Below are 139,846 nucleotides of genomic sequence, written 5' to 3' on the forward strand. Positions count from 1 at the left end.
CAGTGTGGCCTGACCGTGCCCGAGGGCGAAATGAGCGCGATCCCACTGACCCGGTCTGAGGGAATAAACCAGTTGGGCCTGAGCCGAGCCAGCGTGTGGAGTGTGAGCGGGAGCGAAGCGGAACATCACATCCATCCAATCATATTCTCCGAAAGCACGTTACTGACGTTAATACGTTTCTGCTTACCTAAATAATAGAGTAGTACCGCCGAAACTGGAATATTAAATGCATTATCTACACAAACGGAACTCATAGGGGAAAGTGAGTGTATTGCGCCCTCCTAACCAATTGCGCCCACCTACATTCCCACGGATTCAATGGCATGTTTAGAATTTTGTGTTCGAAAACATTATTTTTACCACTGGATTGTTCATTTTATGGCCCAAACACTCCGATGAAGCCAATCAGCAAGGCTCATTACGCCATCAAAGATGGTATGGCGTTTTCTTAACTTTTTTGCAGTATTTTGAACCGTTGGCTATAAAAATTTACGATATTTGTGTGATTTTCAGAGTGATATTTAGAAAGAAAAACCCATTTTTCATTGTATATCACTGAAACCGTAAACTTCCTGCAACATCTTTATGATAACTTCTATGCTTTTATTAAAAAGTACCTCAATTTTAATTGCGCCCATGGCAATTGCGCCAGGGGGGCGCAAATAGAATAATGGTGTAGCCATTGTATCACGACAGTATGAATACATCATTAACTGATTGCAATAAAGAAGGAGTTTAATGTCAGGCAAGGGAGCAGCCCGCTGTCGTCAGTCCGCAAATTATCTCTATCGTCAAACTTATAATGCAGCTGCCATTTAGGCCACGACTTTTGGTGTAATTGACAAAATACGACATTTTCAACATGGACTCAGGCGTGAGAAGTGACAGCTATGATAAAAAAGTAAAAACTGATGTCATTAAGTTGTCAAAACGATAAAAATTATTAATTTTGAGAGAACCGATTGAAAATTTAACTGTATAGGCGCATACGTTCACATATATCTAGTCGGTTACAGTAAACGTTTTCGTTGCACTTTTACAAGCGTACGGACACATGTAAAGTTATCTACCTGGGCAAAAAACATCGCAATTTATATCTACATTTATTATTCATCCAGCCTGAATAACATTATAAATGTTTAAGCAAGCCGCACAGACATTAGATTGCCCGGGTGTATGCATTCCGTCTCATTCACTTAGCCATGTTAAAGTATAGGGCGCAATTGGGTTCTAATTGCGCCATCCCCCTGGCGCAATTTACAGCAGTTGTTGGCAAATGCGCCCTTTTGCATGTTTCTGAAAAAGCAGCTGTCAGAAGCAAACGAAACATTCTTAATTGATCGGGAGGCTCTTAAATCGTAGCCAATGAGCTCCTATTTGCAATGGTTACCAGTGCATGCTTATATCTCCAGCGGTTTTCTTGCAATTAGCGTTTTTCCTTAAGGTGGCGCAATTCACCCTCCTTCCCCTACTCATAACCAGGTGACAACCAAAGTTGGGGCGTTTTACCATATCCGTAATGTAAAACGCCCCGTTTTCAAAGGTCTTGCAAAAGCCCATTCATGCTGGAATGTAGCATTCCAGTGCTTTACATATGATGTGTTCAATAGTCTAAAGATGACGCCTATAAGCATATGGTCCAATAACTAGCCTAGCCGTGACACACTTTCTTAAGGGGGCGTTTTGCACGGTTCACCTCTTCCTAAGAAATTGCTAAGATCCGCAATCATAAAACATGGCTCACAGCAGGGCTGAAGTATGAAATACGCAAGCATGACCGGTTATTCAGGCTTGCTCAGCGCCACGACTCAGAAAGCCATGCAGTTCAGTTTGCCGCCGATGATGACAGCATGGTCGGGTGGTTCGTTCCGCGACAGGGTCCGGCTGTTTTGTGCGGCTCGGCGGGGCGGGAGGGGGGAGGAAGGCGACGCGTCTGACAGGCGACACTTGAGCGTCCCGGGAATCAGCTGTCACCGTGCGGCGCGGCGGGCCGTCCCTCCGACCCTTCCCATTGTTACCTGACTGGGCGCCGGCCGCCGGTTCTCCGGAAGGGTCACTTTGGTATGCGAAATCTTCACCGCACTTGCCCTCTGTCAGAGAGTGTACTGAGGTACAGTAGTTTCTAACAGCTCGTTCGATTGGTCTGCCTGCTCAGCCAATCATATTCTGGCAACCTTGAGCCTTGGGACCCAACGTCGCTATGGTACTTCCGTATAGCCTGAGGTACCTGGGTACTTATGAATCTTGGGTCCCGTTGGATCTTGGGTCCGACTGTACTTGGGTACATTTGATACACACCCGTCGTAACACTATAATGACCTTTGCTTATTGTCACAAGTGCGCCGCATTCGCGATTGTTGCCCGACGCCTGTTTGCAGCTGAGCCCACTACAGTTGTTATACATATCTAAAAACCGAAAAACTTTTAGGCGAAAAAGGCACTATTCCAGGCCCATTTTTGATTTTTTTTTTTGCGATATTAGGTAAAAACAGAAGCTTCTTATCCTAGGAAAAATAAAATGGGAAATCTTTCAAAGGTGGCACACTACCTTTAAACAAAATTCTCCTGTCACCCGGAATTACGCGATCGGACGGTAGGGGTCGGGCTCTACGCAACAAGCTCTGCTTAGCGTAGGGACAGCTCCCGTCAATCCGCCCTTTCAAACATTCGTGCTAAATTTATAAGAAACGTCACTCTTAACAATACCGAGTTACAACCTAAACAGCACACAATGAACCGGAAAATAGCACCCGTTACCCCTCCTTATGTCCCTGAGATCATCTCAGGTCACGAAAGATATGCAATAGTTTGCAGCAATTCGCTAATAACTTCTACTGGAGGCATTCTAGAGCAATAGAAACACCTTAGATGTATTCAGCTTTACGATACGGATCGACTGATATGCAACACGACCTTTTCCGGTCAGCTCATGACTTGACCAAATGTCAAAGTTGTAAGTTCACTTTTTAAGATCAAATTATAACTCATTCGACGCGTCTTCGCGAGAGGAACACGATGCCGGTAAAAGTAAGATCGCACAAGGTTTGATTCAAAAGTTATCGCAGAAAATCCGTTCCCGTAAAAGTAGTATATATTATGGCAGTTTCTCCTGGAGGCTAAACCGTTGATCTTAGGTCCAATCTGAGCAAATTACCGAGAAAGAGCAGTTACAGTGCTATCAAATTAGCTTTTCTGGGGCGCTCTAGCTCTATTCGTTTCCGAGTTATGCGCCAGTTCTTCAAAAATTGTCGAAACTGGACCTAAATATTATCGGGATTTGGCCTTTGATGGGCTATGGTAATCTGACATCTGACCTGACCTTAAAAGTGACTGGGGTAATTTGGTCATTATGTTTGACACTCTTTCAAACGCCGCCTACCGCGTGTTGCTACGTGGCCCAGGAGCCGAGTTAGAATGGATATGGGCGTTCAAACATTCCCCAGGGGCGTGAAAATCCAGGAGCCCCAGCGCGGCTCGGCACGGGTTAACATAAGACATTTTACACCATCTTACGGTAATATGGTGTAACTGGCGTTGTGAAGTAACTTGGTCACTGGCGCGGTGGTGGGTCGGGGTCGCCGATGGTCGGCTAAACTTTTGCCCTCCCCAAACGGATCGGCTGGATCCGCCCCTGTTTGCTCAATATGCAACCAGCCGCAACAAGCTGCAAGATGTAGGGGAAAGTGGGGTAAGACGGGCACCTTAACTTTGGAGCCATTTTTCGGCCGGTTAGAAACATCCTAGAAACGGGAAACTGAGTGAAAACCGTTTTTAGACATTTTACTTCCATTTCCCAGAAGATAAACTACACCTCATACATCATTTCCACACATGTTGTGAAAATTTCAAGGTCAGGTCACCAGGTCACGTCAAGTGACCTTACCTCTGAAAAAGTTCAAAGGCGCGCTATAGCCACAACGACGGAACGATCACTTTGAAACTGTCAGCGATTGATTGAGTAACAGTACTCGTAATGTATGTATAAAATATATACCTACCTCGGATTTTTTATACCTACCTATAAGTGACCTTAAGTGAGATCAATTTTGCGACCTCTCCATTAGGTATAAGTTAATGGGAGAACATTAACTCGGCAGTTGCTGGGGTATTTCGCCACCCACCGTTTGCTGGGGGGGGGGGGCGTTAAACGCCCCCAGCCGATAACTCGAGAACCAATAGGCGCAGCGAAACGCACGAGGCGGCAAAAGAAAGAACGTGACGAGATGCTTCAGATGAGGACTTTAAAGTTGAATTTTGAGGTCACAGGTCGGGTCAAGGTCAGGTCAAACACCTGAAATCGGGCTTTCAGTAGCATGGACTTCAGGACTTCGCAATGGGCGCCTCTCGCCATAAACTCTGTCAAAACGGTGCACAATCCATCATATAAGGCCTACAAGAGTGTCAGCTCCATGTAGGGGTCATTCAAGCATAGGTCAGGGTCAAGGTCAGCCGTCAGGTCAACCGGGTAGGCACATATCCCCGAAAATCAAAACTGATATTCGCAGCCTGTGACACATGTTTTATGGGTAATTTGGGGCGTAGAACACAATAGTGACATTCATTTTACCATATGTGTACGTGTTTGGCTCAAAAAGTTCAATTTGAAATGCATGTATCATGGTCGTGAAGTAGTCACGAGAAATTGCCAAGATTCAGCTCAAGATTTTGGAAAATGTGGAACGATAATCAATAATCGAAGATATCCATTTGATTGTTCATGGTATTGGCAGTCTAATGGCGTTTACGGCATGTCTGTATGTCTATTCTGTGATGTTATATGATTTTTTGAACATAAGCCGTTTTTGGTCGAAAACTCAGAAATCTCGACGTCACTAAAACCTCGATATCTCAAAACTTTTCTGACCGATTTTTTTAAAAACTTTGTCACAATAAACTTCAATCAATTCCCTACAGGTACCCAAAATTTGGCGCGCCTGCAGCGCGCCGTTTTTATGCTATGGCCCGGCGAAAAAAGTGGGGGCGTTTAACGCCCCCCCCCCCAGCAGCTCGCGGGTTAAAATGCATATCTTTTGGACGAATGACGTTCAAAACGCTCTCAAACAACATCGGTTCACATGGTCACACGTAAACATGACACACTGAATCGGAAAAATGCACCTGTGGGCTGTGACCTCTCTGTATGCCCCTGAGGTCATCTCAGGTCATAAACGGTCAACATGAGTTTTTTGCTACTAGCAAGTTATGATAACTTTTGATAGAGACGTGCTTGAGTGAAGAAAACACGTCAGATGTGTTCAGATTGACGATACGGATCGACTGATATGTAACATGACCTTTTCCGGTCAGATCATGACCTTGACCTGGGGTCAAATCTTCAAAATGACCTTTCAAGGACAGCAAATAGTTCATTCGACGCGTCTCGACGAGAGGAACACGATGCTGCCAAAGTAATGTCGTGGCTCTCTTGAGTCAAAAGTTATTGCCGAAAAACATTTTTCTTGAAAACGGCTATTTTTACAGTTTTTGCTCTCTGGAGGCTAAACCGTTCACCTGAGGTCAACTCTGAGAACATATTCAGTAAGCTCTGTAAAGGGCTATCCAATGCCCTGTTCCGCGGCGCTGTAGCTCTATCGGTTCCCGAGATAGCCGTCGGCAGTTTCCAAAATGTTGAAATAGTCAACATTTTACTTTTGGTGACCTCTGGTGACCTGACCTCTGACCTGACCCAAAAAATGACTGAAGTGTTTTCGTCCTTATTTTGGACGTTCTTTCGATTGCCGGCTGCCGCTTACCGCGTATCACTACGTGGCCCAGGAGCCGAGTTAGAAGGGGGGTGTTCAGATATCCCCCTCCCCCCGGCCCGGCGCGGAATCTTGGAGCCGCGCGGGTTAATAGTTAAAAGCTTGTCTCTACTGCCGTGTCGAAATAAACCTTATCGCCAGCAAAGTTACGTCGCGATCGGCGAAAGTTATTTGTGAAAAACCGAGGGGCTCCGTTTGACCCGGCCTCCGCTTATAGGTGCACGAGCAAAGTGCGAGGGCTAATCCTGCAATTTTAATACCTTTTCTAAAAGCAATTAGTTTGATGTTTTATAATATATACCTACACTCTGATTTGTTGAGCTGACGGTGAAATGTGAGTCAAATTTTAAGTTTTTTAGTGAAGATTGCACAAATTGGGTGATAACCTATGTATTCTTCTACAGAAATAATAAATTTGTCAAAACCTTTTATTCAAAAGCAAGAGCGCGAATAGAAGATAATTGCTTGAGATGTAAAGAAACTATTTTTGTTTTTATGATATCTTATTAAATTTAATATTTAAAACAGGATCGCAAAAATTGAATCAATAACCAGGTTAAATTGATATCTATAGCTCCTGGATTTCAACATGTCCGCGTCCTTGTTGTGTTGACATTTCTTGCGCGTCAGAGTTTTTCCGTGCTTGGATATTTTAGTCATTTTAGATGAAATATAACTAACTCAACTAACTGCTTATGCTACGAAATAAGTGTGTATGATGCTGGGTGATAAATTATGTGTTTTTGTCATTACAAATGGATAATTTCATTGATTTTCTAAAATAATTATGACATCCCTCTGCGCTGCAAATGTCACATTTGCGAAATGTTTGGCATGTTAGTTTTTTATAATTTTTACTGATTTTTATCACAACTGCATCTTGTGCATATAGTGCAGATTTCCAGGGTGGTTCAGTAGCGGCAAAACACCTTCAATTAACCCTCGCCCGGCGAGGGGGGGTTGATGCAACCCACCCTAAGGTTTTTCGCAAATAACGTTAAAATGGCGGCACATTGACTTAGAGTCACCGAACTTTCACAGGGACGAGATCTCCTATGGACCCACCTACCCTGTAAATTTGGCATTTCTAAGTGCCATAGGAGCCAATTGCGAGGGGGGTCGTACCAACTCCCCTCGCCGTCCGTGTTATGGAAAAGGCCCTCGGCTGGCGAGGGTTAAGGGGGGGCGGGGGCACTGCCAACTTTTGGTCCCATTCTTTCCATGCAACGCCCATAGGGCTAATGTTAAAATTCCAAAATCAAAAGGGGGCATGCCTGGTGCCCCGGTGCCCTTCCTGTTCCGCCGCCTATGGGCTGGTTGGTGCAAGATACCTATAAGAAACAGGTAGATCCGATGTTTGAAAGTAAAGCCCCAGTCACAAATTTGACGCACCTGTGACATTTCCTGACACCCACGTGACTATTGTATTAACTTTTGTGTTTTGCGATGTTTTGACCTTATTTAATGTACTGAAAGCTCAAAATGTATGATTAATGTTGTTTAAAGCAGTATATTAATAATTATGTTTGTAAATTATCGATAAGCTGCTTATAGCAGGTCACGTGATAGCTACCAGATTATGTGCTCAGAAAGCATCTTTTCAACTTCGATTTTGAACAATTTTTACCTCCTTTGAGGCCAAATGATGGACGATTTGAGGCACACGATGAAATGCTGAATCTATTGATGCCAAAATTTGTTCGTTTTTTGCATTTTTAGACTAGTATATCCTGGCTCAAACTTTGACCAGTTTGTGTGTAAACCCTATGGTGAAGGGAAAACTTCACGCCCAGCAGACATCATTACAGTGCTGCCAAATCGTGTTTGGTGGGGGGTCGGGTTGGTGTGGGCTGGTGACTGATTCAGATTGGATTTGTTACCGATCCAACATGGTGCGGCTTGTTGACTCAGTAGTCAGTTGCCACACTTTGCTTTCTGGATCAGCTTGATTGTGCATTAGTTTCCCACAGTTTGCATCAGTTGTTTATTTTTCTTTTATTGCTATTTTACAAACACACTATTGAAAGAGAATTCTGCAGTGTAGCATTATTAATGTCAGATGTCCTCTGTCAGGCTTTTATCACCATGCTGATTGCTGCAAGTTCTGTTGTGTATGAAATATGCTTTTTTTAGCATTTCTTTATCTGTCATTCATTTGCTGATTGGTATGAATTTTGCCTATGAGAATTATAGAAAGTCCACTATAGCCTGGCTGGCAATGTGTTTGTGAAAACTAGCAAATTGAACAGTATTCTGGACTAGTGGAGCAGGATAACGGCTAAACAGGCCAGAACAAGACATCATTTTAGGTGCTAGCTAGGCTAGTAGTTGATTTTAATTGTTTGTGCTTTTTATCCCCCAGGGTGAACACTGGGTAAGGCGGCTGTAAAGTCATGTCCTGGCCACAGTGGAAGCAGAAGCCTAAAACTATAGCAGGCACACCATTGGCAAGGCTATCTACTCAAGTAGCGTTTGGACTAGTGGGATCCTCACTACTGGTTGGTGCAGCTCTGTAAGAACACATTCCATTTAATATTTATTGTTTTGTCCCTGTTTGTGCATATACTTGACATACCTATAACCTACTTCATGTGAACAATACTTTTTCAAAGGTACTCAATAAACATTTGTCATGATTCTTTTAGATACAATATGAAAATATGATGGGTCAATGCCAAGAGCCAAAAAAGTTTATGAGGAATACTGCATTTCCATTTCACATGTATGTTTTTATTTTAAACCTCTTTCAGCACCTGGTTTGCACTATAACACCTAGGCTCTGGCTTAGAGCTAAAGTTTCTCACATTTCTGTTTCAGTATCACTGTTTGTTTGTTTGTTTGTTTGTTTGTTTGTTTGTTTGTTTGTTTGTTTGTTTGTTTGTTACTTCAAAATGGAATGTCAAGAATTTCTGTCTGTTGCATAATATTACATATGTGTTTATTGTCCAATCATACAACACATTTTGATGTAGTATAACTTACCAATGATATTTTTCAGATACATATCACTTTCTGATGATAGGAAAGAAAAAATTCAGAATACTGCTAGCAACTTTACTGAGGAAGAACATAAGGTAATTTTACCTCCATACTGTTTATTTTGCTGGTCAGGGAATCATTGGAGCAGTTGGGATGTTTGTTTCGTGTTCAGATCTGTATTGTGGCTATTGATTTGTGTCAATTCATTTGACATTTACACATCAAGTGGACACTGCTTATGACAGAGTGGTTTTCACATATTTGTTCTGTGCTGGCCATGATTTTTTTTTTTTTTTTTTTGCTGGAATCATGATGCACCAATGTAGACAGCTGCTTGGGGCAGTGGTCACAACCTTGATAATCCACCCATTTGTTGCATATTTTGACTTGATCTAGAAAAAAAATGAGACAGTCATCAATCTTGTGTACATTTTTTTTCAGATATTGAATGAGATGAAGATGCGAAAACTGTTGCCGGTACGGCCGAGTCAAAAGGTCAAAACCGATGAAGACTACGACAAGGAGCACCACCGGTTTGCGTAGTTGCTTTACTGCAGTGTAAAGGGACAGCATCCAGCTCCAGAGGAGTGCAGTGGTAGTGTGAACGGATTGTGTGTGACAGCGTCCGTGTCACACTGTGATAAAGACAGAACAGTGAACTGAAGGACCGCAGTGCCCGTGTGTGAGTGTTTCTGGAAGCACCCTCCACTGAGTATCTGTATCCACCGGACGCCAGGACGGTCTAACTGCCGTGACACTGGGTGTATTACGGGCCGGCCATGTCTCAGGCCAGTCAGCGGGTCAGCAAACTGAGTCGGCGGGGCGGCAGGAGCGGCCGCCAGCCGCCCACCTCGGCCCCGGAGCCGCCCGACCTGGACACGAGCGACGACTTCACGCCCAGTCTCTCCTTCGCTCGGTAATTGAACTGTGGGGGATTTTGTATGGCTGAGTAGAGTAGATTTGTGAGCATTGCTGTTGATGAAGCTGTCTAGTTCAGCATTCAGCATTATTAAGAAAGAGGCGCTTTTGAGTGAATAGATACTTTGTCGCAGCTGTGCTAGGAACATTTTTACTGGTTCCTTGCGATGAAGTTCGGTTCGCCATGCAGGCATAGAAACTATTGAATATCAATGTGCAATTGAGTAACTAGTATGCAGTGTTATTGTTTGTGAAACTGAGCTCTGTTGTGCTAATACATTGTGACCGACACGCTGTCTTTTGTCCAGGTCTCGGACCCGGTCCACGCTGTCCCAGTCGTCGTGCGCGGCCGAGCCATCCAGCACTCAGTCCCAGCGGCTGTCAGGGGAGATAACGGTGTCGGCCGTCTCCTTCTGCGGCGTGCTCGACACCGTGGCACAGAGGGCGGCCGGCGACCTCTTCCCGCGGGCCAGTGACGTCAGAGGGACGGATAGTGACGTCAGAGAGACGTATAGTGACGTCAAACCGCCGCCCAGTGACGTTAAACCGCCCGGTGGACAGAAGCCTGGAGGCAGTGGCCGTGGGTCGTCCGCCGCGGCCGGACGGGGTGGGAGGACCCGCCGGACAACCAGAGCCTCCACTAGAAGCTCCCGTTCGACCCGTTCCTCACGGCAGTCGGCAGTCTCGGCTTCGGAAGGGTCTCCGCCTCCGGACGGTCAAGAACCGGCCCGACCACCGACCATCGACCTCTCGCGGTTTGCCAGGGGTGCTCCAGACCCTTCGCCCGTGCCACCGCCAGTCTCTGATCCGGGAGGCTCAAACACTCCAGCATCTGCGGCGGCAGGTTCGTCTGACGCCTCGTCTCCCGCTCCTCCGCCGTCTGTCACCGATATTCCGTCGGCATCCACTGCCCAAGTGTCTGCTGTGGGTGTCTCCACGATTTCGTCAGCGACTGTGGCCGACTGCCCTGTGTGTCTGCAGCCGCAGCCCTCGGCGGCAGCTCGCACAGCGCACATTAAACTATGCGGAGAGCGGCGCGGCCTCAGTCCCGCTCAGCTGTTGGCCGCTGTTCGGCTCCAACAGAGACAGGCCGGGGAGAGGGCGGCGGCCGGTCTGCCGGCCACGCGCTCCGCGGCGCCGCCGGCCGCACGTCGCACCCGTACCGGACAACAGGTGGGTGTGGGTGGGGACTGATTAGTTCTGTCGGGGGACTGGCTCAGTCTGACGCGTTGCTGTAAATGATGGCTTATTTTGTTCAGTTAGGTCTTCGGCCTAGTGAGACCTTTTCAGAGCCGGGAGATGTTGCTAGGAAATATGGATATACATTGGTCTGGACAGCCACCCTGGTGCGCTGCCGGAAGCTGAGACAGTTTTGATGGACAGACTATCCAGTCTCGATAACGGTCAACCCGCCGCACGCGAACATAGCGCTGAGGTGACGTCGGTCCGGTGGCCGTCCAGTCCGTCCAGTCCGGAACAGAGTTCGAACCGTAAAGAAGTATATATGCGTCCTGATAATTAATAATCATAGCGATCGGAGGACTGTAACTGAGATGGAAAGATGATGTTTTAGGTGGGATTTTTAGCCGGTGCAGTCGATTCGGGGCAGGCTGTTGCCAGTCGTTGGTCTTTTCTTACGGAACATTTTATGCATTTATGTATTGAGCCCGATATATGGTGTGATTGCTTGTTGTGGTAAACTCTAGTCTCTGCTTCCGACCTTTCATCCGTTTTCTAGACTGTACCGCACTGCGGCTGCACCGTGTAACCGTCCTCGTCTCTCAGGGCCGGCGTCGCGGAGCGGTGGCGTCCTCTGCTGACGGTGACGCCGAACTACAGATGGCGCTGGCCGTGTCCGCCTCTCTCCGGGACGAACAGGAGCGCTCCCGGCGACTGGCCGAGGCTCAGCTGCTCGAACTTGGGCTGGAGGGAGAGCTGGAGGCGGTCCGGGACAGCGGCGGCGCCGTGCCGCCCGAGCCGACCGCCCCCGCCCCCGCCAACGGTTAGTAGGGGTCAGGGGTGGCGGCCGGTGGGAAATGAGCGCTGTTGCCGAATGCCACTTCCACCGAGCGGTTAATCGTCATAGTTTTCGTTTTTGTTGATTTCCAGAAGATGCATCATTTGTTAAATGCTCCTTAGCTGCTCGTATGTTGATACATTTTGTAGTACTTGCCAAGCTTTATACCGATAACGATATTTGCCAGCTCTCTTTAGTTCTGCAGCTTACTCATTTGTCCTTCCAGTAGCAGCTCATTGATCTTTTTTCGGTCTGCTATTCGGTGCTGGCCACTGAAAGTTGCTCTCGTGTTCCTCAGACGATCCTCCAGCCGGTCGTAGCCGACGAGGCGGGAGGAAGAAGGGCCCCGCCGCCGCCTCTGTCCTCGTCACCCAGACCAAGGAGGAGCGGGACCGGCGGCTGTGCGAGAAGGTAGCCGAACTACTGGCATGGGTTAGTAAGGTCGGGGGTCTCCGAAAGCATAATATAGTTATAGAAAATTGCCGTTACATTCGTAAGATAGAGGCCAGAGGGTTCACGGAACCGGGAGCATTTATAGAATTACCAACTTGATCTTGATCTTGATCTTGGAATGCACGTGCACCAACAAAGCATTTGTCTGAAGCTTCTGGTTGGACAAAAATCGTGCAGTTTAGTATATTCTGCTCGCATTGCAAATGCAGACCTACCTTTTCAGTCAAAATATTTGTGCATGCAATATGCATGTCTCATTAGGCGAGTATTATGTATAACGTACATGCTCTGTCACTTTATCCCTGTCTGACATCTGACTGAGCTTCTGTATGGCTCTGTTCAGGAGGAGGTGATTCCTGTTGAGCCCCGTCGTCTCCGCGCGCGGAAAGGGTCGCCGCAGCCGGCGGTCGCCTGGCAGAAGGCGGCACAGCTGCACAGCAGCGAGGTAGGCCAGGGTATCGTGGGAAAAGCAGCAGACGGAGGTCAGATCAGGTCACGTTTGGGAGGCCATTGGCCATTTTCTGTCGTTCGTGCCATGTATTCCGAGCTGCAGGATAGTCATTCCTATTTTTCAGATAATGGTTTTCTTAGCCCTACCGATTGTAACCGCGCGATTACGTCTTACCGAAGCTGGCGTGGCCAGTAGAGCATGATACACCATGTGTTTTCCTGATGGCTGACCCTATCTCCCATCATAGGGTGACTTTACCGTGATGAAACTGCTGGGTTTTGTGAAGCCCTGTACCGCCCCCGTCACTGCCTGTTCCTTTAGTATAGTCTGACCTTGTCTAATTCACAGGGCGACTACTATGTTCCGGAGCTGGCGGGGCTGGTGGAGACCTGTACTCTGTAGTTACCGCCCCCATCACATATATTGAAATATGTCCTTACCATGTCTAATTCACAGGGGGACTACTACGTTCCGGAGCTTGTGGGGCTGGTGGAGCCCTGTACCGCCCCGGTCACAAGTCTACTCAGGGATGTGGCAGACATACCGGGACGGGAAAGCCTCACACAAAAGGTGAGTTACCATGGAAAGAGTACTCGTGGCTCGTTTGTTGATCCTATGTTGCATCGTGTCATATTGAGTTTTCCGATTTCACTTGGAATGGAAGTGCGATTTCCATCACAACACGGCTGGACTTGCTGTCCCTGATCTAAAGTATCCAAGATGACCTTTATTGACGTTTCCTTTGTGCGGTCCTCCGACAGCCGCCTGCAGAGGAACCAGACGATGACGGCGGCGCGGAGGACATGGACACAACAGCAGCGGAGGACCCCGCGGGGGCCACGCAGGCGGCGCTGCTGCTGCTGGCTGGCGACGCTGAGGACTCAGAGTCATCCCAGCCGCCGGCTGATTCAGCCGAACCACCGCACAGCCCTGGTGACTCTGGTGACCTCGGAGTCACGGCCGAATCATCGGAAGTGACCCCAAAGGGGGAGACGGTACCTAAGGATGAAGAAGGTAGTGGGGTGGATAAGGATGCGGATAGTAATACTGTGGCTAAGATGGACGTTGTGATTGAGGACTCAGCGGAGACTGGAGAGGAGAAAGGCAAGGAGCAAGGTCAGGAAAGGAATGGAGTGACAGTGGAGGTAACTGAAACAACCGAACAGTCACAGGACGAGAAAACGGCTCTACTCATAAGCAGGGAAATCGAGACTGTGCGGGATGATGTCACCGACGTGTCGCTGAAGCCAGAGGAGCCATCGCTAGTCCCTCCACATGTTTCAGTTGGAGTTGGATGCGAACGAAAGACCGATCCCATGACTGATGGAGATGGTCACCAGAAATCACCAGCCCCGACTGCCACCTCAGTTGGTGTCGATAACACGCACCATCCCTCGCCAGTTATTAGACGAAGGGCTCGTCTCAGCGGTCAGGCTGATGTCAGGTCGAGAGGATCTGGTAGTACTAGTCTCACGACAGAGCGGACCGGCAAGCAGTCTGGCTCCGGCACTAACACTAATGAAACATCCGCAGCCGCGGCCACCTCCTCGACTGCTGACACCATCACATCTTCTGAATCTGTCACAACCTTCGCCTCCACTGGTACCACTACTACTCCACGCTGTGGCGGTACTGCGAAGAAAGCTGCCCTCTCACCATGCTCCTCCCCGCGGCCGATTCCGTCCACCCCCGACTCCGGCTCGCCCGCCCCCTCATCAGACGGTGGGTGTTTCCTGGCGCCTGCCGGTGACCTGGGTGCCGCGCTGCTGGAGCTCCTACTGACAGGTCGAGGCCCCCCGGCGGAGACGCTCCTCTGTAATGACGGCTCGGTACCGGTTCACGCGGCAGTGATGGCCGTCCGCTGCCCGCCCCTGTACCGGGAGCTGAGTGAAGCCGGTGGACGGCTGTCGCTGCCGGAGGTCAGCCACCGCGCCGCCGCGGCTCTGGTCCGGCTGCTGTACCTAGGAGAGATTGTGTTCACCAGTGGTAGCACGCCGCTGCCGCAGCTGCTCCTCCTGGCTGAGAGATTTGAGCTGCTGGAGCTGGCGTATTATCTCAGACGGGAGCACGGAGTGACGATGCCGGAGCCTGTGAAGGAGGCGGAGCTGGTGAAGGTGACTGAGAGCCCATTTGGGCCGTCGTCTCCCGCGCCGGCCGAGACTTCCATCGACAGGCCCCCGCTCAGCCCCGAGCTGTTTGACCTGACCGCGTCGGACGGTGGAGAGGACATGGAGGAAGGTTCACCGGTCCATGCCACCGCCTCAGAGTCAGACAGAGAACAGTCACCTCACCGGGACTCAGACAGTGACGTGGTGTGCTCACCAAACCAGTCTCCCCGCCGGGTCGGGGCTAACACAGGACTCCAGTCCCCCTACAAACGCACACCTGGTACTGCAAGGTCAGGAGGAACTCCGAGGAGACGAGAGAGAACGCTATCGGATAGAGACAAGACTCCAGTGCGTGATTTGGGCACTCCATCGTCTGCCCGCAGGCTGTCTAGTAGAGACTCAAATCCCGCTACCCCCAGCACTCCCCGACGAGGACAGAAGCGTCTCGGCAGTCCCTCTCGCCGACCCGTCTCTCCGGATGACATCTGTGAAGTGTTCTCGTCTCTGTCCAAACGGCGGAGGACCTCATCACCAGCTACACCGTCACCAGTGAAGGCCCGGCTCGCCTCTCCGAGCACCAGGCGACACCAGGGCGAATCTCGGTTCTCCCGCATCCCAGTAGGGCGTCTTTCGTCGTCCAACACCCTACAGAAGGTGGGTTCAGGGTCTCAGGAGCCACCACCGCGCCCCGTGTCAGCCGATTCGGATATAGAGATCTTAGACGAGGCACCGATGGTGTTCACGCAGAAAGTGAAGTCACCTCGTCGCTCCAGCGGACTGGAAGGAGACGGCTCACCAGTGAAAGAGGCAGCATTGGAAAGCGGCGATCAGAGTGATCAGGGCGGAGATTCTCCATCCAAGGCGCAAACAGAAGCTAGTCAGGCACAGTCCCCCGTCGGTGGCGTCTCTCCCCTATCCTCGCCGTCTCGTTCCCAGCCGCGGAGACAAACCGAGTTGAGAGACGACTCGTTCGGTTCCTCACCGCTCATCTCCAGACGTCAGGAACCCGCTGCCGACTCGCAGAGTCCACCCTCACCGCCGCCGACCGTTGAGCGACGCGAATCGGGAGTGAGCGGAGCTGGCTCGCCCGTCACTCCCCGGCGTCTGCCGACGGAGTCTGACCGTCCTGATACTGGTGGCGCTGCGTCATCGGTGGCCATGCCTCCCTGCTCACCGGAGATACCCGTTCCGTCCTCCGGACTCTCCCCTGACCGGACCTCAATCGGCCCTCCATCGCCTGAGGTCCGTCAGAAGTCAGAAGTCTCCCCTCCTCGACCACCTAGTCACCGAGAGGGTAGTCCCGGACCCGCCCCATCTCCCCCGTCCGACCCACCGCCTGCGGACGTCTGGGATGGTTTCGAAGACTGCGGCTACATAGAACTCATCGAACCGCCGCCGCCACCTCTGGGTACTCCTCTCCGTCCTACCGCTACCGCTACAGCTCCAGCCACCGATACGGAGCCGCCGGCAGGACCTCGCTCCTCCCTGGACAACTCTGAGCTCTGGGGAGACTCCAGCCTCCTGGCCGGTTACGTCACCCCGACTGAGGCAGAGACCACGACTACCTCGCGACGGGCGGACTCAGGGATTCATCCGTTTCACCAGGAGAACGCTGGTGATTCCAGGGTGCAATCGACGGGATCGGACACCCCAGTGAGCAGACTTGGAGGAGCCGAGGTTCCGGTAGGGAGGCCAGGGGACTCTGAGACATCAGAACGGAGGTCGGGCCAGGCAGGAGCTCGGTCTGGCGGGACGGATGATGCTGGGACTCCTGAGACAACCATGGCGCCGCCGCGGCCACCGCAGCGGACTCCGGTCAACCCGTACCGGGTGGTGCTGCGGGACTCGAACACGCCGCGGCCCAACTACGTGCTCATGCTGACTCCGGAGCTGAAGGTGGGTGCAGTGGACTGGTGGGTGTGGACAGGCTGGACTGCTGGGTGGTGGGGAGGATTGTGATGACGTAGATTTGTCATGTTGACGGGATGAGGAGAGTAACACTAGCAAGGAAGTTCGAATAATGGTTGAGCTAGATTATTTGTTGTCTTCAGAACGATGCATGTTTAATACGTGAGTTGCTTTACATGAATTATGAATTATATTCCAGTTCTGACTTTGCATATCTAAAACGCGTTTATTAAATAACGAATAGCGTGCCTTGCATTGCGTTACCCTATCAATGAGCAGCTGAATTCATCGTGGACCTACAAGTGCTTCTATCTGACGGCATCTTTTGTCTGTTCAACAGCGCGAGCTGGCTCGAATCGGCGTCAAGCCCATCTCCCGTCGTAAGGCGGTGGCCCTGCTCTCCCACATATACGAGGAGACCCACCCTCCGGCGACTGGCGCCAGTGGTGGGGGTCAGGCAGCCGCCTCACAGCCTGTAACCTCTACCGCTGGCTCCAGAGGAACTTCTGCTGCTGCCAGCTCCAGCGCTGCCTCCACCAGCTCCAAAACCGCTAGAGTCAAGGCCGCCGCCGCCCCCAGCGTTAGCTTTACCTCCCGACCCCGCGCGGCCTCGCCCAGCGATGGTCCAGAGTCGGGCGGTGACGGGGAGTTCGCCCGTCCCCGGGAGCCGTCTCCGACTCGGGACGGGGGTCGCTCCGACTCTGACTCTGACTGCGAGTCGTCCGGCTCAGAGGGCGCCGCCGCTCGCCTGGAGGAGACTCTGAGTCGCCTAGGAGAACGGCTGGAGCGGGAGGATGAGGAGGAGGAGATCACGCCGTCACAGGCAGGTGAGTTCCTCAGGCGGTCATTGTTATCTCCGCCATTTCGGGAATTAGAGAGACGTCAACGGGAGGGAGGGACGTTGTGATATAACATGTGTATTGGGAACGAGCTCAGCTCAGCTGTATTGAAGAGTATGTGGTCTGTGTTCAGTATCCATCCGTCCGTTCGTTCTTTGGAGCTCACGTCCGTGCATCCTCCAATCCTCCATTCTGTCCGCTCGGGTGGTCACTGGCCGAATCGCCGGAGAGCAATCTGATGAATGGCGCACCAACCTCGCGCCGGTACTGATTACCAACATGATTTTCCCACCCACCGAGCCGTTTGAGGCTCGGTATCGTTCACACGCTAATGCTGGAGATACGGAGTTTGGGCATGGTTCGTTGGATGGCCGCTGAAGCTCGAATGTGTGATTCCAAGTCATTGTGATGGTCGGCTATATGCGGATTGCTGCCAACGTGCTGTTCTTTTGCTTACGAAGCTCTGTCAACTCAATTGCAAAGGCTAGCTCAGTTTTATTGTACCTAATGCTACATTTTGAGATTATCTAATACGTTAAAATGGAAGCATGTTTCGATAAAATAATTAACATTTTATTGCAAGCTGAATGTTGCCAATTCTGCTGCCAATTCAGGACCATGCGGTGTCGGTGGCTGCTATGCACAAATTCCGTTACTTTTGTAAACTTTTATCACCCGGTAGCTGAGTTTTCCTCTCACAACTGGTAGACCCGCGGCGAAAGCGGTGCCATGTCTGCCTCTTTAATGGTGTAATTGTTTATACGGGTCCCAGTTTCACAGCTTCTATGCCATTCGGCTGAATGAAAGGATGCCATGTCGAAACGAGCCAGTGTGGTGTATGCATAATAAGGCAGGGTTTCGCCAGCGCCGGACACTGGGTCGTCGGCAGTCGGTCATCCGAATGTTGGTCATGTAGATGTTGGGGGACCTCGATACGAGCACTGACGTCCTCCTATCCTAAAAGAAATGTCTGGTTCACTGCAGGGCCCAATCTCACCAAGTGCGGTAAACTCAATTTGGGGTAAAATACCAAACTACCCCACTCCGTAACTACAAAAATACTGTCCCAAAATTAAGTTTACATAACTTGGTGAGATTGGGCCAAGTGCCCAACCTCACCAAGCTAGTTTAACTAATTTTGGGGTAGTATTTTTGTAGTTATGGAGTGGGGTAGTTTGGTATTTTACCCCAAATTCAGTTTACCGCACTTGGTGAGATTGGGCCCTGGACTGTGCATAGGAGCAGCAGGTTCTTTTTACAAATTGAAGTAAGAAAAGGTTATCATGCGATACGTGTCCTAGATCAGGTAGCGTAACTGTGTGTTTGGTACAATACTACTGTGTGTTTTGTAGTATTCGTTTTCGTAGCGGCCCGCCGCTCGGCTGGTATGTGCAATATGCATACCTGTTTGACTTGTTCGATAAGATCTCCGCGGCCTGTGCCTGCTCGCCAGAGATGCAGTGACCCGTGTCCAGTGACCGATGGACGGTGGCCGGTGGGTGGGAATGGGATAGACTTAAAGTCAGGCTGTTACCCTGTAGGCTGGTATTATGGTTGCTGGCTGTTGAACTGTTAGTCCCTGGTTTGATAGACGTTGACTGGTGAATGGCTGACCTGACGGTTCTGTGGAGACATGTGGCGGGGACGATGGGCGGTGCACCGGCGCTCGCTGGGCGGTGGGCAGTGGGCGGCGGTGACCAACTCGAGGTCAACTCATGTCACGACTCACGAGCTGGTGACTCACCGTTCGTCACTCGCTCAGCTCGTGACTCGTCCCGTGCAGAGTCAGATTACGGCATTGTCGACCCGCGCTTTGCTCATATAACGCTATCGGCATGCCGGGCCATGCGGAGTTAGACTGCCTTTCAGTGAAAAGTCCAGTCACTGTATGGGGTGGAATTCAAGCTCCAACAAAGTCGCTAAGTTTGCATAGACTTGTTGCGACCATTTTCCTTTCCCTCTTGCCGCCCACTAAGCAAATAAAAAAAGCTTCGGACTTGAGACTGAAAGGGCATTGAATAGTTTCTCTGGTTTGAGACCAAAGTCGAAAGTTCTTGGTCGAGAGTTCTATAGCATTTTCACTTTGTAGTACGTTGCTGCAGCTACGCTGTATGCAACTCTCGTCAACCCGCAGTGAGTCACCGTTTCGAAACTGAGTGACAGCTATTGCATAATTCACAACAGCGCCGGAAACTGCAATCAGCGCAGAGCTACACAAGACTGAACGCTGAAAACGTGTACCGCGGTGTTGCCGTTTTCCTTCATCTGCCTTATCGATGCCTCTTTTGCGATTCATCATTGCAAATCAGTCTTGGGGTCGGTCATAGCTGGTTTGGTATGAAGCACGCAGTCTATATCGCGGAGGCATGCTTGGCTTCGTATGACATATTGACAGGGGACAGCATGCCTACATACCTACATCGTCCTTGATACTCAGGCGCAGTGTTGTTTTGTGTCACGCTCTATAGTGTGATAAAAGCCGTCTAATTTCGCACTAGCCCGCCCCCAACCACATCGAGTGTATGCGAGTTCTCGACATGAGTGGCTTACGCCGCTGAGTCAACACGCGTGTTTGGTTGTCGACTGTTTCCCAGTCACACTTGACGTACTCTGAGTGATGTGGTCCCTGTTTGATCTGAAGGCGGCCGAAGCTCCGGAAGCGGTCGTGTTGTTTGAGTCATCGCCTTGTGACGGGTCGGTCGGACGCGCTCGCCGTCAAAACAGACAGCTGGTCGCTGGCTCAGTCTGTTCTGATACCGCCTCCCTGCTCCACTAGCTGACCTGACCGGCACGGCGGCTCGGACGGACCGGACGGGGCAGGGGGCAGGGGGGCGGAAGCCAGCTGCGTCCGCGAGGTCCGCCGCGGACCGCCGCGGGGTTCTGACGGAATGCACGAACGACAGGTGGACACCGACCCCCCGCCGGTCAGTGTGGGCAGGTGGTCAGGGTGCTGACGTGGTGTGTAATGACCGGTCATGGGCCGGCTGGTCGGCGGCCGGTCAGGAGCTCACTGGCATGCATTTGTCTGCTCGGAGAGACCGCTCTGCACACCCCGCGGTCCTTGCACGCACGCTATGTCCGCTGTCAGTGTGAGGGGTGGCGGCAGTTCCCACAGCCAAGTCGTGGAACCCGCTGTATCGACTGAAGCATAGCGGGCTCAATATGCTATCCAGTTATTGATGTTTGCCTCCAGTCATCACGACCATAATGTATTCACCATATCCCTCTCAGGCCGTCAAGTCCCTCCGTCGTTTCTCTCGCCCCCATTGACTCTTGCTTTCCCTTGCCTCACTTAACCCATCATCTATCTCCCCGCCTGACCCATCCCGTTTTTCATTCTCTCTCCGGTGTCTCCTACTCACCGATGTCTCCCAGCCCCGTTCAATTCCACTCCCGACCCCAATCCCGACCCTGACCGCGACCTCCACAATACACGACAGAGCCCACCGCTGCCCGCCGTGGCTATATACGGTTATACGGGGCCCGTCCGGTCGGCCGGTCGTGCACGGCCTTTGCACTGTGCGGCGCTGTGCAGCCCGGCTCGACACGGCGAGCTGCCGCACGCGGTGGACGCACGCGGCGTGGTCACTCTGTGCTGACCAAGGACAGGCTGTGGCGCACACCGCCGTGGAGTGGGCGACTCACAGCGCGACCAGGGAAGGCAGTGACTGATGGATTGTGGACGGGCAGCTACTGACAGATTGGGGAAAATGGACTGCTCTTTCCTGAATGAAGACTGTTGTGATATTGATCAAGCGTTTGCATGTCCTTGTGGTCCAGAGGCGTAGCAGTATTAGCCACCTAAAAAGATAATTGATGGCTAGGCTGATAAGCTACCGATTGAAGTGTGGCGTGGACTACTAGCTGTTATCGAGTGATATGAGGCATCCAGTGTTATCTTATTCAAATCGTCCGCTGTAAGCAGACGGCTCTCGACCTCTAGTCTCGGTGCACAAGCACCCGGTGTAAAATCGCCAGCGGACTAAGAAGTTCCGACATACAATCGCCACCGATTCCGGAAATGGCTGGTGCACTTCCCGTCTCCCGTTGTTCGTACCCACGGGTGACAGACGGACTCTTAGTTCGATGCGACTTGTCACGTCGAGCATTGCAAGGTTCCGTCGCATCGTAGCACAGTACCTATCCTTTATAGCATGGCAAGGTATCGGTAGTCGGTACCACTCGTCACGGATCGCCCCCACTCTGTTGCGCTCAATGTCTGCGCCATGTCTGCACCCAATCTGACTCTCCGGGTGTGTTTGTCTGACTGCCTGTCTGTCTGACTGCCTGTCTGTCTGTGTCTGTCTGTCTGTCTGTCTGTCTGTCTTTTTGTCAGTCCGTCCGTCCGTCTGTCGGTCTGTCTGACTCTCCTCTGTCTGTCTGTCTGTCTGTCTGTCTAGTGTCTGCCTGTATGCATGTATGTCGGACTCTCCCGTGTCTGTGTACATGTCTGTATATACTCTATATACCCTGTATATGTCTGTCTGTCCGATTCGCCATGTCTGTCTCTGTCTGCAGCGTCCGCGGCGGCGCTGCCGGAGCGGCTGCGCTCCTACATCCTGTCTCGACCGGAGCTGTACCACCAGGTCCTCACCTACGAACCCGTCTGGCTAGAGAGTCTGCACAGAGACCTGCGACAGAACGGCATCAAACTCAGCATGGCGCAGCTCATGGATTTCCTCGACGAACAGGTGACCGATGACCGTCACTTCTGGAGACCTTTGTAGTGTTTTGTGCTTCGTAGACAGGGGATGTTCCCTCAAAAGAGCAAGTTTATGGTAGCCCTTCTAAGGAAAGATCTCGAAAACACATATTGAAAGTATTTTCTTCTCGTAGTAGTTACCATTGTAATGCTCTGTTTCCTTCCATATCTCTCCTTTTTTTACGTCACGAACGTTCGATACGCATTCCGGTTTTAGCACAGCTTTTATTAGCGTTGCCGTGGCGGTGCTTCGTTTATACTGTCATCGATTATCTTATCGGAGATTTGCACAGGTGCTAGATTAGCGTCGTTTCAAACAATTTAGGCCGATGTTTGCCGGATTTTACGTTTGTCCACTTTTAAATTTGATTTGTTTTGCGTCGGCATCATCCTCAGGCATTTTCGACATTTTTGGCGATGGTTTCGCATAGTTTATACTCGTATATGTCAGTTTCCTTAAACATGCGGTAGTTATAATGTACGTATTCGTCCACTAATTATCTGACAAGTTGGGTGGTCCATGCCCGGCATACCTTTGTCCAGTGGCGGTGACCCTGCAATCGGTATCGGCCTTTACTTACCACCGCGCTGACGGCATCTGTCTGTTTCAGTGCATCACCTTCCGAACGGAGAATAGCGGACGACGGCGGAAATCGCCCAAAAAGAAAAAATCCCCAAAGAAAGGATCGCCGAAAAAGCGAGGACCGTCGCAAAAGAAGAGGTCGCCCAAGAAGAAGGCGAGCTGACAGCAGCCATCATAGACTCGCTTAATTGAATAGTCAATGGATATTTATTGTTGCTAGGGAATGTTAACTTGTGGTTGTGACATTACTCATCAGTCATCGGATCTTCATTTAATGATTTCAACGTCTGTGATGCTTCCCCATACCTTCGAAAGGGACTACGTCTCACTTCGTTGTGCCTGCCTGCTTGTAGTCACCATGTGATGTTGAATGGACCCTGTTACCTGCCATGTGACTGTAGACGTAGTGCTTTTATTGGGTCGTGTATGCGTCCAGCAGTGATGTGATGGTTAATACAGTTGTGCGTCAGTGTCCGCACTTTGACCTGACGGGCTGAGTCAGGATGGTGGGAGTCCGCTCCGATACGGCGCTCGTCCGTCGGCGCCGGGGTCGGGCTGACTCCGCGGGCCAGTCGGCGTGTTGGTGGGTCGGGTGTCGGCTTTAAACGCCAGGCTAGAGCGTGCTGGTTAGATTTCAGGAGTTACAGCCAGAGGTAGACGGTGAGTCTGAAGCTACGTGAAGAGTACCGAGCACATCAAAGAGAGAACCTGAACTTGCCGGTCAAGGAAGTGAGTGGCCCATGGTGGAGAAGCTGTATTTTTGCTCAGGGAATTCTGCTCATAATGCATGGTGCCCTGAATGGTTTCGTGTGCTCTTTCTGATTGGAATACAAGCGTTTCTGTCATCCGAAATGATGAAACTAATTGTAAAATGAAACGAATGCCTATTTTCGCCAGTGCTTGCCATGTGGACGGGTATTTTATCGCCCTGGACAGTGGTATCTGGCGCGCTATTTCAATTTGGTGGTCTCGTGCTTTTTACACTTGTTGCTCCGCCCCCGAATCACAACAAACCGCTCTCAGTCTATTTGCAGGGTTGCCAGACTTGGCGATATGTCGCCAATTTGGCGAATTTTGGAAGTCATTGGCGATAGAAGCACGGCGTTTGGCGATAGGCGATAAAACGTCAAATATTGGCGAATTTCCAGAGTTCGCCTCCAAATCGCCGAATATTATTTTAAAAAATAAACAAAACAAAGCAAAAAACATCGTTACGAAATGTTTCGTAATCTGATTAAAGGGACCCTCCCACCTTCAAAAAAGTTAATGAATTGGCATGAAAGTGATGTCGCTCGGTTCAGAAAGAGCAAAAATGAATATCTACCAAATTTCATCGAAAAATATTCACCGGTTTTCAAGATATTAGACTTTTACTTTTGTTTACTTTTTGGGATCTCCGCTGTTCCTAGCGACTTTATTTGAAAGTGCGGCATTTGTTGCGCGCAAAGCAGCATATACCACCGCGTGCTGCCAAACGTTTTAGTAAAAGATTTAAAAATCGTTAGATCTCCGCTGACGTCACAAATTCTAAGGGGGCATACCAATGCATTAGCCCCTTAGAATCCGAAAACTGCAAGTTTGAAATTCCATATCTCCGAATTAAAGCATTTTTCGATGTTGTGAATGCCCAAACCGGTATTTTCAGGCCATGGCCACCAATTTGGCTATCTCAACTCAAAACTAATGTTAAGGTGGGAGGGTCCCTTTAATTTAACCTTCCAACGTTTCATATTAGGCACTCAAATATATAATGTTCCTAACATTTAACCTAACATCCGAACATTTAATATAAATATAAAATGTTCCTGATGAAAATATCTTCTGAACCACATCTCGCACGACCTTTGCTCAGGGGTGGAGATATGTCAAAATGTCAGGGGGGTCCAGGCCGGGCAGATGGAGGCGGGCTGGATGCAGTACCATTGACTTACATAGCAGTAATTCGTTTTCAGGGGGCAGGGGGCAGGGGTCCTGCCCCCCGACCCCCCCCCCCCCGAGATCTCCACCTCTGCCTTTGCTATTTTATTTGGCGCTGGTTAAGGTACGCTGTTATGTAGATGAACATGAGAAACGAGATAGGTAAATCGTGAACTAGGAAACGAATCGTGAACACGGTTACACGAACGCCAACTTGCGCTGCTACGTATGCTTATACAGTGCATCCTATTTGGCGAATTTTGGCGAAATTCGAGGGGCGAATTTGGCGATAAGGACCATTTTGGATCTGGCAACCCTGTCTATTTGGCTCTCAGTCTCGCGCGACTGGTGGTTGTGGGTGGGTGTCGCATTCGACCCGGGGTTTTTGCTTAGTTTCAGCATTTTGTACCCTTGAAGTACTTTTTATCACAGGTAAGAATCAGGGTTTCATTTTGAGAGGAATTTACCATACCTTTAAGTTCAAAGAGTGCAAAGAATTAAAATTTCAGTTCTGAAGTTTTGCTGTTCTGAGCACGCCGTACTGAACCGTTTCCACAATGTTTCCTTGCAAAAGCTCAATTTTGATTAATTTGCAATGTGATGCAAAAATATTTTCAATAGTATCGTAATGGTGAAGGGTTAAAATGTTCTTGTTTCAATAAATCAATCATACTAAATCAGTGTTTCAAAAGATAGGTACAAATGCTGTTTCAACGTAATTTCAAAGTCCCTATTTCAACTGGTCAAATCCAGAATCTTTATTTTTGAAGGTTTAATGCCATGCTTTTATATAAACTGTAAATTTAAGAGATAGGCTCCTTCAGTACGACTGAATGCCGAACAGTTGGGTTCTCTGAAAAGTACCTACCTAGGCCTTGTTAGTTGTTCATTGTTGTTTCAAGAGTCGGAAAATGAATGAGTACCTACACAAGTTGCAAAATGCTCAATTTTGATGTGGTCTTCAGATTTCATGTAGAACATTTCTTTTTTGTGCAAATTTCTAAGTTAAATTATAGGGTTTCCAGAGGTAAATGATGAAAGGATGTTGGCCTTTGTTTAGTTGCCTATCTGGAAGACAATTAATATTTGATCAGAAGGGAAGACTGGCTAACCCTCTTTTGAACTGTGACTAAAAAAAGATATGAGTTACTATTAGTGAAAAACTAGTATTTAATTTCATAACTTGTTGATTAATAAATGATAGGCACATCATCTGCTTTGGCCAACTGAAAAGGGATCTGGCTTATCACCTACCTAGGTACCTTTCCAAAGATGCTTTTTACAAAGCTGTTATAAATGACATTTTATATCCATCTAAGTTGCATTGAATGGAACTTCTGTCAATTCATTCTCTTAAAAACTGATGCTTGGAGTAATTATGATTTAAACAATATGTCCAGTAAGCATGGGGTCTCAAACTTATTTGGCCAATCTGGACCCAGTATCTTTACATTCATCTTACTGAGATGTCCCCTCACCCCCAGGCCTGCTGAGCTCCTGAGGAGGCTGCTGGACATGCCCTAGCCGCCACCGCTGACAGCACCATGAGTGTGCAGGAGATGATGAAGCGTTTTGAGGAGACGCGCGTGTCGGACAGCGCGGCTCCGGCCGGCCCCCGGCCCCGCGGCCAGGTGGCCCGCCGCACGGCCAGCTTCCGCACCACGGCGCCGCTCCAGCCGCGCCTCCGACACCGCAACAGCGAGGGACGCATCGGGCTGACGCGCTCGCGGCCGGTCAGCGCACACGTCAGCCCGCTGCTGCGCGAGCGACCGGCCGTGCTCAAACGGAACGCAGCGCTCAAGGCGCGTGTCAGCGACCGCGTGCGCGACATGGAGCGGCGGCCGTCGGCGGAGCGGGCCGCAGAGAGCAAAGACTCGCCGTCGCCGCCGCTGCCAGTGAAGGCCAGCCAGACGAATGGTGAGGTGACTGGTAGTAGACCGGCGCATCGGCCGCTAACCCGTGTGACGGCCGCTGATCCCGCACCGCGACCGGTGACAGCTCCCCCTGTGAACCATGTGTCCGTGGTGAACCACGCCCCCGCCGTGAGTGCCCCCGTGAAATCGGCACAGGACCCTGACAATAACAACGGGCCGGTAAAGCCGGGCAGGCTGAACCGGCGCACGGTGATACCGACGGCGGCGACACAGGGTCTCACCGACGACTTTTCGTCGCTTCCCCTGCCGACCGGGCCGCCGCCGCGGAAGCCACCACGCACCTTCGCTCACGACGTGTACGTGCAGGCGCGTCAGAGCTCCGCGGCCGGGGCAGAGACCGCGGCTGTAGGAGCGGGAGCGGGGGTCGTGCCGGCCGCAGCTGCCGCGGCCACCACGGTGACCATCCGCCGCAGCAGCTCGGGGCCGCGGCCGGCCATCGCGCGGAAGCCGAGTGACCTGGGCCGGCGCCGGTCCGGTCGCCTAGAGACGTTCCAGCCGCTGCCGGCGCCGGCAGACCCTCCGGCGTCCTCAGGGGACTCTCCGTCCCCAGCCGAGCACGTGTACGCTGAGCCGACAGTGCCGCGACGCGAGCTGCCGCCGCCGCCCCCGTCCCCGCCGCCGCCACCGCCTCCCGGCAGGAACCGGCGGCCGGCGCGCCAGGGGCCCGTGGAGCCATACGCAGTGTCCTCGCCCCTGCGGAGGACGGCCAGTGATGAGACCCTGTATGGAACGCTGAGTCGGGAGCATGTGTACGAGCGACTGCCGAACGCCAAGACGCGGCCCGTCTCCGCCTCCAGCTCGGCGGTAAGGGAGCGTCGTGATGTGATGAGCGGGGAGGCGAAAGGGGGGGGGGGGAGAAACTGGCGGATGTGGACGAGCTACATGAATTCATTAGCCACTCTTTTCGAAGTTTGTCTTCTGTGGGTACTGTTTGATGCTCAGTGTTCTTGTTAGCGGAACATAATTACGGAGCGAGCGAAGCGAGCGGAGTCTTTTCTTAGATTAACGGAAATTTCTGAGTATGAGCGGCCGGCCGGCCGGCCGGCCGGCCGGCCGTGCGGACGCTTTTGCGAGGCTTATATCTCAGCAACCACTTGACCGATTTACATGCGGTAATTTTTGTAGGGTAGCTTCATTCCTTCTACCAAGTATTGGACTATTCCCGATGCATGTGGGTGACCCCTTATGCACGTGCCACGTGCAAAACGAAGAGGTGTCAGTTTTGTAATTGTTGCAATATCTCGTTAACTACTTGGCCGATTGCGCTGAAAGTTGGCATGTAGGTAGGCACCCACTAGGCACTGCATATCCATGTGCCAGAGTTAGGGTGCTGCTGCACGTGCGCACGTGCAGGGGTCGTTTCCAGATCTCGAGAACGGCTGGACCGATTGCGCTCAAATTTGGTACACAGTTAGGGACCGGTTAGAAGGGTGCCGTGCACAAGTCAGTTAGGACCCATTTTGCACGTGCGCACGTGCAGGGTGTCGCTCCCAGATCTCGAGAACGGCTGGGCCGATTGTGCTCAAATTTGGCACATCGCTAGAGACCGGTTAGTAGGGTGCCGTGCACAAGTCAGCTGGAGGTACCCCCTCGAAATTTCGCACGTGCAAGGCTCGCCCTCTCGCTCGCTCCGTTAGTCGCCCCAAAAGGCGTTCTACTGGTCTTAGGACTCATTTGTTACGGAGCGAGCGAAGCGAGCGGAGTCTTTCCTTAGATTAACGGAAATTTCTGAGTATGAGCGGCCGGCCGGCCGGCCGTGCGGACGCTTTTGCGAGGCTTATATCTCAGCAACCACTTGACCGATTTACATGCGGTAATTTTTGTAGGGTAGCTTCATTCCTTCTACCAAGTATTGGACTATTCCCGACGCATGTGGGTGACCCCTTATGCACGTGCCACGTGCAAAACGAAGAGGTGTCAGTTTTGTACTTGTTGCAATATCTCGGTAACTACTTGGCCGATTGCGCTCAAAGTTGGGATGTAGGTAGGCACCCACTAGGCACTGCATATCCATGTGCCAGAGTTGGGGTGCTGCTGCACGTGCGCACGTGCAGGGATCGTTTCCAGATCTCGAGAACGGCTCGACCGATTGCGCTCAAATTTGGTACACAGTTAGGGATCGGTTAGTAGGGTGCCGTGCACAAGTCAGTTGGGACCCATTTTGCACGTGCGCACGTGCAGGGTGCCGCTTCCAGATCTCGAGAACGGCTGGCCCGATTGTGCCCAAATTTGGCACATCGCTAGAGACCGGTTAGTAGGGTGCCGTGCACAAGTCAGTTGGAGGTACCCCCTCGCAATTTCGCACGTGCAAGGCCCACCCTCTCGCTCGCTCCGTTAGTCGCCCCAAAAGGCGTTATACTGGTTGATAGCTTCGACGTAGTGCAAAGCAATGGCTAGGGTTGAGAAGGCCGAGTTTTCACATTGTTGGTGTGTTCTTTAGATGTTCTTTGGATAGTGGCATCTAGCCCGAGTGGTGCTCATTTCGTAAAATCTTGCGCGTTTCACATTTCCATGACATACGTTTTGTTCACCATCATCACCTGTACGTGGTGAAGATACCCCTGTGTCTCTGCTGTACTTGACTCAGCCTCCCGCCACCACAGGGCTCCCCTCCCGGTCTCCGGCGGCACCACGCCTTCAAGCGGCACGAGCGTCCGTCTCTGCGACAGCCCCCGGCTCGACCGCCGCCTCCTGCCCTGGCGCGTGTCCAAAGACAGGTGAGTGCCGGCCGACCACTGTCGGTGACCTGGCCCCGTGACCCGTGGCTCTTCCCCGTCACAGGGTGAAGGATGGATGGCTGGCTACCGGCTGACACGGACTGTGCGCTTGTGGGTGTGGTGCTTTGTCATTTGTGGTGCGTTGGGGTACGGGAGTCTGTATTTTGTTAGATAGTGGGGAAGACAGCGAAGTCTATGTAGTTGGTTTTACCTTCGTATTCGGATTTCTACACTGCGATATCGGATAATCCCAGTCTTGAGCTGTTTATTGGAGATTATTCCTGGTATGTCCCTTGGGGCGTTCGGTTGCGGCCGTGAGAAACTCCCAAATGTAGATACCGCCCGCCGCCGTTGGCGCCTCCCAAGTCTGTTGACCGGTGCAGCCCCAGGATATGACGCTGCCCGGCTGCACAGACCCGCTGGGGCCCGTTTCCGATACTGGATTGGATTTTCCGTACCGCTCGCAGGGGACGGTATAGTACTGCTGCGGTGACCGAAGACGCGGGGGGCGGTCTGGGAGAGACCCGCGGCGCGACAGCTGCCGGTGAGATAGGACAGTCGGGACTGGGAGTGGCGCTGGATCGGCTGCCGGAGCCATGTGTGCCCAGTGTCTCTGTGAGAAGCGAGGCCTCTGTGGCTTCTGTAAGGAGCAGAGCCTCTGTGAGCAGAAGTCGAGCCTCTGTGCGGAGCGGGGTTTTTGCAAGGAGCGAGGGCTCTGTAAGGAGCCAGGACTCTCTGTGAGACGTTATCACTCTGAGGAAAACCAGCACTCCTGTGAGCTCACGGAGGAGGAACACGGACTGCTAAGGAGAGGAAGGAGCTGTCACACACGCTCAGCAGCAAACCATGGATCGGTAGGTGGGGCTGAGAACGCGTCAGAGGCTCAAACATTGTGGGTGATGATTGTAGGACCCTGACCGGAAGGTGCCTTTATGTAGTTAGATCTGGTAGCTGAGCCTAAGTTTCGTACTGTTGAGGCTGTGCCTACTATAGTGTCCTGGCTGGTAATTGAATGCAGTGCAGCTGTTGTTTCTATGGCAACCGCAGCAGCTCTGCTTGTTGAGCGTGCTCAGGCAAGTGTTATTGTGTATTTTTCATACTCATGACACTTTCATGAACGTTACATCACAGCAGCTTGAGCGCTGTCTCATGCAGATATGTTGTTTTGAGTGCTTAAACAAGGCATTTACGTATTTATTTTAGTGAATGCCAGCGGCATCTTAGTCGGTTTATCACACTATCAAAGTTAGATTTGACTGATGTAAAACACGAGTTGCGTTTGCTTGCTTATTAAACGCAGCAAGTTACACAAAGGCCACAATTACGTAAGAGAAAATTACTGGACAGGGCTAGAGGGAACGAAAAACCATTAAGGTTATAAATGAAGCTGTCCGTGCCTCGCGTGTTAGGTTTCATTGAGGGCGTTTAACACATCCATCTAAATAGTCATTAGTCATCACACTACCGACATGGGCAGGTTAGCTGGGAGGTCAGCTCTGCGCCTGCCGGCACAGGTGTGGACCATTGCGCTCGGCGATCGGGAAACGGGCCTCCAAACAACTACCTGTCTACTAGTGGACAAAGTGTTTCACACCTGGCGCCGCTCGTCCAGGCCTGATCGCCTCAAGGACCATCCTTGTCATTTATCAGAGCCGTGAGCCTTTGTAAATGTTTAACAATCCGTGGTTTATTTGCCCAGTAAATACTCGGTCCTGAGGCCAAACTTTGGCCGTGTTTGGATCACGCGTGCGCTGTTTTACCGCTCGCCCCGCTGCGCTGCTGCGGTATCTGGGTCCCGGCTGCAGCGGGGGTGGGGAGCGGGCTCTGTCTCCGCCCGGTCCGGCTGCTCTCCTGACGATAGGCCGGACGTTGGCCCCGGGCGTTTATAAAGCTGCGGTCAGTTGGTGGGGCGGTGCGGTGAGGCAGTGTTTACATGGAGCACTGGAGCAATGAGCGCTGTACGGGACGGACAGGGAGGGTCTGAGGGTGGACTGGGGGTCAACCTGCCGCTGCTTGGGACGGTACTGAGAAGGGAGAGTAAAATCGGAGGGCTTGAGATCAATCAAACGTCTTTTAGTGCGATCGACAAGCAAAGCAACGATGGACGGAGCTTTCGGACGGATAGTGTGAACTGATAAACTGGGTTGCAAACTGTCATGCCTGGTTCGGCGGATAAGATCTCACACATTTGGACGGAGGAATCAGTCTGCCGCGGTCCGAGAAGGCTTGTCAGGTCAGACAAACTGGGTGGGGGAGAGGGGACAGTCTGCCGCCGCACGATACCGGGAAACGGCGGCTGATCTCATCACTGTATATGTGCCCTGTGCAGCGGCGTATCTGCTCTGTTCTGTCCGGATCCGGCTGCTGCCCCCGCCCACGGTTTATGCCGCATCTCACAGAGGCCCGTTTAGTACCCCTGTGTTCGGAGACGGAGCTATCCCTCAGGCGAGGCTGGGGCCGCCGGCCGGCCGTGTGCCTCGCTCGGACAGCCTGCTGACGGCTGTTTTCGTGCTGAGCTGGTTATGAAGTGCCGAGCCGTGTCCGTTATCCGTCGGACGGCCGACCGGCCGCGGCACCGTCAGCTGGCGCCCCCCGCGGCGGGGGATGGTGGGTGGTAGCGTCACGTGTTCGAGCTGTGTGACCGGCCGGCCGGCCTGGCTTGGGCTCTGTTATTAAATCAGACGCGTCTAAACCGGTGGCTGAACATGTGTTAGGCATGTAATCCGATAATTTGATGACAGCCCGATGGTATGTTTCCTGAGCATCGATAATATCTTCATTTTATGACCTGCCCCAACACCCTTTTACCCGCTGGGTGGTCCATCTCCCGGCGTGCGTTTGGGATCGACAGCCGCTGGTCTGTGTCGTTGACGCTGTTTTTGTTTCACGCTGCGCCTTCAGATAAGGATCGCTGGTCGGTAAGTACTCCCTGTCGTGCTATCTTTACCGCACACCAACAAACAGTGACGCCGCCGACCTTCCCTCTCCGTTTTCCTCGCTGCTGGATTGGTTCGGTAGCATCCAAACGTCCCCGCTCTTCCTGTATTACACAACAGTGAGATGTCGTCTTCCCTTCACCGTTCAGTCTTTCCAACCGGTTTGTGTTTCCGCTTTTTTTCACCGTGCCAGTCCGTGAGCTGACCGGCCGGTCCCGCTGGTCCACACTGGGGCTGCTCTCTCGCCCCAGGCTACCTCTCGCCCCCGTCCCGCCCCCACACGGCCGGCTCTACCGCGGCTCAGCGCTGGCCGGTCCGGCGGCTCTGGGCTCGGGCGCCTCCTCTCGTTTGCACGGCCTGCTGCGTTCGACGGCGGCGCGCCGGCGGAGGCTGCTGGCCTCGCGTGGCCACCAGATCAGCCGTCGCCGCCGGTCACGGCTCTCCGCTCACCGCCCAATGCTCACCGCCCGCCGCCTGCCGCCTGCCTCCCGCCGGTGGAGCGGGGTGTTTGACGCCGACGCCGCCACGGTCGAGCGGCACCAGATTCACGGAGTTCTGCAGAAGAGACGGGACGGCCGTCAAAGTCGGCTCTTTTAACACATACATAGAGGGTCAGACGGGACAGGGGAAACGTGGTAAAAGTGACCGGATTGGACCAGCGCTTGATGAGAGGATTGAACGCAATGATATCATTGCTAGTTATGGCACTTATTCTGATACCTATTGTTGGTAATGCTGACACACGGCAGGTCAGTGTCCCGTACAATTAGTCCATCGGCGGATTATTTGCACCGAGCCGACGTCTGCACTGTTTCTCGCTCTGCCTGCGCGGACTTGGTGTAGCGTTCGTGATGCTGCGATGATGCCGCGATGTCGCTTCGGTGATGTAATGTGATGCTGCTGCAGTGATGCATCGGCTATGATGCCGCGATGCTGCTACGGTGTGGCGTAGGTGATTCTGCGGCGGCGGGCGCGGTGCCGTGCATCCAATCGTGACGGACGCTGTCCGGGCGCCCACCGGTGCCGATTAAATGCGCCGGGCTCGGCTGCTCCTGCACAGCTCGATCCTCGGCCCGTATACATCCATACTTACCTGGGGCGCCCGGGGCGGCGCCGTGCACATTCCTGCTGCTGTCCCGACCTTGACTGGTGCGCCCCCGCCCAGAGGATGACGCCGACTGGGCCGTCCCAGCCCCGGTCTCGATCTGGGCGGATACCAGAGGGTGGGCGGGTGCGTCGGCCGTCAGTGCGTTGTCATTAGCGAGCAGAGCGCTGACATGGCAGTGTCAGGCGCGTTAGGAGCTGCAGCTGTATATAGTCCGGTTTTGTATCGGGACATCGCAGCTACTTTTTGACGTGGTGGTCCAGTTTTTAGGCGGACTTATGGACCCGATCTGATGTGGAGTTACGAGGCAGTTTTTGATGTGTGACCAAACACTTGCCGTATCAGCCTAGTAACAAGTGGCGCAGTGTGAAGTTAGCACCGTCAATAGAGTCCGCAATACGGTTGTGGGGCTAACCCGTCAGCCGCACGGTCCATGATTTCAGTCATCTCCAAAGCGTGTTTGGTCCTTGGCATCCGCTATCTTGACCTCTTCGTTCCCCACGGGTACTCTCACCCGACTCAAGGGTTGGCGACTGGCGTGGATCGCTGCGTATCGCCCTTTCACTATGGAGTTTTGGACCATTCTTCATCCTTATCCCATCAGTCTGTGACCTGGTGGCCTGTCGGTTTCGTGACCGTCCCCCCCCCCCCCCTGGTGCTGTCACAATCACTGGTCAGCCTTCGTCGCCGCCAGCCGCTGTCATGTGTCGTGACTCGTGAGGTCCGCCTAGGCTGGTGATTTCCGGTAGTTATCTGACGCCGGTGACCCCCCCCCCTATCGGGTCTGACCGCCGCTCACCGTGCGGGGGGGGGGGGGGAAGAGATGGTTGGTCACTCTCACTTGCACTATCACCCTCGTCCGGGCCCCGTAAGTTCCGGTCGGGGTTACGTAGCGCCTGTGTCACCATCCTGCCGCCTCTCTGCTCCCTGCCGGGACGGTCTATCTCCAACCCTTTGAATATGGACCCGACGACCTTATACTCGTACGTACCGGGCGGTGGTCGTGCACTGGGTATTGGAGAGTATTGTGTATTGGGTATGGCCCATACCCAATACACAATACTCTCCAATACCTCTCCAATCTATATCTCCAACGTATAAACAATAGTAAAAGCAACATAAACACATATTCTCATGGTCGAACCCATGCACTAGCGGCTCACGGCGGGCACAGGCACGCAGTGCGGTAGCGGTACCGGATCACACGTCATGGGCGTTGTCTCAGCATAGGTTGTTATGAGCGTAGAGGCAACAGTACAGCTGAGCGGAGAGACATTAAAACAACAGTACAGCTGGCGTTGCATGGAGCTGCAGGCAACCGGACAGCGGAGGCTTTCGAAAAATAAACAATTCGTCACTTCAATGTATAAACAATAGTAAAAGCAACATAAACACATATTCTCATGGTCGAACCCATGCACCAGCGGCTCACGGCGGGCACAGGCACGCAGTGCGGTAGCGGTACCGGATCACACGTCATGGGCGTTGTCTCAGCATAGGTTGTTCGCAATCTAGTTGAAGCCTAAGAAGACGGCCAGTGGGGTCTCACTGCTGCTGAGGCGACCTCGGAGACGATGCGTCGCCCCTCCTGTCGGCGACCTGCGGTGAGCAGGACTCCAGATAGCTGTCTGGCACGTTGCCGACACTGCCAGACGCTGTCAGCAGGCCTCACTGCTGCAAGTGATGTGCAGATGGACGCCAGGTGACTTCGTCTGCAGGCGATTCCGGAGACCGCGGCCTCACCAGGCAGTACCACCTGCATCGCCATGTCGGTGTTTCTAGAAATGGAAAAATAACACTATCGGTGAAGGACAAGCAATACAATGTATTCTGTTTTCCTCTCTTGCAGGTATACGTAATCTACAATTATCATTGTTCCTATTTCATTCAACTGAACCTGAAAATTCCATATTGGCACATTGTTTGACTAAATTTGTGTAGTTGGGAACAGGGGCAACGCCACGGTGCGACGACTGGAGGGGACATTGACCATTTTGGAGGGGACGATGACCATTTCAAGTCGATTCTTTCCATGCAACGCCATAGGCGTAATGTTAAAATTCTAAAAAGTGGAGGGGACGAGATCCCCTCCGTCCCCCCCCCCCTGTGGCGACGCCCTTGGTTGGGAAGCAGATTGTTTGAAAAACATGTTTGGCTGAACAGTGCGGAAAATATTTCATTGATCACTATAGCTGCAACAAAAATACTGAGACAGAAAACATTTGCGCTTACCTGGCTCCTTGGTCAGTCCCGCACAACGGAAGTGGTACCATTTATCACAGCCGTCGCATCCGACCATCGGTGCTGCACTGATGCTGCTGCACTCCCCACATTCCCAGTACCTTAGGAGCGTCTTGGCTGTGAAAAGATTACATGTGTCATGGCGCATACATGAATAGTAAGATGTTTTATATGTTTAACATCGCATAGCAAAGACACAACAGCTGGGAGTCAACTTGGGAGGCCGACGGCATAGCTCAGCACGCCTTCCCTCTAGGCTGGTCATGGAACCGCCCCGCTCAGCGGCGGTGGAGGTTGTTGGCCCGGTCAGAGATGGGAATCCCGATCAGTGACTGGAATAGTGCTCCCATGATTGGCGGGATTGTACCCCGATCAGTCATGGAGATTGTACTCCGGTCTTCGACGGACATTGCGGTTCGATGAGTGACGGGGTTATACCCCGGTCATTGGCCGGGACTGTGCTAAACCCCGGCCAGTGCCATGGCACGGATTACACCGCAGTTAGTAGCTGGGCTTCCTGACTCGGCAGTGTCTTACGTCGCTGTATTTACTGATGGCTACCGGTGCGGCGGGGCTCTCGCTCCCTATCCGCCACCCTCAGCGTCATTAGCCTGCCGTCAGCGACTGTGTTTGTTGGTGTTCCCGGGCCGCGGGACGGACGACCACCCAGGGCGGCCGCTGCTGGGTCCATGTGTCAGCCCTGCCGCGGTGTGCGGTAGTCGCCGTGGAAGATGTTACCAGGCTAATGCGGGATGCCGTCACCCCATCCAGCGAGAGTTACGGTCAGTGATAGGAGTTAGCATGTCACGATCGGGACCACACCGAATGAGTTAACCAGCAGAGCTGTACCGATGTAAGGCGGGATACCAGCAGCAGTCAGCACTAGTCAGCCATGGATTGGGAAGCTTGTGCCACTGCGTGGTGTGGGCGTAGCTCTCCTGGTCGTTCTGACGAGGTAATGAACTACCTGAGTGCTGTTCACGGGCACCTGCGGTAACTGCGGTAGCTGCGGTAGATCGCAGGCTGTAAGTCCCGCCCACTTGTGCGCACGTCATCACGCGTTCGTCTGAGGCGGCCGTGTCAATTTTCCGCCCAAGTTACACGAATGCGCAACTGCCGCGCCACTTTGCATGACAAATGGTTCCTGCGGCCGCTGCGGTCGGATCGTTTCGACCGCAGGAGACGCAGGCGACCGCAGCCGGCCGCAGCCGTATGACGTCACACCACCCGCCCCATCCCCACTTTCTGTGACGTCATTACCCGGCTGACCGCCGAGCCGCAGCTACCGCAGCTACCGCAGGTGCCCGTGAACAGCACTCTGACTACAAGTGCGCCGCCATCGCTGTCAACGGCCGAGAAAGAAGGTTCGTCTATGCCAAGATTTTCCCGGGGTTGCCTTGAATTTCTTCTTCCACCTGTGGTGACCGCCTCCTGCTGTTCAAGACATGACCATCGGTCACTTATTTTGTCCACTGTCCATTGTGTGTATGTCTGATTGCAGCATGTAGATTGGCAGGGTGGGACATACGGGGAGTTTCTGGTTCCGTTCTAACGCGCTCCGCGTCCCCTGTTTTGTCCCCATCTCGGCGGCTATGGTGTCAACAGCCTGACGGTGGGCTGACGTGACACCCCGCGTGCACCTCCGGTCTGCGTCACGGCCGGCAACAGCGGGTGACGTCACTTCGTCACGGTTCGTCACGGTCCTGGACGAGGGAGCGTCACGATGTCACGATAAGTGGCAAACGAGGAGCTAAATACGCTCACCTGATATCCAGGGATGACTCACCGCACAAGGTCAACTGTCCGTGAACCCGAGTTTAGATCCTAGGCTCAAGGCTGGATGAGCAGCCGGCGCGTGCTGTTAACAATCCAGTTGCTAGACTGTATAGTAAATAGTTAAGCCTGGTGTCTAAGAACGTAGGTAAATCGTAAACACAGCGTTCAGCTAGAAATCCATTTGCAATATCAATTTTTCAGCCGCTGATGGTGATTCGACCTCACAAAGTGCCGTTCTCACTCCTGTGCACCTGTCCCTTTATCAAATACCCCTGCCCGTAACACTCCACCCTCCCGCAGCCCCCGTCACGGGTCCGGACCGTCTGAAGGTCGCCGTCACGGTCCGCTCCTCACCGGTCCGGTCCTCGGTCCGCCACTCTGGAGCGGCCCTGTCCGTGGCTCTGTCCGTCACTGTCTCTGTTTAGTTGTCCAGTCGGGGTGGGGTAGTGAGCGAGGTGTGCTATCGGACAGAGTGGCGGCGCTGACGGGACTGTTACAGCAGACTGAGGAGAGAAGAGGCTCTTTTCTGGTGAGCAGATGGAGGGCGGCGTTATTATTGGCCGCTATTATTGCGCTCATTAGTGATAATTGTGAGTGATTGGAAGGTAATCAGGAGGGGTGATGACAAAGTATGGTATCCAAATTGGCAGCTTTTCGCAGTTAAATGAGATGGTGTGATGAATTGACTGATTTATTTATGACCGCATGGCTCCCTTCGTCATGTGCTTGTCTAGGGTTAAATATATGTATGCCAGCATGCCAACCAAACCTGGGGACTGTTCTAGTCTCAGTACGGATTGGTTTAGCGGCTTCGGATATTCGTCTTTCATTTCGCTTAATCGATGCGTCAGAACTGAGAAAGTATTGAGTGTTGATTGTTACGTGACAGGTCGGGTTGTCATAGGACCAAGATATGACGAAGTGTGGTGGTATGACTCATGATGTCGCCGGCCTTGTGATTTGCTCTCCATGAGGAAGCCTGTTGGGTCCGTGAGTCGTGACGCCTTCTTGGCAGGGATGCGGAGCCGGAGCCGGAGCCGGAGCCGCCGGAGCCGGGATATTTTGCCCGGAGCCGGAGCCGGAGCCGGAGCCGTGAAACAATATAGCCCGGAGCCGGAGCCGGAGCCGTGAAAAAAGGGGACGACTCCGGCTCCTTTTCCTAAGAGGAAACAATTATTTACCTAGATCGGTTTGATAGTACAAGGCGTAAAACAATGTGGTATTCAAAATAGCCTTGTTATACAAATACTGAAGCAACGTGTACCAATCCCATCGCCTTTTTTCTTCCACCCGTATTTAATTGATCGCATAGGGGATGTACTGAGTAGAAGCCAGAGCCGGAGCCGCCGGAGCTGGAGCCGCCGGAGCCGGATCATTTTACTCGGAGCCGGAGCCGGAACCGGAGCCGCCATGACATTTAACCCGGAGCCGGAGCTGGAGCCGGAGCCGATTTTTTTCTCCGGAGCCGGAGCCGGAGCCGGAGCCGTCTGAAATTCCCACGGCTCCGCATCCCTGCTTCTTGGTACTATCTACCTTTAGTCAGTGTTCCGTTCGTAGGCCGAGCACCGTGGGCTGTAGCTTGTACTCCATGAGTACATGCTACATTTCAGTACCGTAAGCTCCACTCTGTGAGGAAGCGCGCCGTAAGTGCGATTCGTGACCTTGGCCGCTCGCGCCTCCCTCCCACGGCTCCGTGAGGGTCATCACCCGACCTGGCCGGGGGCCTGGGAACATGCCGCAGGACCGCTACTGGAGTGATGTGTGTGTGTTTGGTGCAACGAGTTCCTTTTGTGCACACGGGCCGTGCAGAACGCTCATGATACCGGTCACGAGCGGGGATGACGTCAGTGCTTACTGCGTAGTGTGTAGTGGGTGTTCACTTTCTATCCATGGATGGCTCGGTGAATGTGAGGGGCTGTGACAGAAGACGAGGGGTCTGGGTTGAGGCGATAGGGGCGATTGATACAGTGGGGGAAGACTGCCAGACATTGGTCTAACGATACGTTCATCGATAAACGGAAATTCGCCTGTTTGTGTTGGTCCAAAATAGAAGATTACCATTGTAGGAGCAACACACACATTTATGAAAATCCCCGCCGAGGCAACTCGTGGCATTTTCTCTGATTGCGTGACCAATGACCAAATGCAATCCACTTTGTATCCCTGAATCATCGTGCTGGACTTGTGCATTCAAGCAATGGCACTACTGCTCCGCTTATGGCATCGTACTTTTCTGCTGCCGAACTTTGGAATTCATAGATTCGGCTGCAGTTTTCCGAGGGCGGTCGGACCGGTTTATCAGTCATACCATGCTCCTTTCCTGGGCTGTCCCAGCTTAGCGGACTGGTGGGTGACGCGTCATCACTGGCTAGTCGGCGCTATCCGGCAGTCCAGTTGTTCTCCAGGTTCAGGGAGCCGTGGTGTGCAAACATAGGTGCTCTGGCTGTCCAGCTCCAGTAGTTAGTCGACCAGCTGTTCAGCTTCACAGAGCAGATAAAGCGAGCGCTGGTGTGCCTACTGTCAGATTCAGTTGCTGCACTATCCGTGAGATTCAGCGAGGAGTGTTGTGCCTACGGTGCAGTGATGGCTGATCAAGTGATGTCTTCGGAGCCGGTGTCCCAGCCATGGGAGGAGGAGAAAGAGGAGCCATCTTCGGACGTATGTCGATTTCATAGTACAGTTGACCGCGAGCGTGTATTTTGTGTTTGTGAGGAATCGGATATTCGTCCCAGTTGTTTTGCTCTCCTGCGAATGACAATGGAGTGCCGCACAGTTGGCAAGTTCAGGTTTTCCCAGACTTTACACTGACTAGGTAATGGTGATGTCAGATCGATGCGTGTTTCGATTGGGAGTACCTATGTTCTTTTATGTCCAGGTTTATTGCTAGTTTAAAATTAATGATTTACAATTAACCCGCGCTAGGCAAATGTCTTTGACAGTGAGTCATCAATTCTTCCTGACTGACAGTGCTCTTTCTGTATGCTTATTCCGCCAACCATAAACCGTATGTAATATGTATGCTGTCTCACATATGACTGACCAGTAGGGGTACCCATTTTTGGGTCAATTTTCCAAATTTTAGGTGGGGGTGGATTTTCCCATTATTTGGTCTATTCTGATTCCATCTGTGCCAAAAATAGCGAAATCAAACGATTTCTAGGGGTCGCGAATTCAAAATGAAAATGCCAATTTTAGCGAAAAATTGACCAAAATAATGTTATTTCATTTTGGAACAAGGTTGCCATGCGAACAGGTTGGAGTCAATTTTCCCATTATTTGGTCTATTCTGATTCCATCTGTGCCAAAAATAACGAAACCAAACGATTTCTAGGGGTCACGAATTCAAAATGAAAACGTTAATTTTAACGGAAAATCGACCAAATTAACATCATTTTATGTTGGGACAAGGTTACCATGTCAACAGTTTGGGGTCGATGTTATTATTTTTTGCTCCGTTCTGGATCTAGCAGTGACAGAAATAACGATATCAGACCACTTTTAGTGGTGGCGAGCTTGCATTGGAAGTTTTAAGTTTACTTGGAAAAATCACTTCATTTTAACGACTACAAATATGCAAAGCCAATGTGTTGCAGTGGTATTGATGACTGTTGGACACCGTGCAACACTACTTCAGTTGTATATTTGACGTGCAGCGGTAAAAGAGAGCACCAAATATATCTACCGGGCTTCTCACAAAAGTCGGACGAATTTATAATTAATATATTTTAGGGTGTGTCAGTGTTACAAAAATAAATCAGGTATCATCTGAAAGCCTGGTTAAAAATATTTTGTTTCGGGGGATTTCGACCGTCGGCGATCGCCTTACTGAGCCGCGCCGGACCTGTTCGAGATGACCCCCGTTTCGCTCGACGCACAGTTAAGCCCCGCGCAGCGCGGCCTCTGTTGCAGCACGGCACGCGAAAGGTGGCAGGCTGCGCACCGCCGACCTCATTGCACCCTTCAGGTCTTTGGGACTTCTTGGGTGGTTTCGGTACACCTGGGACTTGAGGTGGTCCTACAGGAAAAAGTCCGGTGGGGTAAAGTCCGGGGAGCCCGCTGGTCACGGATGTGTCTCTAAACCTCGAGATCACACGCTGCCCGGAGCGCTCCTGCAGCCACTCCCGGTTTTATTTAGCGGTATTGGCCGTGGAAGCGTCTAGCTGGAACTATTGGGATTTGAGTGGTTCAGGATCGCTGCCCATTGTGGTCTGCAGGACACTCCAAAAATTTTCAGGGTTATCCGGTATCGCTGACCGTTGACAGCCTGGGTATAGCGCATCTCACACGAGCGACGTTCGCCGGGCTTCTTTGATTAGGCTTGCGGCCGCCGCTATGTTCTTTGAACCCGCAGTTAACATTTCCTCGAGCCAGAAACTTTCAACAACGTGGAAAATAGCATTTCAAGATGGTGCTTACTTTGCACAAAAAAAAAAGATTGCGGAAGTTCCGTTGTGTTGAAACGACCGACTTATTCTGAAAGTAGAATTTCTTTGAGTTTGCTTTTGCGTCTTAAGACCACTGTCTCATTTTTGAAACTCAACAAGTATGGTATCATATAAATCTCCTAAAAATTTGCTTTCTTTTCACGTGCATTTGTTTCGTTTAAATATTGTTTCCAGTCCATTATCCGCAAAAGAAATTGGTCCGACTTTTGTGAGAAGCCCGGGACATAAAAACAGCACTAAGCGACGCCGGTATGCGTGACCTTTTCCAATTCGCTAGACGACCTCCCCGAGTCCCGGAGTTGCAGAGACGGCAGAGGGAGGGGCGCAAGCTTTACACCACCGCGCCTTTGGGTGACCGCTGTGCTGGAGTGTAGCTTTGCCCCTCCCCCACAAACACCCACAACCACACACAGAATGCGATTGTGCATATGGAAAGACAGCTGGCGGAGAACATCACAGGAGGAGAGGAACAATGAACTTCATCCTCACCCCATTATGAAAGCAATATGTTTGCAATCTTGCTGATGACGGACAGCACTGGTCTGGCCGAACGCGTGCACGACTACTCGTGGCTCCAGTTCTGGGCATGTGCCACTACAAGAAGCTGTTGACATGAAACGGGTGCAGATACCATGCCATGGAGCTAGTGCCTGGTGATGGCCGCTGCCAGAAGTATCCTTGCAAGATAAAGTAACGGATCTTACGCTGCACTCACAAGTCACAGGCCCAGTCCAAACCCTCAGATGGTGCTGAACTGAAGTCGAATGGCATTGCCTAAAGCTGAGAATTAGGAAGGTACCAAGTCTAAACGACTCAGCCAACTCCGAGGCAGAACCGTTTACTGACTCTTGGCATTGCCTGGGGGGCCGACCCAGTGGGTGGGCCACGGACCTTTTGGTGGCGGACCTGATTCTCCTCCTCTTCAGCCTTTGCACGCACACTCCTTTATATGATGCGTCCTGGTGCCACCACGGCCCATGCAGGATGAAAATCTTCTGCTACGTTATAGGTTCTTCAGATTCAGACGCTAATTACCTGAGATCACAAGTGATCTGTGCCAGAAGCTGTGAAAGTTCTTCGTCATCTACCTATCAACCGTGCACGTATATCAGCGCATGGCTAGTCCCCCGTGTCGAATAATTAATATGAACTCGTAAATGATCGGAGTGTATCGGAAACTCTTACATGAACGGTGTGTATCTGTCCCCACTGAAGAAATGAAATGGTACATGGTTGGTGGGCATGGATAGAATCGACTCTTTGGAGTTTCTGTTTTTGGATCAGAAGTTGATTTTTTTTTTGTATAGAACACCTATAGGTATTTATCCTACCCTGTCTAAAGGTGTATTACATCGTAGCCGTGAGCGGGACGGCGTTTCTTGTGGAAGTATACGGTCGAAATGGTTTGATCGTTTTTGAATTACATGGTTTGAAATACATTCGGAGCCATGATCTGTCAGATGTATCCTGAGCTAATTTGCACAAACTTGAATTGTATAATGGACACAAAGAGCCTGTCATGAACTGAGATATGGCAACTGAAACTTCACATTTTAGTTTGACCTCAAAGGTCATCAAAGGTCACTAATGCAACACAAAAAGAAAATATCAAAAATGATTGCACGCTGACCAGAATGATACCAGCAACAGGAGCAAACCATCCCGGCGCTTTTCACCAAATGTTACAATATCGACATTGTAATGATCGCTAGTAAAGTATTGAACCGTAACCACGTGATAGAGCACATCGATCTGGATGAAAAGGGAGCGTTCAATGACCCCTCTACCCGACTCTCGAAACAAAAAGTTTGCCTTCGTTGCGATTTACTATCAGCGTAAAATAAGCATATTTCTAGGTAAATACGCAAATTTCAATCTCAATTCGCGACCCCTAAACCACCTTTGATTTCAATATTTTTGGCACCATTGGAATCAGGAGCCGCGAAATAATGGGAAAAACCACCCCCACCCACAAATTTCCAAAATCGGGAAAAATGGGTACCCCTACTGACCAGTGTCTCTATTTGCCCTGTATCTCCAGGCGGAGGGCCGGATGGGCTGCCTGCTGACCGCTGTATCCCCTCCCGCCTGGGACTGACCGGTGTCTCTGTTTCCTCTATCCCCAGGCGGAGGGCCGGATGGGCTGCCTGCTGACCGCTGTGTCCGCGGACGGTGACCCGACGGACCCCGAGCAGCGCTCCGAGCGCTGGAAGGCCGGCCCGCTGGCGCTCAGACGGAAAAAACTACCTCCGGCGGGTCAGCACTCAGGTGAGACGACGAACGGTGGCGGATGGTGACGTGGAAGGGGTGAGATGGTGTCACCATCTCATGGGTGAGATGGTGAGCAGTGGTGGGGATTGGACGTGTCAGCTCGTAGGTGAGACTGGACGATATAGGGAGACGGGGTAGATATAGTGTCCCACAGTAGTCAAAGGGGTGTGAGTGATTGAATTACAGTCAGATATGGCATCCAGTAGCAGAGTCCTGTCCCTTAGATGGGCGAGTGGTTGATGGCATCCCTAGAATATGGGCGTCCGTCTTAAGCCTGTGTCCCCCCCCCCCCCCAGATGGGCGGCTCGCGGCCCCGGCTCTCGGTCAGCCCTCCGGAGCGGCTGTTTGACGCTCTGCTCGTGGTGGCTCTCTCAGCGGACGCCGAGGGTCGACTGGAACCCTGCGTCGTCAGCCGGTACCCGCCCGATGTGAGTTATCCGCCCGAGCTCCGTCGTGCTCAGGCAACTTCGGCAGGGTAGGAAACTCATAAGTCAACTAACAGGCTCTCCAGGGAAAAGGGGCGAGAACAAGTCGCCACACCTGCACAGTCTGATGCGCTGCATTAATAAGTAATCATTGTGAAGTACAGAAATAATTTTCGAGTCACGATAGCATCTAACTTCCTAGGTTCGTTTCCCATGCGTCTCATGTAAGTCATCTTCAAGTTGTCCACGCCTTACCTCGATGCATATTCTCCGCTAACTGCCAGGTGTCGCTGGAAGTTAATGTGGCTCCGTTCTTTCTCCCTTACTCCTCTATCTCCCTCCTTCCCTCCTCTTCCCGCCAGGTGTCGCTAGATGCAGACGTTGTCCTATCCCGTTCTGTATCCCTCACCCCTCTCTCTCTCTCCCTCTCTCCACCAGGTGTCTCTGGAGGCGGACGTGGCTCCGTTCTGTTTCTCTCACCCTTCCCCTCTTCCCCAGGTATCTCTGGAGGCAGACGTGGCGCCGTTCTGTTTCCCGGACGCGGCGCGGTGGCAGCGCGCGCCGGACGTGTGGGGGCGCTCGGCGGCCGACGGTGGCGCCGCCTACACCCTGGTGGTGACAGACCAGCACGGCGGCCGATCGTACGGCTTCTGCCGCCGGCTGACGGCTCATACCGGACAGGAGGACGCCGTCACCCTGCCCATCGCCTACTGTCTGCTGACGCGGCACGACGCGCCCGCCTTCTACTCAAAGGTGAGGGGAGACGGCAGGGTAGTGGAGTGATGGAGGGACGGTATGAAGTCGGGAATGGCTGGGTGCTGTCTGCCGAAAGAAAAGAGTGGTGCGATAAAACTCCTCGCCATTGGCTTTCGGAGGCTCTCTTGACCCTCGTTATGCAAAGCAAATATCTAAGCTATATGTTTCTGAGTTGATGGGGCCACCTTTCCAGAGTTAAGAGCTGTGAGCTGGTACGCTATGCTTTTGTCGTCCGCTGTTGCAGGTGGCCCTCTGCATGATAGTGGCCTCTGGCGGGGTTACTTGCACCAATAGTTCTTGTTCGATGCTTAGCCACTTGCTTCTAATGCTTTTTCTTGTCGCCGGTTTCTCAACTTTTAACTGACGCTAATAAATCAGGGTGCCAGGAGTTGGAATCAATCGAGTGATTTGGACGTCTTCTCTTCTGTCTTCTATCCTCTGTCTTCTGTCGGCCCTTCTGGAACACTGACTGACCGTGTTGTATGTTACAGCTGCTGCTGTCGCGCGTGCGGGAGCTTATAATTGTCTGACCGTCTGACGGTCGTTGTGTTTCTTACAGCTGCTGGCGGCGCTGCTGGAGCACCACGGCACCTCTGAACAGCACCGTCTGACTATCTGCTCTGTGTGTTACAGCTGCTGGCGGCGCTGCTGGAGCACCACGGCACCGCTGAGCAGCACCGTCTGACTATCTGCTCTGTGTGTTACAGCTGCTGGCGGCGCTGCTGGAGCACCACGGCACCGCTGAGCAGCACCGTCTGACTATCTGCTCTGTATGTTGCAGCTGCTGGCGGCGCTGCTGGAGCACCACGGCACCTCTGAGCAGCACCGCCTGTCAGTGCTGGACGAGCTGTACGGACGGCCGTTCCCGCTGCCGGGTGGATCCGTCTCCGTACCGCCCGTACCGGCCACCTGTCCAGGGGACGAGACGGAGACGATCACGAACGGCACGCACACCGAGGTCAAGGTACGGGCAACTACCAACCGCCGGGTTCTCGGTGGTTTCATATATGTTTATTTAAAATGCATGCACATACTCATTTGTCGTTACATGAATACGCTCATGACTTTCGAATTTCCGTGACGCATAGCTGCATTCATGTTTGTCGGTTGCAGCCTTTCTTTGCCTACGCCAACCATGTTGAGGGGCATCGCCGATTAATTGCGGCTCATGTGTCATAAGAGAAATTTTGCTCTCCCTAGTGCCCCTCCAAACACACCCAACAGCGCCACCTGCCTGTGTCAAATGGACTGCAGTTTGGCGTCACCTGTGCTCGATCTGACGAGGAGCCATTATAGTTAGTTGTGCATGGCGTCTGGTCTAGCTTGTTGCATTTTATGTTCTGATGTGAAGAACCCTTTTGCTGCAGAATGATGGAGTTGCCGTGATTGTTTCTGTGATGGTTAGTACCTTTCGATGAAAGTGAACTTATATATTTGTCTCTGCTGAACCTGTTGCTCTATGCATTTTTGTGCAGATGTTCTAAGTGGCCCTTGTCCGTCCCCTGTCGGCAGCCGAAGCAGGTGCGTCGTCCGCTCGACCCGCGTCTGGAGGAGGACGGTCTGTTCCTTCTGGTGCGGCGGCTCGGTGTCGACCTCTTCATCAAACTGTTCGGCTCAGCGCTACTCGAGCGGAAGATCGTCCTCTACAGCGCCCACCTCGGGTAGGTGGGAGAGGGAGTGAGGGGAGAGGGAGAGAGAGAGAGAGAGAGAGAGAGAGAGAGAGAGAGAGAGAGGCGAGACGAGACGAGACGAAACGAGACGAGATGAGACGATGAGGAAGAGGTGAGGGAGAAAAAGAAGGAAAGATGGACGAGGGGAGAGAGGGTAGAAGAGAAGAAAAACAGACGAGCAATGCGAGAGTTACAGCTGGAGAGTCGAACGTGAGAGGACGGCCCCAGTAACTCGAATTCACTGCAGGGGAGTCCAGCCTACCCGACTGACCAATCTTATAGCGTAAGTGAAATCCAATACGCCAGCGGCGCCCTAGCATATTGCACCAGCGTGAAACGCTCCACTTGTAATACCCTAAGAATAAGATTGGTGATCAAATGATGCTATTACTGAATTATTGTCTGCACTATATAGACATGCCGCGTTCGTTAGGTTGGCCGCATCGTTACGGGGGATCTTGGACGTATTGATGTCGTCTCGGCCGCGTATGCTCCGACTCCGACTCTCACTCTGACTCTGATTCTAAATATCTGACTCTGTATAGTGGCGGGAATGGGTTGAGTCACTACCATTAGTGCAGCTGCTTTATCGCATTCTGGGAAGGGTTAACAAGTGATTCGATCCAAATTCAGCGGCTTCTAGCACTGACAGGAACCGGCAGTTTTGTTATGCTCTTGTCTGAGCCAAACACAACTGGGATGGGAGGAAAACATGTGTTCAATAGTCTGGCTTACAAAGAAGGGGAAGTACAGGGTGTCCCGAAATTGATGCGCGGTTGGTGCCGCATGTTATGTTGTCCCTCCCGAGTGCTGAACAACTGCAATTTTACCGGCACTGGCACCACTGACATCTTGCTGGTCACACGATCACGTGAACCAAGCGACTAACCCGACCGCGGCCGGTAGTGGGCGCGGGAGGCCACTCTTGTCCAGACAGGCAACGTGGAGAAACTGCATATCACCAAAAGTGAAAAGGCACAAACTGCCGATCCGCTACCGCGCGGTGGGGATGATCAAGGACGGTGTGACCCAGGTTCTGGATGCCAGAGAATTGGGCGTCAACTCTGCGACAATTAAACTTTGGATGGACCGCAAACGATCAGGAGAGACACTCAAGAACAGCACAGTTCGAGGGCGGAAGACTGCCTTCAGCCGAGTGGCGAAAATCGTGATTGCAAAGTCGACCTTTAAAAAGCACCATTCAACATAGCTGACAAGAAAACTGAATGAGATGTATGTCCCAGCATCCAAATCGACCCTCCACCAGTATTTGAAGACTATCTTGAAGCTGAAGCTGCTCAGCTTCAGGATGCAGACTTGGCCTACCGTGGTCCAGAAGTCCAGGCAGCTGGATTTCGCCAAAACCCACAAAAACTAGACCATTCAGGACTGGAGATGCGTCCTTTTCAGTGACAAGGTGCCCTTTGTGGTCTCTAAGCCCCTAACTGCCAGAACGATCGAAATGTGGGCCAACGGCAGCTCTGAGGAGTCCGCTGTCGAGACGGTGAAACGTCTGCTGAAGAATCTCATTTGGAGCATGGTGAGTTACAGAGGCGCTCTGAGCTTCACGAGGTGCCTCGGGAACAGACCGTGACTGCTTATTACTATGTCAACGAGGTGTTGAAGAAGACTGATGCCACAAAGATGCTGAGGGAAAGGGTAAATGGTTCAAAAACCGGAGCCAAACTTTTGTCGGACATGTCCAGGGCCATTTTCCAGCAAGAAAGGGCTCCAGCTTATCACGCCAGGAATACCCAGGACTGGTGCCGAGCGAGGCTCCCAGGCCTCTGGGAGAAGGGGACATGGTCTGCCAACAGTCTGGACCTGTCCCCGATTCAAATTATCTGGACAATCGTCAGAAAAGAGCTCAGCAAGCTTCCAGGGCTAGCTCAGAGAAGAGGCTGTTTCAGAAGATATAAACGGCATGGCGTTGTTTCAAAGGAGAGACTCTTGACAACCTGAAACGTGACACGCTAGAGTACAATAGGCCGTGTATGCAACTGAATGGGGATTATGATAACATATAAGCCGTGAAATAAATTCGAGCACTTGATAAGTTATTGAGGATAAAACAACCGCGCATCAATTTCGGGACACCCTGTAAACTAAAGTTAACTAGATAGTCACTGACTGGAAAATTACTTGTTCATTTGCTTTGTGAACAAATGTTCAGAAATCCGTCAGAAGCTCCCTCAAAGAATGTGAATATTCCTGGGCTGTAAGCGCATTTGTTCGCCGTTTTGCCCGCGGCGAATTACACGGGTGAAAAGTTACAGAGGTAGTCCAGGATCCGCAGTGTATCGGTGCCGCCGCTGGCTGCTGCCAAGGCCAGGGTATGTTTTCTCCCCGACTGCCAGGCCGTGTATGTATTCGGTGCCCGCCCGGAACACTGGCTGACTATGAGGTTATGTAACATGATGGAATTATTCAGGTTTATTGTAGACTTCAGAGAACATGGCTCACATTGAAAAATTAGTCTGGGCGGGTGAGTCGGACTTGACATATTGTTTAATTTTTCTGAGTGGGTTTGAAAAGCAACGCCTTCGGTTACTTCAGTAGGCTGCATGCATAGAAACTAGAAATCAAACCATTGCTGGGTGTTTCGCTTCATATATGTTTTCCTGAGCTTTAGAGCGTTGCAGCATCGTGATGGGCAGCACGCCCGTTTGTACCCCTTTATTCCGACTTCTCCAGCGGTAAATAATCGCTCTCACATGGAGTGTACCGTCTGTTCCCTTCCCTCAGCAATCCACAGAGCAGAAAGCAGGATATTTGTATCTGGAATACTTGGCGCCTGTCTGGTGGCATGTGAGGTGCGGCTTATCGCGATCATGGTACTAGAGTTAGCAGCATCTGCTAGTGTCAGTTATGTAGTATTGTAGTATACAATAACATAGTTTGCGAGCCAAACGATATGCTTGAGGCAGAAATGGTGTGCAGATCAGGCAGCGCTGACTGCATTCATTCTGGGTCTCTGATTTCAATGGTAAAACGAGTATCACAGCATCATAACACATTTTGCTGAGCCGCTCAGCCTTGACCGGCCGCCTGGCGCTGTTAGTTTTAAAGTTTTAAAATAAACATTGCCCGTGAGCTGTACGACGCCCAGGCATGGTACCCATCGCACCAGCGTAATGGCCCGTCTAGGACCCGTGCAACACTCTGGTGTGCAACACTCTGGTTGGCTCGTCCGTCATACAGAGGTGATCCGTCTGTCCGTCTGTACGGAGATGATCGATTCGTATGTACGGAGATAATAATCGCTCCCCAAAGCTCGGTTCGGTTCGCCAGAGGTGTGCGATCCATCTGTAAAGCTCTGACGATCCGTCCATGCGGCTGTGGTCGGTTCGCAATCCCCCCCCCCCTCCTCCCTACAAACTGCACTTGGGTTATTCACTATACAATAAATCACTCACCTGACATCGCCACTACCACTCATTGCCTATCAACACCAAATCTCCTCTGCCGTCGGACGCAGAAGTCAATCAGTCTCTGTCTCTGAGAGGTGGGCGTTAGTCAGGGGATTTCGGAAACGGTGCCCCTGGCGACACACTCTCCCTGGAATGTGTACATTGGCGAGCGGCCGGCGTCCAGGCGCGTGTTTCCGCCGAGTTGCAACACTGTCTGAGACGCTGCGCGGAGCTTCGCCTGAATTAAATCGGAAAACGCCTCCGACGTTTGTTCGGTCACATGGCTCGACCCGTGCACGGAATATATGATTATTCATTGTTCAGTTTTGCGATGTCGAAATGAATTTCATTTTGCTTCATTATTTATTTCAGCTACGTCAAACTGAACTTTCTGCTGTATACTGTTTTCTGGCTGGCTGAACCGAGTCATGGATCTTTGTGTCTGACACCCGCTATTTTCTGTGTGATGACGACCTGTCTCTGATGACTATGCCCAATACTCATGCCTCTATCTGATACTGCCCTGTCTCTGTCCCCATCCAATGTCCTGTCCGCGGTAGTGCCTGCGATGCAGTCGACTCTGTCGGTTCGTCGGACACCATTGGCTGACGCTGGTTCATCTGTCCCCTGTAGGGTGCTGTCCGCTGCAGTGTCCGCGCTGCAGTCGGCTCTCTGTCCGTTCGTGTGGCAGCACTGTCTGACACTGTCTCATGTGTCTCCACAGGGTATTGTCCGCGGCGGTGTCTGCGCTGCAGTCGGCTCTATGTCCGTTCGTGTGGCAGCACTGTCTGATACTGTCTCATGTGTCTCCACAGGGTATTGTCCGCGGCGGTGTCTGCGCTGCAGTCGGCTCTCTGTCCGTTCGTGTGGCAGCACTGTCTGACACTGTCTCATGTGTCTCCACAGTGTGCTGTCCGCGGCGGTGTCTGCGCTGCAGTCGGCTCTCTGTCCGTTCGTGTGGCAGCACTGTCTGACACTGTCTCATGTGTCTCCACAGTGTGCTGTCCGCGGCGGTGTCTGCGCTGCAGTCGGCTCTCTGTCCGTTCGTGTGGCAGCACTGTCTGACACTGTCTCATGTGTCTCCACAGTGTGCTGTCCGCGGCGGTGTCTGCGCTGCAGTCGGCTCTCTGTCCGTTCGTGTGGCAGCACTGTCTGACACTGTCTCATGTGTCTCCACAGTGTGCTGTCCGCGGCGGTGTCTGCGCTGCAGTCGGCTCTCTGTCCGTTCGTGTGGCAGCACTGTCTGACACTGTCTCATGTGTCTCCACAGGGTATTGTCCGCGGCGGTGTCTGCGCTGCAGTCGGCTCTCTGTCCGTTCGTGTGGCAGCACTGTCTGACACTGTCTCATGTGTCTCCACAGTGTGCTGTCCGCGGCGGTGTCTGCGCTGCAGTCGGCTCTCTGTCCGTTCGTGTGGCAGCACTGTCTGATACCGGTGGTACCGTGTGGACTGGCAGAGCTGCTGGCCGTGCCCAGTCCGTTTATCATGGGGGCGCTGCCCGAGACGCGGCCTCTGGACCATCTCAACGATCAGGAGGACGTGAGTGCACCGGCTATTGTGAAACTGAGCCGGTGGGGATAGTGTGCTAGACAACCTGTCTGTCCTGTGGATTGTGCAGGCTTGTAATATAGAAGAGGGAGGGTTCCATTGCGTTAAGACGCACCTGTGCGACGCTCCTTTCGCATTAAATGCCAGCTAGTGGCGCTACACGAGTGATCAAGTGCGGTTGAGCTGTGTCAAAGTTGCGCATCTGTATTCAATGCACTGTCTACGGCCTGCCGCTCATAAATTTGAGAATTTATCATCGCCACAGGAAGCGTCGTTGTTATGCTGTTATTATTTATTATTCATCCATGAATGAATCCATGAATTACCAGAGGTTGCCATCCTTCCCAGAAGTTGCCATCCTTTTCAGAAGTAATGCCTGCCATCCAGTCTGTCTTAACCCGGCAGGCGGTGGGCCTACCAGCCACCTTCCGCGCGGTGGGGGGGGGGGCACTTTTTTGCCCCCCCCCCCCGTATCTCCGAAACTACTGGACGGATCCGGAAAATTCAAACGGCGTTCGATAGCCCTGTCAAATTTGTCGAGGGAAACCAAATTTCATTGACCTCGGGGTCACCGATGACGTCACAGGTCAGGTCAAAGATAAAATGTTTCACCGTTCACGGGGCTTCTAGGGAAAGCGCTATAACACCGAGTAAAACGCATTTTGTCGAAAATCAGCGATAAGGCGTCAGTTGTCTAGTACATATGTTGCTATTAGAGGTCACTGGTCATACCAGGTCAGGTCACAGGTCAGGTCACCAAAGGTCACCAAGGGTCACCACATGAGCCCAACTTTACTAAGGTTATGCGATGCATGTTTTATGGCCAGTTTTTCATTTCCAACTCAATGGTGTTGGTTATAAGACCATCAGGTACGGTTTAGGTCACTTTCTGGTGGAGGTCAGGTCAAGGTCAGGTCAAAAAAGGTCAAATTTTAAAGTTGATATTTTTGCATAAAATGGGTATCGCTTCGATGCAGCTCGTCACGGGGAGTCTAATGGTGGTCTTAGTTTTGCGCTACAAGGTCTAGAATTGCTAAAAATTGAGTTTGAAAATTTGACGTCATCAATTTTGAACAGTTTTTTTCGCTATAACTTGGCCAAAAAAAGAGGTATCGATCTCAAATTTGGTATGTAGGTAGAAGGCGGTAGGGGCTATCACATATATTCCGTTTTTTTCGAAATTCAAAAAACTTTTTGGATTTTTTGGCTATTATATTCAAAAAATCTATTTTTTATTTTTGGGGGTCAAAATCCATAAAATTCGAAAAACCGATATAGCAGTTTTGTAGCCCTTTTAATTCCACACCTTTTATGTATGAAACATTTTTCTGTATCTCTAAAGCTGTAGGCCTGACAGCATCTTCCCGCGAAACCTTTTTTTGGGTCGAAAATGGCAAAAATGACGTCACTCTGACGTCATTAGCGGCCAACCTATCATAGCCTTTGGAAAAATTTTTGGTCACCATGTGCGCTAGCTGCTCCCGGGAGGGTACTGAAAGTTTGGTGACGATCGGCGCAGCGGTTCTCGAGATATATCGAAAAAACTAAAGGGGGGGGCAAAAAAATGCCCCCCCCCCCCACCGCCTGGAAGGTTAAGGTACCGGCTCGCCTCCCCTATCCACTCTAACCCCACCCTTCTCTCCCCAGGTGATCTGCGTGGACCTGGACGAACCGTCGCTGGTCCAGTCGGTGGGAGACGAGGCCACCATCCTGCCCCGTCGGCTCAGTCGCACGCTGGCCGAGGCCCTCAAACTGGCCGCCTGCCTGCCGGGCGGTGACCCGGCGCCCGGCGTGGCCTCAGTGATGCTGGCCGAGACCCTGCTGAGGCTGTTTGTGGAAGTCTGCGGCCACTACCGCGGTCACCTGACCACACAGCAGGACGGACGGCCGGTCCTTCAGGTAAGAACACTACCGCGGTCACCTGACCACACAGCAGGACTGACGGCGCTTGCTGCAGGTGAGGATACTACCACCTGATGACCCAGCAGGACGGATGACCTGTGCTGCAGGTAAGGACACTAATTATACCGCGGTCAGCTGACGATCCAGCAGGACGGTAGGCCCGTTTTACAGGTAAGGATTAGGCGCTCATTATACAGTAAACTTTATCAATCGGAACACTAGCCCATTTCAGGCACCGTCCGCCATACTCCGTTATTGTCTATAGCTGCCGTATGTCAACTTAGAAGGAGACAGAAACGAGCTGCCGCGGAGCTACCGCTGATCGTACAATGGTGATGAAACCGGGCTGAGCAGAGCTCGGCTCGATATAGTTAGCGTCCGGCGTGGTCGGTGGTGACAGCCCCATCAGCGGGATCTGAGACTGGGGTCTGGTGGGGTATGGTAATCGGTAATGGGGTGATGGCGTGGGCCGGATATCGGCCCGACTCCCGGTCAGGCGACTAGTGTGGGTGAGGGGGAGGAACGATAGGGGCTGGGGCGGAGCAGAGTCGACTCGTTCGGGACCTGGGGAGGGGAGACGAAAAATGACGACAGTAGTCTGTTTGAGGAAGGATGGGGTGGCTGCATGCTATAAACTATTAAACAATACTGAAGGATGTTTGACTGGCTTAGGAGGAGTGACTATAACTAGCCTATGATATGAATATTTAACTTGAATATTTTCTTATAAAGCGATTAACCCGCGCCCCAGTGACGGTCTCAGCCAACTTCGCCCTAGTTGGGGGGGGGGGGGGCATATGTTACCACCCACCTCTAACTCAAAAACTAAGAGGGCTAGAAAGACGCGGTAAAAAGCAGTCGATAGCTCTCAATGCGTACGTTTGAAAGTATTTCAGTCATTTTTCATGTCAGAGCAATATTGGGGTCACCAGAGGTCATCAAAGGTCAAAAATTGCCAATTGTCATATTTTTTCAGAAAACATGCCGTTATCTCAGGAACTATGGTAGCTAGAAAAACGCATGGAACAGCAATCGACAGTTTTTGAACTCTTCTTTCGATAAGGTCATTATCAAAATTGACCTCAGGTCAACGGTTTAGCCTCCAGAGGGCAAAAACTCCAAAAAATAGCTGTTTTTACGAAAAGTGTTTTTCGACAATAACTTTCGACTACAAAAAGCCACGACATTTCTATTGCCAAAATCGTGTTCCTCTCGCCAAGACGCGTCGAACGAACTATAATTTGACCTTGAAAGGTCAACTTGAAAATTTGACCTTAGGTCAAGGTCATGACCTGACCGGAAAAGGTCATGTTGCATATCAGTCGATGCGTCTCAACAAGACAAACACAATGAGACCATCCCCAGCGTTCTATCTTTTTCCAATCGCGAGTTATTGGCAAAAATCTGTTTGTAGCCTTAAATGACCTCGGATGACCTTTCTAGAGGCTATCAGCAAAAATGACACCTAGGTCATCACGGGTGGTCCAAATCACTGTGATTCTGAAATATTTGGACTGTTCCTATGCGTACACACGGATCTAGAGGCATTTTCATTTTTCTCCATTGACTTGTAATGGAAAGGTCACGCCACTGACCTGACCTTAGGTCACGGATATGAAAAATCCTAGATATACAAATTGTAGACGCCCACAACAGCATGCAATCCACCAAGTTTAAAAGCTTTCTGACAAACACTGCAGGCTGGACATGATTGCAAACTTTTTTTTAGGCTTGGTGAGTTAACGACCTGGTGACCTGACCTGATATGACCTGGGGTCAAAAATTTCACACATTGTCCAAAATTGATGTAGGTACCAAAAGCTACCCCAAGCGGCGCGGCGACGCGCCGCGGTTTTTTATTCACACGCAAAAAAAAAAAAAAAAACGCTACAGGGTGGTACAAAACGCTACATTGCCCCCCCCCCCCCACCCCACTGGGGCGAAGTTTAAATGTAGGATGAGTCTGCTTCATGAATCATGAAGAAAATATCCGACCAGTGTGCTTTCAGTCGGTGTTGGACGTTAGCCCATTTTACTAACTAGCTTTTGCTTCCAGCCCGCTGTTCACTTGCGTTAGTGGTTTATGGGTCATGCGCGTCGGTGCTCAGCCCGGGCCGCGGGCCATTTGGTTTGGCCGCGGGCCATTCCACCCGTACGGTCGTTAAAACACGCAGTGTATTACAGTCTACCCACGGGGTGTCAGTGCATCATATTCTACCCACGGGCTGGCAGTGTGTTACACTCTACCCACGGGCTGACATTTCATACCCTACACCAGTGCGGTACAGCGGCGGCGGCGGCATCGATTTATAATGCAGTTTCAACAGAAGGCATATAGCTATCTCCGGGCGGCCCACTGCCGAGTCCCCCCCCCCTAGCCCATCTCCGGGCCCGCCCACTTCGGCTGCCTCCCCCCCCCCCCCCCCCTCCTCTTCTGCTGCGCCGGCGTCAGACTCGTTATCGCGCCCGCCCGTGGCTGTCATGCTTCTCGCCTCGCTCCGGTCAGTGCAGCGGCCAGCGGACCACTCCGGTCTGACCTTGCCGGGACCCGTCTACCATGTGCCGGCGCTGCCGCCGCCACTGACCGGCTGTGACGCAACCCTGCACCCTGCCGGCGGGGACGGGGGGAGGGGGGAGTTGCAGACTGCCGCCGGTCGATGGCTCAGCTGAGCGCTCAGCGGCTCCGGCCGCTGCCACGGACCGACCGCGTGCAGCCCCGCCCCCGCCCCCGCCGGGACTGGGGGGAGGGGGGACGTGACGATACAGGCGGCTCATGACGATCGGCAGTTGGCAACGTGGCTGCGGTGACCGCGATGATTTTGAGCAGCTGTTGATGGGGACGGGGCGGCGGGGTGCAAATTGGGCAGATGGTTACAGGAGTGTATAGTGGTGCGTTTGGTGACCGATGTGCAGTTGGTGGCACTTCGTTCATCAGATGCTCGCTCATGGATGCAATCCCAGCAAATAAAGTTGCAAAAGCGCGAGGATGTTACGATATGTATGATACAATACTTTGGATACAGACAGCCAGTCTGAACTCGCCAAATGTGGGTCAATACTGGGCCCGTATGGCTTCCTCCGGCTCCCTTTCCTCAGCTGTGTTAGCTTCCAAGTCCGATTCTGACACTGATTCTCTACCCCTTTCCACCCTCTGCTTTCTCTCTTGGGTGTTAAGCCGAACTGATGCAACGCTCTCCGACAATCATGACTCGCCTGGTTATTCTGAAGTTGAGCTCGTTTGTCATGCCCCCGGGTCTGGGACTGTGCAGCAGGTTTAGTCAGTGCTCCGTAGTCAGTGCTCCGTAGTCAGTATATGTAGTAAGTGCTCCGGTCCACGATAACGGGCCAGGCCGTGACGCAGTTGTCCGGTGTTGTCCGGTTCAGACTGGGTATGTCTGGACGGTACGGTTCTATTCCTGACCGGTATAGATGGGTGGTTCTCATGCTTTATCGGTGCTTTGAGCTGTTTATCGAGCGTTTGAGAATGGTTGGCAGGTCGTAGCACTCGGAAACACGACTTACAATACCGCTGTAATCCAACTTTGTCTGCCGTGAAGTCCTTCAAGTCATACTGGTCGCCAGCCGTATCTTCTACCGTACTCTGATCGGTATCGTCTCTCACATGTAACCCGTCGTTGCGTCTATTATTGCATATATTGTGGCCATGACTCGCCTGTGACCCACCCTGTCCCTCTGAACGTACCTCTGGCCCTCCTGTGTCTTTTGTCCCTCTCGCCCCAACCTCTAACCCGCCTGTGCACTCCGACCCCACCTCTGACCTTCCTGTGCCCTGTGGTCCTACCTGCGACCCCTCATGTGCCCTCTGACCCGACATCTAATTTGCTTGTTTTGTTTTGTTGTTTTGTTGGGTTAGGCCCTTTCGGTCCAATTAGACCATTTCAGAGCCGGAAGGATGTTAGGAATTAGGGGGTGACATTGGTCTGGGCAGGCACCCTAGTGAGTCGCCGGGGCTGAGCCCGTCCAGAGGACAGGCCACCCAGCCCCAAGGCACTCACTGCACCCGGCTACGGGATGCGCTCCCTCGGGAGCAGCGGTGCCGCTCCAAGAGAGCAGCCTGCATGAGATAAAGTTGCCTGTCCAGCCCGGAAGGGGGTTGCGGCGTGGAGAAGGACTTCTGTATCCTGAGGATAGAAGCACGGAACGTGCCCGACATCTAACCCTCCTGTGCCTTGCCTCCCCAGCGTGAGTCGTTCGTGGAGGCGGCGCCGTCTGACGACGTGCGTGAATTCCTCGAGTGGTTCACCGAGACGGCCATGTTTGCCGCCTTCATCGAGTCGTGCGAGCAGCAGCCCGAGTCGCCCGCAGGTGAGAGTCGAGACTCCCTCTCCCCACACTTCTCAGGAGTCTGTCTGTGGTGATTGGAGTTAGTCTAGCTGAGACAGGCTCTCCTAACGGCGAGTGAAGTCGATAGGAGTGGGCGTCGTCCCTACTGAGGACTGTGCCGACTGACGACTTGGTAGCGGGCCGTCCAACGGGTTCCGCCTCCCCGCGGTGGACGGCGGGGGTCCGACGACTGCTGCTACGGTGGCGATCCGAGGGCCCAGGCGCGCGCGGTGCGAAGACCACGCGCGCTGCACCAAATGGAACCCAGATGCTCCCGACAGTGCGGACGCCGTGGGGTCGACGCCCTGCGGCCCCGCCGCCCCGAGGCTGCATACCGACACTTCTCACCATCTCCGCCGGAGCTCCGCGGGCCTGGGCGCCGTACGACGGCAGCCCGGGCCCGCGTAGCTAAGTGAGCGACGCGCCCCCCGCCGTGAGGCCCGACGGCGGGGGCAGGAGGGACTGCGGCCCATGGGTGCCCAGGGGAGGCCACAGCCGGAGAGCCAAGAATCGGAGGTACCGTCACAACTGCCAAGTTCGAAGCCGACTGCTGGTGATCAGCTGGAACGCGGAGGGGGTCCTCGGGAAGATCGGGGAGCTCAGCCGTTGGCTGTCGGACACGAAGGTGGACGTGGCGGCGATCCAGGAGGCTCAGTTGGCTGGCAAGGCCCTCACGGTCCCGGGGTATCAGACGGCTGCAGTCTCAAGAAGGGCCCGAGGCAGGAGGGACGGTGGACCGGTCCGCGGCGGGGACGTTGCAATCCTGGTCAGGAACGGTCTGAACTTCACCACCATCAGGAGCTCCCCCCTTCAGCCTCAAGACGACACCACCGAGTGCTGTGCCATCCGTGTCATCTTGAGCACAGCAAGACAACACTCCAGACACCTCGACATCTACAATGTGTACCGCCCGCCCATCCGAACATCCGCCCAGGACGAGCGGGTCGACTTCTTCAGCCTGGATGCATTCCCGAGCAATGATGCCACTATCATCACGGGAGATCTCAACAGCCACCACCCTGTCTGGGATGTTTCTTGTTCAAACCCGGACAGGGTCGGTGACTCCATCTACGAGTGGACGGCCCGCCACGACTGGCAGGTGCTCAATTCCGGGACCCCCACACGGGCCGGCTACGGGGAGGACGCCCGCCTCTCAGCTCCTGACGTCACTCTGGCGCACAGTGACCTGGCCCGGCGCTGCACGTGGGAGGTCGGCACCGATCTGGGGAGCGACCACCTCCCGCAGCTGGTCGCGGTCACCACCTCGGGACACCGGCCTCGTCGCATCAGGAAGACGCGCTGGGCCTTCCATAAAGCCGATTGGACGGCTTTCACGGCCCGCTGCGAGGAGACGATGGCTGACCTGACGCTGGGAGAGACCTCGGTGGAGAGACTCGCCGCGCGTTTCAACGATGCTATCATCGAGGCGAGCGTGCGGTGCGTTCCCCGGGGCGCCCGTGCGGACCCCAAGCCGTGGGCGCTCGACCCGGAGCTGGTGCGTGCGGTGGAGGAACGGAAAGCGGCAAGAGCAGCCGTCCAAGAGGACCCGTCCCCGGAAAACCAGACGCGCTGGAAAGAGAAGAAGAGGCACGCTGCAGATGTCGAGGCTGACGCCAGGCGCCGCGCGTTCCAGGACTTCGCGTCTACCGAATTGAACCGCCGCGCGGCCTTGGGCCGCGTCACAAAGATCCTGCGCAAGATGGAGGGTGCGGTGACGGACACCTGCCCCGGCCAGGCCATCAACGGGGACCGCGGCCAACTCGTCGCGGAGGACCGGGCCAAGGCCGAGGCGTTTGTCCGCACCTACGCAAACGTCAGCAGCCACACCCGTCACAGGAGGCGTGATCGATCAGTGAAGGCTGATCTGAGGGTGGTGAAGACGCGCCCCTGCTCATGTGCTGGACAGCGCGATGGTGCCTGCCAGCCCTTCTCCAGACAAGAGATGAGGACCCAGCTGAGCAAGCTGAAAATGAAGAAGGCTCCCGGCGCTGACGATGTATGTGCGGAACACCTCAAGCACCTCGGGCCGGTGGCCCAGGCCGCGCTACTGCACGTCATCAACAAGTCGTGGAGCTCCGCTGAAGTCCCCTCGGTATGGAGGAGAGCAATCATCATACCGATCCCTAAGGCCGGGAAGGACCCTCAAGAGGTCACTAGCTACCGTCCGATATCGCTCACCAGCCACGTCGCCAAGCTGATGGAGCGGATGGTGGCAGCTAGGCTCACGCACCTACTGGAGCGAGACAACATTATCCCCGCAGAGCAGGTCGGTTTTCGCCGCGGCCGCTCTGCAGAGGAGAACCTGGGACGGCTCATACAAGAAGTCCAGGACGGGTGGAACCGGCCGCCACCGAAGGGACGCCCGTCTGACGGCAAGACCGCCGCCAGGTTCGTGTTGACGGCCTATGACTTCTCCCGCGCCTACGATGTAATCGACCATCAAATGCTGCGACTGAAGATGTCCCATCACCTTCCACGGTGCCTTGTCACGTGGATTCACCACTTCCTCCGAGACCGACGCGCCTGCGCGGAGGTCAATGGGTCACGGAGCCGGAACCGCCCATTCCGAGCTGGCCTGCCGCAGGGGTCCGTCCTCGCACCGACCCTGTTCACGCTGTGGTCGGCGGACCTCGTGGCGGCGCTGAAGCGGATCCCGGGCACCTCTGTCTTCCTGTACGCCGATGACACCGCAACACTGTGTTCCGGCGGTACGATAGCGGAAGCCAGGGACCGGGCTCAACAAGCGGCGGATGCCATAGCGAAATGGGCCCGCGACTGGAAGATGCGGCTGGCAGGAAGCAAGACGCAAGTTTTAGCCCTGTCGCAGCACTACGTCGACGCCCGGGACCTGTACATCCACGTAGACGGGGCACGAGTGGACGCTGGGAGACACCTTCACCTTCTCGGTGTAACCCTGGACCGGCAACTTCACATGGGCGAGCACTGCGCGCGCGTCCGGAAGAAGACCAAGCGGAGGATCGCACAGCTCCGTAAGATGACCGGGCGTTCCTGGGGTCTGCGGGAGCCACAGCTGCGAGTAGTAGCCAACGGCTACATCCGCGGTGCCCTGGAATACGCGGCGGCTGCATGGCTCCCTGCAGCGTCCGAGTCCCACGTAGAGCTACTGGAGATTGAGATGCGCGCCGCAGCCCGCGTTATCACCGGGTGCCCCGTGAGCACGCCGAGGGACCCGCTCCTCGCGGAAGCCGGTCTGGTTCCCGTGAGAGCACGCCGGGACCTGCTCGCTGCCAGACTGAGCTGTCTGGCAGCCTCACAAAGAAGCGGCGACCCACTGCGCGCGGTGGCCGAAGCAACGGCCCCACGGCGGCTCCGCACCACCACTGGCTGGCGCGACACGGGAGCGCGCGCCCTGGTGAGCGCGGGCGTGCGAGATGTACCTGTGGAGGAGCGCCTGCACGTCACCATCCCGCCGTGGATCGATGACACCAGGGTCCAGTTCAGACTTGACATCGGCAACCACATCAGCCGCACAGCACCACCCGACGTCCGGCGGGAGAGAGCGGAGGAGCATCTGGCCACCCTCCCAGACGACGCCGTATGGGTGTGGAGCGACGGCTCGGCGGAGGGAGGTGTCTCAGCCGGAGGGAGTGGAGCGCTGATAATCCTCCCCTCAGGCGAGGAACACGAGCTCCGAGCCCCTGCGGGCAGGATATGCAGCAGCACCCGCGCCGAATTGGTGGCGATCCGCGGGGCACTGGAGATGCTGCTGCGGCTGGAGGGCGGCCTGGCGGAGACCCCGGTCATCGTCTGCGCCGACTCGCAGGCGGCGCTCGCTACACTGGCGAGTGGGGCTGGGAGCCAGGCGACAGCACTCGGCGCCGCCGTATGGCGACTGCTCCTGGCGCTCACGGATGGAGGACGCCGAGTCTTCATGCAGTGGATCCCAGCGCACTGCGGAATACCCGGCAACGAGAGAGCGGACGTGCTGGCTAAAGAGGCATCCAGCCTGTCGCAAGACGCCGTCCCAACGGACGTCCGCTCGATGGTGAAGGCAGTCGGCCGCTCCGCCACCAAGGCATGGCGTCGCAGCTGGCCAGACAGCTTCTTCAAAACCATCATGGGAGACCGGATGCCGATGCCGGTGCTCCTGGAGTCTCGCGACGAGGCGGTCAACGTCCACCAGCTGCGGGCGGGACACTGGAGCCGCTCGCAGAGCTACCTTCACAGAATCGGACGCCGCCCCGAGCGCGACTGCCCACAGTGCAGTGATCTGGCCTGCCCGGCGGCGCGCTGCCTGGTGTGTCGCGAGGGCCCAGACACGCCGGAGCACGTGCTGCTGAGGTGCCCGTGCTTGGCTGGCGCGAGGCTCCGCCTACTCGGCAATATCAGACCGGACCCTACGCAGCTTCGGGACGGCGGGGCTGTGGCGGCCTTGAGCCGCGGCTACCTCAGTCACCAAGAGCCGTTGGGCTACGGTCGGCCGTGAGCCGACCCGGGGAGACCAACAACAACAACAACAACTTGGTAGCGGTATCTGGCTCTGAGACTGTAACAGGGACTGAGTCGGTTGGCAGTCGAGTCGATCGTCCTGTTAGGCTGTGGTGGACTCAGAGACTCCGGTTCTGGAAGGGGGACTGGGTCGATCTGAGGTGTCCGGGTCCCGGAGTTTATTTTTGTCCCGCCGCCCCGCCGTTAGAATTGGCACGCCATTGCTGGCTGTCGCTGTTCTCTGCAGTGCTGATCCCCAGGCCCAGAGTTGATGTGTCGTATTTTCGTCAAACGGTGTTTTCGTATACTGCATCTGTGCTGTCTGCGTCTGGTGACTTTGCGCGGCGTGTGATACTCCCGACCGCCGAATTCGGGTGTAAGACTCAGTGTGAGGCTCCCTTTTCCCTGTTTGTTTGTTGACTGTAGGCCGTTACGTCAGCCGGTGGGCGCGGCCAGGCGCCGTCGGTGTTTCTGGCAGCTGCTGCGCCTGGCTCCTGGCCATCTGTTCCCTCTCCCCTCCCTCTCCGTCTCCGTCTCTATCCCGCGTCCGTTCTGTACGGGCTCCCGTCGTCGCCGACAGTCAGCGTTCGTCGGTGTCGTCGGAATTGCATCACCTGCCGATTGTATTTCGTCAGGCCGCCGACGTCTGTGACGGATTTAGGTTCTCACTCATTCCGGCCAACCCCTCGACTCGATCATCTCTTGTGTGATGCCATCGTGCGATCGATAATGCTGAGTCATTCAGGATTAGAACGAGTTCAGCAGTGCTGTACTGCCAACTCCAACTGTTCAGCTGTCCCATCCTCCTTGATGTAAAACACTTTCCATTTAGATTGCAGGCCTGATTGAAGTTCATTCTTTCGATTGTTTCGACGACAAATCCTAATGAAAGTCCAGACAATTTGTCCTTGATGAAAGTCAAACAATCGATGATCCCTTTCGATGCCCTCAGCGCTTCTTCTGCTCGCGTTCGATACCGTTCGCCACTCCAGTAACAAAACATCGATAGCCTCCGTCGGTTAGAGATCGCTCCCGTCTAACTTAGGTCCTCTAATCGATCGCTGCGCTCCCCGCTCTTCCTTATCCTCCTCTCCTCTGCCGGTTTTCCGTCGATCGTTCTTCCTCTGTCTGTCGTCCTGTTTTTGACTGGTGCGACTATCGGTGCGACCCGCATTCCACCTGTCTCGCTGCCCCTCTGTCCGTCCCTCCATCTTTCAGTGACCGCGTTACGATCATGACAGTCTGACAGTGCGTGACAGTGTGACATGCCGAGTGTCAGTTCCCCCCTCCTGACATCGTCCTACCGTCCGCCAGTGAGTCTGTTCGACCGCCGAGTGATGGAGCAGCACGGTTACGAGGAGCCCGGCTGCCACGGCCTCCTGCGCGGCACCAAACAGCTCGGCAAGGCGCTCGGCGGCCGGTTCAAGTTTCGCCTGCCCAGCTGAGTGCCGGCTGAACGCAGTTGGTTCAGCCTGCGTGTCTGAGTCTCACCGGCGCGCGGGGGTTTAATGATCTGTGCTGCTCAGATATGCGTCAGTGAGGGTATTTTTAATAAGCTAAATGACCTCCGGTTGTGATAAACTGTTCGCTCTCAAAGCGTTGTGTATTAGATGCGCCAGTTGGGTGGGGACTGGGGAGGGGTCCGATCTGATGGGGGCGGGAGGGGAAGTGTCGCCTGCGGGCGGATAAATGTGATCTGCGCTGACCATGACTTGTTACATGTGACGTAGCTTAGTAGTGCCTGTTCGAAACAGATTGTGATGACGTGTGGTGTATCCGTTGAACGCTCATGAACAAATACAGAATCTTATGTTACCACGAACCGTCTTGTAGATTTCCACCCACCGCGATTTCTGCAGATTTATGTCGGAACGCTGAGGAACTTTCTGGCAAGCCTCACCCCTCTTACACCTCGGTGTGACGTAATACATGACGTGGCGTCCCGTTAGTCACGATGACGTCACCGGGCGGACGCCCCGAGGCGTCGGTTGACATTGTCCCGTCCTCGGGACGCCCTCCGTCAACCGGCAAGGTCGTGCAGAGGTCGGCACCCAAATCTATTTCAAATATCCGGCCGGCGGATCCCAGGCTGATCGCGCTCATTGACAATTTCACGTGGCTGGAGGTGACCCCAGTCGGTCTGTAGTCGGCAGCGGGGGTGTGGGTCGGAGTGGGTTACGGTCGGGCGCCCCTGGACTGTGGACTCTGTACCGTGGTCGCTGACCGTCGGCCGAGCGTCTCGGTTGATTGCAACTCGCGCCGCCGCTGGCTCTGGCGGCTGAGAACCGGTTATACGTCATGGCGCGGCCGCGTGGTGGGTCACTGGCCGCTGCCGCCGTGCCCATGAGGGGTGGCAGTGGGTCTACTGGCTACCGGGCACACAGTGTCGGGCTGTCAGCAGAATTTCTGATGGCGCTAGGTGTGGTTCGGGGTACAGCAGGCTGCGAATCGAATTATGTCCCTGTAAACGTGATTCGTTACATGTTCCTCAGAACGTTACGTAACGCCATATTACTGTTAGTGTCCAGTGTTAGAACTGCAATCTCGGCATTAGCAGACAGATGCTCAACGAGATATAAGCTGATGTCGCAATCGGAGCATCGGACGATGTGGCTCGGATTTGCCCGCAGTCGGGAGGTCCATATCGGGCTCCGGCTGGTGGATGTGACTGGGGTGGTGTTGCGAAACCCTTCACTTCCCGTATGCAGTAACCATGGGACGTTTCCTTCCGGACTTCCTGTCTGTCTGTCGCCGGCACGCTTTTGAGCGCCGGAAGATGATGAGGCATTCCATACTGCGCAGTAATGTGCACGGTACCGACTCTCATGGCACTTTAGGGGACAGATCGGTAGAAGAGGCCGCCAGATTTTGTCAGTGGACTAAATGCATGAGACGGCTCACAACGTGGCGTTCCCATAGCACGTTCAATGACACGGCCGGCGTCACTGGATACGTTCATGAAAATTATCCTATCGCACATTTCACGTCTGAGTACTGGCTAGCCTGAATCAGGTAATGCTTATTGCTTATGTTACAGATTTGTATCACATATCGGCAGGGATCGTGAGCTCAGTGTCTCTCAATCGTGCCGGCGCCCGGCGGAGTCGAGTGTTAGGCCGTGCAACAGAGCATGATATTGCAGAATCTGCGCCGGCGGGCCGGTCGTCACGTGGTGCCCCCTTATCGCTGGGGGTAAGTGGGTGCAGGCAAACAGACGGATAGCGCCCTAAACGGCTGTCCCAGCACGGACGGCAGGCGAACTGCCGGCAAATGTCGCGTGTTAGTGAAGCCAGTGTTATTTGATTGCAGATTGTGCGGCTATGTTCGGACTTCGGCCACAGTTTGCAGCACAGCAAAACGTTTCTGCACCATTGTGTCCCGGTCATGCTATGCTATATCCAATATCCATGTGACCTGGGACGCAAAAATACCAGTACTAACAGCAAAGTCAGTTCTTCAGTGTTCAGTTTCATTTACAGAAGTCATGCAAATCATGTCAGTGTCCTGGCACCCTAGTTCGATACCATCTTAACTGTCAATCGTCATCGAAAGCCTTTTCATCTGGGTTTTCCAGGGAGCCCAGACCATGTGGCTGACACAGTTACACGGTTAATCCAGAAACAGATGAATTCGAAGAGGGAGTGATGTGCAGAAATAACGTATGTTTCTCTTCCGCGCTTTGACCTCTGGTGCTATGTCCGTTTCTCTCTGACGCTATAAACTCGCCCGTCCCGAAACGAACCCACGTGAACGTCCATCCCTGAACTGAACCAAAGCACTCCCAAAAGCCATGGCGTCACACCGTACCTTGTATGTATTTCCGACCTTCGACTGTCGCACCTCCAACAATGCTCAACAACAGCCGGCCGCGGCGGCGCTCCTCTTTCCCGACCAGCGAAGAGAGATGAACAGCGGCCGACAGAAAGCTGGCGGGCTCTCGGAAAGGGCGCGACAAAAAATCGTCACAATGTGTAGTTCTATTTGGCAATAGGCAGGCGGCTCCCAGCGATTATAAGACGATCCGTTAGTCGAGCGACCACCTCTGACCAGCGAGAAAGCGCGGTAAGCGACTCAAACCAAGCATATGGCACGGCAGTCTTAGTAGCGGCAGCAGCGGCAGTGCGCCCTCGACCGGCGACGACTCAACTCCGGAAAACATCTAACATGACACCGACATAAATACATATAAATGACTAGCGTGTGTCACCGTCTGTGTGTGTGTATGTGATTCACGTGTATGTGTGTATGTGTCTGCGTGTGTAAGTCCGAACGGACGGCAGGTTTCGCCCGGACGCCTAGACTGGGAACTTGAAGACGGCCTTGGAGATGACTCCACTGGCCAGCTTGCTCAGCGCCTTCTCGTAGTCGGACAGCTCGAACGTCTCGATGGCGAGCTTCTCGAAGTCCAGGTAGCGCTTACCGAGCGCGGCCGTCAGGGCGGTGGCCTTGGGGTAGCAGAAGGGGTTCGTGAGCGTGCCCAGGATGGTCAGCTCCTTGTGGAACATCTGGTTGGGCGAGATGCTGATCTTGGACGTGGGCGGCGCCACGCCGAAGAAGCACAGGTGGCCGCCCTTGCGCAGCCACTGGAACGCCTCCTCGACGGCCGGCGCGTAGCCGGAGCAGTCGATGACGTAGTCAAGCCCATCGTGCTCCAGGTCCTTCATGGCCTCGGTCATGATGGCGCGTGTCTCGTCGGGCGTCATCGTCTGGTAGCCGAGCTCTAGCACGTTGATGCGCTCGCGGCGCTCGGCTGACGGCTCGGAGATCATGCACTGCCGGTGGCCGTGCAGGTGGAAGATGCACGCGTACAGGATGCCGATGATGCCGGCGCCGATGATGAGCACGCGCGCGTCGTGCGGGATGATGCCGATGCGGTCGCAGCCGTGCTGGATGGTGGAGAGCGTCTCGACAAGGCAGGCCAGCTCGAGGCTCAGGTTGATCTCGGGCGGAATGCGGTGCACCTGCTGGGCCGGCGCCAGGCAGTACTCTGCCCAGCCGCCGTCACGGAAGAAGCCCAGCGCGTTGCGCGGTCCCTCGTAGATGCAGAACTGCGGGTTTCCACCGGCGCAGTGCCGACATTTGAAGCAGCCCCTGCAGGCAGAACGGAACGAAGACGGTCACACATTAATCGACTTACGTACTCAGGATTTGGCATGGCATCAAGAAGCAAGCCGGAAAGACGGAACGGCCTTGTGTACCGGCCTTGTGTTTTGTCCGCCACCGAGTCAACGATGTGAACAAAAACGGTAACGATAACATCGCGGCGACCGCCAAACGTCGTAAGGCTGTAGGCCGTGTTTTGTTGTGGTTGTACTCTGACCGGACACGAGTCAGGCATCTCGCTGACATCAACAAGTGATCATATCTGGTGCACTGGGTAGCGTAAACACAATAAAAACGGGTGTTCCGCAAAACCGGGAAACGGAAGACGATCTTGCACATCAATCACGGTAGGCGTATCACATCGAGTAGGAAGTAATTGAACTATAGCATATGATTAGACCATACATATGGTTGACTTAAAGACAAACGCTTGGATTTATGCCCACCAACCGAATCCCCAAGGCATTACGGCATAGAATTCGCTCAAGTAGCGTCCATCAACAAAGACATTTTATAAAATGACTTATCACTCTACGGAATGCACGATTCCACACATCGCCCATAACACATCGACAGCAACCATTATGATCTAAATTTACTCGTTCTGCCGGGATTCCATGCTGAGGCTCTGCATTGCCGATTCATTATCTGAAGTGCGTAAATCACGATTACACCGGCAACATAAAAGGGCTCCTATTATTTGAAGATAGGGAGGCTTGACTCGCCCTCGATTGGTGGAAGAAGAGCAAGGACGACGAGTTTTGTGTGGATCGATGCACCAAATTACCAAGATATTCATAAGGTGGGCACCGTTCTTCAATATTGCAACTTCGTTCCTCGTTCCTCCATTCCTTCAAAACATAACTTCCGTTACTCCGTTACCCGTTCCTCCGTTCCTTCAAAAGCAACTTCCGTTACTCGTCCTCCGTTCCTCTGCAAAAATGTAACGGGGAATTTTTAGTCCGTTACTCTCTAACTACAGAAAAGACACCAGCAATTTTGGGTGTATATGGCATACTTTTCATGCTAAGACAGATACCAACCCAACCCAAGTCGGCAAGCCGCCTACTAAACCCAGGGATAGCGGGGGCCACCCACTAAACTGTCAATCAAACACACCGAGACAGCGGGCCGCTAACTGAGCTCTCAGTGCGTCTGGTTAGCGGCTTTATGTCTCAAGCCGTGCACCAACTGAAGTCCGGTGCCCGTCGGGCAGGGACGAGCGACCCGCGGGCTGGGACGAGCGACCCGCGGGCAGGGACGAGCGACCCGCGGGCAGGGACGAGCGACCCGCGGGCTGGGACGAGCGACCCGCGGGCTGGGACGAGCGACCCGCGGGCAGGGACGAGCGACCCGCGGGCAGGGACGAGCGACCCGCGGGCTGGGACGGGTAACGTAGTCCGGGACCGGCGAGCGAGTGACGTGTCCGATGGCCGGCGAACTGAGTCATCAATCGATGGCCAACAGTGTGTCAGCGGAACAGCTGGCGCTTCGGATAGCTCAGGCACTATAGGCAGCTTTTGCAAAATTGTCAGGGAATTCAGTATTGTTATTGAATGAAAAACAATTCTTGTGAAAAGCGCTGTGACAATTGAACACACACATTCGGTTAAAACCTTGGAAAACATTCCACTTTTTCGCTGCAATAACAATCTCGGTTGGTTACTTGCCAGAGAAGACTGCTTTAAAAACCAAAATGAAACGGAGCAACGGGAAACTGAGCAACGGACTACACTGTAACGGAGGAACGAAGCTCCCATACTACAAAAGTTGCATTGTCCGCGGTCCGCATTACGTTTTTTTTTCTACCGACATCGTTCCTGAAAATTTAACGACGTTCTGGAACGGAGGAACGAATCGCGTCCTTGATCGTGACCGCCTGTGATATTCATTGACACCTCGAGGCTCGAGCGTGGTTGGGCATTAAATGATTGGATTTTGAATAAAGAAAACGACAATGAACACATACTGAGCGTTGAGCAATCGCCACCCAGTCAATACCACATGGCCCGTCCAGGAGCGGAGAACCACGAACCTGTACGGGTCGACGGTGACCTCCGATCCGACCTTGACGTTCTTCACGTCCGAGCCGACCTCCATGACGATGCCGCAGAACTCGTGGCCCAGAGTGACGTCATGCTCGGCAGTTGGGTAGTTGCCCTGAAAGAAATAATTCAACATAGCTATTAGCCAAGCCATCGAAGCCTTGCAATGCAAAAAAAACATTAGTGAAAACATTCATGGAGGGGAGGGTGACATAAGAAATGTGATGCACATGTAAGCAATAATATTCCATACATCTAGCTGAATTATGCTGTGATTAAAAAACAAGAAATAGTGCCATGTTTGAGATCCCGGCTGAAGCTCAAACTTGGAATGTGAGGTGAGTGAGTGCTTGAGCTGAGAGTGGGTTGAGGGGAAGTGTGAGCTGGAAGCAAACATGTGAGCTGGAAGAGCTGGATTATGCCCACTTATTTGCCCTCTAAGACCTCACTAAAGGTATCAGCACCTACATCCTGTGTAATTAAATGCAATGCCCCAATTTGTCAGGTCATGAGCATATGTCATGATTAGGTCAAAGCACTACTTTTGAGCTACTTGCAATGATGGCAAAGATGCCAAGTATTCAATTTATAGCAATTGGGTCAACTTTTCAGATGAAACTGCAGTACTAAGTAAAAAATGAGCATGTAGAGCTATTTTCAGACTCAAGTCAGAACCATCTCATTACAGATTAGTTAATGGGATGAATGACCTTTGTTTAGAGCTTCTTTAATAACAAAGGCAAACAAAATTTGTGAAGCTGCAATGCAGACAGGCCATTGTATTTTGCATTCCTTGGTTTTGTGTGTTACTTGTAGTGGTCTAGGACCTAGGTTGAGGTCATAGCACAAAATAGCAAACACCTAAGATTGAAGCTTCTCAAGCAAGAGTGAATGTTTCAATTTACCTAGGTGTCATAAGAGGAAGTTTGAAAACAGGTCACCAGGCTAGAGCAGCTGTAATGGCAATAATCCTCGACAGGTGTTTTCACTGACTTGACTGCAAGATACCAGCTCGAGTACAATTTTTACACACCAAATATCGGGCCACTAACCTTAATTGCATGCAGATCAGTTCCGCAGATGCCTGAGAATGCAACTTTAACCAACACATCGTCCTCCCTGACAATCTTTGGTACGGGTATCTCCCTCAGCGTCAGGGTCTTGGTCGGTCGGTTGTACTGCAGGGCTTTCATGGTGCTCATCTTGATTGGTCAGGTGTGGCAATCACACTCCAATTTGCACTGGTCCCAACACACAGAATGCAACTCAACACGCTCAGCAGAGGATCACAACCCAACAGTACGCCCCCACCGCCAGGCACTGACCACACTCGCGACCCCTGCCGCCACTCGCAGGCTTTTAAACTGGATAGCAACGTGCCCTCTGCGCGACCTTGCCGGCGCAGTACCATGCAAGGGAATTCCTCGGGCTCCTTCACCAACAACGCGCAACACCTTGGTATGACGCAACAACCAAGTACTCATTTTATCAATTCCACAAAGGATGTTACGGAAAAATAATAATAAAAGATATAAAATACACTGATAAAGACCGCCCACCGCCAAAAGCGTCAACGTCGATTACAAAAGTAAACAAATCCCACAAAACATGCGATAATGACGCACTATAATTTTGTTTACAATTTCATATGGTAGCTCTGACGTCAGAGTAAAGTAGAGGAAAGCATATGAAATGAAGGGAATGCTTCGAGCCTTCGATGCCCGTCAAGGAATATTGATCTCGTCCTCTTGAAAGTGCGGGTCTTTTACCGGGGTTACATGAGCAAGTAAATGCGTATCAGGAACGGATTTTCCTATTCGCTCACCATTGTAGTCCGTTTGTAATGCGTATTAACTCTGCTCATGTAACCCCGAGCTTTGAATGCCTACTTTTCTTTCTTTCGTTCGACTCGAATTCGAAAGAAGCCAATTCGCCATTAGGTTGCGCCCTCAGTTTCACCCTAGACTGGACCCGCATCTATGCATTCAGTGTGTTCGACGTTATTGATAGCCGGCAGCATTCGTGGTCTATAACAACATCCTCTTAGCAAATACGTCGGGATACACTTTCAACTTCTTAGTTCTTCTCTTTCCGCTGAGAGCTCGAGAAGCGGTCACGGCGTCCGTAAACGGTAAAACTTCCAATGACCCGAGAAACCGAGGATGCAAAACATAACCGTCCATGAACAATGCCATGCAGGCGCGCACACTGTACCGATTTTACCATGGAAAGTCGTTGCTAGTAAGAGAGCTTCTCGAGGAAGTTCCGACTCGTCATCGATGACGTAACGGTCGCGGGCCCCGGTGACGTCGACATCCCGCTCTCCCCCGTATCTGAGCGCCGTTCCGGAGACATTGGATAGAGCTGACTGCTTTCGCACATCCGGGTCGTTCTCGCGTTGGATGGGACACCAAAAGTAGCACAGTCGCAAATTGACTACCGAGGATTCTAAGCCCGGAAATGTACACGGCCTGGTATATAGTAAGGTTATAGCTAGCATATATGCTAAATCACACTTCAACGTTTGAATCTAGATAATTTTCAAACTACACACCAGACCTACATACACGGCTGCGTTTATTGTTGTCTTGGCAGGGTAGCGTCAAACAAGGGCATCCAACGAAGGCTTGCAGGAGGTCGGCTACACTTCATATTATCACAAAAATGAGTCGGTCATGCAGGAAAAACGATACATGGTGACGAATGAGATAAATCGACTAGCAATAAGCTAGTCTTAACAATCCGCCTGGACAGCGTTGTCAATTGTCATGATAAATTTACCGTCGTCTTCGCATCCAATTTGATTACTACACTATCTCGGTTACCTTTCAGCCAAGTTCCTAGATCCCGCAATATATAAAGTATCTGTCAATCAGGTAATAAAGTGAATACAAAATAGAAATATAGCATCAGCCATTACAAACGACAGAACACATGCAAAATCCATAACCACTGAGAGGCATCACTGTGGGTGGGAAAAGGTAACCGAAACCCCGCCCACCAACAAACTACGCTACAAGGCACCGAGCTACCTCAGTTATGCGCGGTGAGCCTGCGCCGCCAGACGACACGTGCCGAGACGCCCACCACCCAGTACCGGCCCGCCGGTAACCACAGTCGGCGCTGCTACCACGGGCAGCCTTCCGAACTCCACTGACATAACGCAGGCGGGGGCACACGGCGCCCAGCCGCCGCGTTATTTGTCAGGTCGAGGGCCCACCTATCACGGTCGGACGGAAGACTGCGGCTCCATATCCCCGTCCCTGAGTACCCCGTACCGCAGCCAGGCCGCTCCCTATGAGGTATTGTAGACACCGCGCGGCGGCCGGCCGTCACTCGGTAGTCAGCTGCCAGTCATAGAGAGCAGCCCCGGTGACGCCGCTGGCCGCAGACGTCACCAGGTGCACCTCGGCGCCGCCGTAGTCCTGCACGGTCAGCGCCGCGCCGCCGGCAGCGCCATCGTGCGGCGCCGACTCGAAGTGCGACTGCGCGCCGCCGCCGCCAGAGGCGCTGTCCGTGGTCCCGGTCTGCACTGAGAACACGGTGTGCGGGTGGTGAAGGTCCAGCGGCTGGGCCTGCAGGTTCAGCGGCTGTACACAGCTGATGGGGAGGCAGAGCTGCAGCGGGGCACCACCGGCGTCGGCCGGCCCGCCGGCGCGCGGCGCCGTCTGGAACACCAGCTGCTCGACGGCCAGGTTCATGAGGTCGGGCGGCGCTGGCTGTTCGGCCAGCTGCAGGTGGTGTACCACCACCGGCGCCGCGGACACGGCCGGGCTCACCGCCGGACCGGGCCCGGGGAGGACGTCCGTCTGGGCGGCCGAGACGGGCGGCAGGGGAGGCGCAGAGACCGCCGGCGCCGGCGCCGACAGCCGCTCTCTCTGCCGGGCGGGGAAGGGGGCGTCAGAGGACAGATAGGCAACAACCACTGACAGCCGCTCCCTCTGCCGGGCGGGGAATGGGCCGTCAGAGGAAATATACAAACAGCTCCCTCTGCCGGGCGGGGAACCGGGGGCGTCACGGGGCAAATAGACAACCACTGACAGCCGCTCCCCCTGCCGGGCGGGGAACGGGGGCGTCAGAGGACAGATAGACAACCACGACTGCAAACTACGGACAGAAGCGCGGAACAGATTGGTCTGTGGCAGGGCACTAGAATATACCCCCAGATATAATGCAGTTAACAGACTGCACCCTCTATTTGCCGATATGTGTGCAAGAAGCAAAATAGTATACAGATCACTGAAGTTGCAGGCCTTTCCCCCATACGCTCCTAAGTTGAAAAGGCCATGATACTGTGGGTTTCAAGGTCCCGAACTTCTTGGAACACCTATTAGCTCCTTCCCTCGCCCCCAACCCCACTGCACCCGGTCAGTTCGTGTACTGCTCACCTTCAGTGTCCTCGCGGCGGCGCGGCGGGCCACCGACGCTGCCGACCGGCTGAAGGGCGATCCGGCGGCGGCAGCAGAGCCGGAGGAGCCCGCTGCCGCCTCCCGCCGGCCGCCCTTCTGCTGAGACACCCGCAGCGCGCCCAAATTGGCGAAGCGGAACTCGTTGTGATAGATGGTGCTGTACAGCCATATTTTCACTTCGGTCTGGTAGCCCTGGCGCAGCTTGTCTGCGAGAAGCAGAGCAGAATTATGGTTGTTAATTTGTGGTGGCCAGTCATTGCTCAAGTAAGATTAGATGGAAACCGATTACCAACTATAATGAGCATAGATGCATTCCATGCAAAATGTCCATCCCCTTCATAACCACGGCGTTTCGTGAGCAGGACAAACACACGATTTGACGCTAAGCCAGGGGACACGTCCTGATGAGCTTTGCACTTTGTACGGAATGCTGACCAACTGGATCTACACTCGGCAGGTCTTTTTTTAGCTTTCTAAATGACATAGCGAGGTGCAGCTTGAAATCGTATACGTCGCACACCAAACTCATAAAAACTCTCTATTGAACGACCGATATCATATCGGGGTACGCTACCAGCCAGACAATAGGACGTAGAACTCACCCGGGGAGCCAGGTGACGACTCGAACGCCATCGGCTCGAACCGCTTCAGGTAGTCTTTGTGCATCTTGGAGAGGTTCAGGTCCAGCCCGAACACCTTGTCTTCCTTCAGAAAGGTGCGCAGCTCCGTCGACTGCAGTACCTCCGAGATGTGCCGACGCACCTGGTCTGCGGACGACGGGCGGTAGTGGTGAGGAGACAGGATGGTTGTAGCTGTGAGGAGACACGTCTCGGTGGTCCTCATCATCGAACACGGGGGGAGGGGGGCGGTAGGAAAGGCACCACTAGGCACTAGAGAACATAATTAAAGAAAATACAAATAGAGCAATGATGAGTGCAAAACCAGTTTTCTAGCATGAATCAACATTCAGTTGGTAAAGAAGTATGATAATATAAACCTTGTCGATATGAAGCCGCAACTTAAAGGGACGAGTCATTACAGCTGGAGTATTGCAAGTAAGATATTCGGTATATAACAATACCGATAGGAGCTCCCAGATACCAGACTGTCCTTTTTCCCAGCTGCCCGAGCCCCGAACACCTTACCTTTCACTTCTTCGGAGATCTTCCGTCGGTTCATGTGCTTCCCTCGCTGGTCCCGCGGGAACATGATGTTCTGGTCCAGCTTCTGGGAGAGCATGCGGATCTTTTTGAACGTGATGGCGTGGATGTTGGCGAAGGCCTGCTTGCAGACCTGCCGGTGCCGGAGGAGACTCGTGTCATGCAGTCGTAGACGGTAACTACCGCGTGCCCAAGGTGCGAATAACGAAGATTAAAGCAAGTGCCATGTCAAAATGATGTTTCTTTTCGCGGACCACGAAGCACAAGGAGTTTAATAAATCCCACCCTACCGATCAATGAATAAGATACCGATTACTATTCGGAACTTGCGTCACTTCCTTCGCACGGATGATCGGCAGTTGAATAACCGTACCGGGCGTATATCCTTGCAGCACAGTAACCCGCGCCCGGGTGGGCCTCTCACTCAGCCAACTTCGCTATGGTGGGGGCCTTTTAGGCCACACCATATTATCTCGGAAAGTAAGCAAGCTAGAAAGACGCGGTAACCAGCAATAGACAGCTTGCTATAAGATGTTTCAGAATTATAAGGGTCATTTTTCAATCATGTCATCGCTAAGGTCACTGGAGGTCACCAAAAGTAAGATTATCGCGACTTTTTGTTCCCGATTTTGACAACTTTTCACAAAGCGGCGTATAAGTCGGGAACCAATAGAGCTACAGCGCCGCGGAAAAGCGCATTCAATAGCTCTGTCAAAGGCCTTTCTGAGGTGTTGTTTTCAGATTTTACCTAAGGTCAACGGTTTAGCCTCCAGAGTGCAAAAACTCAAAATTAGACGTTTTTGCGGATTTTTTTTTTTCAGTAGAAACATTTGACTCCAAGCTTTTATTACGCTGAATTTACCGGCATCGCGTTTGTCTCGTCGAGACGCTTCAAATGAACTGTAATTTGACCTGGAAAGGTCAACATAAAAAATTTGACCTCAGGTCAAGGTCACGGAAAAGGTCATGTTGCAAATCAGTCGACTCGTATTGTTGAGCTGAACAGATGCATGGTATTTTCAGCGCTCTAGCATGTTTCTATCTAAGGTTATTACGAGCGAGCGAGCGCAGCGAGCGAAGCGAGCGCAGCGAGCGAAGCGAGTCTTTTCAATATAAGGGAAAAATCTCAGTATGAGCGGCCCGGCCCGGCCCGGCCCGGCCCGGCCTGTAACGCTTTTGAGAGGCTTATATCTCAGCAACCGCTGGACCGATTGGCCTGCGGTCTTTTTTGCTGGGTAGCCCCATCCCTTCTACCCCGTAATTGACTACTTTTGATACATCTCAGTGACCGCCGTGGCACGTGCCACGTGAAAAGTCAAGGGTGTTCAAGCAGTTTTGCAAAAGTAATGATTTTGAGAGGCCCATATCTCAGCAGCGGCTTGAGCGATTGTCTTGCGGTCATTTTTATAGGGTAGCTGCATCCCTTCTACCAAAGGTCGGATACTCTTCATCTATGTGAGTGACCCCCACTGCACGTGCAAAATACAACAATAAGAGGTGCCAAATTTGTTCCCATTTCAGTAACTCGGTAATTACTGGGGCGATTTCGCTGAAACTTGGCATACAGGTAGGCACCCACCAGGCAATGCATTCCCATGTGTTGCGGTTAGGGTGCTACTGCACGTGCGCACGTGCAGGGGGCGTTTCCAGATCTCGAGAACGGCTGGGCCGATTGCGCTCAAATTTGGTGCACGGTTGGGGACCGGTTAGTAGGGTGCCGTGCAAAAGTCATTTTGGACCCCGTTTGCACGTGCGCACGTGCAGAATGCCGCTTCCAGATCTCAGGAACGCTGGGCCGATTGCGTTCAAATTTGGCACACCGCTAGCGACCGGCTAGAAGGGTGCTTTGCACAAGCCCGTTGGAAGTACCCTCTCGCCCTTCTGCACGTGCAGGGCTCACTATCTCGCTCGCTCGTTCTTCGCCCAAAAGGCGTTTTACTGGTTGTAAAAAATAAAAACGTTAGTTACATAAGCATGACCTGAGATGACATAAGGGGGATGAAAGGGGTGATCACAAGTGCAATTTTCCTACTCAGTGTGCCATATTCACATGAGTTCCAATGTTTGAAGGTGTTTTCGGCCAAAAGAAGAGCATTTCAATTTTTTCCATTGACATTTACGAGTATAATGGAGAGGAGAGGTCACAAAAATGACCTGACCTTAGGTCCCCTAAACGAAAATTCCGAGATATACAAATTATTAGTACTGATTTCCTCACGCAGTAGCCTGAGTTTCAAACTTCTGGGATGTAAGCTGTCGGAATGAATGAATCCCAAAATTGTTTACAGGCATGGTCACTTAACTTCACCTGGTGACCTCAACTTACGTGACCCAGGGGCACAAACACACACGATGCCAAATTGATGTTTCATAAGCTATACCAAGTTTCGCGGCGCTGCGCGTACACACGCAAAAAGACTGCCAAGTGCCAGGTGTGGCCAAAAACGCCCCCCCCCTCCCCCACACACACACACACTTGGGTAAAGGTTAAGTACCGGCACCGACTGACCTGGATCTCCCGGCCCTTGCAGCGCACAAAGTACTGATAGTTGCAGGTGCGCCGCTCGGAGCTGGCGGCCGAGTGGTGGGCGATTTCAGTCTTCCTGATCAGGCCGAACAGGTAAGCATTCTGTTCGTCGTAGCTCTTCAAGTCGTAGAAGCCGCTAAAGATGCTCCTCCGCGTGTTCTCATCCACCTGGTCAGAGCAGAAAAACGTGAGTTCCAAATCAATTATAATGAAGGGACTTCATTTAGCCCATCTAATCAGTATTCAGCGCCCATGAATTTCAAAACGAAGAAAAAAAATTATAGGATATTGCCAAGAAAGATAAAATTGCCTACGTTTATGAGCAGCTCTGAATGCAACGTACAGTCGTGTACAGGTTGATGGTCCCCTACTCTTTATCCACCGGGTTCCTATGGCTCAGCATTGGCAGCAGCCGCCTGGTACCGGTAGGCTGTGCCGCATGACCCGAGAGTGAAGCGGCACAGCCTGCCCACACTGTATGACACCGGCTCGGGTCGCCTGGTAGAGCGATTTGACCGCACGCTGCGTTACACCGGCTGGGGGGGGGGGGGGGGTAAGGGTCAGGCCTGTCTATTTGGCTCGGCTCGGTGGATGAGGCGGGCTGGAGTGTGGTGTGGGGCGGGGGTGATGTGGGGAGTGAGTGAGCGGACCTGGGGCTGGGTGTGTGTGGTCACTTGTCGCATAGAACCGATCGTAATCCACCCTCCAAAAATTCGCTTTAGAGATATTCACAAAACCCTGGGGGGTTCAAACACCCATCTCCCAAGTGGGGTGCGGAAGGACAGGTAAGGGTCCATACGGTCTCCTCATGAATTGCAGCAAAGAAAGAAAACAGACCTGTCACCAAATAATCTTTCTGAAAAGTGGACTAATCGCATAGCCTCGGACACAGAAATAAACATCCAGCACGCGAAGCGTCTCGAACCGGGCCTCTCACTACCGGTCAGTTTGACAGCCTAGCACTCCTACGCTGAGCTACACCGGATGGTGGCCACAGGCGGGGCAAAGTCTGGCCGGGCGGGCGGCGGGGCCGGGAGGTCGGCAGCAAAGTCAATGAATGTTTTTGTGGTTTAGGGTGCCGGTCGCTCTAGCTTGGTGGAATGATGATGGATCATTGGCAAAACGTTCAACGTAGAGTCCCGGTTCGAGCCTCATCGGGGCTCCGGCTACTTTTCCGAGTTAGGGTCTGGTTTGATTTTAGTGGTAGCGAGCCCTTTAAACGGTTTTATATCTACATGTCGATTGTCGATTGATTGATTGATTGATTCATTCATTCGTTCATTTAATACATGTCGACATTTAGCATACGAATTGACATCCAGGATCAATCCGATCAATCTACCATTTTCATAAGCGTATTGCCTAAATATCATGCATGTATGTGGCACAAGACCTATGGTTGCCTCGATACCGTGCCAAATCACGTTTTGCACAATGCGCAAGCAAATTATATTCGCTGGGTCTTCCGCGCATTGTGCTTAGCAAAAACAGGAATGCAATTGTTAAGCGACGCAAAATGTGCAATGCAGCAAGTGACCACACACAACCGCCCAGCCCCCATGGCCCACCAACACGCCCCACACCACTCGCCAGCCCACGCCAACCACCGAGACGAGCCCCTCCCCCCGCGCTGGTCTGACGCGACAGCTGGTCTACAAAGCGCTCCACCCGGCGACCCGAGCCGATGTCAAACGGCGTGGGTAGACTGTGCCGCTTCACTCTCGGGTCATGCGGCACAGCCTACCGGTACCAGGCGGCTGCTGCCAATGCTGAGCCATAGGAACCCGGTGGATAAAGAGTAGGGGACCATCAACCTGTACACGACTGTACCTACGTCGGCTTTCAGTCTACGTCAAAAACAACTATTCACGTTGCCGGAGCCGGAGATTGAGATTTGAGAATCCATTTCGCCGAGCATGTTCCGCAGGGCCCGACCACTACGGTCCGATCGGGCAAATCCGGAAACCGCTAGGATTTTGATGCAGAGTTTAGCGTGCCGATGAAAGCCAAACACAGTCAATCCCAAACCACCCACTGTAAAATGGCTGCAGCTTCTGGTAAAATATCAGCCCACTTTGTCAGGAGTCTAAACTATCGAACATCGGAGCGACTAGAGCCCGACGGCTGGGAGTCCGATGCTCTGCCAACCGAGCTACGAAACAGACGAAACAATCGATTTATGTGGTAACAGTAACTGTCACCCTGACTGATAATCAAGTGCTTACCCTATTATAGCACTTCATTCGGCACGTGCAGGCGGCTCCGATCTGTTTCGACTTGACCACCTGGCCCTTGGTGTTGACGTATTCCTGGCCGGCGATGCGACGGTTCTTGCGCACCACTCGTTTCCACTGGTCTGGCCGCTTCTCGCGGCCCCTCGCGCGCAGCAGGGACGTCCCGAGCTGATCGGTGGGCGGCGCAGCGGAGGTGGCCGCCGGCAGCTCCACTGTCCTCTCCATGCTCACCGAGGGTCACCAGAGGGTCCACTGAGGCTCGGCCAAGGGACAACGAACATCCACTCAGAGGCAGTGGAAGAGTAGGAGAAAGAAAAACCTGAAACAGATCAGAATCACAGTGATACTTGGAGTGGGGACATTGGCCCTTAAAAACTGAAATAGAACTTGGGCAAGCAGAATACCACAAAAATTAAGGCCACTCAGCGACAAGAAACTGGTGTGTTTCAAAATCACCACACATGATGCCCCATGGGTGCTTAGAAATGCTGAATGGGAATGGCAGATAGAGGCTCGGATCAGACGTGTGTGTTGGTAGAGCAAGTAAACTGGAACTTGTTTCCAACTTTGGGGCTTTTTCATAATACCTGGCCTCCAGTTTAATTCTGCATCCAGCCTATATGGGGTCACCTTTAAAACATAGATGGCTGGTAAACAAGGTCTAATTCCTCACTTTGAAAACATGGTTTCAACTTCACAGAACAGCACACACTAGATGTAGTTTAACCCGCGCCCGGCTGGGGGTCCTGGATTTCCACGCCCTGCTGGGGGAGGGGGTGTTTGAACACCCCCCCCCCCCCTTCTAACTCGGCTCCTGGGCCACGTAGCGATACGCAGAAGGCGGCGTTCGAAAGAGCGCCAAAAAATAATGACGAAATCACTTCGGTCACTTTTTTGGTCAGGTCAAAGGTCAGGTCACCAGAGGTACTTGAAGGTAAAATCTCGCCGATTTTCAGGTCGAATGTCGACAATTTCCAGGAAGCCAACGCATAACTCGGGAACCAATAGAGCTAAAGCGCCACGGAAAAGCGCATTCGATAGCCCTATTAACGCCCTTTCTAAGTAATACTCTCAGATTTGACCTAACGTCAACGGTTTTGCCTGCAGGGGGCAAAAACTGCAAAAATACCCGATTTTTTCGGAAACAGTTTTTCTGCAATAATTTTTGACCCAAGCCTTGTAAGAGCTTACTTTTACCGGCATCGTGTTCCTCTCGTCAAGACGCATCGAATGAACTATAACTTGACCTTGAAAGGTCAACTTGAAAATTTGACCTAAGGTCAAGGTCATGATCTGACCGGAAAAGGTCATGTTGCATATCAGTCGATCCGTATCGTCGAGCTGAACACACCTACGGCGTTTTCACCGCTCTAGCGTGCCTCTATCAAAAGTTATTTGCGAAAACCTGTTAGACACCATTCGTGACCTGAGATGACCTCAGGCGCATAAATAGGGGTCACGGTCACGGACACCATTTTCATGTTCAGTGTGTTTAAACCACTTGTAATTCAGTGTTTGGGAGTGTTTATAATGTCTTTCGTTCAAAAGAGGTGCATTTCAATTTTCTCCCATTGACTTATAATGGGGAGGTCGCAAAATTGACCTGACCTTAGGTCACCGATATCAAAATTCTGAGATAAACATTTTATAGATACTGTTACCCTTATCAATCGCTGAAAGTTTCAAAGCGATCGGTCACTCGGTGTAGCAATGGCAGACATTGAAACTTTTTATGAGGTGAGGTCACTTCAAGCGACCTGACCTTGAATGACCTTGGGCTGAAATTTTCACAACATGTGTAGAATTGATGTATGATAAGGTGTACCAAAAACGTTTGAGATATTCGCGAAAAACCACAAGGGGGGGGGGGTGTTCAAACACCCAGCAGGGCACGGGTTAAAGGGACACTCCCACCTTAACATTAGTTTTGAGTTGAGATAGCCAAATTGGTGGCCATGGCCTGCAAATACCGGTTTGGGCACTCACAACATCGACAAATGCTTTAATTCGGAGATATGGAATTTCAAACTTGCAGTTTTCGGATTCTAAGGGGCTAGTGCATTGGTATGCCCCCTTAGAATTTGTGACGTCAGCGGAGATCTAACGATTTTTAAATCTTTTACTAAAACGTTTGGTAGCACGCGGTGGTATATGCTGCTTTGCGCGCAACAAATGCCGCACTTTCAAATAAAGTCGCTAGGAACAGCGGAGATCCCAATAAGTAAACAAAAGTAAAAGTCTAATATCTTGAAAACCGGTGAATATTTTTCGATGAAATTTGGTAGATATTCGTTTTCGCTCTTTCTGAACCGAGCGACATCACTTTCGTGCCAATTCATTAACTTTTTTGAAGGTGGGAGGGTCCCTTTCATAGTGTAAAGGAAAAGAAGCAATTGCTATCATGGGTGTCGACTTCCAGCGAGTTGGGTGCCCAAGCTCTCCAAATTCCATGCCAGTTCGGCCGGCTTGGCTTTAGAGTCGCAACAGACAAGGTCAACAGGTCAAGCTCACCACTAGGGCGGTGACGGATTTGCTGTGCCCGGGCACCCCCAACTTTGTGAAAATTGACACCCATGGGCCATGATTGCTAGGTATGTTACCAGGTGAGTTGAGTTTTGTTTGCCCAAGAAGTTTGTTTGAGCAGTAAATATCAAGTTCTGTGGTACCTAGTGAAACAGTAAATAGGTAGGTACTAACTACTAGATCACAGGGTCCAGGGTCCCTAACCCAACAAGTCCAAGTATCAATGCACAGGGGGCTGTTCACGGGCCCTGTGTGCGGTCGGACCATACACAGCCTCCAAGCTCCACCCACTAGTCCCTACGTCAGCCTTCTGTCACCGCACACAGCGACCGCTGTGGCCCGTCGGGACTCGGCACAGCGGACCATCCACCTCACGCAGCCGTGACGTCAGCACCGCCTACCCATCCCCTACCCCTACGCCTGCTGCACACACCGCACACACCACACTCCGCAGTTTGCGGTGCCCGTGAACACCCCTCAGGTCAAATAATGATAATGATCAAGGCTCATTGATCCAGACTTTGCAAATTCAGCAAAACAGGACTAAATGTACTGAATAAATAGCTATTCAATGACGATTTATCATTGCATTATATAGGTATTAGGTTACTAGTTTCTTTACCCTTTTCACTGGATGAAATTAAAAAATCACTGTGAAAAAATAAAGCAAATTCTCAAGCAATTACCAAAACCCCCACCACTCGTTGCTGGCTGTGTGATTTGCTTGTGAGACTTTTTATGAATGTAGTAGAATTCTCTAATTTGTCTCTAAATACTGACTTAAATTTCGTTAGCTCAAATCTGAAATATTTTCCTTAAAATATGCAAAGTTAAAAGGATTCTTGCAAAATTTATCTCCTACATATATTGATGTAATCGAAGAAAACACATGTGGCCGGTGTAGTGCCAGCAAAGCCAAGCAAAAGAAGCGAAACAAGAACATTTTAAGTATCTTAAGGACCTCAGAACCTTTTGAAGAATTTTCAGGAAGTCATCATAAATTGTTATTATTCACTATAGCGAACAAACTTATTTTACTGACGAACAGGGTCATTTTTAGACTAGCTTCTAGGACATTTTTACGGGCTCGGAAAAGCGGGAAAATTTCCGGGTTGATTCCGAGAAACAGCCAAAAAAGCAAAAGAGTAGAAGAAATCATCACCTACTGCACTTATTGCAATTTTCGATTTGTTTTCCAAACGCATCAGATAGAACAATGCTCTAGTAGGAAAATGATTCATCTGGTATTTTCGATTTTTCCTACTAAGTAGCGCGCCTTTTCTTGTTGAGTCCCGCCGCGTGGAATCTGTGAGTTGGGTGTTCGTGAATATTTGGGTGTATTTTGGCTATATGTTTGTTTTAATTCGCTCAAGCATATGTATATCTTGATGAGTAAACCCTCTCTGCATTCAGATGGATTGACTGGTCTGGTGTGCCGCCTCTGTGCGGGTGGTAGTTGAGCTGCGCTTTCGCCGCACGGCACCGTGGCCGTGCTAATTGTTTAACTCATAACTCGTGATTATTTTCTAATGCTTGAAATACCCCAAGTATGTGAGTGAATTGTAGGTTAAAACCTTATTCCAAGAAAATTTGTTGCACGGTATTGAGCTCATTATCATCAACCTGTCATTGTCCATGGGGGCGTCAAATTGCCCCGGTGCTGTTCACGGGCGCCTGCGGTGACTGCGGTAGCTGTGGTAGATCGCAGGCTGTAAGTCACGCCCACTTGTGTATACGTCATCACGCGTTCGTCCGCGGCGGCTCAGGCTGTGTCAATTTTGCGCCCAAGTAACACGAATGTGCAACTGCCGCGCCACTTTGTATGACAAATGGTTCCTGCGGTCGTATCCTTTCGACCGCAGGAGACTCGGGCGACCGCAGCCGTATGACGTCACACCACCCGCCCCATCCCCACTTTCTGTGACGTCATTACCCGGCTGACCGCTGAGCCGCAGCTAGGTACCGCAGGTGCCCGTGAACAGCACTCCCATCTGCTGGCTTGTCGGCTGTTGCAGTGACCAAGAACTAGTTGCATGATCAGTCTCAAATTTGTTTTGGCTTCCCTGGCATCAATTTTTACATCATGTGATGAAGTTTTCTATGACTTCTTTTTACAAATTTTTAGCTAGGTATAACAGATTTTGTGGTGTCATGACTGCAACTGATTTCAATAAAAAGTGCCATTGTCTTAATTTGTCAGCTTTCTACAAGGCAATTTGTTGAACATATTTGCAAATAAAATACAAATGGGTATCAATTACAACGTTTTATAAAATGGCCACCTCGGATCTGATTTAAAATAAGATTTTGATACGAAATTTTCCAAAAATTAAGCTTTTTTAAGGAAAAAAATTATGTTTCCATTTCCAAAATTTCAAAAATGGAATATTTCAGATGGGGTGATCGCTGCCAGACCAATCGCCAAATTTCTCAAATCTCAAAATTTGACCCTTAAACCTACTATTTTACATGTCAATACTGTGTCCAATAGTGTGCCCAGTGATTTCATTATTTTAAATGATATTGTTTGACCTACAACCATTGTCAAAAGAAAGCAGGGGCATGGTTGGGTTCATGGCATCAATGGTCTGTACCTGTTAGACACCTTTTTTTGTAGAAGTTGTGCAATGTGCAGTGCAACTTCAAAACTTGGCCTTTTTTAACCTGACCTTGACCTTGAGAAATTCTTGTTATGGCTTCAGCACCTCTGGTCTCTGGAATAGCCCTATTGGCTTTTTTCAACCCAGCCTCATGTGTCTGCCATGCTTACTTTCGGAGATAACCGTGTGTGGGTGTGGGGAGGCGGAAGGCATTAAAGCTCACCGCTTCCAGTCACTCAGTCAAGTACGGATTAACCCTCGTCTGTAAAGGGGGGTCGAACGGACCCCCGTCGGTTTTTCGCGAATAGTTCGCGTAAAATGCGGCCGATCGCGACGAAACTTTCAGTACCCTCTAGTCGATCAATTTTACACCCACCCTGAAAATTCCATGACCCTGACCCAAATGACCTTTCACCTGTGACTTACTTTTCGAGGCATGTATGGCCGGAATCGCGATTCGGCGGATGTCGGCTCGCATTAGCCTCGTGTTTGCAGTCTTTTCGTGGTTGTTTCAAGCGTTCAAACATGTGATATGATGTTGCCTCCACGCATTAGGGCGGATGTCAAGGTCACCTGAAGGTCAGGTCAGGTCATTGACATTTGATGACCTCGGTTCACTTTTTCGAGTTTTACATGTTTCTAGGCCAGTTTTTGGAGCTGAATTCGAATTTAGCAACCATATGAACATTTATGAAGTAGTTTTGGTGCCTTCGAAACATGTTACGAAGCTGTCAGAGGCAGTTGACACCTACTACGATTACCAGGCAGGACCCCTACTGGTTGACCTGACCTGACCTGGCCTAAATGCATGAAGACATCATCTGTGATAAAAATAACATGATATTCGTGATCAGCACCCCGAAAAACCGCATATTAACCACACTTAACGACGTTCTAACAGGTCCCGATTTTCCCGACTTTTGGGTCATTGACCTGACCTGGAAGGTCAACCAATGACCTAGGACCTTAAAATTGGGTATCATCGGCTTCCTCTCGTCACGGGCAACACGCTCGTTTTTTTCCGCGAAGCTCTAGCTCGATCAGTGGCGAAGCAGCAAGGGGGGTCCAACGGACCCCCTCCCCTCCCCTTATACGTCCGCGGCTGGAAAAACACCAATACGGGCGAGGGTTAGGAAATTCATGGCTAGGGAGGATGACAGTCTGATTCTGAGGGTGAAATTGAAATATTAAACCTGTCCACATTTCTGGAGGTCAGGATGCGTCACATAAGGGGCCTGTTTTAGGGCATTGATTGACACTACCTGAATCCTGATACCATCATTGGTGATTGATATACTATGAAAGGTGCTTGATTTCCATGGAATTGGGCAGAATAGCTCATTTTTTATAGTGTTACCATAGATACAGAGCATTAGATGGAGTCACTGTGTTGAAACAGGGATCTAGCCACATCTGGCTGCTATTGTGTAAATTGAACCAGTTTTCATTGCAGTGATTTTGCAGGGCTACTGGTTTTGCTACCAAATGTTGGGATCAAGACCCTCTCTGTTCGTAGGTCTGCTTATGATATTTCTCATAATTAATGGTAAACTTGTCTTGCAAAATATCCACAGAAATTTAAGGTTTTTATCTTGTTTGTCCAAGGTCCTATGAAGGAGGCTTGGAGCTCCCTTTATGCTTGCTTGACTTGATTTTTTTCCTAATGAAGCACACTATTCCTTCACCAGCTCACTACTCACTAGTCAGACAGCAGCAGTGTCAACATGTCCAACCAGGAGGACCCCGAGAAGGCTCTGGAGACGATGGATGAGGACAGCGGCGAGGCCGGGAACGTGACTGCCCAGCTGATGCGGAACCCGCAGGTGCTGGCCGCGCTGCAGGGCCGGCTGGACGGCATGGTCGGCTCCCCGTCCGGCTACATTGAGGTCAGTCAGATGGCGAGGATCGTGGGCTGAGGCGGAGAATCATCATCATTTATTACTATGCCCATCTGTAAAACATGGCTCTTCAGGACAAGTGTCTGTGTACAAAATTGAGGTAAAAATAATACACCAAACAATAAACGTGCGCCATTAAAATGCAAATTATAATGCCTGCATGACTCCTGTCATGCCCCTGTCAACACCACTGGGCACTAGTCACACTCTATACAGGTTGTGGGTCAGGGTAGCTGTGCATTGCAATCTGCATGTAATGTAATGGTTGCCCCTTAATGGTTGATGTAATATGAGCATCGAGCAATGTTTACTTTTGATTGACTTGTGCAACACTGGCCCAAAAAAAATTGACGTAAATATCCGTCATGACATTCGCGGTTGTTATCATAGGCATTTGGCTCATCGTCTTCTTTGTACCGCCTGTGACGGTAGCCGGTGATGAACCACCGCTGGCCGGCGCGCTCGCGACTTATGATGGGGCTCCAGGCAGTGGTCTCAGGGTGCGTAGACAGTCAATGGGTACTAGCTGAGAGCGGACAGTCAGATGACGGGCTGCGGGGGCTAGATGACGAACTTTGTCATTATTCAACTGATTAGGCAGTGGGGGAGGATGACGGTCTCGGTACACTGACTGTCCAGTTCTTTCGTCCTCGGGGTAATGGGTAGGAGCTGAATTCTGACGGCTATTGACAGATCCGACGGTTATCTGATTGGCCGGTCCCAATGTCAGTTACCGCGTGTTTTCTGTTAACGGTCGTAATCGGCTGACAGACGCGGTCAGCTGACCGGGCATGGATGGGATCTGACTGACGGCTGCTGACCAGCCGTTCTGGTTTCTGAAAGATTCAGCTGCCCGGTCATGACCGTGACCATGACCGGCGGTCATGTGTGTAAGCTGGTTCACGGCCAGTGCGACTCTCTCCCTCCGTGACTGAGTGCGATAGGTAGGCAGTGGTTGGCAGCGATAGGCACTAGGCAGTCCCCACCCACGCCGGTCGTTACCACCGCCTTTGTGGTGGTCTGACCTCGCCGGCTTCCGGGAAGCTCATGCCAGATTGGGGAATTTGTGGCGATTGCAGAGTGGGGTTCAGAGCTGTTTGTTTCTCTGTGTTTCTGAGCCGGTAGTAATGGTCAGCATGGAGTATGTGCCTCGTGTATATGATTATTATCGACCAGTATTTCTATGGTGACGTTATTACGGCGTAGTGGCGGTCGCCGTTGTTTTGATCGGGTTTGAGCGACGGTCGATCGCACTCGTGCGACGTTGTTATGTGCGTGGGCGGACCGGTCGGAGGAAACCCGCCGGTTTAGAGGGGCCGATGGGTAAGGAGCTGACGTGTCCAATCATGCCAACGTGCTACTTATATGGCAAATACGGTTTGCTTGGGCGGGAAGCTGGCAGGACTTCGAACTCTGGGAACTTCAGGCTACGGCACCAATGAATGCACGTCATTTGGATGACGATGCCAGTCACTAGCTGTCTAGATTTTTAGTTTGACGAGGAAATCTCTTTTTAGAAGATGTCCTGCGTATTGATTAGCCTGGGAGTGAGGCCTTTGCTAGCATTGAGTTGATTTTAAGCACTAATTTAATCGCGTCGATGTAACGAAAGTATGTGAATCCTACTTCGCGAGTGGCTGTCGTAGTTAACGAGTAATATGGAAATGCCACTTATGGTCTACTTACTAGTTGTCACGCGTATTAGGCACACTCTCTTGTTCTTTGATCAGTAGTGTCCAGACCAGTCCACTGACGTATACTCTCCCTGCCACAGAGCCTGCCAAAGGTGGTAAAGAGGCGCATCAAAGCCCTGAAGAATCTCCAGCTGAAGGCCACAAATATTGAGGCCGCATTCTACGAGGAGGTGCACGCGCTAGAGTGCAAATACCACAAACTCTACGTGCCTCTCTATGAACAGGTGAGACTCGGAGCGCGGGCGAGCCCGGAATTGCTAAGGGTGGCGGTTAGAGGGGTTCGGTGGTGAGGAAGTTGTTTTATAGGATTCCGCGGACACCTTGTAGATCGTTGAGTTGACGCTTATTGATGGACCTTATGGCATCTGGGATCAATTATGGCTTGTTTTGAGCAGTGACAATACTTCTTATATATCCTGTCTGATTATTACGCCGTTTATCGCTACGGGCGTCTGCTTTCTCTTTTCTTAGGCCCGATCCATTAGTCTGTTTCTTTGAGTGCATACTGCCTTGCGCAGAGCTTTCAGCGCTGTTTCAAAGTCATGTCTCATCTCCTCTGGCGCTCCGTCGGACCGCCTGCCACCACCTCCCGCTCCCCGCTGTTCCCTTCATCTGTGTCTGACCGGTCCCGTCGCTTCGGCAGCGTAACACCATCATCGGCGGCGACTACGAGCCGACCGACGCAGAGTGTGAGTTCACGCTGGATGACGAGATCAGTCAGGAGATGGAGGATAAGGCCAAGATCGGCGACGGAGACGCCAAGCTGCACGACATGGACGAAAACACAAAGGTAGCTGGGGCAGAGAGGAAGACAAGAATGACTGGAGTGGAGGGTAGAGGACTAGAGAGATCACACAGGTGGGGAGGCGGAAGGAAGGGTTAATTGGAACGTCGGGATGTGGGGCATGTGTACTGCGACTAGACCGTGAACCGTGAACTAGTCGAGAGTCAGTGTGCAGCTGGTGATCTCATACACATTTGTCGGATGCCATTTTATTGGAACGCATGAGCACTCATGTTTCTGTCATCTACGGACTGATGATACGGACTTGAAGTTAGGTTTGGTGTCACTAGCTGACTAGGGAATACTCGTATACTGACCCGACCCCGGTCCCTCGCCAGGGCATCCCCGAGTTCTGGCTGACGGTATGTAAGAACGTCGACCTGCTCTCGGAGATGATCCAGGAACACGACGAGCCCATCCTCAAACACCTGCGAGACATCAAAGTCAACTTCGCAGAGAGCCCCATGGTAAGTCGGTCGACCGGGTGACGTGCCTCCCGCTAGTGATGGCTTTGTAATTAATAGTTTCCTGCAGAAGATAGATTAGTTGTGATGACTCTTCTTTACTGAAGAAAGTGTATGTTTTTTCTTGCTCATCACCATTTACAGGTGGCGTATTTTATCGCTGGCCACACGTGAATGTTTGACGTGACAGTTTCTCTAATAATATTTCGATTGATGTTATGTGCATGAATGGGAGAAAAGATAGGCTGCTGTCACGCAAAATGCCGCCGAGTCTTACTTCTCTGTTCTTCTCCTCCAGGGCTTCACGTTAGAGTTCCACTTTTCGCCAAACGAGCACTTCACAAACACCGTCCTCACCAAGGAGTATTTCATGAAGTGCAAGCCGGACGAGCGGGAACCGTTCACATTCGAGGGACCAGAGATCTACAAATGCAAGGTGCGTATCGGGGAAGGTCGGCGGCCGATCTGCTAGAGCTGTCATTTTGGCTGCCATCAATTTCAGTGCTTTGACTGATGCTTCTATCAGTCTGTATCGAATTGTTTTATTTTACCAGCGAAATTACGTTAGCAATTAACAATGCCGCCGAATTTGCGCTCATTTTCTTCGTAATTAATCTTAGGTTTTATACCGTGGTTTGACTTATTCATAAATGGGTGAGTAAGTGTTTCCAAGTGTGCTGTGCCGTGAGCGGTCGTGTTCGCTGGACAATGGGTGACTGCCGCGGCTGATGGGCGACTTTAGTGTGGATTATGCTGCCGATCAGAAATTCAAGCTTTCGGGCTGCCGATGCAGAATGTCTTACCAACACCATATATTCTCTTCGGCAGGGCTGCACAATAGACTGGCAGAAGGGCAAGAACATCACACTGAAGACCATCAAGAAGAAACAGAAGCACAAGTCACGCGGCAGCACGCGCACAATCACCAAGACCGTGCAGAACGACTCCTTCTTCAACTTCTTCAGTCCGCCCGCCGGTAGGACCCCGCCGATAAACGCCGCGACTGTCCCCGTCACGGAATAGGCATCAGGGATCGATGGAGGAAGAAATAATGTTATATAGTGTCGTGACTCATGTTGTTATGGTGTAAATTAACATTTGTAACGCAACATGGCCCGGATGGGTGAGGGCAAACAAAGGTTCTTGAATTCGCCATCGATTTTTACCGATCGGTAAAGGTGTTTGGGGAAATGTCGGCGTCTTTTTCTGGTGGTTAATGCTGACCGTGAAGCGGTTTTGCTGAAAATGACACCACAATTTCGCAATTCGTTGTTAGCGTTTGCCCGGTCCGTCACCAGCCGGCAGCCACCCGGCCGGTCGTTCCGCGAGAGTCCGTGCGTGCAGTCCCCCGTGCTGCTCCGACCCCTCTCAGCCTCCAGAAACCATGCTGCACCAGCTTTGTGCGTGGCCCATAACCCCTTAAGTCGCCACCCGGGCCTATCTGACCGTCTGTCCTCTCCCGACAGTGCCCGACGACCCGGACGCAGACGTGGACGAGGAAGTTCAGGCCCAGCTGACAGCCGACTTCGAGATCGGCCACTACATCCGGGAGCGGATCGTGCCGCGGGCCGTCCTCTACTTCACCGGCGAGGCGTTGGAGGAGGACGACTACGACGACGAGGAGGAAGAGGAAGAGGACGGAGAGGAGGGCAGTGAGTCAGACACGGAGGAACGGGAGAGAGCGGGACTGGGTTAGACTGGGCTTGGATGTCATCTTCTATCAGACTAAATTTATCCTTATTTTTAACCACTGTCAGCATGGGCGCAAAATGGCCTTGTAGCTGGCGTGCCCTAAATCCTCAGTAATCAAGCCAGCGACAATATTCAGTCATGATCTGATAAGTCGCATGATCATTGATCATTGATCATTGATCATAGTCGACCATAGATCTCTGATCATATCAGGAATAATCATAGATCTGCTCTCCGACTCGCTACGTTCTACGTCACTGGCGGTGGCGGTCGTGGCCAGCCTTTACAGTGCCCGGCCCTTTCCTCCATTCGCAGGTGACGACGACATGGACGACGAGGAGGACCCCGACTTCGACCCCAAGAAGGTCAAAGGACCCAAGGGCAAGGGCGGCGACCCACAGGAGTGCAAACAGCAATAGTCTGCACCGCCCGCCGCCCGCCCGCCTGTTCTCAGAGACATTCTCTCGTCGGCTGCTGCAGCCGCCGCTGTGACGCCGTCGCCCAGCGCGGCATGTTGATGTACTTTCTGCGATAGCTGCCACGCACGCTAGTGTCGGCCGATAATAATAAACTCTGTTCCGTGTACGTGCGTGTATTGGCGCCGGCCGGGGGGGGGGGGGGCGGTGGCACAGCCGTGGTCCGCTCACGGAGCGGAGAGCGGTTCGGGACCACATCTGCTCCAGAGGGTCCAACACGGCTGATCCGTGCTTCCTGGTGTTCTGACGTGAAGCAGCTATATATGTGACCGCCCTGGGCACTTCTCATTCAGATACATGTTCGTCGCTTTGAGAGTTTCTAACACAAGATCACTGTGCGCATCGTCACTGACCAGCGTGAACTTCCCACATGATAGAAGCTTCTCTCCAGTCTAGGATACGACTGTGAAAGCAGCTCACAGACGGAGAGCGAAAGCCCGAGTCAGGCGGGCACCGTGAGCATTTTCAACGGGAAAACAGCGCCAACTGATTATGTGTTTGCTGCTTTTGAACTGCGTCATCTACGGGTACACCTTGTTTTTCTTACTGTACGGAGTAAGTCGTGGCTAGTAAATTATATTTTTGGGAAATGGAGTTAGAATTGTTGGATTTCTTGAGTTGTTTATTTAAATTGACATATAGATAATTTTCTTTTTACTTCACCACATTTACAATTTTTATTATCTACATTCTAAAAGAATAAAAATAATAAAAATAATTTTAGATCAGACTTTGGGGATGCCTTGGTTCACTTTTTTCCATGTTTAGTCGTGGCTAGTAAATAATACCTACTATCATCACATGCCACAAGAATGGATCCGAATGCTTGAACTACTATTGAGATTAAGTAACAGATTATTACTTTCATAATAAGAAGAGTCGATGTTTTAGTCCTTTATCTATTTTGATGTGCATTCGCAACTTTATTTCTGATTGAAAGCCAGAGTTTGGATAAGCACCGGTCACGAAGAACATCTACAATACCTATACATAGCCCGAAGATATTGCTACGCCATGACTCCAAACGGTTTGATTCTTGGGAAGGTTTCGATTTTAGAATATATGACGAAAAGGAAACTGTTGTGATTCCTACGGTGAAGCGCCGCGTACCCGAACTCCATTTGTGAACTCGTGTATACTCCATTGAAACCAGTGGCGAAACATTAACATTTTCCGATCGGGAAATCAGAAATGTTTCAGAAATCCAGGAAGTCTTAAGCAATGTCCTCACAATAACCAAACTAGGATCAGTCAGCCAATGATTGAAGGTAGCGAGCGCAACCCACGCCTCCGTTTAATACTCATTCGAGCAAACCATGTCTCTTCACACTGCATTTATTATACGCAGGTAATGTGACACAGTTTCACAAGTAGAAATAAATCGATATAGATCATCGGTCGTTTATTGAACGTCAAAAACCCGGTTCGGATCACTAAGGCCACGCAGGAGAGAGTTCACTGACCCTCACACAACTCATGAACAAATACAGGACACAATAAAATTACGAGTACAACTCATACATATCCTTACATACATTCAATTCAGTCAACAACATAATTGTACCTGACGCATCGAATGATTGTTGGCACGAGTAAAAATGTTGCTCCTAGCGCAGATCTCATAAATATTATTTAAGCCCGATATGTCCTACGCTATCCAGCAACCACTCCATTTTAAGAGTAACCCTGTGGCCTGTTAATTTAGCAGCAGGAGCATAACGCGACCCCGGTCCCCAACGGCAGCCCTCTGTCTAGGGGACAATTAGGACTCAAGGATTGCCAGTAGTCGGCAATGAGGCAGTCCATACATGCTCCATCGAGGAGCGGGGCACGTCGAGTAATCAGCATATCGGGGCAGACATCGCGCCAGCCACAGGTGGGCCCCGCACAGGCACGGGCAGCGCAGCAAGACGTGCTGCGGGGTGTCCGCCTCCTCCCCGCACACTAGACACCGAGCGGCAGGGCAGGCGGTGTCCATGCAGCCGGGGCAGTCGGGGGTCGGCCGGCGGCCGATGCGGTGGAGGTACTGTGTTGATACGCTCCAGTGGCCGGCCCGTAGCTGGTGAATATCCACCGCTGCCTCTCTGCTGTCGAGTCGCACCGGTGCAGGCAGGGTCCGATCCGGGAAGATAGAGCGGTACCAGCCGCCGGGCAGGCTCTCCTGCCATGATCGGCGCGCAGACCTGGCGGCGGCGCGGGTGATGCTCTTGACATCCAGGGGGGGGGGGGCGTTGGTCTGCTCGAGTTCGGCGGCCTCCATCGCCAGCATGTCGGCCCGCTCGTTGCCCGGCAGACCACAGTGGGCCGGGACCCACTGGAGGTGGAGACGGCGACCGCGGTTGGCCAGCTGCATTAGGAGCCGCCAGATAGCGTCGCCTAGCTGGCTCGTCTGCGCCGCCGGTCCCGCATCCACTGTCTGTTGTGCCGCCCTGGAGTCGAGGCAGACGATGATGGTGTCCCTCCGGGTGAGTGTCCTGGTCCGGTGTGAGGTCTGATTCGGCAATCTCCTCCAGGGCAGCACGGAGGGCCACCAGCTCAGCTCTGGTGCTGGAGCATAGGGCGCCGGCGGGGGTCTTGACCGTCCACTCGGCTCTGGCGGGGAGGACGATCAGGGCGCCGCCCCCTCCTCGCACGGTGCCTCCCTCCGCCAAGCCGTCAGACCACACCCACGTCGCCCGCTCTGCTCCGGGGAGGTCGGCCAGCATGGCCTCCGCTGCCGCGCGGCGAGCCTGGTCGCCGGCGCTGCGGACGCAGTCGGGCGGAACGGCACAGGAAATCGTGATCCCCTCACTTGAGGTCCACGGAGGGAGCTGTGCAACGACCATGGGTTCCACCTGGGAGGCGGTGACGCCCAGGGCGTCCAGCGTCCGTCTGCCCTCGTCGCGCCATCCTGTGATGTTGCGGAGTCGGCAGGGACGTGAGGCTTCGGCGAGCTCCCGGAGCGGATCTCCGGCGGGTAGTGCGGATGCGCGCGCCAGCAACCTCGTCGCGAGGGTGGCGCGTCGCATTTCCGCGGTGGGCAGGCCGGCCTCCGCCATGAGAGCGTGGGTCGGCGCTGACCTGGGGCACCCCGTCACGGCGCGGGCCGCTGCGCGCAGCTCCCGGTCCACCAGCTCCAGGTGGGAGCGGGACGCCGCAGGAAGCCACGCGGCCGCCGCATATTCGATGGCGCCGCGGACGTAGCCGTTGGCCACCGCGCGTAGGTGGTGCTCCTGAAGTCCCCAGGAGTGTCCTGTGAGCTTGCGCAGCTGGGTGGTGCGAGGGCGAGCCTTCCTCTTGAGGTTGGTGCAGTGCTCTCCAAAATGGAGCAGCCTGTCAAACAAACGTGACCCCAAGCAGCTTGATGGTGGAGGTCGCACGGACAGGAACGTCCGATACCTTGATGACGGCATCTTTGGCGTCCCGGCTCCATAGGGACAACACCATTATCTGCGTTTTCTGGCTGGCGATCGTCATCTTGTTGCGCGCCGCCCACCCCACCATGAGGTCCGCCGAGTGCTGAGCTGCAGCTAGTGCTGTCTGGATCGTCACGCCGGCGCTGAGGGTGGCAGTATCATCGGCGTATCAGTCAGCTCGGAGAGGGAGTGGGCGGACGAGGTCCCGGTCACGGAGCACGGACGGCGCGCGGCGGCATTTAGCAGACCTCGCCAATCTGAACATTAGTCGGGCTACGACTGGACCACAGCCCGGTCCACCACTGCCAGGACCGCCGCGCGGCGTGGGCATTTTACGATCAGCCAGCACGCCGCCGCACGGGACCACGCGGCGGCTGTGACCTTCAGTGTTGTTGTCGTTGCTTCCCTCCAGCCGCTAACGCGGCGTAATGGTACAGCTCTCGAGGTTTCTCACGGCGGTCGTCAGGGCCGCCACCTCTTCGTCCTCACGGCTCACGGACCGCCTCGGGGCTCAGGAACGGTGCCGAATCGACGGAGGCTCCGTCATATGAGGGCCGGGCACCGAAAGAATAGGTGATGGGGGAGGGGGGGGGGGAGTCGATGTCGGAGCGCTGGCGGCGTTCGTCAGTAGGGTTCTGTTCTATACAGTGAAGATACTGGCGGAAGCCCAACCACTGGCCCGTACGAAGCCGGTAGAGATCGGCAGCCGATGCTCGGTACTCCGCAACCGCTAGCGGCGGCAGGCAGCCCCCCCCCCCCCCATCAGAAACTGGCACCAACTGTCCGGCCAGGCGGCGGTGGCACAGTGGCGGGCCAATCTGATGGCCGCGCGGTGGGCAGTGCCAACATCCCCCGGGACTGTCGCCTGGGGGAGCGGGGCCGCCTCCGCGCTCGAGGCTCGCGCTCGAGGCTCCTTAGCGGCCTGGTCGGCGCGCTTGTTACCATCTATGCCGGAATGGGACGGCATCAATTGCAGGTGGAATTGGCGGAACAGGACTGCCAGCCCCGTCCACACGGCGGCGCCCATCGAGGTTTTCTGTGTGGCTGGGCCCTCCCTCAGTGTCGCGAGCGCCGCCTGGGAGCCTGTGCAAAAGACGACCGGGGCGCTCAGGTGCCACAGGTGGTCGCGCTGATGGCTGAGCGGAGCGCAGCCATCTCCGCGCTCTAGCTGGTGCAGAGCTGGCCAAGGCCCCGGCCCCTCCGCTGCGGACTCTTGCGTCAGCCGGCCCGTCCGTCCATACCCAGGTGGCTTGGGAGAAAGAGCGCCTCGGACGTACTCGATGGTCATGCAGATTGTAGGCCTCACGAGTGGCCAGTAGGTCTCCTCGGCTGCGCAGTACATGGCGCATCCTCCTTCGGATGCGGCCGGCGCGAAGCCCTCGGTGGTAGATCAGCAGGTAGAGCATTACTTGCACAGCTTGATGATCAGAGTCGCTCGGGCGGTCGCTGACGCGCTAGCGCTCGTCACCAGTGGCGGGGCAGGCTGGCAGGGGCCAGGGCTGTCTTGCATCAGCCGAAGGCCCCTTCCATCGCCAGAAGCTGAAGCTGGCTACTGGCCTAGACCGCCAGCATCGTGGATTCGTGCTGTTTGATAAGCTCATTTCTCTAATCTGAAAACAAACAAACAAAAGTGGTTTCAAAAGGTATGCACACTGAAGTCAGTTGCCAGTGAACCTTGTCATGACTAAAATACAACCTGCATTGATTCCACACAGAACAAAAAAGTTAACATTGGGCTTAATAAGAATAATGGAGCACCATACAACATATATTGTATACATTCAGTATTATTTGCAATAATAAAGAATAGCACATGCTCACAGCAACCCAACACCACTGGCCACCCAAGTACTCCAGGCTCAAGTCATTGTTGATGACTCAACCATATCCAGGAAAGTCAACAATTTTTCATATTTTCAACTGCATGAACATTTTATGCTGATTGCACAACTAACTGACTCAAATTTGATGTTTTAAAGCAATTCATATTTGCTGAGATGACAATGAGCAATGTGAACATGTGCTTCTAAATCAAAATGATAACAATGCAAAGCACAACCAAAAGTTTGTAAATATTTAGTGGCTGCTTCCTTTTGTACCACCAGAAGGCTGACCTCACTGACATTCATGTGTTTGAAGAAAGAGAGGAAACCTTTGCTTATTAATAAACTTACCCATTGATAACTGGCCAGAATTATAGGCTTGCTGCTTTTTCTGAGTGATATATTTTCAAAATAACCCTGGTTTCTTCATAAGTGATAGGAGATTGTCCTGCAAACATGAGAATGCATGTCAGCAATAACTACAGCAAAGATGCACTTTCAGTGTGGGTGTCATACAAAGAATGGCCATTATGGAGAGGTTGCCTGAGCCATGTGAAGCCAAATATGCACCCTCATATGGGGGCGCATACCTATTTATATTTGGATGTTACATCACAAGCTAAAGCACTTCTCAAAAATAATATCATTTCTAATTCTTGTAGCTGGTAAAATGTAGGACATTGTCGGCTATTATTTTCTTTCTGGTATTTGTCAACATGAAGTCCTAACTACAATTGTGACACTGTTGATATGCAACAACAGAAATTTCAGGTTTTAGGTTAGTTTAGGTTGTAGATTTGTATGTTTTAGGTTGTTAGGTTGTAGGTTGTTAGGTTGTAGGTTGTAGGTTGGTAGGTTATAGGTAAGTAGGCAAGGTAAGGTCAGGGTTGATTGTTTTTCTTTTATTTGCGAGACACGTAAGTATCATTTTAGGATTCAGGATGTCAAATAATGTAAGAATATGAATAACATTATCCTTGAAATCTTCTTAGGACTTTATCTTTACATTTGCCTTCTTTGTTTGTATTGTTTTTTTTTTTTTTGGTGCTGCTAAAAGGACAATAGCCGTGTTTACATAGAGATCGTTGCAAGCTCCATCTGTTTTTAGGGCCTTGGCTTCATCCAATCTCGCAAAAGATGGCAATGGTGCTGAACAATTTACAGAATGATCCCCTCTAAATATGCGAAGATCACTGCATGGAAATTATCACAAAATAAATAAGCTAGAGCCTAGTCAAAAATGCGATGTAACCAGGCATACCTATTATTTCACGCAACAGCAAGCACAATTGCCACAACCAATGGAAAAATATTTCAAAGTTTAACTGATATGAATACATATCTGATTTCAAACACGAAATTCAACTTCTGTCTCACCTGATAACGAGTTAATTTAATTATAATTGATAGCTTCGTGACCCCCTCCCCACTTCTCATGTTTTGGCGGTGCGGCGGAAATGACGCACACGAGACGCACGAGACGCAGCTCCAAAACAATAGAAGCATGCTTTCCCTACGGCCGACGAAATTCTATAATATTTTATTTCCAATTTGTGATTCCTTAACATCTAAACTTTGGTAAAACGTCAATGCAGTTAAAATTGTTTCTAGTATCTTATTTAGATTCAGTTGAGAAAATATCAAACGGAAGCCCATGGTCTCGAAACTGGGCGAATTCCTTAGTACTTATCATTTTTTTCATAGCAAAATTTTTGTAAGAAAGGGTCAGTTATAGCCGATAACATCTAACTGAGTGGTTACTGACCATATAGCTGGAATAATCAATAACTGAGGATTTTGTGGAAGTAAAAAAATCATCAAAGCAAGACCTCTTTAGCGAAGAAAATAGCTGAAATACTGGAAAATAGGAGGTGATGGCTGAGGGTGCCCCAGGGTTTTCCGCATTTTAATTAACCTTAACATCTTATTTGAGGGGATTGTTGTACCTTATTGAAATCTCTGAGCGATTTTGAATTTACGAGTGTCCTAATATCATCAACCCAATCTTTGGATTTCACGAAATCGACGCTGGCAAAAAGGCTTTTTGAGTGCCTGATTTTAATTACTTTTCTGCGTAAGTAAAATTAAGATGGGCAAGAGATAAATAATTCACCAATGAAATCAAAAGATGCGTTTTTTTTGCCAGTTTGGGCGAATTCTGTAGTGTAGTTATCGATTTTGAAAATGTAAATGCTGCTAATGGAATGCCAGGAATGTGAACCAATAGGGTCCATGTTGAAGGAAATTCTTGGCGTTACCTAGTATTTTTATCTACCGTGGCCCGAGTATGAAGCTCGGCACTGAGGCGCTGACTAGATGCTCGACCGTGCCGCAGACTGACATACAGCCGGTCGGCGCAGAGATTCCTATACGTGCCTCCAGGTGCCAAAACGTGCTCAGTAGTCACCTGATTATAGTGCAGTGGTTAACACAACCTCCGCCGAGATAACGTTCACGAACACATCACTCGTCACAGACATTGCACATTGTCACAGTGAATAAATAACCCGGGCGGACTAGGCTACAGATCCTGCACAGATGGCAGACTAGAGTGACGCGAGCTCCGGCGGAGACAGTCGAGTTAGGGGTATCACAGCAGCGGGGCAGGTCCGGCGGCCGCCCCCGGGACTGGAGGGCAGGGTCGGCGCCGGCGCCCGCTTCATCCTGATGAGATCATTGTGCAGCTGCCGCGGCCAGATCACACTCGCCTGAGAACGGGGGAGGCAGGGCCGTTAGTGAGAAAGATCTAGACGTGCTGGAAGTGAGGTCTCGTGCAGTGAAATATGGCGCCCCGGTCGGTCTGGGCTGGGCTGGATCGATAAGAAACAGCGCCATAACAGCCTAGTCATATCCCTGGATAATGAATGGGTCCACGTCACACAAATACAGCCGGCACTGTCGATGATTTGGTAACTGAACATCGAACGTCAGACTCAGAATATGATTAAATTAAAAACTGGTTCATATTTACTCCTAAACACGTCAGACATCGTACCAGCTGCCCGCAGCCCCGCGCTCACTCACTGTTTGACCACTTTGGGCGCGCTGACTGCGGCGCTCCTGGCCCTGGCGTGTCTGTGTTTGGCCGACTTGGGTCGTACCGAGACACCGGGGCCGTCTGATGCGTACGTCAGGTACACGTGCGACAGGTCCACCGCCGGCTGCAGAGGACAAACAGAACAGGTCAGGTCACGTCCAGGCGGGCATGCTAAGGGGCATGAAGGGAAGGTGGGTATTTAAACAGAACGGCGTGCTACACCTTTAACTTAGGAGCTGTAACAAGTAACAACTACATAACATTTTAAGTTGAAGTTGTGGTAAGGGCATAAAACTATTGGGAGGGGGGGGGGGGCGAGTATTCAATTCTTTCCCAGAAACTATAAATGACCTGCGATATGACAGTAACGACGTGGCCGACGACAGCTCATTTCCCCACCCTCCTGACGGTGGATTGACGACAGTTCCTACTCCTTGTTCGGACCCCGCTGACAGTAACAGTGCGCGTGGCTGACACTTCCCCGTCAGCTGGCTCAGTTCAGTGCCAGCGCGCGTTCTAGCGAGCCCCACCTGCGCGGGCCGGTCCTGGTCTCCGGTGTCACTGCTGCGACGCATGTTGTTGCCCGTGTAGGCCACACAGCGCAGCTGCCACTCGCCGATCTCATCGTTCCACGTGGCGTACTGCTCCACCATGGCCTGGTACTCGGCGGGTATCACCTGTGCACGGGGTACAGGGTACAATGCCAGCAGTCAGCTGTACTGCTCAGTGATGGCCTGGTACTCGGCGTGCATCACCTACGGTACAAAATGTGCAATGTATGTGTAAGTACTGCTCCTCGCATCGCCTCGTGCCTAAGTTGACCTCTTTGACCACGCCCAGCGATCATCACAGCGGACCAAGTTAAAACTAGTAACTACCATATCCATCCATGTCCTAGCCTGTCCGCCCGCATGTCCTGACCTACTAACGACCTGTCCCATGTACTAGCCAGTCCCCTCCTCCGTCCCCCACCCTTTGCCCATTCAAGCTGCCACTGTGTCCTGACCCGGTAGAGACCTGTCGCGCACACTAACCAGTGACTTCTGTCCTCCCTCCGCTGTCCACTGTTGCCCCCTATTATGTCCTGACCTGGTCGATGAGCAGCTGCTGCAGCCGCAGGTCCGACGTCAACTGCCGCACGTTCTCCAGCAGGCCCTCCTTCTCCCGCTGCTGCTCGGCCCGCAGGTCATCGAGCTCGCAGCGCGCCTCCAGCAGCATCTGCCACACCTTGCGCAGCTTCTTGGTCTTACCGACGGCCTCCTCCTGCAGGCTGCTGTAGCGCTCCTCGATGTCCAGACGCTCCGCCTGAGACGGACGGACGCGGAGGGAGGAACGGAGGGAACGGCGTCATTGCAACATCACACTAAGACAGACAGGAGCTAAATACACTGAATATAACACTCACAACCCCCTTACTCAGTACAGAACCGCAAGAGCGATACGAGTCCTTGTCGAATCCCTTGTTGATGCCCTCTCTCGCCCGGCCTGTGTACGACGAACTTACCTTACACCACCACCCTCCCCTTCCGGTGGCGAGCCACCCACCTCCTTCATCTGCAGGGCCTGCTGGAGCTGCTGCTCCTTCTGCTGGCGCCGCTCCAGCTCGCGGGCCGACTCCTCCAGGAGTCGCTGCTGCTCCTCCGAGCGCTCCAGCAGGTTCACGCCGCCCACGATAATCTTCTTCTCTAACAGCGCCAGCTTCTCGGCCAGCTGGTCGTGTGCCCGCCTGAGGTCGAGGGAGGATCGCAGGGTTAGACTAAGATGAAGAACAGCTGTAATACGCGGGATTCGCCCGCCTGAGGTGGAGAAGGAGAATTACAGTGTTACGGTGTCGTGAAGAACAGTTCTAATACAGCCTACCGTGGTCTGATATAGGCTGCAGACTAGCAACACGGCATACTCGTATAACAATATTCAATTTATGTAGCGCACCTCCTGTCACAAATGCAATCTCCTGGATTACCCCACATCGGGACAGTAGACATTTGTAGCTCATTCGACTTCCCAGAGGCAGCCGAAATGAAAACAGACGTAGGTCGCTCTCCCGCTTCCTCTCTCCGCTCTTATTCCATCCCACTCCCTTCCGCCACTCCTGCTCCCCTCCCTTCTCCCCGGCCGGCCATCATTGTGCCTAATCGTCCACTCACTGCGCCTGCGCCAGCTCCTTCTCATGCTGTTCCACCTGCTGCTGGAGTCGGGTGCGCTCCGCCTCTGCCATGCCCTTCTCCTGCTGGAGCCGTCGCCGGTCGGCGTCCAGCTGGGCCTGCACCTCGGCCATCTGCTCCTCGGTGAGACGGCGGGGCCGGCCGGCGCCGCGCCGCCGTCCTCCCGGCGAGCCGCCGCCCTCCTCGGCGCCGACCTCGCCGCCCGACTCCTCGCCCGAGCCGCTGCCCGACTCGCCCGGGCCGTCGCCTGGGCGGGCAGAGGGGTAGGGTCAGAGGTCAGACGGTAGAGATCAGATCAGTCGAGGGAGAGGAAAACGCAGCTACCTGGGCACACACCAATGGCTACTTAGAGAACTAGCCAGTACGTGCAGAAACATCCTAGCACATCAATAGAGCTAAATTAAATAGTAACGTGGAAGCATTAACTGTCACGCTTAGCCTTCACTTTGGTGAAACTGAAAGTCTAAGTTCCCATTCTTCACTGAGAAAGCCACAGCTCATACGACACCAAATAGCAACAGGCTTCATCTCAGACCCGTGAATAAAAGTAAACACATTTCTCCCACTCTTCTCGCGATCCAGAAAAGTCCAACGGACGCTCTCGTTTAGCGCACCTTCCTCCTCCAGCCGTCTGCGCAGCTCCTCGATTTCCTTCTGGAACTGGCGCAGCAGGGCGTCCTTCGGGTCCTCGTTGATCTTGGCGCTGTTCTGAATGCTCTTGGCTCGGTTGGCGTACCGTAGAGTACTCAGAGTCTCGTCGTAGTTGTAGTCGGCGGGGCCGGCGTTGGCCACCTGATCATCAGTGAGAGAGTGATATCAGCAGCCGTGACGTCACGACCCATGAACGTACCGCGATCCAAGACTTGACAGTAAGACGAAGTGTAAACAGCACTCAATGAAGCACATGTTTCACCAAGCCTTTTAGTAAATGGAGATTTCGTCAGCATATATCGTCAATTGTTGGACCTCAAGCGTCGGACCTATCGACACCGTTTCCGACAGGAAGATCCTACATTGGTCCGATATCTGATCCTGTTATTTCTTAATAACAAACTACCGCGGTCAAACCAACCACCCTCCACCGTCCGCGTCACTCACCATCACGGTCTTGCTGTTGCCGCCGAGCGAGTCCTGCAGCAGCCGCGTCAGCTTGGAGTTGCGGTACGGCACGTGGGTGCTCTTGCCGTCGATCAGGGCCGAGATGACGTTACCCAGGGTGGAGAGCGACAGGTTGATTTTGGTGGCCTCCTTCAGTCGCTGGCCCGTGGCGCCCGTCTTGGTCTGTCGCTCAGAACCCTGCAGGGGAGCAGAGGAGACCGGGGAGGGTCAGAGGTGTCAGAGGAACGGGATGTGAGGCGGCCAATCAGCTGTCCTACATACCAATAAAAAGAAGCGAAAATTCACAAAAGACATTTGTATATGTATGATATCGGATAAATACATGTAATACATGCCTGAAGCGTCGAATGTGTGTAACGTTGGTTTTAAGGAATTAAGATTACAACTGTAACGTTTAAAAACCAAACATACAAGAGCTGGGAGAGAAGAGCGAGACAGACTGAGAGAAGAGAGAGAGAGAGAGAGAGAGAGAGAGAGAGAGAGAGAGAAAAGAGAGGGAGAGAGAGAGAGAGAGAGAGAGAGAGAGAGAGAGAGAGAGAGAGAGAGAGAGAGAGAGAGAGAGAGAGAGGAGCTGCCACCCACTGCCAGGTCGACCAGGTGCAGTTTGCCGACGCGCACGTGATTCTGACCGTCCAGGCCGCGCTCGCTGCGCTCAATGGTAGTGGTGAAAATGGCGTGCGAGCGCGAGCTGTGCTCGTTCATATTGGTGGCGCCCACCGATCCTGGGGGAAGGGATGAACAGATGTCACTGGGGGTGACGAGGTCAGTCGAGGTCAGTCGAGGTCCGTCGGATTCACAGGGTCAGTTGAATTCACAGGGCAAGCCATGTCAGTTAGGGTTTCAGTTCATGTCATTAATACCTGTTGATTGCACACAAATCACAATTAAAAAGAACTGTAAATAAGCGTATGTAAACCAGTGATTCAAATGGAGGAATAGTGCAGTAAGACGACAGCAAATGATCTCGCATTGGCTATACCTTGCATTCGGTCCGTCAACTCAGCATACAAGTGCGGACTACAACACTGTGCCGTTTTCCAGACCCTGTACCGCTTCCGCGAAGTAAGTACGTACTGTTTTTGTTTCCGAGCGTCATGATCTTGTCCATGTCGTCGGCGTTGTTGACCACGAAGGCGGAGAGGTCCTTGACGTAGACGCCGATGTCTGGCCGCTCCTTGACCTCGAGTCGCTGCGACTGCGACTTTCCCAGCAGGTCTCGGACCTCCTCGTTGTAAATCTCCAGGTAGGAGACGCGCACCAGGAATCTGGAATCAGGAGAGACCCGTGTCAGCGGCTGTTCAGGGTTCGACGTTACTTGGCAAATGTGTACCGCTGAATGTGTACTGATCATTGAGCATTCCAGCCCTCGGTGAAAACGACACTAGTTATTACGGTCGAAATCTCCCGACCTCCCCCCTAGTTCCCACACTCAAACTCACTTTGAGTCCCCGGCCGACTTGGCGATGTGGCCGAAAATGTGCGCGAACGAGTTGGGTATGATGCCCTTTTTCTCGGCCACAGTCCTGACGCCCTCCATGGTGAAGGTTTTGCCGGTACCCGTCTGGCCGTAGGCGAAGATGGTGCCGTTGTAGCCCTCCAGGACGTTCTCGACAATCGGCCGCGCCACCTGGTTGTAGATGTCAAACTGCCGGCGGAAACCATCCGTAGATTAGTTAGGCGGGGCGCTGGGATAGAGGGTTTAGATGACAAAAGTAAACCTCGTTCCTGCGCCAAGGTCATACCATTACTCGCCTACAACAAAAAGAGAGCCAGTTAACTAGCCTGTTAGGGTTTATCTCACCTGTTTGGAGTCGGGTCCAAAGGCCAGGTCGAAGGTGAACGTTTTGGGCGGCTCGGTGGCGGCGGCGCTGGGGCTGCGCAGCGACACGGAGCCAGCCAGAGAGTTCACCTCCACGGCGCTGCGGTGGCCGGCCGCCAGCTCGGCGTCGTTCAGCGGCCGCACGCGCACCACCACGCGCACGTTATCCTTGTCGGCCGGGTTGGCCATGGCTGGCGGCTCCGGTCCGGACCGCGCGGGGCCCGTGCTCGGGGCAGCGGGGCCGGTGGTGGAGAGGTGAGCTGATTATCACAGTGCGCGGGACCAGAAATGTGCAGCTCTTTTGCCCTGTAAATACAAACCAAGTATAAAATGTCTGGCAACAGCCCCAGCATGCCAGCCTGGTGAATGGTCATCAAGTTTTCACTCTTGTTATAACTGCTATAAGTTTTTTTTTCAAAATTGTGATCGTAAAGGCCTGGCTACACTGCGTTTTTTGCGTGCGTTTTTTGTGTGTTTGCGGGTTTTGCGTACCTAATATTGTTCCAGAAAAAAGGTTATTTTATTATTAATTAAACTTCTTTAATATTTATATAAAAGTTAATACAACGTTTATGTTACCACTCAGTGTGGTTAAAATCATTTTACGTTAGGGGGAGGATGTGGAAAAAAGACCGGAAAGGATGTCATTATTTACATAAAACTTGACTTTGACCATTTTTAAGCACTGTTTTTATATGTGTCGCTAGACAAAAATGTAGAAATATTAAATACTGATAAAACTTTGAAGGTATTCTGATATTCAGGATGTTAAATGAAGTTTTAAAGTAGGGTCATATATTTGAACATTTTGGTTATTTGAATGGTTGTCTTGGCGTGTTGTGAGAGTTTGCGAGCTTTGTGTTTCTATTGCTCCTAGACGTTTGGGTTCCAGATTATTATTATGAGTCGTGGTGACTGCCGTATGGATGTTTTTATTTACATTTTTAGGATGTCAATATACTTTTCGCTATGGGTGGATTTCCCCGCAACATTACATTCTTGGACACATTGTTTACGGTAATTAAAAGTTTATTTGAAAAACATAGGCATAACAAAAACGTAATGTCGTTTCATTCTAGAACGATATTCTGCAAATCACGCAAACTCGCAAAAAACGCACGCAGAAAACGCATAGTGTTGAATCAAGAACTTCTGACATTCAATATATCATTGAAGGAGAACAGATAAATTGGGCAGCATTAATGCACGAGCAGTGCTTCCTGTACCCTAGACTAACGACATTACACGCATCACAACCGCCGTATACCGATACACACCAAATTCCCCCTCACCCTCCTACAGTACCACGGTGCACAAGGCCACGGTGTGTATAGAGAACACTCCTCCAAAGTCCAAACACTTGCTCCAAACAAAACCACACAATCCAATGAACAAATTTATGGGAGAGTTTCTTACAACAGCATTTGTGAACTTACTACGTCACAGCTTTGAGCCAATTAAAACGCTGCTAGAGAATGGCTGGGATGTATTTTTCACTTAAATCATTGTTAACGAGATTACTGTTCATGTAAAATATCTAGTAAAGAAATAAATAAGATGAGTTTTATTGAAAATAAGAAGTAAAAAGGGTGCAATATGGAATATGAAGTGTTTCGGTTTAACGTCATAGAACAAATACTGAGATTGTACAACACAAAATAAACTGTAGGCGGATAGCGGCGCAATTGTTTCATAAATGGCGCAATTATTGTGGAATTGCTTGTATATTTACCTTGGACTTGTTATATTTTAATTGTATATTTACCTTGGATGCCTGGATCGGAAGGCTACGCAACTTATTCCAACAACAACAACAATTATACATTGTCGGACCCAGCTCCGAGTTTTGGGAGGGGCAAGCCACAGGTAACAATTTAGTGGTTCAGTGGTTCTTTACATGTACCGTGCATAGGCGTAATGTTAAAATTATGCCGTTTGGGAGGAGCAATTGCTTGGGCAATTGCCCGATTTGCCCTCCCGGATCCGCCACTGCAATTATATATTTTTACCGCGTCTCCTGCTAGTGTTCGATGTGTTCGATGACTGGGTCTAAAAGAAAAAGCACTCAGTTATAAGCGTTCTTTCATTCGTTCGAGAATCAGTCATTTGTTCATTCATTCATTCATTGATTCATTCATTAATCAGTATCGATGTTGTTCAAGCCAGGGCACTAAAGAGTCTTCAAGCATTCATGATTCAGTTGCTCAGATATCGTAGCATCTCATCCTCATGACGTCGGTCAAGAGGACAACACTATTCGACCGCCACCCTTGCAGCCATTCTATAACTCAGGAACTACTGGACCGATCGGAACGAACGAAACACCATTCAGGGGGTACGATTTTATCAGCCGTTTCGAAGATCGTGACCCCAGGTGACCTCGGTGACCTCAAAAGGTCAACTTGGCATTTACGCCTATTGCAGCCATTCTATAACTCAGGAACTACTGGGCCGATCGCAAAGAAAACACCACCAGTCGAATCAGCGTATGCGATTTCCCTTTATGTTTCGAATATGGTGACCTCAGGCGACCTCGGTGATCTCAAAAGGCCAACTTAACGTTTTCGCCTATTGCAGCCATTCTATAATTAATAAAGGGACCCTCCCACCTTCAAAAAAGTTTATGAATTGGCATGAAAGTGATGTCGCTCGGTTCAGAAAGAGCGAAAACGAGTATCTACCAAATTTCACCGAAAAATATTCACCGGTTTTCAAGATATTATACTTTTACTTTTGTTTACTTTTTTGGGGTCTCCGCTGTTTCTAGCTTTTTTTTTTTAGTGGCCCTAACTTACGTTACCGGCCTCGCGAGGAGGGCGGCGACCTAACTACGCCGCGCAAAACAAACCGGCCGTCCTAACTAAGACCGGTGGCCACTTTTACAGCAAGACAACATGGGAAAACCCATATCCATGTACTATGCCATGAATATGGGGAAAAACCCATGAATTTACGTTAAGACGCATAAATGACAGTGAAACTTACCGGTAAATTGATGTTTGTGAAAGGAGGGAAGGAGGAAGTTTGTGAATGGTAAGGTTACGACGAGAGTTGGATGACAGGAATGGTTTGAAGAGTGGGGGATAGGTCGCTGGGAGGGATGGGGTTTGTGAATGTTTAAGCGTCACGATGAAAGGAATGGTTTGGAGGATAGGGAATTTGTCGCTGCTGCAGTTGGCGGCCGACGGTTGTCTGTGGTCGTTCAACCCGGCCGCCGCCGCTGTTCAGCGGCCGGGGTCCGCTGGTGTAGCTCCATGGATGAAGTATTCCTGGATAGGACACTCCCTATTCCCCAACACTAGCGCCGGCGACCAAGCGGCCGCCCTGGTGGCGGAGCTCCGAAACATCGGCGGCGAGTGCGCCGGCGGCCGCCGCACCGGCTTGCCTGCTAAAAACGCGGTAATGGAGGGCGAAATTAGCGAACTTTAGCTCATAAGACACAATTTCAGACACTTTAAACATAATTTCTAGTCCTTTCTTATCATTATTATGGCTCCATTTAGTCACTATCACATACGGAATCATTACCTGATGCCCATAAACTGAGCCGGTATTCTTGACTTGCCGATGCAATTTATCATCAAATATCATCGTTCCTCGGCAGTCGAACAAGTCCCTATTGATGATTTAATACAAATGTTAACTTACTTTCATGTTATCGCATTAAACTTAACTTTATTCCAACATTGGCTCTTCGGCTGTAATCACGAACCCTCACTTGTCAGCAGAATTTAAGCAATTTCTTAAATCAAAACTGGGAAAAGAATATTTCCATGACATTCCTCAATTCCTGTTCTACCTGGTTCACAAAAATTTTCATCAAAATCGGTTATAGGTAAGTTATAAACGACAAAAGTATACAAAAAGACACGCTCCGCCCATAGCCCGCAATGCTAAAATAACGCCAGCGCCCTCGCCGTCGGGAAATCCGCCGCCGCCGCCGGGTGGTCGGAAAATCGGCGGAGTGTCCGATCCAGGAATACCTAATCCATGGTAGCTCGCTGGGCCGCTGAGCCTCTAAGCGTGCTCCCGCGGCTGGAGAAAACCCGTCTGCCATCGAAGCTCTGTGTTTCGGTACCAGCGAAAAAACTCGACCCATCGGCCATCCCGTATCACAAGTCAGCCTGGTGGTAGCGAGACGGGTGCCTGCTAACTCAAAGTCAAGGCCGTTAAAGTAGCTCTGAGTAGGGTGATGTTAGGACGAAATCAAGTACCAGGTTTGTCAATGTTGTGTCGTCTCCGAGAAGGGTCGGGAGGTCGTTTTTAAGGTGTTGTACCGCAAGATAGTTAGTGATGTGTCTTCGTTCGTGATGCAATGCCGTGCATGCGATCAAAATGTGCTCTACGGAGATGCGTGTGTCACAGGTGTGGCAAATCGGAGGGTCCGTCCTATCAAAAAGGTGGCCATGTGTGAGGCGGGTATGACCACACCTCAATCTGGCCAGGGTCACCTCGCGTATCCTGTCTGGTTGGTTACATGTGACCCATGTTCTAAGTTCTCGTTTGATCGCATACATATGTGCAGCATGATGTTGGTCCCATTTGCGTTGAAGGTACTCGGCGAATTTGATTTTTATCATATGGATAGCGTCCCCTTGGGCCATAGGTTCCACAACTGGATCAGGTCGCATTGCAGCCTCCTTTGCGAGGACATCCGCACGTTCATTTCCTGCAATACCGTAATGACCTGGAACCCAGAGAAGGGTCACATGCTGGCCCTCATTGAGATCTGATGTGATTCTGAGAATATTGTAGATACCGTGGTGCGTAACATTATCAGTCCTTTCCAGTGCTTGAAGAGCGGATTTCGAATCAGTACAGATGGTTGCCCGATCAATCTTTTTTGCCCTGATGTGCTCCATAACTTTTTCGATTGCGTGAACTTCGGCACTGAAGACTGTCGTAAATTCTTGAAGCCGGGTCCCAAACCTAAGCCCAGGGCCGACGGCTGCTGAACCTATCTTATTTTCGTGACATGAGCCATCTGTAAAGAAAAAAGCAGAGTCGCAGTTGAGCTCTACATACTCCTGGAAGAGCATTTGAGCTTCCACCGGAGGTATACTGGTCTTCTTATAATCGAAAAGAAATTCGATGGATAGGTCTTTGAGGAACCAAAATGGAATCATAGGAGGATTTAGAGTAACTTCAGTGTACCTAATGTTTAGCAATTTATGAGCTTGCTCAAGGCACCCAGGGAGAAAGCACGATCTACGCAGTGGGCGTCGGGTTCTTGGTTTCCTCACCTCCATCGCTGGTATAGCAATGTGATTCCGAACACTTTTTGCTCTGTAGTAATAGCGGAGGAAAAGAAAGACGCGTCGGTCATCAAGTGCTGGAATGCCGGTATCTGCACGAAGAGCAAGAACTGGCGATGTGCGAAAGGCCCCAGTTAGAAGTCTCAAGCACGTTGATTGGACGGCTTCTAGATGTTTGCATAAACTGGGCGACAGTGTGCTAAACAGAAAACAATTGTACTCAATCGTAGATCTGATTAGCCCAATATACAACATTTGCAACGTTTTTCGGTCCGCACCCCAGGAAAACCCACATATGCATCTTAGGACATTAATTCGTTTAATACAACGTGACCTTAGGTGCTCAACGTGTTGACGGAAGGTTAGATTAGTATCCAAAATGATCCCTAGAAATTTGTGTGACGTGGAAAAAGGAATTTTAATCCCATCGATGTGTGGGGATCTTTCAAGCGATGGACGGGGTCCACGTTTGAAGACCATCATGACTGATTTGGGCGCTGACAAAAAGAATCCCCATTTAGTGCACCATTTAACGCAGTGATCAACCACTGTTTGCAATATAGAATAAGCCTGTTTGTAGTTTTTGTGGGATACCCATATTGCTATATCATCAGCAAAAAGCGAATAGCGGACAGAAAATGTTAGCACACGTGGCAGGTGTAGGAGCATATCGTTCAGGGCAATCAAGAACAGCGTAGGTGACAGCACGCTGCCTTGAGGGACGCCATGTTCCATTACAAAGTCGTCAGAAAGTGTCGCTTGGCAACGAACTTTGAAAGTTCGGGGTTTTAGGAAATTTCGAAGAAACGCAGCCAAATGGCCTCTGATTCCGATTGAGTGCAGCTTATAAATTATCGTCGAACTGTGTACCTTGTTGAAGGCTGACATTAGGTCTAGAAAAATAGCGACAGTCGGTCGCCTATGTTCCCAGTTTACCTGGATGTCCGAGATAAGGCGAATGATATTGTCTGCCGTACTACGATTTTTCTGAAAACCGCTTTGACATATATCAATGCAATGGCAGTGGCGGCGCCACCATAGGGGCAGGGGTGGCAGCCTGCCACCCCTGCCGCGAGGTAGGGGTGGCATTGCCACCCCTGAAATATGGGACAAATTTGAAACGTCACCGACGAAGAAGACTCGCATACCTACTGCATAGTCTTAACCCGCGCCCTGCTGGGGGTCCTGGATTTCCACGCCCTGCTGGGGGGGGGGGGTGTTTGAACACCCCCCCTTCTAACTCGGCTCCTGGGCCACGTAGCGATACGCGGAAGGCGGCGTTCGAAAGAGCGCCAAAAATAATGAGGAAATCACTTCGGTCAATTTTTTGGTCAGGTCAAAGGTCAGGTAACCAGAGGTCATTGAAGGCAAAATTTCGCCGATTTCCAGGTCGAATGTCGACAATTTCCAAGAAGCCAACACATAACTCGGGAACCAATAGAGCTACAGCGCCGCGGAAAAGCGCATTCGATAGCCCTATTAACGCCCTTTCTGAGTAATGTTCTCAGATTTGACCTAACGTCAACGGTTTTGCCTGCAGGGGGCAAAAACTGCAAAAATAGCCGATTTTTTCGGAAACAGTTTTTCTGCAATAACTTTTGACCCAAGCCTTGTACGAGCGTACTTTTACCGGCATCGTGTTCCTCTCGTCAAGACGCATCGAATGAACTATAACTTGACCTTGAAAGGTCAACTTGAAAATTTGACCTCAGGTCAAGGTCATGACCTGACCGGAAAGGGTCATGTTGCATATCAGTCGATCCGTATCGTCGAGCTGAACACATCTAAGGCGTTTTCATCGCTCTAGCATGCCTCTATCAAAAGTTATTTGCGAAAAACTGTTAGATACCATTCGTGACCTAAGATGACCTCAGGGCATAAACAGGGGTCACGGACACCATTTTCATGCTCAGTGTGTCTAAACCACTTGTAATTCAGTGTTTGGGAGTGTTTATAATGTCTTTCGTCCAAAAGAGGCGCATTTCAATTTTCTCCCATTGACTTATAATGGGGAGGTCGCAAAATTGACCTGACCTTAGGTCATCGATATCAAAATTCTGAGATATACATTTTGTACATGCTATTGCTCTTAGCAATCGCTGAAAGTTTCAAAGCGATCGGTCACTCGGTGTAGCTATGACAGACATTGAAACTTTTTATGAGGTGAGGTCACTTCAAGTGACCTGGTGACCTGACCTTGAATGACCTTGGTCTGAAATTTTCACAACATGTGTAGAATTGATGTATGATAAGGTGTACCAAAAACGGCGGCGCTCCGCGCCGCCGTTTTTGAGATATTCGCGAAAAACCACAAGGGGGGGTGTTCAAACACCCCCCCCCCCCAGCAGGGCGCGGGTTAACTATTCGAGGCCCCTTTGACCTTTAAGTCTACACTACATACAGGAGGCCCTTTTACACGTGGGAAGTCATCTAAGAGGCCTTTGCGTCACACAGGAGGCCCCTGTGCCCGCATAGGAGGCCCCTGTATCCGCGCCCTCACAGAAGGCCCCTGGGCCCTGGGCCCGCGCAGGAGGCCCCTCTGCCCAAATAGAAGGCCCTTTGCCCACAGGAGGCCACTGTGCCCGCATAGGAGGCCCCTGTGCCCGTACAGGAGGCCCCTGGGCCCTGGGCCCGCACAGGAGGCCCCTCTGCCTAAATAGAAGGCCCTTTGCCCACAGGAGACCACTGTGCCCGCATAGGAGGCCCCTGTGCCCATACAGGAGGCCCCTGTGCCCGCTCAGGAGGCCTCTGTGTCCGCTCAGGAGGTCCCTGTACCCGCACAGGAGGCCCCTCTGCCCAAATAGGAGGCCCCTTTGTCCACAGGAGACCCCTATCCCTATGCCCGCACAGGAGGCCCTTTTGCCCACAGGAGACCCCTGTGCCCGCACAGGAGGCCCCTGTGCCCACACAGAAGGCGTCTGTACTCACACAGGAGGCCCCTATGCCCGCACAGGAGGACCCTGTGCCCGTACAGAATGCCCCTGTGCCCGCTCAGGAGGTCCCTGTGCCCGCACAGGAAGCCCTTCTGCCCAAATAGGAGGCCCCTGTGTCCGCACAGGAGGCCCCTTGCCCAAAGAGGAGGCCCCTTTGCCCACAGGGGACCCCTATCCCTATGCCCGCACAGGAGGCCCCTGTGCCCACACAGAAGGCCCCTGTGCTCACACAGGAGGTCCCTCTGCACGCACAGGAGGACTTTGTGTCCGTACAGAATGCTCAGGAGGCCCCTGTGCCCGCACAAGAGGCCCCTGTGCCTTAATAGGAGGCCCCTGTGAACGCACAGGAGGCCCCTCTGCCCAAATAGGAGGCCCCTGTGCCCACACAGGAGGCTCCTGTGTGCGTAGAGGAGGCCCCTGTACCCGCTTAGGAGGCCCCTGTGCCCGCTCAGGAGGTCCCTGTTCCCGCACAGGAGGCCCCTCTGCCCAAATAGGAGGCCCCTTTGCCCACAGGGGACCCTTATCCCTATGCCCGCACAGGAGGCCCCTGTGCTCACACAGGAGGCCCCTCTGCCCGCACAGGAGGACCCTGTGCCCTACAGAATGCCCCTGTGGCCGCTCAGGAGGTTCCTGTACCCGCACAGGAGGCCCCTGTGCCTTAAAGTGACCATCCCACCTGAACATTAGTTTTGAGTTGAGATAGCCAAATTGCTGGCCATGGCCTGCAAATACCGGTTTGGGCACTCACAAGTCACAACATCGAAAAATGCTTTAGTTCGGAGATATGGAATTTCAAACTTGCAGTTTTCGGATTCTAAGGGGCTAATGCATTGAGATGCCCCCTTAGAATTTGTGACGTCAGCGGTGATCTAACGATTTTAAAACCTTATGCTAACATCTTTTTGCAGCAGTGGTGGTAGGTACATATATGCTATTTGCGCCCAACATCTGCCGCAAACGCCGCACTTCCAAAATGAAGTCGCTAGGAACAGCGGAGATCCCAAAAAGTAAACAAAAGTAAAAGTCTACTATCTTGAAAACCGGTGAATATTTTTCGGTGAAATTTGGTAAATATTCGTTTTTGCTCTTTCTGAACCGAGCGACATCACTTTCATGCAAATTCATTAACTTTTTTTAAAGTGGGAGGGTCCCTTTAATCGAAGGCCCCAGTGCCCACACATGAGGCCCCTCTGCCCAAATAGGAGGCCCCTGTGCCCGCACAGGAGGCCCCTGTGCCCACACAGGAGGCCGCTCTGCCCAAATAGAAGGCCCCTTTGCCCACAGGAGACCCCTGTGCCCGCCCAGGAGGCCCCTGTGCCCACACAGGAGGCCCCTGTGCCCACACAGGAGGCCCCTGTGCCCGTAAGGAGGCCCTGTGCCCGCTCAGGAGGCCCCTGTGCCCGTAAGGAGGCCCTGTGCCCGCTCAGGAGGCCCCTGTGCCCGCACAGGCACAGGGGCCTCCTTTGCCCAAATAGAAGACCCCTTTGCCCACAGAAGACCCCTGTGCGCACAGGAGGCCCCTCTGCCCAAATAGGAGGCCCCTTTGCCCACAGGAGACCCCTATCCCTATGCCCGTAAAGGAGGCCCCTGTGCCCGCACAGGAGACCCCTGTTCCCGCACAGGAGGCCTCTAAGCCCACACAGGAGGACCCTGTGGCCAAATAGGAGGCCCCTGTGCCCGCACAGGAGGCCCTATCCCTATGCCCGCACAGGAGGCCTCTTTGCCCGCACAGGAGGCCCCTTTGCCCGCACAGGAGGCCCCTTTGCCCGCACAGGAGGCCCTTGTGCTCTCACAGGAGGTACCTGTGCCCAAATAGGAAGCCCCTGTACCCGCACAGGAGGTCCCTATCCCTATGCCCGCACAGAAGAACCATGTGCCTACACAGGAGGACCCCTGTGCCCAAACAGGAGGCCGCTGTGCAAGGCGGTGGACGACCATATGTGACGGGGGTCCACCAAGGTAGGGTATCCCCAAATCTGCCTTTCTTATCGGATTTCGGCCACTTATTTTTCCACCTTGATCACTGACAAGACAAATTAGAATCGTTTTTTAATCTTCGAAATCTAGGCCCTCACGGGACCCGATGCACAAAACGTGCAGTTATAAAGGCAAATTAGTTATGTCAGCGGAACACGGGCCATTCTAACAGAGGCCCACGCCAACTAAAAAGGATGGTTGTGCTGAAAGGGACCAGGGAAGGTTTTGAAGGCCAATGCCGAGTGAAGGGTTCGACAACTAACGAGATCTCAAAACATTACGATGAGAGACCTGCTTGCTAAAATAAAAGGATGAGAAGTTAAAGTTTTCGTAATCTGATGCGGAAAGGACCTGGCGCTGGACCCTCGGGAATCAGAGTATAGGACCTTCTCAGATCAATATTGCCTATTCTGAAGCATCGCGGCACCCTCTGAAGTCGGTGTAGGGCCTTTAGAGGCTGGTTTTGGAGACGGACCTGGATTTATAAGAGGCCGTCGCGCGGCGTGCGGCGCTCAGAGGCAGCCATGGGCCGTCTAAAACCACTGGTCTTTCGAGCATCTTGGTATCCAAAAAGGACTTGAGCCCATGGGACACACCTCATTTCCAGCTACATATGCTTACCGTGGTTAGAACCTTAGATGTATAGTGTATACATAATGTGCTTATTTGCTTATTGTTTCGTTTTACTTCGTTATCAAGTGATGGCTGACAAAATATTGGCAGGGCTCAGGGAACATTGATAGGACCCAAATAAACATCGGTAGGGTTCGGGGCTCGGGCCCTACCAGGCCTATACAAAACCACACCCTGCCCCTGTTCCTACACAGAAGGCAACTGTGCGGCCATAAAGGACGCCCCTGTGCCACTGGCGGATCCAGAGCTCCTTTTTTTTAGGGGGGAGGGGGCTAAACGTTGGTACAAGGCCGCTTTCTGTAGACAAAAAGCTGTTGAGCGGGGGACGAGGTGCACTCCGCAATTTTCAACCCATATCTTTCCATATACCGGCCAATGTATGGTTAAAAAAGTTGTTGAGTGGGGGGAAGGAAGTGCGCTCCGAATTTTCCAGGCCGTTTTCATTCATTGCAACGGCATAATATGAGAGTTCAGACAAAAAAATTGTGGAGAGGGGGGGCTTATATGTATTGCCTGTATTGCCCTATTCATAAGTGGAGCTTAGTGGCACGTGGGCGTTTGCATCATTAACCTGGGGTACCTGGCGCTTTAGCAACCGCATCCCTTCATTCTGCAGAACCACACACAGAGCGTCAGCTTCACTGACGTCTCTGGTAACAGGCAGATTGCAACCGCGCTTCCGAATAACAAAGGCGTTTTCCAAAGTTCGGCACTAGGTCCCCTCTTATATACTATCTTTTCAAATAACCTCAGCTTGTTCTTGTGCGACCGTTGGTGCCGGACGACACCCAGGTCATGGTCTGTGGCAACAAGACAGCCCTGTCAGATCTGGCGCATAGGGCAGGCCCTCTTTTCTCTCGACCTTTGGTTCCGCGCAAATTCGACAAAACTCACCTGATTGTTCTTGGCAGTAGACAAAAACTGCGGAGCCGGAACGTTACACCTCTCGGGGTGAAATTCCGCGAGCGTACAATATAACCCGTATTAGAAGCAAAAATCTGGGGGTGATCTTTGATCATCATCTTTCCAGGGACGCCCATTTATGTACAAGAAATTACGCGTAAATGCTTCGGGATCCGCATTAGCCTGTCGCACATACCTACGTCATTACCTTCCGGCCGAGATCTTGCCCGCCATTGTAACCGCCCTGGTGCTATTGCCTCCCTCCCGCGTCCGCTATTGCCTCCCTATGTACGGCAGCGGCAGCGGGAAGAATCTTGCTAACGGATTCAAAAGGTGATCATTGATCAACTTTGCCGCTCGTGTCGTCTCAGGTAGAAGGAAGTTCAGCCATTCTGCAGACGTTCGGAGGGCGCTGGGATGGCTCGATGCAGAGGATCTATTCAAATATCATACGCCTGCATTACTCACAAAATTATCAAATACCATACACCAATGTCACTTTCATCCTTTATCCAAGCAAACCGTGATACACGAGTTCGGAGCACTCGCCAGGGTGACGACCTGCGACTGCCACCTGTCAGGACGGAGGCTGGGAGGCGCCGATTTCTGTACTATGGCCCGATGCTATACAACCAACTGCCAGCTGAAATGCGCAGCGTACGATGTCAATCGGTCGTTTTAATTATGCTATCAGGCAAGTGAGAAATAGGCAGTATAGTAGTGATGCACTGCCATGGTCACTTTTATCATATTTTGTTTAGGTATTTTTATCGTTTTTATGAAGGTTAGTTCGTACCGCGTCTGTAACGTGTGGAGCAGTCCCATCATTGTATCATTTGTTTTACCATTGACTCTAGGCAAGGAAAAGCCACTTCTGCGCAAGGCCATATATAGACTTCTGCGTGGATTTGCCCGAATACGCGGGATTGGTATTGGTAAAGCGAAAACGTTTTAAACTGCAGATAATAGATACACGTACTGTTTTTTACAAACGACCACAATTTTCACTTTTGAGGAGGCCCCAGAGGCGAAGAGGAGGCCCTCTTATAAAGAGGCCCCCTACTTCGGCCTGCCACCCCTGGCAAAAATCCGTGGCGCCGCCCCTGTGCAATGGTTGCTCTCAAGGTAAAATCGCAGGCGCCTGTTTACCATTCTTTCGAAAATCTTGGAAACACAGTTAGTTAGTGAGATTGGGCGATACGAATTTGCGTCGTGCTGGTCTTTGCCGGGTTTGAGGATAGGTATGATTATACTTCTAAGCCATTCATCCGGGAAGTTGTCCTCAGTCCATAGCTTGTTGAATGCTATCAGTAGTGTAGAAAGGTTAAGTTCGTTCAATTTTGTGAAGAAAGAATATGGAATGGAGTCTGGTCCTACCGAAGTTTTAGTGCTTGCCTTTGCTAGGGATAGCTTAAGTTCTCGTAGGGTAAAAGGAGCATTGTATGGTTCAGAGTTTCCTGAAGAAAAATCAAGATTTACTGTTCTATTCACGAGAGCTCGATGTACGCTCAAGGAGTAAATATCTGTAGACGATGTGTTGGCAAAGTGTTTGGCAAATATATTTGTGACGGTAACTGGGTCAGTTACGAACATATTGTTTGAAAGCAATTGCGGAAAAGCACCAGAATTAGTTCGTCGTGAGGCGAAAGCACGAACATGACTCCAAATTTCGCTGAGCGGGGTAAAGCGATTACATTTAGCGGCATAGTTTTGCCATGCCGCCTTCTTTTCTTTGTATATAGTTTCCGCACATTCCTTACGGGCAGCGGTATACAGTTGGGCATGTCTGGGACATATGCATCTCTGGAAGTTTCTGAAAGCTCTTTTTCTTATTGCTTTGGCTCTTTGGCATTTCCAGTTCCACCAGACAAGATTTTTAAATTCATTTGCAGTTCCAATCTTAATAGTTTTTTCTTTTAGCGTTTCACTGGCCGATTTCTTCATAGCACCCATAAAATTGGATATGGTCTGAGACATGCCGTAGGGAGCATGTCTGTTGACGTTTACGTTAAAGCCCGACCAATCCGCGTTATTTGTTTGCCATACCTTCAGTGTCGGTGCTGGTGACAGCGGGGTTGCACTGGTTAGCATGATGTGAATTGGATAATGGTCTGAAAACAGCGGATCCGATGTTACGGTCCATCTGAAGAGCGGTGCGATCCTCGGGGAAGAAATTGACAAATCAATTGCAGAGGTTGTGTGGTAGCTACTACTGACAAACGTTGGGTTCCCGTCGTTCATAGCTACAAGGGACTGCCGGTTTAGTGCAGCTTCAATTATCCTGCCTCTCGGCGATAAGTGTCGGCTGCCCCATAGTGGACTATGACCATTGAAATCGCCGAGCAGAAGGCAATTTTCTGGCATTTGCTCTAGAAGGTCATTCAGATTTTGCCGGTTTACAACAGTTGCATTTGGCGGCAAATACACTGAAACAACCAACAACTCGCGGTTTAGTAGTGAAACAGTAGCTGCTACAACATTTAGCGGGGAAGCTATATTTGTTTTCCGTTGTGACACTGAATTTGCTACATAAAGAGCTACGCCACCCTGTCTATTTGATAGATTTATGTCCTGTCTGTACAAAGTATATCCAGCCACATTGTAATTGTAATGATCTGTGTTCTTAAAGTGAGTTTCCTGAATCGCAGCTAGAAGAGGAGCTTCCTTTTGTATATACTGTTTAAATTCAGACAAATGGGATAGAAGTCCTCCTACATTCCATTGAAGCAAGAAATCCATTGCAGCAGCTATCTAGTTTGTTTGGCGCGCTATTCGGGGATGAAGGATCGTCTGGTCACGATCTGGGTACGAAGGCCCACATTTTTCCTCTCCTTCGTTGAGCGTGCTCGGAGGCGAGTTTTGGGGCCTTCTGCATGGAGGGTGAGCTGAGTGTCGGAATCGCTGTCATCAATGACTGATGGCGATCGCAGGACAGAAGACACGGCGACCATTTTAGGGGTCTCCTCGTCCTCGCTCGTCGTATTGGCATCATAGCATGTGTCGTCGTCGGAATCTGTAGCCCTAGTCCGGTGGAGTGGTGTAACTACGGAGACGCCAGTTGCGTTGCTGGGAGACATTTCACAGGTGCCTGGTGTTTGGGCCTGGTGTCGTGTCCCACCACTTTTGTGCGGGCCTGTTTCTCGCTGATCTACCAGGGTGGGAGAGTCAGGGTGGATTTTCTCGGGTGTCGGTGTCGACCGGGCGCAGCCCACATCGATAGACCGAGCGAGTTCCGGTGTCGCGATCGCACGCCTCCGAGCATGGGTGCTTGGGTGGTCTGGCGGGCTCGTGTCTTTGCGGGCTGGTGGCGTCAGCTTTGGGCTCGTGTCTTTGCGGGCTGGTGGCGTCAGCTTTTTGTGACGTGCGACATGGGGCAGATCCCGAGGGGGTGGGAGCTCTGGCCAGTCCTGTGGGCGGTTTGCAGCCTGGGATATCTGAGCCTGTGTTTGTCCCAAATGGCGTGGGACTCCCTTGTGGTGGGAGGTGGTGGGTTGGGTCATGGGGGGTGACCCACCGTGGGTGCCAGCCACGTGTCCAGATCTGCGTTGTGTGGCCTCGCGAAGCTCCTGCACCTTTTCAATCCACACGGGACAGTTCTTGTCAGTCACTGGGTGCGGTCCCTTGCATGCAGCACAGCGGGGAGGGGCGACACACCCTGTGGACGGATGCTCCTCCGAGCAACGTTTGCATATTTCAGCACGAGACCTACATGTGCCTTGTCCGTGTCCATAACGCTGGCACTTGCCACAGCGCCGAGGTAGCTGGTAAGATGGTCTGACTTCATAGCGCATGTAGACTGCATAAAGGTGTTCAGGCAGCTGTGTGGCGGAAAACCTCACCTTGAGCAGTGGGTTCGGTCTGGAATTTTTTGAAGGGAGACGCGTGACACTTGTGACACCCTGGTCGCGGCTTTCCTCAAGTATGGTTTGAGGAGACTCCATTGATAGCTCAGGGGCATAGACCATTCCCTCCACCTGGTTTAGGCGGTCTGCTGGAATCACAGAGATGTCCTCCCCCCTGAATGACCTCCAGGCTAGGAGAGCCTCGGTCTGATACATATCCCTTGTTTTGACGAGCAGAGAGCCGCTTCTAAGAGCAGAGACCTTAGCAGCTGCGTAATGGATCACGTCCAGGAGCTCATCTCGAATTTTGTAAGGGCTGAAGTTCCGAAAGCTTTTGTTTTTCCCTTAAATCTCACAAGAAGGTAAGCAGGCCCAGTGGGAAGGAACTGACCTTCGTCAGTAGCGGTAACCGCCTTGGAGAACATGGCTGGCATAGCTGGAGAGAACGACACCAAAAAAAAAAAACGAGATAGGTAATATTGTAAGGAAAATTCAAGTCTTGCCAAAGAGTAGTTGACAAAAAATGAAGATGGAACGAAGAGGGAAAGCAGACTCACCCTGGAATCTTGCTTTAATAGTGGGAAGCCGCTCGGGCAGTGAGACGAATGCGACGAAAAGCTGTTGAGACTAAAATCCACCAGAATCCAAATTTACGAGAAGATAAAGCTATTTTAGATAAAGAAAGAAATGCTGAACAGGTCGGGAACAGAATATCCCGTAAAAAACACCCTAGCACTCAAGGGAAACTGCAAAAAACTCTACAATCTCTAAATCCGCGCGAACCACGCCGTTCACCACGAAAGCCTGACCTCCCGTGCCTGCTGTTTCTAGCGACTTTATTTTAGAAGTGCGGCGTTTGCGGCAGATGTTGCGCGCAAATAGCATATACCACCGCGTGCTACAAAACGTTTTAGTCAAACATTTAAAAATCGTTAGATATCTGCGCTGACGTCATACATTCAGAGGGGTATTCCTAAGCATTAGCCCCTCTGAATCAAAATGCTGCAATTTTGAAATTCAATATTTCTGATTTAAGGCATTTCTCGATGTTGTGAGTGCCGAAACCGGTAATTGTGAGCCAGGGACCCCATTTTGGCTATCTCAACTCAAATCTAATGTTAAGGTGGGAGGGTCCCTTTAAGGAACTACTGGGCCGAGCCGATCGCGATGAAAACCCCACCAGTCGAAACAGCGTATGCGATTTCATCAGCCGTTTCGAATATGGTGACCTGAGGTGACCTCGGTGACCTTAAAAGGTCAACTTTACGTCTTCGCCTATGGCAGTCATTCTATAACTCAGGAACTACAGGGCCGATCGCGACGAAAACACTACCAGTCGAATCAGCGTATGCGATTTCATCAGCCGTTTCGAATATGGTGACCTCAGGTGATATAGGTGACCTCAAAAGGTCAACTTTACGTTTTCGCCTATTGCAGCCAACCGAGGTCAACTGAGGTCACTATATTCGAAACGGCTGATGAAATCGCATACGCTGATTCGACTGGTGTTGTTTTCGTCGCGATCGGCCCAGTAGTTCCTGAGTTATAGAATGGCTGCAATATGCGACAACGGTCATGTGACCTCCCAAGGTCACCGAGGTCACCTGAGGTCACCATATTCGAAACGGGTGATGAAATTACACAAGCTAAATCGACTGGTGGTGTTTTCGTCGCGATCGGCCCAGTAGCTCCTGAGTTATAGAATGGCTGCAATATGCGACAACGGTCATGTGACCTCCCAAGGTCACCGAGGTCACCTGAGGTCACCATATTCGAAACGGCTGATGAATTTACACACGCTGAATCGACTGGTGGTGTTTTCGTCGCGATCGGCCCAGTAGTTACTGAGTTATAGAATGGCTGCAATAGGCGAAAACGTAAAGTTGACCTTTTGACTTCACCGAGGTCACCTGAGGTCACCATATTCGAAATAGCTGATTAAATCGCATACGCTGATTCGACTGGTGGTGTTTTCGTCGCGATCGGCCTTGTAGTTCCTGAGTTATAGAATAACTGCAATAGGCGAAAACGTAAAGTTGACCATTTGAGGTCACCGAAGTCACCTGAGGTCACCATATTCGAAATGGCAGATGAAATCGCATACGCTGTTTCGACTGGTGGTGTGTTTTTTCGCGATCAGCCCAGTAGTTCCTGAGTTATAGAATGGCTGCAATAGGCGTCAATGCCAAGTTGACCCTTTGAGGTCACCGAGGTCACCTGGGGTCACGATCTTCGAAACGGATGATAAAATCGTACCCCCTGATTCAAATGGTGCTTCGTTCGTTCCGATCGGTCCAGTAGTTCCTGAGTTATAGAATGGCTGCAAGGGTGGCGGTCGAATAGTGTTGTCCGGTCAAGACAGGTCAAGACTAGGTATTCAATAGGTATTCAACCCAGGTTCAGCCCAGATTCGGGACACCTCAGATCAACCTGAAACTTGCACACAGTAGAGGCGGAGCCACATACACAATCCACAGCCAGAGCCATTCGATGGAACCCCCAGCCGTCTGACCTACCTACAGAGATCAGCAAAGCAAAGGTCACTGACGTGGTCCAAATTTGCACAGCGAATTGTGGTCCACCCAGCAGAGCTAGAGCGATAATAACGACACCAAACGGCTACCCAGCAGCTGATCGTACATCCCACTAGCAATTTGACCTCTCAAGGTCATGTGATGACCTAAGGTCATTTGTGGATTAATGGGTTATGTCAAAAATACACTTGCACAGCGGTTATCCAAGATAAGGATCTGCCCAATTCCAAATCAAAGCACATCATCGGATAGCTCATAAGCCGTAGTAGCTTTTCCTGAAAACTGCTTCTTGATATGTGACCCTGCTTGACCTCGGCAGGACAAAATGTACAAATAAACATCCCCTACGGATCGCAGCCCGGTTTCAGCCTAGATTGGAGACACGTCAGATCAAGCTAAAACCACAATAGAGGCTGTAACATAAACATTTTACAAGACACAGCCCGAGCCATTCGGTGGCACCCTCAGCCATCTGACAGGCAGAAGTCAGCAAAGGTCACGTGGCCCAAATTAGACCTTAGGTCATCGCATGACTTTGATAGGTCAAATTGCTAGTGGGAAAGTAAGTAAGATTAGGTGCTGGCGAGTTGTAACTTGTATAATGTATGGTGTCGTTTTTATTGTTCGAGCTCTACCTACTGGGTGGGCCACAATCCGCTGTGCAAATTTGGGTCACGTGACCCTTGCTGACATCTGCAGGTCAAACGGTTGCGGTGGCCCGAAGGTACTGAAAGTTTCGATACCATCAGCCGTTTTTTTTTTGCGAGCTATTCGCGAAGAACCGAGGGAATCCTTCCGACCCCCCCCCCCACACACACACACACACACACGCACACATTGCAAGTGCGAGGCTTAATAGCTTCAATTCGGATGTTTGAATGGACATGTTGTCAGAGGTGGAGCCCACGCTAAGCAGAGCTTGTGCTACGAGGGCCCCGATCTCTACCGTCTGATCCGGCACGGGGATGCCTACGCTAAGCCATGCAAGTATGTTCTCATCTGACACCGGGTACCTATATGTTACGTACAAACGAGGTAGATTTCGTGAGAGTGAGGACTAAGACACTGTACAAGTGTACAGTCGGTCGTCTTTCCCCTCCCGCCTCGATAGCCGTTACACCTTGCCTCTCTTGAGGTGATCCGTTTAGCGGTGACGACGTGACAGTGGAATGGCTCACGGAGGGCGCTGAGGTGCACGGGGGGACCATTCTGTGAGGTTGACAAGTAGAAATCCCATCGGGCGCTGCATCAGCTGCAGCCACCCACTCGACTCTCGAGCGTCTAACCTAAGACCTTTTCAAACTTACCACATCATTGTTCCGCCGGGATGGCTTAGGCTAATAGCCATCGCGTCAAGACCACGTTTCCTCAACAGACTGTCTTAAGTTTCGAAACATCCGCTACACGGCTTCACGCTGCTTCACCATAAGCGCTGGCATTCGTGAGTGTGCGCTGCTTCACTGGTCGATCCAAAAAGGCGGTCTTGAACGCTGGACGCAACGTCGCTCTGCATGCATCGGTGAATATCTATTAGATAGGTAGTAGGTACAGTCGTGTACAGGTTGATGGTCCCCTACTCTTTAGCTACCGGGTTCCTATGGCTCAGCATTGGCAGCAGCCGCCTGGTACCGGTAGGCTGTGCCGCATGACCCGAGAGTGAAGCGGCACAGTCTACCCACGCCGTTTGACATCGGCTCGGGTCGCCGGGTGGAGCGCTTTGTAGACCAGCTGTCGCGTCAGACCAGCGCGGGGGAGGGGCTCGTCTCGGTGGTTGGCGTGGGCTGGCGAGTGGTGTGGGGCGTGTTGGTGGACCATGGGGGCTGGGCGGGTGTGTGTGGTCACTTGCTGCATTGCACATTTTGCGTCGCTTAACAATTGCATTCCTGTTTTTGCTAAGCACAATGCGCGGAAGACCCAGCGAATATAATTTACTTGTGCATTGTGCAAAACGTGATTTGGCACGGTATCGAGGCAACCATAGGTCTTGTGCCACATATATGCATGATATTTAGGCAATACGCTTATGAAAATGGTAGATTGATCGGATTGATCCTGGATGTCAATTCGTATGCTAAATGTCGACATGTATTAAATGAACGAATGAATGAATGAATGAATCAATCAATCAATCGACAATCGACATGTAGATATAAAACCGTATAAATGGCTCGCAAGTCGCAACCACTAAAATCAAACCAGATCCTAACTCGGAAAAGTTGCCGGAGCCCCGATGAGGCTCGAACCGGGACTCCACGTTGAAAGTTTTGCCAATGATCCATCATCATTCCACCATGCTAGAGCGACCGGCACCCGAAACCACAAAAACATTCATTGTGACTTTGCTGCCGACCTCCCGGCCCCGCCGGCCGCCCGGCCAGACTTTGCCCCGGCCGTGGCCACCATCCGGTATAGCTCAGCGTAGGAGTGCTAGACTGTCAAACTGACCGGCAGTGAGAGGCCCGGTTCGAGACGCTTCGCGTGCTGGGTGTTTATTTCTGTGTCCGAGGCTATATAGCAATTAGTCCATTTTTCGGAAAGATTATTTGGTGACAGGTCTGTTTTCTTTCTTTGCTGCAATGCATGAGGAGACCGTATGGACCCTTACCTGTCCTTCCGCACCCCACTTGGGAGATGGGTGTTTGAACCCCCCTGGGTTTTGTGAATATCTCTAAAACGAATTTTTGGAGGGTGGATTACGATCGGTTCCATGCGACAAGTGACCACACACACCCAGCCCCAGGTCCGCTCACTCCCGCCCCACATCACCCCCGCCCCACACCACACTCCAGCCCGCCTCATCCACCGAGCCGAGCCAAATAGACAGGCCTGACCCTTACCCCCCCTCCCCCCAGCCGGTGTAACGCAGCGTCCGGTCAAATCGCTCTACCGGGCGACCCGAGCCGGTGTCATACAGTGTTGGTAGGCTGTGCCGCTTCACTCTCGGGTCATGCGGCACAGCCTACCGGTACCAGTCGGCTGCTGCCAATGCTGAGCCATAGGAACCCGGTGGATAAAGAGTAGGGGACCATCAACCTGTACACGACTGTACATACCTATATCTTACGTTCATGGTCTCAATAGCTGATTGCACTGAAATCAGGGTTAGGTACCAGTGTCAATCGAGGCGGTCCCCTGTTCTTTATACAAGTTTATTATCATAGTTGATTTATACCTAGCTAAATTAGCTACACCGAAAAGACCGATGGCAAGCTAGGCTAGCTTGCCATCGGTCTTATATATCTAGCGCAATTTGTAGGATGGTTGTTTTCTGACTCGCTAGCAAATTTGCCTCGAGGCCATCAACAGTGCTGCTGCGCAGGCAGTGCGCTATCACCAATTAGGAGAAATCCCTGATGCTGATAGTGATGTGGACTCTCAGGAGTCCAGGACTCAATCTTTTCCCCTTATGTGTCCCCCAGAGGAATAGCAGATTACACCAATCGCCATAAAACACTATACGGCCGATCTACCGTAGCGACGTGGACCTAACGGAACGGCGGCTACGAGCGTCGGCACCTGACATAAGCCGGTTCCGTCGACTGCCACCGGGCTAGTCGAGTGTATTTTACTTGCTGACTATGTAGGCATAAGCCGTCGACTGGCAATGGTTGGGTGTATTAAACAATCAAATATTACTAGTCGGTGATCGGTGCATTAGCTTTGCCTGCTCCATCGACTGACTACTGGTCAGATTTATTATATTCCGCTCAGGCTCATCGCTTGCTGATTATGAGACCTGAGCTGTAAGCATCCAATTTGTCGCAAGATTTCCTTTTATAAAGAAAATGTATCGTCACATATTAGGTATTGGGAAATAAACATGTCAAAGACTGACGACCTGAACTGGCGCTCTGAATGCTGGATCTTTTAGCACCTCCGGTGATATTTTCTCGGCGACCTGTGCCGCCGATAGGCAGTGGATGCTGGCTGCTCTTGTCGCCTGCTTATGTTGACAGAGCTGATGATGCGGGTTCTCTTAACGCCTCGGTAGCTGCTCGCTGATTGTAAAACGAGAACGAGACGTTTTCTGTTCTTTCTGCTCGTTATGTTTAGGTATAGAAGTTATCAGGGTTTTCTGTTGATCGCTCGACGCTGCGGCGGCAGGAAGGTGTTGGAAACAGAAAACGGAAAACGGCTGAAAAAAATAGGTCTATTAAACTCTCCTAAAAAAACTCCCTATAAAACACCTCTAAACAGTATATTTGTCGGATCTCTCTCTCCCTCTCTCTTTCTCTCTCTCTCTCTCTCTCTCTCTCTCTCTCTCTCTCTCTCTCTCTCTCTCTCTCTCTCTCTCTCTCTCTCTCTCTCTCTCTCTCTCTCGGCTCTCTCCCTTTCTTCCTTGATCAGAGAAGAGACACAGATGTTCGAAAGCCCGATCTGTAATTTCTCGAGCAAAGGTCTAGGGTAGCTTACCACCCCACCAGTCCTCAGCCTGACTTGATCTCTCCCCATGGATGGCTCTGGTCCATTTGCAGACAATCAGTCTAACCCATCATTTCTCCACCACAGAATTGTTGTCCATCACCAAGAGGTTCACCGGACCAGTATGTAAGTACATCAGTGGCCCATTGGAACAGTCCAATTTTCTGGTCTGGTTTATCGATGGCCTGGTCTATGGTCTGTTAGTGGTAGTGGTCCACCTGGCCAGTCTTTCAGCGGTAGTGTAAGTGGTCCACCAGTGCCTGGTCCTTTTCCGGTCCATGATTGGTAGTGGCTTGACTCACCAGTGACCACTCCGCCCTCATCAGTGGTATTTGCCCTCGGACGCGACACGTTTCCTGCCTGTCAATGCCACCCAGTGTCCGCCCCCCCCCCCCCCTGCCTCTCCCGGTGTCCGATGACCGATGGCCGCTCTCCGCCGCCGGCCAGTGACCGGTCACCTGACCCTGCGGACACAAACGATGCCATGATGGGGAAGTAATCGGTCCCGCCACAGACCTGAGTTGTCAGGCCTATTGGTGACTATTGGTCAGGTGACTATTGGGTGTGGCAAACTGGTATACGAGACGTCCTTCATTCAGTTGAAAGTTTATAAGCGTAGGGTTCCACTGTGTAAGATGGTCAGATTGCCATGTCGAATGTTTTAATTCTATGCCTCTATTTTGTGATTGTGGTCCTCTGTGCCTGTCTATGAAAATGGATTTCAAATGCTTGTAGATGACATTTTTGGGGTAATTTTTTCCTTGTTCCTTATCCTGAGCAGCACTGGTGCCCCCTAGAAAAATCATTGGTTAATTAATAACGAACCAGAAACTGTTCTCTCGGCTCTGTCGAGTGTCGACTCACGTTCACCCACAATTCCAGTGCGACAGCGCGGCGGCTCAACTGGCAGTTAGACTGTCCCGCCGAGCGCCGGTGTGCTGCGGGACAGCCTACCTGCCAGACGATCCTGCGAGAGGCGGGCGCCGGAGTTCGTGCGGCGTGTGGCGGCGGGGAGCATTCATTCTGGCCAGGGTTCATAATGTCCAGGGCACGATGTGTCCAGTGTTCGAAATGGCCAGGGTTCATAATGTCCAGGACACGATGTGTCCAGTGTTCGAAATGGCCAGGGTTCATAATGTCCAGGGCACGATATGTCCAGTGTTCAAAATGGCCAGTGCCTTGAATGGGCCAGAGTGCGTAATGTCCAGGGATTACATAGTCACTGATAGTGACGTCATTATGTAAAAAACACGGAACCAGCTCAATGCGAAGCAGTGCAGTGCCGAAGGCAATGCCTTAGGAGAGATTACAGGCAATAGTAAATCAAATATTTTTAGGTTAAGTGGTTATGTATCTGGCTTCAGGCCGAAGGCCTGAAGCCTGATGGATAACCACTTAACCTAAAAATATTTGATTTACTATTGCTTGCAATCTATTCATGCGAGAAACTATTTCCTTATCCCCGGTAGGCAAACATCATTACCTTAGGTTAGGTTAGGTTAGGTTAGGTTAGGTTAGGTTAGGTTAGGTTAGGTTAGGTTAGGTTAGGTTTGGTTGGGTTGGGTTGACTATGTAATCCCTGGACACTATGAACTCTGGCCCATTCAAGGCACTGGCCATTTTGAACACTGGACACATCGTGCCCTGGACATTATGAACCCTGGCCATTTCGAACACTGGACACATCGTACCCTGGACATTATGAACCCTGGCCATTTCGAACACTGGACACATCGTGCCCTGGACATTATGAACCCCGGCCTCTTTGAATTTACCCTATCTGCAGCCAGTTGGCCACATTTGGACCATGTAATCCATGGACAATGTGAGCACGGGCCAATTCAAGGCACTGGCCATTTCGAGCACTGGACACATTGTGCCCTGGACATTATGAACCCTGGCCTAAATAATACGCACCCGTGGCGGCTCGGTCTCGTCATAAGACTGCGGTCAAACTCGCACACATTACCACCTCACCCCACCGCCTCACCCAGGGGGAGGCTGGGAGCGGCCGGCGATGGGGCGAGGGGAGGGGAGGGGGGGGGGCAGTTCGGACGGATCATCTCCGCGGCTCTGCCCGGCGCCGGAGACGGAGCGCCGGCGCCGCGCGCCCCTCTCGCCGGGCCGGATCGATGGGCTCTCTCGGGCGGCCGGCGCGGCGGGCCGCGGCGGCAGTGACGCTGCCGACGGAGGGCACTGCGCGTGGCCGCCGCCCGGCCGCCTCTGGAGCGGCGTGTACCGCAACAGGCCGACTGAGTCGTGCCGGGGACCGCTGAGAGAGTGGCAGAGGTTGTGTCAGAGACTGCTGACACTAGGACAGCACTGTGTCATGGAGCGCTGACACTGTGCCAGAGACTGCTGACGACGGGACGGCACTGTGTCATGGCGCGCTGACACTGTGAGGGACGGTTGTGTCAGAGATTGAGCAGCGCCGTGTCAGCATATGACACCGTGCTGACCACTGGCATTACTTCACGGACAAACAAAGAACTTGGCAGCGTGTCAGAGACAGTGATGCTGAAAATAACAAGGTGTGTCAGCGCCTGAACTATCTGCGTCACCAAAGGTGATAGCCTGCATAGAACGTCCACGACTGTTCCCGTGACACACTGCAATACCAGGTGAGTGAGGGCTCGGCGTTAGTTGAGTTCTCTGCGACCTGTGACTGATGTCTGGGGAGATAAGTTTCACGGTGGATCGTGGCGATCTACTCGGCGCTGTGAGCAGTCTGGAGCGATGAGCGGTCTGACATTTCACGGGCAACGCTTGACATTTGGAAAATAACCTGGTTACGACCTGCCCTATCCTCTGAAGTGTGGAACGGCCGGTGAAGTGAGCCGTCAATCGTTAACATAGTTGCAAACTGAACAGGTGCCGTTGTGGAGCTCGGGTCGCTCCGGGGCTGCGAGCCCACCCACGTGTTGGCTGCGAAAGACAGACGACCGGGGCCGGTCAGATTATACAAAGAGTCATCGAAGTATTAGCGTTATGAGAGACAACGTTTCAACGAAAAAGGCAGAACGCGGCAATGTCAGTGTAAGCATGTTCTCGAAATTCACGCAGAGTTGATTTGGATGAATAATAACAAGATCCTACCAAAGTGCACAAGGTATGCATGGGTGTATGAATATATGTGGATCTATTTTGAACTGGCAGCAGATATTGCTGGCTGCTGCTGCTTTAGGTATACCTGTGGCCGCAGGCCGCTGCCGTATGTATAGCAATTGCCCACCGTTCATAAAGGCTACCAAATTTACCGCTCAGCTAGATATTTTGCGTCAGCTAAAAATTGTCGATAATTTAGCACAATGTTCGAAAAATATAGGTATAATTGAAGGCACCGCACTCTTCGAATCTTCAGTTTTCCTCCTGCCACATGTTTCGCGATAGGCATAGCTTCAACAAGTCAGTGCTGCTAGTGTCGGAATCCATAAATGTGAATTGCAGACACCATGCTGCCGTCGTCGACATTCAGCCGCGTGCCTGTAGCAAAGACATACAGTAACACAGTTTGCTCACTCAGTTTGTCGGGTCGTTTGTAAACATCAACAAACAAACCATGTCCGGAATTGAATCAATCTCACCCGACACGTGGGCGTGACTGCATGCAAAGAATAGCAGCAATTTGCATTTTAAACCTATGAAATATGAATGCAAACTAGGCAACTTTTGCCACGAACGTTTCCAATGCCTGTTTTCTACGGCTGCCTCGTGATAAATCGATCGTTCTACGTCTGATGTCGATCGTATCAGACGAGAATCGCCTGCTGACGAATGAGGGCCCTCCCGTTCAGAGATTCCGTTTCGAATATCCCCTAGCTGGCGATCATCTCTTTTGTCCAATGTGGAGCTGAAATAGCCCGGGCCCGGTGGAGACTGGGAACGTGTCCTGTCGCTGCCAGCTCGCCCCATCACCTCCCCCCCCCCTCTCTCTCTCTCTCTCTCTCTCTCTCTCTCTCTCTCTCTCTCTCTCTCTCTCTCTCTCTCTCTCTCTCTCTCTCTCTCTCTCTCTCTCTCTCTCTCTCTCTCTCTCTCTCTCTCTCTCTCTCTCTCTCTCTCTCTCTCTCTCTCTCTCTCTCTCTCTCTCTCTCTCTCTCTCTCTCTCTCTCTCTCTCTCTCTCTCTCTCTCTCTCTCTCTCTCTCTCTCTCTCTCTCTCTCTCTCTCTCTCTCTCTCTCTCTCTCTCTCTCTCTCTCTCTCTCTCTCTCTCTCTCTCTCTCTCTCTCTCTCTCTCTCTCTCTCTCTCTCTCTCTCTCTCTCTCTCTCTCTCTCTCTCTCTCTCTCTCTCTCTCTCTCTCTCTCTCTCTCTCTCTCTCTCTCTCTCTCTCTCTCTCTCTCTCTCTCTCTCTCTCTCTCTCTCTCTCTCTCTCTCTCTCTCTCTCTCTCTCTCTCTCTCTCTCTCTCTCTCTCTCTCTCTCTCTCTCTCTCTCTCTCTCTCTCTCTCTTTGGCTGGGTCGTGTCGGAACCGCCGGGAGCTCTGCTCTCTGGGTGGCCGTCCGGGCCCCGTGCCGTGGGCGCCGAGCCGCTGCCTGCACTGATTTGGTTAGACGTGGGAAGGGAGCCGCCGCCTGGGTCAGAGTTGGCCGTGCCGTCTTATAGCGGCAAATGGACCGTTCTGCAGAGTCCATCCACCTGTTGTGGAGCGCCTGACTTGGAGTGGACCGGGCAGTGAGGGGAGGGGAGAAGTTAAGTTGAGTGGACCAGTGGTTAGGGGAGGAGGTGGCTTTAGATAGGTCCGATGGACTATGCGATGGGTCGGGTATATCACTTATTAGTCACAGATCAGTTATGTATGTTGTATGCTGTATAATCCAAACGCCGCGCCGTCCTGCCTGGATAGGTTAACAAACGGGTACATTAATCAAACCGCCCTAGCTTTTATGTTTATCATACTCATAACTATGTTCTTCATCTAGACTCTTGGGTGCTATTATAATTATTCGTCGCACTTTTTACGCCGCTACCCACCCGTATGACCCAACTAGTTACCCACACTGCCTTTGGCTCTAGTCCGGTACCACACGTGAGGGCAGAGAGCGCGGTTTGCGGTGTGGGAGGTCAGGTATATTTCGCCAGGGTGTCCGACCTGAACGGCCACTGCACTGAACTGAGCTGACATTTAGCGAGCGGCGAACAACAGAACGGAGCGAGGTGACGGCGGTGACCCGCTGAAGTTTATCAACCTTCCCGAGAGACCATAAACAGGGCTATGCCGCTGTTAATGACGACTTGAGTGTCAACTTTGCATAACACACCGGCGACCTTTCTGCCGACATAGTTCTGCTTACTGCCGTGAAGCGGCAGTAAGCAGCCTGTCAGTTATGAACGAGTAGTTGGCCCTAGCTCACGGTCAGAATGAAGCATGAAGCCGTTTCCAAACAGTTACTCTGCTATCGAAACGTGTAGCTTATCACACTGGCAGCCGCCGCCTGAAGAACCATCTGCACCAACGCCTTACCATGTCCGCACGGCGCCGCACAGCCTAATAAAGACATGCCAAGTCGACGCACCTGTGCATACCCTGCACCACCGTATGTCGGTCGGGTTAATAACGGCGCGGTGCTGGTGTGATAAAACGGCCGTCGACGATGTGCCATGCGACCGTCCGCCCTAATGACAATGCCGGCTGCCGTGTAGGCGGCTCGTTTGAGCCACGGCAGACGGGCCGGCGCCGTGCAGCGGCCGTGCTTCGAGCCCTTTGTCCGCGACTCGGCCGGCACAGCCTTTGGCACGCTCGTGCTCGGCCGAGCTCCCCAATGAGCTTAATATTCTCACCGGCAGCCAGGGTGCGCTTGGAATCCCAAAAGGCGCGGCTATAGAGCGGGCGTACTGGGCACGATGAAGACCGGTGTACCGGGTGTTATGGGACCGGTGTGCTGAGTGCTATAGGACCGGTGTACCGGGCGCAATTGGAGTTAGTTGCATTGCAGTTAGTTGTTATAGGGCTAATTTGCTGAGTGCAATAGGTAGAGTATGCCGAGTACAATAGCACGGGTGAATGTACTGGGTGCAGGTGGTCGTATCAAGCTCACAGCCCGGCTCAATTATGCGACAAATACCGGACCCATTGTGACATGCTGCGTGAAGTCGAAAACATTTCCCAAAATAAACTGGTGACGCAAAGCCTTTTCACAGCCACTGCTTTTGTGATCTTAAAAGACACTTTGAATTGACTTACGAGTGTATAGTTGTAACTTGTAACATTTGCATTCACATGTTGTAACATTCACTCGTATACAGCATCGATGTTGCCATTCCGTGGGCGACACACTAGCATTTGTTGTTCCACAGGACCCTGTGTCAAATATCGGCTGTTATTAATACATTTGCACTCCAATGCATTCATCGTTAAAATTATGTTTTCATTTTTTCGGGTCGTATTTCTCGACACGCCCTGTTATCAAACACCGCGCTGCCTTTTGTGACCCTAACAGGCGGCACTATTTCACCATCGGTCGCCGGCCGCTCGCGACGAAAACGTATCGCCGCGCCCGTCTAATTTATCGGCACCTTGTTCGCGCTGCGCCACTCATTAGATTTCAGAGCTGGCGGCGCTGCCCCGGGCAGGCCACCCCACCCGCCCACCTCCGCCGGCCCCGCGACTGCAGTGCCAGTAACGGCTCCGATACAGGCGATCAACGAGTGGACATACAGAGCCGCGCCAGGTGACCCGTGCGGGTGCATACGAATGGCACAATGCACAACGTACGGCACGAGTTGACGATCGCACAGCGGTCAACAAAGGCTCTATAACCTAACCCTGACGCGGCTAACTCCTGCACTGAGACTGCAACTAACGGCTGGCGTCCAAACTATCACTGCGCAACGACTGATGCTTGTACTGACACCGTCAGGCTTCTGACGGGATCTGCGTAGTGCACATGTTGGACGGAGACCGACACATCTTGAATCGAACACGTCTGGAATTAAGCTGGATTGAACTTGACAAGGCTGCACAAAACTGTACGGAACTGAACTAATCCGTTCGAAATGGACTCAAAACAGGGCTATACTGGACTGCGAGCTGGACTGCCGGCCTTGGTAAGCCATGGAGTTAAGCTTTGAGCTCTCCGCCTCCGGTGAGCCCTGCATCTGGATGCCCTGCAGGTAGTGCAGCAGTACGTCGTCATGGATAGTTCCTTAGGCCGGTATACGTTATCCGGCCGTCTTTGCAGTGGTTTTAAAACCGTCTTCGCCTCTAGGAAACATTCATGTCGCGAGCAGGCGAACATGCGAGGTCAGCGCTAGACAAGTGACCAGGCCGGGCTCGAGGGCCTCCCTTGCAGAGCGATCACCGAGACATGTGTGGCGACCGGCGAGGGTGCCGGCCACCACGCTGATGGAGGGCAGCTCGTAAAGCCATGCCGAAGCTGTGTGACCACTGATGACTCAATTGACCAGCCGGCCCAGAATCCGCATATGATGTGATGTGGGAATATAATGGACACTGGGCAGGCTTTGTATGTGACATGATGATAACTATAATGACTGCAGGAACTGAATGTGTGTGTGGTAAGGACTGGTAAATACGATAACGGATACTGCGTCAGTGCTATCAATCACTGCAGCAGGACCACGCGTCCGACCCCGGCAACTGTCCCTGACAGCCCCCCCCCCCCCCGCCCCTCCCCCGAGAGGCCGGGTCACAGCCGTCCATCAGATCACGTATCCATGGCAACCATATCTCGCACAGTCCTACCAGAGTCCCGTCAGCCAACACTGCAGAACCGAACTCAGTTGCAGGCTTAGTTAACACTCAGCAAAGTTGTGATGATGTTGAGATCAATTGAGCCAAAATGCTCACATGATTATAATGTATTTCGTTTAATTCCAGGTCCAGTAAGAGGCTTTCACGTCACTTCAGTGCATCTCGGGCATAAAACGGTCCTTACCTGACAGATTCATCATAAACGATTTGAAAGTTTCAAGAACGGCTCAGCTTCACAGTTCACATAACTTGAAACATGCAAAACGTCTCTTCGTAAGACATTAATTTCCTCATAAATGCCGAACGGTTTATAAAGAACCCTAGAATGATCCAGTTATGCTCAAGTCCATGTCCAGTTATGCTCAAGTAGTAAATTTCGAGGCGGTGTACTGTTATCGCCCCAGAATGTGTTGTTTGAATGTGTTGTTTGAACAAAACTGCAATCTGTTTACTGTCTACATCCTGAGTCAACTGCAGACGTTTATTGCCGCCTTATTCTCTGACGGCGGGTCAGACGCCGTCCTTGTGTTCTCTGCTGCGGCGCGGTGTTTTCCGACGTCCGGCCGGGCCGCGGAACGATCTGCAGTAATATGTTGTGCGTCTGCGGGGACGCGTCTCAGGGGCCCGTTCGGGCCGGGTGGCCGAGTTTGGGCGCCGGGCCCGAGTCGGATCAATAGGCGGCGGCGCGGCGGCAGCGGCAGTGGTGGTCCTCTCAAAGTTCGGCCGCCCGGTCCGCCACTGTTTGATGCCGCCTCCTCTGCGCCTGCTCCACAGCCGGACCCGCTGGAACGGATTGGCTCCGTTCGGACTTCCTTCTTTTCGTTCATGTGCAGTGTGAACATATCGGACTGGAGGGAGCCATGCGCCGTCCTCCATGTCCGCCCGTCCGTCCGTCCGTCCGTCCGTCCGCCCGTCTGTCCGTCTGTCCGCCCATCCGTCTGTCCGACAATCTGTTCGTCCGTCTGTCCATATGTCCGTCTGTCCGTCTTTTCGTCTGTCTGTCCGCCCGTCCGTCCGTCCGTCTGTCCGTCTTTCCATCTGTCCGTCCGTCTGTCCGTCTGATATGCCGCTCTCAGTCCTATCCGTGATGGATGACGCCCCTCGGCCCGGAGTCGACTCTCCAGCGGCTCCGCCTCGGCTTCAGTAGCACGTTTCCGATGACAGCACAAAGCTAACGCAGGCCCGTTATAAATGACCCTATAGCGCTGCCATTTGTCACACGGCGTCTGTGGAAAATTATTCATAGAGAAGTGCATGTAGGCCGAGGCCTAAGTGTAGGTTGACGAACGGAGCAGGTTGTTGGGCGTAACACTGCTAGGCGTAATTTTTCACGTCTGTCTGTGATACGAGCACTTAAGCAGGTACATTCGTGGGTCGTTTCAGTACACTTATTATAACCTAACGAAAATGCTCTATAACTTTTCACATACACTTATACGAAACATGAAGAGGACTGAACCGGCGAAATATGTGTGAAGAGGTATTTATAAGCAAAGGGGATTTCGATGAGCCATATTGCTTGCCTCAAAAAAGCAGCCCGCTTCTCTCCAAGGTGCAGCTCGAGCCCCACCAGACGAAACCTTCAATAGTCACGTATACCTTCAATATACCTTCAATAGTCAAGGGCTTGTAGGTACTCACGCATTGATGGTGAATGAATAATGATTACACTCAATCTATGTGAACTAAATCCCCTTGCAAATCGCTCATGTCAGACCCAAAATCGGACGATTATGTTGGCACCGCTAATTGATCAATGATCAAGAGACGTAACATGACTAAACAAAGTCGGGTAACCGCTCTGATGCCCGTTGATTATGCCTGATAGAATCATGCTTACAATTTAATAGACTTACATTAACAAATCTTAATCTAGGTGATATGTGATGAGCGATCATTGTCAGAAGTAATCTTGATCGTGATATAGCTTTCGCCCCATGTAAGTACATAGGCTCTATTTATTGCAATGCATAGCGCATACCTACTTACCTTTTGAATAAGGACTCTGAAGCGTGAGCCGACGGCAATGGTTGGGACCTGGCCGGGATATTCATCAAAGTGTGAGTAGTGATCCAGCGACCAGCACAGATTACAAAAACCCCAGTTGGTCAGTTAGACAGGACATACCGAGAAATCGTTTGCCACCGGAGAAAGCCAGGCTCGTGGTCTTTACGCAGAACACCATGCGTGAAAACAGTGAAATGAGTCGCAAGCGGCAGATGCGGTACGGTACTACATTCTGCAAAGCAATCCGTTTGAGTCTCCAGTCGCCATGCATTATGTGATTCGCTGCATAAATTCACTACACGTTTACTGCCATTTTTCTTCTGTATTCATCAACATAAGATAAAGTGACAATGGCAATGGACCATGCACTTGCGTCGCGGCTTGAAATTTAGGATTTTATTGAACTGATTTTCTTCAAGCAGCCGGAACCGGCGGGTTATAATTTCGTGTGATCTGCATGTGACCGCAGCGGTCGGTCTCCGCCATCCCTGCACCACTCGCGCTATATTAGAGCATCCATGTTTCAGTGGCGGTGTGCGGCCGCCCGCTGGCGTGTGCCACCCATCCTTCATGTGTCCGGGGACCCTGAGGAGCCGGTGGGCCGCCGACCTTCAGTGGAGACCTGCCCTGACCTCCCCCGGCGACCTGTGCGGGACGGCGTGCGTCTCGGTGTGAGATATCACGCCGCTGAGATGACAGTATCCCTCTCCCAGCTCCATTTGAGAATGGCGGCAGGGCGGCGTGGGACTCCACGAGCGGTGGCGAGCGGAGGGCCGCATGAGTTCCCGAGGGCGCGGAGGTAGGTGGTATATCCCCGATAGACACTGGGCTTAGACACCTGGCGTCAGGGCACATGATGTAGCACGGCTGTCGAGCGGTTGGAACGGATTTGAAAGCTGACGTGCTCCGTGTTGACCAGACAAATGCAAGTTTGTTTGAACAATGAGCTTATGTACATATACACGGTGCAGTCAGTTTAAATGTAACTTCAACGTCGCTCGGTTGAAAACGTACCGAAGGTGGCAAGACCGTTGCGCTGGCGCCGTCGCCACGACCAAACCACTTATCTCTCCCCTCCCTCCGCTCTCCTAGGGGAACTCGAGTGGCCTCTCCGGCCAAACATTCAAACACTGTCTATAAACAGTGGAATATGTGCTCAGTCAGCTACGCATCGTCCTCCCATCGTCGCATGGCACGTGCTGCCACGGGGACACGTGGATGGTCCGGGCGGGTAATATAGCGTCCGATCGTGTGACAACTTGCCGAATACCGACCCCAGAGCAGCTCGGCACGAACGGAAATGGCATCATCAGGGGAATAAACACATCGGGAAATGAGCGGAGTTGTCATACTCCGACATTGGCTAAGTACGGATGAGTGGCGTTTGACGTTCAGTTCCGTTATCACAAGCGTCGGTAAGTTGGAGTCATGTTCCGGTTGATTCTGCATACCGTCGATGTATAAGGCTCTTGGATGAGAAAACTTTGTTTTAATCGCTGGTAACTGCAGTAAGTTGTTGCATTAGCCGTTTTCACGACGGACTATCTGGCGAATGCACCTAATTTAACCAAATCTGTGCCAAATATCTTTTACAGCAAATATCTTCAAATTATGGATTCATTTCAGTGTTTTAATCGATGATAATGTCTGATACTATGACAAAGGCATCTACCTCAGCAATTATTGCAGCCCTAGCTGATAGCAATGAAGAAACACACTGAACTTAATTTAACCAAATCTGCACCAAATCTGCACCAAATGTGACCAGATGTGTACCAAATGGCCGTCGTGAAAACGGCCATTAATAAACTGAAAATGCATTAGCATATTTGATTTTTAATTGATTATATTTAGGCAATGGCGTAACACTAACTCAGGCATACAAATTACAACGGCGCCCATGTTATTTGCAGAAAACATCGGTCGGTGCAGTTTCCCCGTCCGATAGGCCCGCCAAACAACATCAAACGGGTACCGGCTCCGACGGTGGAGTGCGCCCTCAGTCCGGCCCTATCTGTCTGTCTGTCTCGGACCATCTCCATCGGTCATATTTACACACGTCATACCCCGCCGCCAGGCCGGTCGGAGTCGACCAGAGCA

The 139,846-nt window shown here is 52.0% G+C and overlaps 6 protein-coding genes and 1 long non-coding RNA gene across 18 annotated transcripts; 4 read left to right on the forward strand and 3 right to left on the reverse strand.

Annotated features, from left to right (window-relative positions):
* The first annotated feature begins 6,359 nt into the window (after positions 1 to 6,359).
* On the forward strand, positions 6,360 to 9,950 carry LOC122392912. Its single transcript, XR_006258601.1, has 4 exons — positions 6,360 to 6,471; positions 8,125 to 8,274; positions 8,761 to 8,836; positions 9,183 to 9,950. It is a non-coding gene; the product is annotated as an uncharacterized LOC122392912 (long non-coding RNA).
* A 23-nt stretch (positions 9,951 to 9,973) lies between these two features.
* LOC122392911 (proline-rich protein 36-like) lies at positions 9,974 to 23,190 on the forward strand. The gene is made up of 9 exons (XM_043388274.1): positions 9,974 to 10,832; positions 11,445 to 11,661; positions 11,975 to 12,087; positions 12,473 to 12,574; positions 13,037 to 13,150; positions 13,342 to 16,584; positions 16,937 to 17,423; positions 21,954 to 22,126; positions 22,749 to 23,190. Exons 2-9 carry the CDS (start codon positions 11,499 to 11,501, stop codon positions 22,881 to 22,883), a joined length of 4,530 nt encoding a protein of 1,509 aa, XP_043244209.1. The 5' UTR covers positions 9,974 to 10,832; positions 11,445 to 11,498; the 3' UTR covers positions 22,884 to 23,190.
* Positions 23,191 to 24,963: 1,773 nt separating this feature from the next.
* LOC122392913 (DENN domain-containing protein 2B-like) lies at positions 24,964 to 64,388 on the forward strand. Of its 4 annotated transcripts, XM_043388275.1 has the most exons (12): positions 24,964 to 25,069; positions 26,122 to 27,375; positions 29,175 to 29,288; positions 43,918 to 44,059; positions 44,359 to 44,490; positions 44,986 to 45,240; positions 46,025 to 46,207; positions 46,756 to 46,904; positions 51,685 to 51,862; positions 53,519 to 53,770; positions 57,976 to 58,099; positions 63,881 to 64,388. In XM_043388275.1, the coding sequence occupies exons 5-12, from the start codon at positions 44,359 to 44,361 to the stop codon at positions 64,009 to 64,011; spliced, it is 1,404 nt and encodes a 467-aa protein (XP_043244210.1). In that variant the 5' UTR covers positions 24,964 to 25,069; positions 26,122 to 27,375; positions 29,175 to 29,288; positions 43,918 to 44,059; the 3' UTR covers positions 64,012 to 64,388. The 4 variants fall into 4 exon arrangements, 2 of the variants coding, with proteins under 2 accessions (XP_043244210.1, XP_043244211.1); XM_043388276.1 differs by lacking the exons at positions 24,964 to 25,069; positions 26,122 to 27,375; positions 29,175 to 29,288 and adding an exon at positions 29,850 to 30,142; XR_006258603.1 differs by lacking the exons at positions 46,756 to 46,904; positions 51,685 to 51,862; positions 53,519 to 53,770; positions 57,976 to 58,099; positions 63,881 to 64,388 and having other exon boundaries at positions 24,970 to 25,069; positions 46,025 to 46,093.
* Positions 64,389 to 66,362: 1,974 nt separating this feature from the next.
* On the reverse strand, positions 66,363 to 71,367 carry LOC122392915 (2-deoxy-scyllo-inosamine dehydrogenase-like). The gene is made up of 3 exons (XM_043388277.1): positions 70,767 to 71,367; positions 69,705 to 69,829; positions 66,363 to 67,657 (listed from the first exon to the last, which is right to left on the reverse strand). The coding sequence occupies exons 1-3, from the start codon at positions 70,914 to 70,916 to the stop codon at positions 66,862 to 66,864; spliced, it is 1,071 nt and encodes a 356-aa protein (XP_043244212.1). The 5' UTR covers positions 70,917 to 71,367; the 3' UTR covers positions 66,363 to 66,861.
* Positions 71,368 to 72,274: 907 nt separating this feature from the next.
* On the reverse strand, positions 72,275 to 83,311 carry LOC122392901. 4 transcript variants are annotated; one of them, XM_043388256.1, is made up of 7 exons: positions 83,254 to 83,311; positions 80,036 to 80,363; positions 77,793 to 77,978; positions 75,269 to 75,416; positions 74,726 to 74,890; positions 74,103 to 74,329; positions 72,275 to 73,592 (listed from the first exon to the last, which is right to left on the reverse strand). In XM_043388256.1, exons 2-7 carry the CDS (start codon positions 80,267 to 80,269, stop codon positions 73,047 to 73,049), a joined length of 1,506 nt encoding a protein of 501 aa, XP_043244191.1. In that variant the 5' UTR covers positions 80,270 to 80,363; positions 83,254 to 83,311; the 3' UTR covers positions 72,275 to 73,046. The 4 variants fall into 4 exon arrangements, with proteins under 4 accessions (XP_043244191.1, XP_043244193.1, XP_043244190.1 ...); XM_043388258.1 differs by having other exon boundaries at positions 83,266 to 83,296; XM_043388255.1 differs by having other exon boundaries at positions 83,190 to 83,295.
* Positions 83,312 to 83,637: 326 nt separating this feature from the next.
* LOC122392903 (nucleosome assembly protein 1-like 1-B) lies at positions 83,638 to 92,282 on the forward strand. Of its 5 annotated transcripts, none has more exons than XM_043388263.1 (9): positions 83,638 to 83,875; positions 86,856 to 87,053; positions 88,840 to 88,983; positions 89,403 to 89,549; positions 89,882 to 90,010; positions 90,306 to 90,443; positions 90,836 to 90,983; positions 91,474 to 91,659; positions 92,015 to 92,282. In XM_043388263.1, the coding sequence occupies exons 2-9, from the start codon at positions 86,892 to 86,894 to the stop codon at positions 92,116 to 92,118; spliced, it is 1,158 nt and encodes a 385-aa protein (XP_043244198.1). In that variant the 5' UTR covers positions 83,638 to 83,875; positions 86,856 to 86,891; the 3' UTR covers positions 92,119 to 92,282. The 5 variants fall into 5 exon arrangements, with proteins under 5 accessions (XP_043244198.1, XP_043244196.1, XP_043244199.1 ...); XM_043388261.1 differs by having other exon boundaries at positions 83,860 to 83,875; positions 86,837 to 87,053; XM_043388264.1 differs by lacking the exon at positions 83,638 to 83,875 and adding an exon at positions 83,876 to 83,902.
* A 7,578-nt stretch (positions 92,283 to 99,860) lies between these two features.
* LOC122392902 (kinesin-like protein KIF3A) lies at positions 99,861 to 106,904 on the reverse strand. Of its 2 annotated transcripts, none has more exons than XM_043388259.1 (13): positions 106,826 to 106,904; positions 105,516 to 105,839; positions 105,154 to 105,359; positions 104,789 to 104,979; positions 104,297 to 104,436; positions 103,694 to 103,891; positions 103,210 to 103,387; positions 102,578 to 102,842; positions 101,976 to 102,156; positions 101,520 to 101,735; positions 100,961 to 101,107; positions 100,418 to 100,554; positions 99,861 to 100,101 (listed from the first exon to the last, which is right to left on the reverse strand). In XM_043388259.1, the coding sequence occupies exons 2-13, from the start codon at positions 105,720 to 105,722 to the stop codon at positions 100,092 to 100,094; spliced, it is 2,076 nt and encodes a 691-aa protein (XP_043244194.1). In that variant the 5' UTR covers positions 105,723 to 105,839; positions 106,826 to 106,904; the 3' UTR covers positions 99,861 to 100,091. The 2 variants fall into 2 exon arrangements, with proteins under 2 accessions (XP_043244194.1, XP_043244195.1); XM_043388260.1 differs by having other exon boundaries at positions 106,811 to 106,842.
* Positions 106,905 to 139,846: the final 32,942 nt, after the last annotated feature.

This window comes from Amphibalanus amphitrite, unplaced genomic scaffold (genome assembly GCF_019059575.1).
Source record: "Amphibalanus amphitrite isolate SeventyFive unplaced genomic scaffold, NRLGWU_Aamphi_draft 000506F_arrow, whole genome shotgun sequence".
NCBI lineage: Eukaryota > Metazoa > Arthropoda > Thecostraca > Balanomorpha > Balanidae > Amphibalanus > Amphibalanus amphitrite.

What these genes read in the sequence shown, in the direction of transcription:
- LOC122392911 (XM_043388274.1), top strand. Translation starts at nt 11,499, where the DNA reads ATGGCGCTGGCCGTGTCCGCCTCTCTCCGGGACGAACAGGAGCGCTCC. An exon ending in GGGAAAGCCTCACACAAAAG is followed by an intron (nt 13,151 to 13,341) that starts GTGAGTTACCAT and finishes GTCCTCCGACAG; the next exon opens with CCGCCTGCAGAGGAACCAGA. An exon ending in TGCTGACTCCGGAGCTGAAG is followed by an intron (nt 16,585 to 16,936) that starts GTGGGTGCAGTG and finishes TCTGTTCAACAG; the next exon opens with CGCGAGCTGGCTCGAATCGG.
- LOC122392913 (XM_043388275.1), top strand. Translation starts at nt 44,359, where the DNA reads ATGGGCGGCTCGCGGCCCCGGCTCTCGGTCAGCCCTCCGGAGCGGCTG. An exon ending in CGCCCGCCTTCTACTCAAAG is followed by an intron (nt 45,241 to 46,024) that starts GTGAGGGGAGAC and finishes TGTATGTTGCAG; the next exon opens with CTGCTGGCGGCGCTGCTGGA. An exon ending in GCAGCCCGAGTCGCCCGCAG is followed by an intron (nt 58,100 to 63,880) that starts GTGAGAGTCGAG and finishes ACCGTCCGCCAG; the next exon opens with TGAGTCTGTTCGACCGCCGA.
- LOC122392915 (XM_043388277.1), bottom strand. Translation starts at nt 70,916, where the DNA reads ATGAGCACCATGAAAGCCCTGCAGTACAACCGACCGACCAAGACCCTG. An exon ending in CTGATCTGCATGCAATTAAG is followed by an intron (nt 69,830 to 70,766) that starts GTTAGTGGCCCG and finishes TATTTCTTTCAG; the next exon opens with GGCAACTACCCAACTGCCGA. An exon ending in GTCACCGTCGACCCGTACAG is followed by an intron (nt 67,658 to 69,704) that starts GTTCGTGGTTCT and finishes TTCTGCCTGCAG; the next exon opens with GGGCTGCTTCAAATGTCGGC.
- LOC122392901 (XM_043388256.1), bottom strand. Translation starts at nt 80,269, where the DNA reads ATGGAGAGGACAGTGGAGCTGCCGGCGGCCACCTCCGCTGCGCCGCCC. An exon ending in GAATGAAGTGCTATAATAGG is followed by an intron (nt 77,979 to 80,035) that starts GTAAGCACTTGA and finishes TGCTCTGACCAG; the next exon opens with GTGGATGAGAACACGCGGAG. An exon ending in GATCTCCGAAGAAGTGAAAG is followed by an intron (nt 74,891 to 75,268) that starts GTAAGGTGTTCG and finishes CGTCGTCCGCAG; the next exon opens with ACCAGGTGCGTCGGCACATC.
- LOC122392903 (XM_043388263.1), top strand. Translation starts at nt 86,892, where the DNA reads ATGTCCAACCAGGAGGACCCCGAGAAGGCTCTGGAGACGATGGATGAG. An exon ending in CCCCGTCCGGCTACATTGAG is followed by an intron (nt 87,054 to 88,839) that starts GTCAGTCAGATG and finishes TCCCTGCCACAG; the next exon opens with AGCCTGCCAAAGGTGGTAAA. An exon ending in CTTCTTCAGTCCGCCCGCCG is followed by an intron (nt 90,984 to 91,473) that starts GTAGGACCCCGC and finishes CTCTCCCGACAG; the next exon opens with TGCCCGACGACCCGGACGCA.
- LOC122392902 (XM_043388259.1), bottom strand. Translation starts at nt 105,722, where the DNA reads ATGGCCAACCCGGCCGACAAGGATAACGTGCGCGTGGTGGTGCGCGTG. An exon ending in TTGGACCCGACTCCAAACAG is followed by an intron (nt 105,360 to 105,515) that starts GTGAGATAAACC and finishes TTCCGCCGGCAG; the next exon opens with TTTGACATCTACAACCAGGT. An exon ending in AGCAGCTGCTCATCGACCAG is followed by an intron (nt 101,108 to 101,519) that starts GTCAGGACATAA and finishes CCCCGTGCACAG; the next exon opens with GTGATACCCGCCGAGTACCA.